The 108,558-nt window shown below is 40.3% G+C and overlaps 1 pseudogene; it reads right to left on the reverse strand.

The window, feature by feature from the left end:
* Positions 1-10,621: 10,621 nt before the first annotated feature.
* Positions 10,622-78,681, reverse strand: LOC120243667 (annotated as a pseudogene).
* Positions 78,682-108,558: the final 29,877 nt, after the last annotated feature.

Below are 108,558 nucleotides of genomic sequence, written 5' to 3' on the forward strand. Positions count from 1 at the left end.
ATCTCACAGTCATGAGACTGAGCCCTGCATCCAGATCTGTGTTGAAAATATGGACCCCCTTGGGATTCTCCCTCTCCCTCTCCCTCTCTCTGCCTCTCTCCCCTTAAAACAAATAAATAACCATTTAAAATATAAACATCTCTATATGTCAAATGATGATGAACACATTTCTCGAAAGGCAAATGAGAAACCAGGCAATATATTAGACAGATATATTTGACAGACAAAAGTCAGTTTTACGGAATATAGTACGAACTTTATATACAGTTCAAGAGTAATTTCTTTAGGGGCACCTGGGTGGTTCAGTTGGTTGAGTGTCCAACTTAGACTCAGGTCATGATCTCACAGTTCGTGAGTTCAAGCTGTCAGGTTCTGTGCTGACAGCTCAGAGCCTGAAGCCTGCTTCGGATTCTGTGTCTCCCCTCTCTCTCTCTCTGCCCGTCCCCTGCTCTCTCTCTCTCTCTCTCTCTCTCTCTCCCTCTCTCAAAAATAAATAAACATTTAAAAAATGTTTTTAAAAAGAGTAATTTCTTTATACAAATAGAGAAATTAAGGACAAAAATGTCAAAGGAAAGGACACGATTATCACTTTAATAAAACTCCAATGTTTTATTGACATGTATCTGTATGTGAGTATTATAAATTAAATAAATTTTTAAACAAAATGAGAAGATAATTCTCAATAATTACATATGGCTACTGTGAAAGTTGACATTCAGTACTTCAGAGTAGTGGTAGTTTCACTGCCTAGAAGGTGCCTCTACACTTTTTCACGCATCTATGTTGTCATTGATTTTCTCATTCAAGCACTCACTGACCTGCTGTTATATGTCCACTGCTTGAACAGAGAGCAAAGCCTGCACCTTCTGTTCACTCAAAGCTCACATTATAACAATGAAGGTAAAGATGTGAAAGATCAAAAGGCACCGATTTAAAATTTCCCAGCTAAGGGAAGTCTCAAATGTTTCATTTCTTCTCCCCAAAGTACAAATGTAGGGGGACTTCTCCTACACCTAGGAGGGTCCAGAGATCTACATCCATTTGTAATGCCCATAGAAGTTCTGAGGCTTTGTAGAGAAAGTTCTGCCTTGGACCATCAGATGGAGATATGGCTATGTCTTTAGGCTCAGGCATCCGTCCCACTAGATAATCAGTGGGTAAGGTGCTAACAAAGTGAGGCCCTCGTCAGAAGTATGGCGGGTGAAATGAAGGGATGGAAATAGTTATGCCAGGCAACTAAAAATCAAAAGAGAAAGGGCCAAAATAAAAACAAAAGCAGAGAAGGTGGATCTGAATAATAGAAACAATAACACACATTATTTTCAAGCAATTACACACATTATTTCAATCAAGGAACAGTCTCAAAAATGGACAACATACAAGTTCACAAAGAAAGCCTTGGGGCCCCTGGGTGGCTCAGTCACTTAAGCCTCCAACTCTTGATTTCACTTCAGGTCTTGATCTCACGGTTCACGAGTTCGAGTCCCGTGTCGGGCTTTGCACTAACAGTGCAGAGCCTGCTTAGTATTCTCTCTCCCCCTCTTTCTCTGCCCCTTCCTAACTCTCACTCTCTCTCCCTCACAATAAATAAACTTTTAAAAAAAGAAAGCCTTAAAAACTTTAATGAGTCATTACTGTACAGATGTCCTCTGACTATAACAAAATTAGAAATAAATTTTTTAAAGGACAGCTTCAAAATCTAACATGCTTAGAAACTAAGATCATACTAAATAATGATTGGATTAAAGAGGAAATCATTCAAAAATTGTGAGATCTTCCTAACATTAGCACTAGAAGATATGTTTTACTTTTATCAGAAATCAAAAAAATACTGAGGACAGATAAGCTCTGTGTTCAGCTCAACAAGCTGGAAGAAAAGGTAACAGAGAAAATGCCAAAGAAACCAGAAGGAAAGAAAAAGACATAAAGACAAAGAAATATAGACCAAAAGAACCATTACAAAATCAAGAAATGATTACTTAAAAAGACTGATAAATCACAAGTGAGACATTAAGAAGAAAACCTAAGACTCAAAATATGGACAAGGAAAAATACTATAGCGATTTAAAAAGTAACAAAACACCAATTTTCTCCTCTTGTTGCGATGAGCACTGGGTTTGTATGTAAACAATGAATCACAGAACTCTACCCCCAGAATCAAAAGCACACTGTATGTTAGCCAACTTGACAATAAATTATATTAAAAATTAATTAAATTTTTAAAAGGTAATGAAACAGTATTATGAATAAGTGCTTGCCAATAAACTAGAAGCTCAAGAAGAAATGAACATATTGTTGGGCAAAATAGTATAAATGGGTACAGTTTGCAGAGAAAACCTGTAAGACCAAAAGTCTCAGAGACTCTTATTCACTCTAGTGTATTTGTTAACACATTTAACTATGTCTCCACCATGTCACTCACTTCTCCCCAGAAAGAGGCAGGGATTGGGGCGCCTGAGTGGCTCAGTCGGTCAAGCTTCTGACTTCGGCTCAGGTCATGATCTCAGGGTTCGTGGGTTGGAGCCCCACATCGGGCTCTGTGCTGACAGGTAGCTCAGAGCCTGGAGTCTGCTTCAGAATCTGTGTCTCCCTCCCTCTCTGACCTTCCCCTGCTCATGCTCTCTCTCTCAGAAATAAATAAAACATTAAAAATTAAAAAAAAAAAAAGAACGAGATAGGGTTGGCAAATTTGTGAGATGTAGTGGGGCATCCTTCGCTCAGCCCCTTTCTATCCACTCTTTTCACAGGATCACCAGCTAAAAGATGAAGTCTGATCTGCCATGTGGTAAGAGGTCTGGTGAATTCAAGGGTGAGCTCTTAGCAAGTCCATTTGGCTAGAGATCTAAAGTCACAACTTGCAGTCACCTTTATCCAGATCTCTCTCTGACGTGTGTGTGAGGGGGGGTGTGTGTGTCAAGGTTCTAAATTCTGAAAGGGAAGAAATGGGTATTATTAGTTATCCCCTCTTACAAACTCAAATGAATATCACTATGAAAGAAATAAAAATAATAATCGGACTCCCCTCACCTAATGCCACATGTACAGTAAAACCCTAGATTTAGATGGCTTTATCAATTTTACAAAATATCCAAGGAACAGGTAATTCTCTCTCATACAAGTTGTGTCAGAAAACTGAAAAGGAGAGAAACCTTACCAAACTATACCATTTTATAGGATTAGAACTTTGAATTCAAAACTAAGAGCAGACCGTGAAATGAAATGTAAAGGGTGATTTCCTTTTAAACATAGATATAAAATTATAAAATAAGATGATAATAAGAATTTATCATAGTCAAATAGGGTGTGCCTTGGGAATGTAAGACTAATTTAAGATAGGAAAATATATCTATGTTATTCTCCACCCTAATAAAATAAGGACAACATTTCATTTAGACAATCAATATGTACTGCAAAAACACTTGATAAAGACAGTTTTTATATTTTAAGTGTTTTATTAGTTTCAAGTGTACAATATAGTGATTCAACACTTCCATGGGGTGGCTGGGTGGCTCATTTAAGCACCCAACTCGATTTTGGCTCGGGTCATGATCTCAGAGTCATGAAATGGAGCCCTGAATTGGGCTCCGCACTAAGCGTTGGGCCTGCTTGGGATTCTCCCTCTTGCTCTCTCTCCCCTCCCCAACTCCTGCTCACACTTTCTCTCTCTCAAAATAAAGAAACATTTAAAAAAAAACACTTCTATACAACACCCGGTGCTCATCACAAGTGCCCTCCTCAATCCCCATCACCTATTTTACCCATCCCTTACCTACCTCCCCTCCGGTAACCATCAGTTTGTTCTCTTTAGTTAAGACTCTATTTCTTGGGGGCACCTGGGTGGCTCAGTCGGTTAAGCTTCCAGCTTCAGCTCAGGTCATGATCTCACAGATCGTGAGTCAAGCTCAGCATCTGGCTTTCTGCTGTGAATGCAGAGCCCTCTTTGGATCCTCTGTCTCTTTCTCGCCCCCACCCCCCCTTGCTCCTTCCTTCTCTTTCTTTCTCAAAAATAAATATTTACAAAGTCTATTTCTTGGTTTCTCTCTTTCTCTCTCCCCTTTGCTCATTTGTTTTGTTTCTTAAATTCCATGTGAGTGAAATCAGATGGTATTTGTCTTTCTCTGACTTATTTCACTTAGCATTCTACTCTGTAGCTCCATCCATGTCATTGCAAAAGGCAAGGTTTCATTTTTTATGGCTGAATAATATTCTATTGTCGGTGTGTGTGCATACACACACACACATATACATGTATATACACACACATTTTCTTTATCCATTCGTCAATTGACGGACACTTGAGCTGCTTCCCTAATTTGGCTATTGTAACTAATGCTGCTATAAACAAAACGTGCATACATTCCTTTGAAGTAGTGTTTTTGTATTCTTTGGGTAAATACCCAGTAGTGTGACTGCTGGATCTTAGGGTAATTACAGTTCTGACTTCTTGAGGAACCTCCATACAGTTTTCCACAATGGCTGTACAAGTTTGCATTCCTACTAAGAGTGCATGAGTGTTCCTTTTTCTCCACATCCTCACCAAAACCTGTTGTCTCTTGTGTTGTTGAGTGTATTCATTCTGACAGGTATGAGGTGATATCTCATTGTAGTCTTGATTTGCATTTCCCTGATGGTAAGTGATGATGAACATCTCAGACACATTTTTTAAAAAGCTTTTTCCAAAAACTGAGAACAGTTAGAAACTTCTTTAACATGAGTAAGTCTCCATAGCAGAAACAAAAATAAGAGAAACAACCTCCAAAGTAATGTAACACATTAGGCACATGACCTTCAGGATATAAATATCTAATATTGCTCCTACATTCAACCTAGTACTAGAGGTCAGGATTGATTAAACAATACCCCTAAAAATAAAAGGTATATGATAAAGATATCACCACATATCAGAGGGTACAGGAAAACCATGTGGAGAAATAACAAAATTGGATAAGTGTCAAGGATTTATGTTCAAAGCATATCAAAAACAAGGTTCACTAACAAGGAATTAAAATCCAAAATTACAAAGTAATGATGAAACCAACATAAAAAAGATAAGAAATCCAATAATGAGAAATATTAATAACCAAAATCCAATTTTTTAATAGAAAATGTGAATAGCTGCATCACTAGTAATCACAGAAGTCAAAGAAGGTTGTTTTTTTTATTACATTGCTTTAGAAGTTAAAAATAATTGGCTGATACGAAGTATAACTTATCATTTGCTATGTAAAAAAGTTGCCCTGAAATGTAATGGCTTAAAACAACAAAATCTATTATCTCAGACTTTCCATGGGTCAACAACCTGGGTGTAGCTGAACTAGGTCCTTTGGTCCTGGGTCTCCTATGAGGCTATGTCAAGTCAAGTCTCAATTGGAAAGGACCCGCTTCCCAGTTCACTAATGTGGTTGTTGGTAGAATTCAGGTCCTTGTGATATTTGCACTGAGGGCTCAGTTCCTCAGGAGATGTTCCTTGAGATGTGAGCCTTTTCAATGATTATCTCATGATATGCTTTCATCAGAATGAGAAAAGAAGAAGGCAAAGGAGACTGGCATAAAAAAGAAAGAGTTCTACTAAGGGGAAACCCCATCGTGTTGATAATATCCCATTTATTTTGCTGGATTCAATGGATTCTAGTCTTTAGAAGTATGTCACTATATAGCTTACACTCAAGGGGAACGGATTACACAAGAATGTGAACATCAGAAGGCTGGGATCACTGGGAGCCATATCAGAAGTTCCCTTCCACACCAATTATTAGTGAGTGTGTAGAGAAACAGGTGATATAATTCTATGGGGAACATAGATTGGTGCATTTGGGAAAGCAATCTAGCAATATTTAGCAAAATTATTGCTTATACATTGAATGTTTTTGTCCCTCTAAAATTCATACGTTGAAGCTCTAATCCCAAATGTGATAGGATTTGGAGGTGGGGCTCTTGGAAGTTATCAGGGTTAGAAAAGGTCATGAGAATGGGACCTCATAACGTATTTAATGCCCTTATTTCAACAAGGGACAGAAGATAGCTCTCTCTTTCTCACCAAGGAAGGCCATGTAAGAATATAAGAAGAGGGTCTTCATCAAGAACCTGACTATAATGGCATCTTCATCTTGAACTTCCAGCCTCCAGGACTGGAAGAAATAAATGTGTGTTGTTTAAGCCACCCAAATGGACTAAGAACTATATGTATCTGGGGCCTGGAAATTCTATCCTGGAGTATATATTCCAGAGAATCATAAGCAGAAGTCCATAAGGGGACATTACTGAGGATGTTCATCACAGCATTGTTTGTGGCAGTGGAGAGCCAAAATAGGTGCTCCTCAAAGGAGGATATAATGGACAAGAAAAACTTGGTGCATGCATGCTACTGGAATATGACACAACATTAGAAGCAATGAACTAAAGATATGTATGGCCATTTAAATTGCACTTAAGAGCATAGTGTTGAATATAAGGTAGGAAACAACAAGGTCTACAGCACAATACTATGCATTCAAACACACATATTTAACAAGGCCATGCATTTCACAAGAGTATAAACATATGCCAGGACATAATGCAAACACATTAGAGTAGACACCTAATGGTGGAAAAGGAATGAGTGCTGAACTCTAGGAAGAACAAAAGAAAACAAGCGCTAAAGTATAAAGATATAAATAAAACAAAATTGAAGATAAAGAACCTTGGAAAACTCAATGACCATAACATAGCCAGAGTCCAAACATAGAGTAAAAGATAAAAGCGACCATCATGAGTGAACAGTTAATTCTAATCCCTGCCTGCAAGTTGCTGAGCTGGCAGACGATAATTTAATCAGAATCAGCAACCTGTACTGCCAAATGCTATAGATTTGGAGCTTAAGCATGGGAGCTGTGTTTCTGTTAGTTTGTAAGATGATTTATTTAAATTCAGAGCCATAGTGCTTTTGGAGGGATTTCAGGTAACCAAACAGTAGCTAATAGCTAAGGGTGGGACACAACAAATTAAACCACTGAGTGGGGTGACCTTGGAGAATAACTTGAAGGAAAGGTTCTTTGCCCACTATGTGCACCATCAAAATGGACCATGGGGATATGAGGAGCAGTGGCGGGTCGGCTGAGGAAAACTCTTTGGAAGACGTTAAAGAAAAGCCTCCTTTCTCTAACCAAACCATTTCTCCTCCTCATCCTTCCCCCACCCTTCCATAGGTGTCAGGCATGGTACTTTGAAATGTAGAAACCACATTTTGGCCTCCCTAGCAACTTCTCCAACACAGAGTAGTTTCATAAGTAGTACTTTGTGACATCTGAGCTGCACCTCAGCCACCATTGGCTGACGGAGAGCCTTGCTGACCAATCAAAACTCAAGGGTGTGGCCCCTCATTGTCCTGGGAAGAGATATCCACAGTCAGATGGTTAGGAGGCCTGGGGTAGACAACTAGAAAGCTTCAATATGGGTCAGGCAACCAGAAAACTACCACAGCCTGATACATGTTCAGATATGGACCAACCAACCTCAAGTTCCAAAGAGAAGAAGACGAAGACTCTCCAGCAACCCAAGTCCAGAAATGGTGGCAAGGTAAGATGACCCTGCCCAAGCTCCTTTCTTCATTGATTCCCCTCCCCCAAGAATCTTACCCTTTCTCACCTGGCACAAACTCCTTCCCCATCCCTGATAGCTTCTCATGAAACCCCCTTTTCCACCAATACCCCATCTTCTTCCCCTAAGTTAATGCCCTTTTCACCTCACTCCACTGTTGTTCCAGGTCCCGAAGAAAACCCTAAATGTCAAAAGACCCCTTAAAAGAAGATCGAGTAAAAAAGACTTGAACAAAAACAACAACTCTGTGAAAAGACCTAAGAAAGCTGGAGAAACAGTATTATTCAGTCACTATAACAAACTTAATGAGACACTGAATCAACGTGAACCAGACCAAGATGAAGAGAAAGTGGAGAAGCCCACCACATCAAGCAGTGACCTGAGCAGCGAGTAACACCAGAGCAAGGCCAGAGACTTCAGTGATATCTGCTAAGTCTCCAGAGGTCTGGTGACCGAGAAATGAACAACTGTGTAGACAGTGAATTTCACACAAATGGGTACACTGATGGTTCCTGAAATAAAATCAAACCACTGTGGAAATTTGTGTGTGTTTCTGTGTGTTTTTTCATGGTAGGATCAGGGAGGGAAGGGAAGAGGCGGATGTGAGAAAAGGAGGAAACATGGAGGAATGCAGGGTTGGGGGTGAGACTGGCAGCATCACAATTAACCACATCATGGGGGAAAAAGACCAGGTCGGGACTGAGCACTGAAGACGTTTCCCCCTTAACACATGACCTAATGGGCAAGATGAAAAAGAGCATTGATGGTTAGGGGGCAGGAGTGGGGGAGTGATGGCAAAGCATAGGTTGCTAGGGTCTATACAGGGTGAGGTGTGTGGGTGGCAGTACCATTCCTGCAAAAAACAAAAACAAAAACAAAAAACAAAAAAAACCAAAAAAACAAAAAACAAGAAATAATGCCCAGGCCATCTACCTCATGGAGGTATTTGTGACATTTTACCCAATAATGTCAACAAGTAGAAGTGCTCAGAAGGGCCAAAACTCTAACCCTAACAAATGTTACTGAAAACATACAAAGGGCAAAAAGAATGGTGATTGGAAGCCACAAACTCAACACTGATTAGCCCACTTTAACAATCTTACGGTGCATGAGTGGACTCCCAAGGGCAGAGCAGTGGGTGTAGTCTGCCTTCAGTGCAGGCAATACAGGGGAGCACCGTCTACAGAGAATTCTGAAACAACGCATTTAGAGGGGAGATCGTCATTTATCTTTATTCTTTCCAAAGTGTTTTTTTCCTCCTGAAGAGACTATCACTATAAATGATTTTATTGAAGTGTAATTGACACATAATAATTGCACATGCTTAAAGTAACAGCTTGAAGAGTTTGGTCATACACACACACTGTTAAACCATCCTCACAAATTAAGAGTGAACATATCCATCACGCCCCCTCCCCGAGTTTCCTCTTCCCCTCTTCCCTCTTTCCTCTTACCCAGGAGGTCATTTCTCCCTCCTTCCCTCGCTGTACCCCCATCCTCAGACAACTACTGATCTGCTTCCTATCTTTGTGAATTGTAGAGATTCCATTCATATAAAAATGCTACAAAACGTAAACCATACTCATTTTTATCCAGTTTCTTTCACTCAGCATTACTATGACAGCCATCAATGTTCTTGTGTATATCAAGATTACATTTTTAGGTTATGATTGTTTGGTTGAAAATTTAGTAGCACATAAAGGATAATCCAAAGTTGCTTTAAGTTCAGTTTTTAAATTTTGAGATCAGTGTAAATTTACATGCAGTTGTAAGAAACAGAAAGATGCCCCTATACCCTTAACTTTGTTCCCCCCAGTAGTAACATCTTGCATGTCTGTACTATGACATCAAAATCAGGGAAGGAAGGTTGCTATGATCTATTTACTTTATTCAGATTTCACCAGTTATACATGCAGAGTTTGTGTGTGTGTTTCATTTTGTGCAGTTTTATCACCTGTGTCTATCACTACTGTCAAGATACAGAACAATTCCATCCAAAGGATCCCTCTTGCTCTTCATTTATAGCTACAGCCACCTCCCTCCCTCCCCCCTGGTAGTCAGTAATTTGCTCCTCATCTCCAAAATTTTGTCATTACAAGTATGTTACATAAATGAAATCATTCAATATATAACTTTTTGTGATCGGCTTTTACATTCAGCACAAATCCCTTGAAATCCTTTCAAGTCATTGTATATATCTTTTTTTTTTTTTGACGAGTAATATCCATAGTGTAAATGCACCAGAGCTTGTCAAACCACTCATTTACAGAAGGACAATTTGGTTCTGATGTCTAGAGTATTATAAATAAAGCTGACAATAATTCCTGCATAGATTTTTCTGTGAACTTAAAGTTTTCGTTTTTCAGGGATAAGTATCCAAGAGCAAATGGCGGGTCATGTGGGAACGGCAAGCCTAGTTTTGTAACCAACTACAATACTTCCCGCCCCCCCCCCCCGCCCCCAGAGTGGCTGTACCCTTTTATATTCTCACCAGCAATCTCTGAATGACACAGTTTCTCTACATTCTCACCAGCATTTGGTGTCATCATTAAACAAACAAAATTTTAAGTCATTCCGGTGCCTGTGTGGTAAGACTTCATTGAAGTTTTCATTTGCGTTTCACTAATGGTTAATGTTGAACATCTTTTTATGTGTTCATTTGGCATCTGCATATCTTCTTCATTGAAATTTCTATTCATGTCTGGAGCCCATCCCCCCCCCTTTTTGATACTTGCATGATCAAGCTTTAATGAATTCGAACACAAGTCACACATTTCCAGGTTTACGTAAACGTATCTCCATTTTACAATTGCTCTTTGCTTCTTCTACTTAAATCCTTTTGGACAACAATAAGAAAGTGCTTGAACTCTTTCTCATTTAAGCAACAAGAACATCCTTATTAGGACTTTACATCCTTTTTTCTTCCATAGAGCTGATCATCTGAGTTTCTAGGACTTCTTACAGTAAATATTTTGTTTATATTTCCTTTCTATCCACCTACCACTAGCTGGTTGTTGCCTCCTAGATCCTGAAAAGTTCTCTATGGTTAAAGGCTGCTTTTAATTTCTGTATCCACACAGAGCCTCTTTGTTGGCTTGTCCAAGATAGTATTTTCTTCCCCTAGTGTATTATTACAATTCCTTTTGGCTCTTGTTTTTTTCCCCATGAAATAAATGTGGGTGCACAATGCATCATAAATTCTAAGATGCTGGATTGGGATTCCCATCCTTGACATGTATGACGATCTATTCAGGACTTATTATGTGTGCATTTTCACTCTGATTACAAAGGCCCTGGTCTGCTTTATGACGGAGGGCCTAATATTTCTCCATTCTATCACTCCATCCAGCTTTGGTTCTGCAGATATCCTTTTGGGTACTGCAACAGAGTCCAGTCCTTGCAGAATACAGTACCACATGTGAGTTTTAGCAGTACTAGCCTATATTGCTATTTGTGAGTGACACTGAACCCCTGACCTTCCCACTTGATATTTTCAAACTTCGAATCATATAAGACTAGAGAAAGCTCTACATCCATTCTGTGTTGAGGCTTCTGGGGATTTTTTCAGCCATGTTCAGCAGCTCATCAATAATCATGGAATTCTACATTCTTTGGCCAGTCAGAAAGAAGATAACCATCATACAACAGACTTAACGATAAAGGAATCTCTGGCCAATCACTGCAAACTGAAATAACCAGAAAGGTTCTTGCCATTTCCCCTCATCCAAGCTCTGGCCAACTAGCTCTCCTTGAGCAGACAGAAAAGCCCACTGAAAATTAATCATTCTATCAGCTTCATCCATTTTACACAAGTTTCTGAAATCATATGTGCAAACATACTCTGAGCCACAGAATTCATGACTGTAATATCTCAATCAACATAAGGGGAAAAATAGCAGTAAGTCTTCTCAGAACAGCTGAACCTCACACTGAAGCTGGGTTCTACAGAAGCCCAGGCCAGTATATAAAGGTCTGAAGGGAATACCTGATGGAAACTGTGGGCATAATGGAGTTTTTAGCAGTACTGTTTACTCCTTTTAAGTTAAAATCTTCTGAATCCTTGGAAAGTGAAAACAAAAGTTAAGAGAAACTCATTGTCTAAAAGCACTTAAGTCCCTTGTCTGTTACCCACATCAGCAAGAGTTGAATGTCTGCTTTCTCATGGTCAAGTCTTAGCGCCTCAGTTTCTCTTCAACAATATCGTTTGTGTTTTCTTGACAGGCATCCCTTGGCTAGATAGGCTAGCCTTAGGGCTACGTGGCTTTGGCCATTAGCACTGAAATCAAATGCACAGTTGGCTTTTCCAGCTCCTGGAGAATATTCTCTAATGTTTGAGTTCTTGTTGTTGTTGGCCTGTTCCCATTTAAGGCATTGATCTCCCTTTCCAGTTCTTGTATTCTTTTCTTTTCTTCTTTTTTTTTTAGGAGCTCCTCAGTTTAGTTTCTCACTATGTCATTTTCAGCAACAATCTGGCAGCCCTAGGAATAAAGGAGTCATACAGGTCCATCGCAGCTGCTTATCGTAAGCCATACCTGTAGCTCCTTTTTTGATTTTTTTATTCTGTTGAATTCCAAGAGCTCTTTACATAGTTTAGACACAAGTCTTTCATCAGTTATGTGATCTGCATTTTCTCCCAGTCTGTAGCCTGCCTTTCATTATTCAGTGAGCACAAGTTAATTTTGATGAGGTCCAATGTATCACTTTTTTCTTTTCATGGTTCATGCTTTTGGTGTGAGGTCTAAGAGCTTTCCACCTGGCCTTCCATGCTGAACATCTCCTCTAAAATGTTATAGTTCTACATTTGGATCTGTAATTCATTTTAAATTTATTTTGTAGGGGTAGAGGCAATTCCATGCATTTCCATTGCACGCATCTCTCAAACAGAGAAGGCCTGAAGTCATAGGACACTGAGCCACAGGAGTTTGGGAAGAGAAAGAGACAGGGTACACTGGGAAGGCAACCTCATAAGCGTGTGAGTGCGAACTGGGGGAGATAAAATCGGGCTGGACCAGAGACACGGAGGGAGGGGAGGGAGCCCGGCTTGCGGGCAGCTGCAGTGAGTTGAGGGGAAAAGAAAGAGAAGCTGAAACTGCTCATAGAACTGTCCCTGCAGAAGAGAAAAACCTCGGCTTAGAAAGAGAGTGTTTTTAGATATAGCTGGGGTGCTGACTTTAAACTAGGTGCCCCTGGTGCCAGAGGGCACCAGGAAAACCTGCTCTGCTGTGCTCCCTGCACCATCCCTGGCCTCGCTGACAGTATGGGCCTGAGGCTGCCTTCCCCGGGCCTGACGCCCCCATGGCAGCACGGAGGCATTGGATCCCAGGTTGTGCAGCCACTTGAGCCTGGGGGATCTGAGGCTGCACCACTTCACCGCCCCCCCTCCCCGCAGCAGGAAAGCAGTGACCTGTGGGACTGTGTTTCAGACGGTATCAATAAAGCACATGGACTGGGACCTGGAAAGGAGGCTGGGCGTGACGCAGAGAAATCAGCCCACCTTGGCTACGCTGGCAGCACAGGGAGATCGGACCCAAAGGGGTGATTTGCAACGCTTGGTTCCCGAAGGGACTGGGGAGATGCCATTTTTCTCCCCACAACCACCAAGGCGGGGCCTCGGGGAGCAGCCAGCAGACACAGTGGAGGGGAGACCTGCCTACACCAAACCATGCCCATCCCCACCAGAGAGCTGCCTTTATTTATTTTATTGTTTTTTTTTTTTTTTTACCTGAGCCCAGGACAAGACCAGCATGGATGCACTGCCATGATTAATTCTAGATAATTCTTTCTATTCACATATATTCTCTCTTTTCTCATGTGTAACCATCCCCTCTGCTGGTCAGGGCACTGTGGTCACTGGTTTGTTTAAACAGTCACATGTAATCCATTCTCTAGATGTACACTCTACATCTCCACCACTACCTTTTTATCTTTCTCTGGAGTAATCACACTATATAGTTTCTCTGAGTAACATCTTCGTTTCTTTCTCCTCGCCTCTAAACATTCTATGATTTCTCCCTCTGAAGCAAGTCTCAGTCTCTCTGCCTGGTCATTTCATTTCCTATTTCACTTCCTCCCCACCCTGTCATTTCTCTCTTTGTATCTGCTCTTCCATCAGCACTGCATACACCTGGCTGTTTATTTGTAGCTGGGAGTTCTGGTTTTATGCCTTTAGACTGTCCTTTGTCTTTTGGGTTTTTTCTTTCTTCTTTAATTCTTTTTTTAATTTCTTATTAAGTTTTGTTTTTATTATTTGTCTTCTTCCTCTTTTTCTTTTCTGTTTTGCTTTATTTTTTGTCCCTTCCTTTTTTTCTTTTTCCCTTTTGGTTTGCGTGTTTCTTGGTTTTGTCAGTGCATTTGTGTACATTTATTCTCTGTGTGGTTGTCTGTCTGTTTTCTTTTCCAGGGCTACCTCAAGAAACAAGCCAAAGTACACAGGGTGGAGAGAGTCCCAAATACCACTAGGAGTAGGGAAATAAAATAAGCAGTCTCAACAACAAGAGAAACCAAGAGACACCATTCAAAGAACACTTCCTGAACGGACAGGCCCTAGACAGTCAAAGAGCCCTCGTTAATGTGGCAGTATCCACTGGGGCAGAGAGCATAACAACCTTTTAAAATTAACAAGAGATAGAAAGCTAACCAAAATGATGAAACAGAAGAACTCTCTTCCAAGGAAAATCCAGGAAGAAATGATAGCTAAAGAACTGCTCAAGACAGAACAATAGTCAAAAAATTAATTGCTGGGCTTGAAAAAAGTATGGAAGACATCAGAGAAACTGTTGCTACAGAGACTACAGAGTTTAAAAATAGTTGTGATGAATTAAAAATTGTTATAAATGAGATACATAATAAAATGGAGGCGTCCAATGCACAGATTGAAGAGGCAGAAAGGAGAGTAAGTGATTTAGAAGACACAATTATAGAAAAAGAGGAAGCTGACAAAAAAAGAGACAAACTGATCCGGGAACATGAAAGAAGAGTTCGAGAGCTCAGTGGTACTGTCAAACGCAACAATATCCGTATCATAGGAATCCCAGAAGAGAAAGAGAGAGGGAAAGGGGCTAAAGTAGTCCTGGAACAAATTATAGCAAAAAAACTTCCCCAATCTGGGGAGAGAAGTAAACATTGAAATTTAAGAGGCACAGAGAACTCCCCTGAGAAGTAACTTGAATCGATCTTCTGCACGACATACCATAGTGAAACTGGCAAAATATAAGGACAAAGAGAGAATTTTGAAAGCAGCTAGGGAGAAAAGGGCCCTAACATACAAAGGGAAACCTATCAGAGTGGTGACAGACCCCTCTACTGAAACCTGGCAGGCCAGAAAGGAATGGCAGGAAATCTTCAATATGACAAACAGAAAAAATATGTAGCCCAGAATTCTCTATCCAGCAGGCCTGTCATTCAGAATAGAAGGAGAGAGAAAAGTCTTTCCAAATTAAAAAAAAAAAATTGAATTTGTCACCACTAACCCAGCACAACAAGAAATCCTGAGGGGACCCTCTGAGGGAAATGTTGCATGGAAGGCAAGATACCAGAGACACCACCACAAGCATAGATCCCACAAAGGACAGGATGACTCTAAACCCGTATTTTTCAATAATAACACTGAATGTAAATGGGCTGAATGCTCGAATCAAAAGACATAGGGTAGCAGAATGGATTAAAAAACAAAATCTATCTATTTGCTGTCTACAAGACACTCATTTTAGACCTGAAGACACCTTCAGATGGAAAGTAAGGGGATAGAGAAATGTATATCATGCTACTGGAATTCAAAAGAAAACCTGAGTTGCTATACTTATATCGGGCAAACTGGACTTTACAGTAAAGACAGTAACAAGGGATGAAGAAGGGCATTATTTTTAATTACAGGGTCTATACATTACGTAGAGCTAACAATGATAAATGTTTACACACTGAATATGGCAGCAACTAAATATATAAAACAATCACAAACAGAAACAACCTTATGGATAAAAATGTGGTATTAGCAGGGGAGTTTAATACTCCACTTACAGCAATGGATAGATCAACTAGATAGAAACTCACTAAAGACACAATGGACTTGAATGACACATTGGGCCAGATGGATTTGACAGATATATTTAGAACTCTACATCCTGAGGCCATGGTATTTACTTCCGTCTCAAGTGCACATGGCACATTCTTCAAGATAGATCTCATTCTGGGCCATAACGCAGCCCTCAACAAATATAGAAGAATTGAGATCATACCATGCACGCTTTCAGATCACAAACCATGAGAGACTCTTGAATACTGAGAACAAACTGAGGGCTGATGGAGGTGTGGGAGAGGGGAAACGGGGTGATGTGCATGAGGGAGGACACTTGTTAGGATGAGCACTGGGTTATATGTAAACCAACTTGACAATAAACTATTTTAAAAATATATATAAAAAATAAAATAATTTGCCCTATAAAAATAAATAAATTTATTTTGTATAAGGTATGAAATTTAGGCCAAGGATTCGTTGCTTTACTATGGATCTCTAATTGCTCCAGAACCATTTGTTAAAAAGGCTATTCCTCCTCCATTGAAATACCTTTACACCTTTTTCAAAAATAGATGGGAATATTGGTTTGGGTCTATTTCTGGGCTCTTTATTCTGTTGCATTTTTCTATGCGTCCATCCCTCAGCAAATACTATACTAAGTTCATTATAGTAGCTATACAGTAAGTCTCAATACCAAGTAGGGTGATTCTTTCCGCTTTATTCTACTCTGTGGTTTTGTTATCAGGTTAATACTGGATTCATAAAATGAGATAAAAATGCCCCATCCTCTTAGATTTTGTCATAGAGACTGTAAATTGGCTTATTTTTTTATTTAAATTTTAGTTTACACACAGTGCAGTATTAAATTCAGGAGTAGAATTTAGTGATTTGTCAGTTACATACAACATCCAGTGCTCATCACAAGTACCCTCCTTAGTACCCATCACCCATCTAGCCCATCCATCGCCTACCTCCCTCTATCAACTCATAGTTAACTCTCTATCATTAACAGTCTCGCATGGTTTGTTTCCCTCTCTTCTCTTCCTCCCTTTCCCCACATGTTCATCTGTTTTGGTTCTTAAATTCCATATATGAGTAAAATCATATGGTACTTGATTTTCTGATCGACTTGTTTTATTTAGCATAATATATTCTAGCTTCATCCACATCATTGCAAATAGCAATTTTTTTTGGTGTCTGAGGACAGTTCCATTTATATATACACCACATTTTCTTTATCCATTCATTAGCTGATGGACATTTGGACTCTGGGCATAGTTTGGCTATTGTTGATAATGCTATAAACATTGGGGTGCATGTATACTTTTGAATCTGTAGTTTTGTATCCTTTAGGTAAATACCTAATAATGCAATTGCTGGATCATAGGGTAATTTTATTTTTGTTTTTTTGAGGAACTTCCATACTGTTCTCCAGAGTGGCTGCACCAGTTTGCATTCTCAACAACCGTGCAAAAGTGTTCCCCTTTCTCTACCTCCTCGCCAACACTGGTTGTTTCTTGTGTTAATTTTAGCCATTCTGACAGGTGTGAGATGGCATCTCAATGTGGTTTCGATTTGTATTTCCCTGATGATGAGTGATGTCGAGCATCTTTTCATGTGCCTGTTAGCCATCTGGATGTCTTCTTTGGAAAAGTGTCTATTCGTGTCTTCTGCCCATTTCTTAACTGGGTTATGTTTTTTGGGTGTTGAGTTTGGTAAGTTCTGTATAGATTTTTGATACTAACCCTTTATCAGGTATATCATTTGCAAATATCTTCTATTCCATAGACTTTTAGTTTTGTTGATTATTTCCTTCACTGTGCTTAAGTTTTGTTTTTGTTTTTTGTTTTTTATCTTGACAAAGTCCCAATAATAGTTCATGTTTGCTTTTGTTTCCCTTCCCTTCAATGACATGTGTAATAAAAAGTTGCTCTGGTCAAGGTCAAAGAGGTTGCTGCCTGTGTTCTCCTCTAGGATTTTGATCGTTTCCTGTCTCACATTTAGGTCTTTCAGCCATTTTGAATTTATTTTTGTGTACAGTGTAAGAAAGTGATCCTGTTTCATTCGTCTGCATGTCACCATCCAGTTTCCTAACATTTATTGAAGAGACTGTCTTTTTTCCATTGGATATTCTTTCCTGCTTTATTGAAGATCAGTTGACCATATGGTTGTGGGTCCACTTCTGGGTTTTCTATTCTGCTCCATTGATCTATGTGTCTCTTTTTGTGCTGGTACCATACTGTCTTGAAGACTACAACTTAGTAATATAGCTTGAAATCTGGAATCGTGATTCCTCTAGTTTTTCTTTTTCAGAATTGCTTTGGTTACTCAGGGTCTTGTGTGGTTCCATAAAATTTTCAGGACAGAATGTTTTAGCTCTGTGAAAAATACTTGAGGTATTTTGATAGGAGTTGCATTAAATATATAGATTGCTTTGGGTAGTATAGCCATTTTAACAATGTTGTTCTTCCAATCCTTGAACATGGAATATTTTTCCATTACTTTGTATCATCTTCAATTCATTTTTTAGGTGTTCTATGGTTTTTAGAGTATAGATCTTTTACCTCTCTAGTTAGGTTCATTCCTTGGTATCTTTTTGTTTTTGGTGCAGTTGCAAATGGGGTTGATTCCTTGATTTCTTTTTCTGCTGCTTTGTTATTGGTGTATAGAAATGCAACAGATTTCTGCACATCAATTTTATGTCCTGTGACTTTACTGAATTCATGTATCACTTCTAGCAATTTTTGGTGGAGTCTTTTGGGTTTTCTACATACAGTATCATGTCATCTGCAAATTATACAAGTTTGACTTCTTCATTGCCAATGGTGACACACCACATTTTAATAAAAGAAAGGATAAGAACCTTATGATCCTCTCAATGGATGCAGAAAAAGCATTTGACAAAATACAGTATCCATTCTTGATAAAAACTCTCAACAAAGTAGGATAGATGAAACATACCTCAACATTATAAAGGTCATTTATGAAAGACCCACAGCTAATATCATCCTCAATGGGGTAAAACTGAGAGCCTTTCCCCTAAGGCCGGAAAAAGACAAGGATGTCCACTCTCAACATTACTATTTAACATAGAACAGAAAGTCCTGGCCTCAGCAATCAAGACAACAAGAAATAAAAGGCATTGAAATCAGTAAATTGGCTGTTTCAACGTTGATAGGATTTTCCAGTGAAATCACATGGGCCTGGATATTTTTTCCTTCAGGACTTCCTTAAGCTACATATTCAATTTCCTTATCAATTATAAGATTAAGTATATTGCCTATATAACTTTGGGGGTGGTGGTAATTTGTGGTTTCTCAAGGAATTGATCCATTTCTTCTAAGTTTTCAAATTTACAAGCAGTCATTAACACTATTTCCTTATTATTCATTTAGAAATTACAGGATTTGCAGTGGTATTGCTATTTAATCCCTGATATCGGTCCTTGTCGTCTCTAATTTTATCTTTGCCAGTATTGCTAGAGGCTTATCAATTTTATTAATTTAAGAAATGGCTCTTTCCCCACTGATTTTCTTTATTGTATTATTTTAATTTCATTGATTTCTGCTCTTATCATTACTTACCTCCTTCTGCTCACTTTGGGTTTTTCTCTTTTCCTGTATCTTTTAGGTAAAAACTTAGGTTCTCTAACTTGAGATCTTTCCTTATTTCTAATGTTACCATTTAATGCTAGAATTTTCTATTTCAGGGGTTCCTAGGTGGTTCAGTTGGTTAAGTGTCTGATTCAGGATCTAGGCTCAGGTCATGATCTCACAGTTCCTAAGTTTGAGTGCCCTGTCGGCTCTGCACTGACAGCACAGAGCCTGCTTGCGATTCTGTCTCCCCTTCTGTCTGCCCCTTCCCCACTTGTGTGCTCTCTCTTAAAATAAATAAATAAGCAAGCTTTAAAGAAAAGACTTACAGATTTTGTAGTTTTTAAAAAATTCCCTTTCACTGCTGCTGTAGCTACATTCCATAGGTTTTGATTTGTCTTGTTTTCATTTTCATTTGGTTCATTTTTTTAAAACTTCCTTTGAGTCTTCTTTGACCCATGTATTATTTGCAAGTGTGCTGTTTAATTTCTAATTGTTTAGAAATTTTCCTGTTGTCTTTCAAGTTTACGGATTTCTGAATGTTTTTTAATGTTTACTCTTGAGAGAGAGAGTAAGCAAGTGAGAGCGAGTGCATGAGTGGGAGAGGGGCAGAGAGAGAGAGAGGAAGAACAGAATCTGAAATAAGTTCCAGGCTCTGAGCTGTCAGCACAGAGCCCAATGTGGGGCTCGAACCCACAAACTGTGAGATCATGACCTAAGCCAAAGCTGGATGCTTAACCAACTGAGCCACCCAGGCATCCCCAGATTTACAGATTTCTAGTTTGATTCCACTATGCTCAGAGAATACATTCTGTAGGCTATCTTTTAAATTTGTTGAGGTTTGTTTTATGGCCCAGCACATAGTCTATCTTGGTACATGTCCTGTAGGCACATGAAACAAGTGTGTACTGTACTATTGTTAAGTGCAATGTTCTATATTTACATAAACAAGATCCTGTTGGTTATTGTTTTGTTTAGTCATTCTATTCTTACTTTGGTAGTTTTATCAGTTGCTGAGTGTTGGGCGTGTGAAGTCCAATGGTAACGGTGGCTTGGTCTATGTTTCCTTTCAACTATCGGTTTTTGTTTTGTGTCTTTGGAAGCTCTGTTTGGTTGATATCCATTCAGAGTAGATATATCTTTGTGATAGATTAATAATTTTATAATCGTGTAATATCCCTCTTTGCCTTTCATAATTTTCTTTGCTCTGATGTCTACTCTATCTGATATTAATATAGTCATTCCTGCTTTTTATTTTTGTGGTAAAATACACTTGACATAAATTTTGCCATCTTAACCATTTTAAGTGCACATTTCAGTAATATTAAGCACATTTATGTAAGCAACCTCAAAACTTTCCATGTTGCAGGAATGAAACTCTATACCCATTGAACAATAACTCCTCAACTCCCTTCCCACAGTGTCTGATAAACACCATTCCCCATTCTGTCTCTATGAGTTTAACAACTCTAGGTACGCGTATAAACGGATTCATACAGCATTTGTCTTTTCCTGACTGGCTTATTTTACTTAGCATAATGCCCTCAAGTTTCATAATGCTATAGAATGTGTCAGAATTTCCTACCATTTTAAAGGCTGAATGACAACCACTGCATGTATGTACCACAGCTTATTTATCGATTTATCTATCAATGGAGACTTGGGTTACTCCCACAATTTGCCTACTGTGAATAATGCTGGTATAAACATGGGTATACAGACAGATACCATATGTTTTCACTTATAGGTAGATTAGGAGAAACTAAATGGAGAACCATGGGGGAGAAGAAGGGGGGAAATAGTGGGGGAGAGGGAGGGAGGCAAACCATGAGAGACTCTTGAATGCTGAGAACAAACTGAGGGCTGATGGGGGTGGGGGAGAGGGGAAGGGGGTGATGGGCATAGAGGAAGGCACTTACTGGGATGAGCACTGGGTGTTATATGGAAACCAACTTGATAATAAACTATGAAAGAAAAAACAAAAAAACACATGGGAATACAAATATGTCTTCAACACTGTTTATAATTCTTTTGTGCATTTATTCAAAAGAATTGCTGGACCATACAGTAATTCTATTTTTAATTTTTAAAAGGTTTAATTCCAGTATAGTTAACATACGGTGTTATGTTAGTCTCAGGTGTACAATATAGTGATTCAACAACTCTATACATTAGTCAGGGGCCTTCATCTTAATCCCCTTCATCTATTTCACCTACCCCACCCCAACTCCCCTCTGGCAACCACCAGTGTGTTCTCTATAGTTAAGAATCTGTCTTTTTTTTTATTCTGTTTTTTAAATTCCTCACGAGTGAAATAATATGGCATTTGTCTTTTTTCTGACTTATTTCATTTAGCATTATACCTTCTGGATCCATTTATGTTGTTGCAAATGGCAGGATCTCTTCCTTTTTATGCCTGAATAATATTCCATTGCATACATATACCACACCTTCTTCATCCATTCATCTATCAACAGACACTTTGGTTGCTTCCATGTTTGTTATTTTAAATAATGCTTCATGGACATAGGGGTGCATATATCTTTTCAAATTAGTGTTTTAATTTTTAAAATAAATACCCAGATGTGGAACTGCTGGATCATATTGCAGTTCTATTTTTAATTTTTGAGTCACCTCCACACTCTTCCCCTCAGTGGCTGTACCAATTTACATTTCCACCAACAGTGCTCAAGAGTTCCTTTTTCTCCACATTACTCTGTACTAAGATTGAGCACTTGGGGTTGCTGAAGAATTTTACTCAATGATTATGCTCTGTTCTCAGCTTTTCATTGTCCCTGTATATCTGCTCCATACAGGGAGTCTGTCTCTCCATGATTTTGCCAGTTGTGAATGTTGTTGCTTGTTATTCATTGATAAGTTAGCAGTATGGCCAGAGGGTTCTTGACTCTAGTCCAACCTCAATCTTAGGTAGGCCCCATGAGGTTGGTCTTCAGGGGCACATTCTTCAGTGCTTCTAGCCATATTCCCCATGATAGGTAGATTATCTTTTTATGTGTCTTCTGTGGGAGAGAGATTCCACCTCATCTCTCAGAGAGAGATGCTTCCCACATATTTGTATCACCTGAAATTATGCGTCTTAATTTTTGGCAGGAAATAATGCCTAGTAATCCTGAGAGTAGGCTAGGTTACAGGCCTGAATGCACATATAATTGTGTGCTATCAGTGGAAATATCAGTGCATCCTGCAAAGTCATTATATGTCACATTTGGTTTGAAATTGCTGCTTTGAATACTGGTGGATACACTAATAACCCAGCTATTGGTGCTATAATTAATGCTGCCTGGATCATGCCAGGAGGATGGTGCTGGTCACTAGTTGCTACAGCCAGAGCCTTCTCTGGCAGAATATATGCTGTAAATAAAGTTCTATGCAATTACTGATGATTCTGTTCACACAGGTGCACCTGGGAAATATCACCAAAGACAGAAGACCAGTGCGTGCTGAGAGCAGGGATATTGAATGGACTGAGTAGGGAAACCTTGCTAGAAAGAAACCTTGCTAAAAGACATGGGAACGTCTTTCTCCCATTTCTGCCATAAGCTTCTCTCCACTGCAGAACCATTAACAGGTTAAGATGGAAGAATCACCTGGTCTGCCTGTATAAAAGTGGCTTCAATCATTCAGCAAACATGTACTCAGCACTTAACTTGTGGCAAGGACTCTTCTGGGTGATGGAAACAACAAAAATGACTGCCAAACAATTGTCTAATTGAAAGGAACCAGAATCCTTCACAGCCCTTTGAATTCCACCAAAACTCTTAGAATTCTTTAAGGGGCACCTGGGTGGCTCAGTCGGTTAAGCATCCGAATGATTCATGGGCTCGAGCCCCGCGTCGGGCTCTGTGCTGACAGCTCAGAGCCTGGAGCCTGCTTCAGATTCTGTGTCTCCCTCTCTCTCTGACCCTCCCCTTCTCACACTGCCTGTCTCTCTCTCAAAAAGAAATTAATTAATTAAAAAAATAAAACTGCCATCATTTCTAGGGGTGTCTGGACAGCTCAGTCAGTGGAGTGTGTGACTCTTGACCGTGGGGTTGCAGGTCTGAGCCCCACGCAGGGAGGGTGTAGAGATTACTTAAAAATAAAATCTGAAAAAAAAACCCCAAAAAACTATCCTTTCAGTTTCAGAAGCATGACACTGCCCCCTCCATGTCTCTGTCCGAACCCTATTCCTTTGACTCCTTTCATCTAGCCAAGTCAGGCTGGCATTCTGAAAAGTAATACTTTTTCAGAATTAAGGGAGGACACAGAAGAAGTACATAAGAATAAGTGAGAAAGCAAAAACTCGCCAAGCTGTCCAAGTCCAAGTTTCTATTCCAAATGCAGTCACATTCCTAAGGACAGCAACAACTTCACAGCCCCTGCCCTTTGCTCCCTACTTTCTCACCTGTTTGCCATCTTATTCACTATTCCCAGGGCATCAGCCGGCTGATCACTTGGTCATTCCCTCAGAGAAATACAAGGAGACAGTGTTCAACATGACTTGGTTTTAGTCTCCAGAAGAAGGAGGCAAATGACAAGACTGTGATGATTGATAAAATTATTTTTAATAATGGTGAATTTTTTGTTTACTTCCTTTCAAATTTCTGACAGTATATCTTGTGTTTTCACTGATTCATAGTTAGATTTTACCAAGTTGTCTATTTTTATTCTTTTTGATGTGCCAGTGTTTGGATGAATTTTAATCTCCATTTTCAACGTAATAATTCATGTTGCTGAATTTAATAATTCATTTCTCATGGTTCCTTTTGTTTGTATTTTTAACTTTTTGAATCGCATTTTCAGTTCATTCATTTTCATTCATTCTTCTTTAGTGATGAAATGTTTTTGGACTATGGATTTTCTCATATGCACAGTGTGTCTGCATTTAATAATACTACTAATATTTGTTAAGTGCTTATTATGTGACTTTTTACAAATATTTTACATACATTTGTTTAATCCTCCCCAAACCTTATTGAGTAGGATACTTTGCGGAGGTATTCCATTTTCTCCCATTTACCTAAAACTACACAAGACAACAGATCCAGGATTAGAATTCAGGCAATCTGTTTGCAGATCCTGTCCTCAAACCATCATAATTTTTAAAGTATTCTATAGCATTTCTTGTGTTTGCCTCGGTCCCATGGAAGACTGACTGGGACTTGATGCCTAATTATGTCATTCTGGTACAAATCAAGATAAATAGCAATATGCAATACCCTTGAGTCTCATAAACTATCAATATCGGTTATTTGGAAACTAAAAGACTTTCTTTTAAAGTATGATCGTAAGTAATTGTTTTGTGGTAATCTTAAATGGAATACAAAACACTGAATTGTTAAACTACTTTTAAAAATTTCATTTCTCTTCACTTCTCACTTCATACTATAAACCCTGAAACCTTTCCTGAATGCCCCTAATACATACACTATTGTCTTTAGGTGGCTTTACCCAGCTTCTAGAAAAATTTCTGTTCCATAGACTCTCCTAAATATTTTAAGTGAATACATAATTGAATTTTCAAAAGCAACATGTCTATGATTGGAAGTGAGAAGATATTTTCAGTCTTAAAATGATTTGGACATTTTACCTTTTGAAATTAACTTCCTATCAAATCTCCATCTTGGATAATGAGGAAACTCATGATCCCAATTTACATAGGCACTATACCTTTCAAAATGTAGCCACTTTCTAAAGAAGCCAAATGAAGATTTTTGTGACCAATGGCATCTAAAACCTTTTTCTTTTGCAAATGGAAAAGAATCTACAGTGGAATACACAAATTTGAAATCAGTTCACATGCAATTCAGTTAAATATTCATAACTCAGCAAACATTAACACTTATCTTTACCTGTGTGTGCCAAGATATGGGGAGGTTCAACACTGGTATAATTCACTCTTTTCACTTAATCCTTATTCTCTTAGGGAGCTTGTATTTGTACACCACACAGAGAATGTGACTATTCAGCACTTTCTTAGGATACTACAGCTGAGAACACTTTGCTCTACCATTATTTTATCCAAAAATTCTACCTTCTGCACGTTATAAAAATAAATGTTCTTAAAACTGCACATGATGTTGCCTAAAAAACAGTATTTACAATATATGCTAACTTAGATGTAATTTAAAAAAACAGTATTTACAAGGCTATTTGTGATGTTTAATCTAATTATCTTAATGGGGAAAACTGGAGATTAACCCTCCAGCCACTAAAATATGTTTTGAAATTTCTTTTCTGCTGCTCCCTTTGTTCTGAATCAGGAAATCCCTCTGGTACCATCTAGAAAAATATCTGCCACCCTTGTCTTTACTGTTATAATTTCACTATTTGTTTTATTCTAAGCCAATATTGAACTGAAATTGAAAGTGAGTGTACTCAAAATTAGTCTTTCAGCTCATCTTCTTTTTTTAATATCAGAGAGTGGACAGAACTAAAACATCAATCAATGCTAAGTCAATAACACTTGGAAGAAAATGTTCTCATTCTTGTTTCCTTGATCATCCTTCTTCCAATTACTTCCTGAACAAAATCTGACTTTGAGGACCATGATGTGACCTTCCTTTTGACTTTATCTTGGGTCAAATCATTTAGTATGTCAGCTCCTACTACTTCAAAAATTAGTTTTGAAAGGTGGCAGTCTAAGTGATTGCCCGTAACCAAGGGCATGGAGACTGTCTCAACTCAGCCCAATGGACTCGCCTCTCACAGCTCCACATGGTAAATCATATATTTGGCCACAGACAGCTGCTGCAAATCAGTGTTACCCAAACCTGTATGTGTGGTCTAATTCTTTCTGGCATGTAGACGGGCATGCCTCATATTGAAACATTTTGAACTGATGGAAGTCTCCTATTCATCTTATAGTATTGCATTTGAATTTTTATACTGCATTTTCCGAGGGAATATTATTCAGAACTTATTCTGAGCACTTCTGTGGTACTTTACTCCATAAATATTCTGTCAGCCAAACAAGGTTCCCTGTTTTCAATACAACATCCATTATTCACACTCAAAAAGGCACTGAAGATAAGGCTCAGCATTCTATATGAATCCTGGCTTCTACTGAGTGCTGGCCTTAAAAAATTCTTCTGTACTTTAGGCACATATGCCTAGCCATCAACATCCTACGAAGATAAAATATGCACACAATACTTTAGAAAAAGCATGATTTTTTAACCATTATAGGGATAATTTATTTAGAACGGGTATTTATATAGTCTTACATATCAACCGCCAAATTATATGTTGAAATCAAAGGCAAAATAGTAACTTCACATTGGAAGAACTTAGCAAACACCAACTAAGTGATTACAATGATTATCACCAACAGAGGGAGAAACAGACATCATATGTCTACTGAAAGGATACACTGAGAAGAACACTGCATTGTTTTGGTGTTATTTCTATAAAAAATATGTTTTTTAGGATCACATTTACAGTTTAAAAATTTTTTGATAGTTTATTGTCAAGTTGGTTTCCATATAACACCCAGTGCTCGTCCCCACAATTGCCCTCCTCCATGCCCCTCAGATGTTTAACTTGAATCTAACAGAAGTAAATACAGATCAACCCATATCAAGAGACATCCTATGAGCACGGGGTGTCACATGTAAGAGATGAATCACTGGGTTCTACTCCTAAAGCCAAGATACACTATGCGTTAACTAACTTGAATTAAAATAAATAAACAAATAAACAAACTGAATATACAATGAAAAAAAAAAAGAGACATTCTGTAAGATAAGTGGTCTTTAACTCTTCACAACTTTCAATGTCATTAAATAGAAAGAAAGTATACAGAAGTGTTGCAGATCAAAGGAGATTACAGAAACATGACAACTAACGAAATGAGTTATTTCAGGTGGATTCTGAGGAAATATAATTATGAAGTTTCCTATTTGGACGTGGTCAAATTTGAACTTACACTTTGAAATGAAGGATCAGTAAATTTATTTTTAAAAAATTTTAAATGTTTTTTTATTCTTGAGAGGGAGACAGACAGAGAATGAGCAGGGAAGGGGCAGAGAGAGAGACAGAATCTGAAGTGGGCTCCAGGCTCCAAGCTGACAGCACAGAGTCTGACGCAGGGCACGGACTCACAAACTGCGAGATCATGACCTGGACTGAAGTTGGAATCTTAGCCAACTGAGCCAGCCAGGCACTCCAGTAAACTTTTTTGGTAAAGGATCAAATAGTACAAATTTTTAGACTTGTGGGTCAAATGGTCTCTACTGCAGCTACTTGGCTGTGTTGTCATAGCTCAAAAACAGATAAAACGTAGTTGTGTTCTAGTAAAACTTTATTCACAACAACAAGCAGTAATGGTCCATATTTGACCTGAGGGTTATAGTTTTCAGATTCAGAAATTAGAGAATAGTATTGTATAAGCATTAAATCTCCTGGTTTTTTAAATTTTACTGTGGTTTATTGTTCTAGGATATACCTTCTAAGGTCTTTAGGGTAAAGACTCATAATATGTGGGACATAACTCTTAAATGGGCAGGGGAGTAGGGGAAGTATATTTTATATAAATACATGCACACACGCATATATATACACATACATGCATATATATGTATATACCTCTATATGTATATAGATTATATAGAAAGAGAATAAAGAGGGATGGAGAAAATGTAATAAAATATTGATGAATCTGGTAAAGAAATTCCTAGTACTATACCTGTAATTTTGGAGAATTTTGAAATTGTATCAAAAAATAAAAAGATATAAATTTAAAAAATAAACATGTACACCAGATAGATGTTTATTTTGTCACTGGTTTTCTAAACCTACACAGTCAATGCATCATTTTAAGTTGCTCTTCTCTCTCATTCACAATAGCTATACTTAAATATTTTAAAACTCTCATTTTTAAAATGTCTTCACTCAACAAGCACTCTATCTTTAGCTCTTTTTTTTTTTTTTGACTTTGAGAAATGTTCTGAAACATAGCATTGAGATGGTATAGTAGAATGAAATTTGAGGAATCAGAGGATCTGAATTTGAGCTCCGACTAGGTTTCTTACTATAGTTGTTTCTCCAACTATGTTTGCTTCATTTATAGGTAAGTCCCTTAGCTTCTCAATGTACTCATTTATAACTATGTCATAGTGGTCTGAGCACTGAGATAATGAGTAGGAGACTGTAAAATCTATAAAGTCCTATGCGTAAGAGCGATTTGCCCTCATTTATAGTGACTAGATTTTCTAAGTTAAAGAGCAAGTGCAAAATATACCATTGCATTTAGAAATGCTTTCAAAGACCAGATTGACTTACTGTTGTGAAACAGGATTTTGATACAAGATGTCAAACTAGCCTGGGCTCCCTCTCCAAACCCACCCAAAGAAGAAACAAAAGAAAAGTCAAGATATTGACAGAATGCATTCCTATATTCCATACCTGAAATAAATGTGTGAGAAATTCTTCCAGAGACATAAAATGTGTTTGGTTCCAGCAGCGGGGGAGGGGTGGGAGAATGACTAATTGAAACTGGAGCAGGTGAAGGACCCAAGGCAGGGGTCCCATTAATTTCTTTCTACATTGTGCTGGAGAGCCCCAAGGCAGACATGTGACCAAGATAGGCCAAGTCAAGCCTAGAAATGGAAAGTATCTACCTCCCAATCGCACTTACAAACCTAGATTTCTACCCATCGTTCCTGCACAAGTCTCAGAGCACTCGGGACCTTTAGAAGACAGAACCCACACACAAAAAAGAAAACAAGAATACATGTGGAAAAAGCAATGAAGTAAATAACATCACAACTAAAAGTGTTCGAGCCTAGACACACGGATCTGTGTCTACCGTAATAATGAGGGACAATCAAAATATAGCGTCTCCAATATTAAATAAATAATAATTCCAACAATATCCTGCTTTTAAAAGATATATTTAAACCTCCAATGGACAGGAGTGTGTGTGCCTGGGTAGAGTCAGAAGGGTGCAGGACCAGAGATATTCTTAAAACAAAATACAAATCAAAATTACAAGATTTAATATTACAAAGAAACATATTCTTTGCACATGGTGCAGTTGATGGAGTTTTTAAATATAGCCACAGATTATTAGAGATTCCTTCATTTCAAGAACTGAAATCCATTTCCTCTCCTCTTGCATCTAGGCTAGCTTGGAATGACTTAAACCATTAGGGTACCATTAGAATATCCCTCTATGTGCCTTCTAAGACTAGATCATAAAAAAGTCAAGCAGATTCCATCTAGGTCTCTTAGAATACTTGCTGCATGGATGCGCCTCTTGGAACCCAGATGTCATGTTGTAGAAAATGTAAGCCAAAAGGGGAGTCCATGTGTAGTTACTATAATCTGTCCCAGAGAAGCCCAGCTTCTGCAGCCTGGGTGCCAGACATATGGGTAAAGACACCGTCAGCTGATTGCTGTATCAGTCATTAAATTCTTCCAGTCTGAGGCCCCTGATGTGGAGCAAAGACGAGCCATTCCTACTCTGTATATTTTTATATGGCAATACCTAACTAAAACAAAAGTTTTAGAATAAAGGAATGATAAAAATCTGTATATGTCTTGAGGAAAACACACTAAATAAGCCAAATGTTAAATAAATTCTACTGGAAACAATGAGTTCCTTTGAGCTTAAGAACAATGGAAGTGTTATCGGCCAAAATTGTGGAATACATCTAAAGCACAACTTACAGAGGAACTTATAAATTTGAGTATGCTTATTAAAATGTGGGAAAATAGGGGTGCCTGGGTGGCTTAGTTGGTTAAGCATCCAACTCTTGATTTCAGCTCAGGTCATGATCTCATGCGTGAGATTGTGCTCCACACTGGGTGTGGAGCCTGCTTAGGATTCTCTTTCTTTGTCTGCCCCTCTCCCACTTGTGCTTTCTCTCTTTTTCTTCTTAATAGTTTATTGTCAAGTTGGTTTCCATATAACAGCCAGTGCTCATCCCCACATCCCACTTGTGCTTTCACACTTTCTATCAAAAATAAAGAATACATTGAAAAATGAATTGTTTAAGTAATTAAGCTTGAAAAAAATCAGTAAATCTGAAAAGAATAAGTAGTAAAATACAATTAAAGACAAATACATGTGATAGAAAATAGAGAATTAGCAAAAGATGATTATATAGCAAATGCAATCAAAGAAAAAAGATACAATAAACAAAATGGAGACCAAAAATCAGGCTCATAATTATACTGGACCCAGCTAGATGACCCAGGATGATCACCTGTTTCAAAGTCACTCATAAGAACCTTAATTGTATCTACAAAATCCGTTTGGGCATGTAACATTATATATATATATATATGGGAGAGAAAAGAAGGGGAAGGTCATGGGGGCCAGAATTTTGTCTGCCACGCATCCCATGTCCATATGGGCTATTGAACTCCTCAGATTCTTCTATTGTCACCCTTGCTACCTGTCATCAAAAGCTTCTGATCCTCCTTCAGGAGAGTTAAGTATTTGTGCTGTCATCTTTTGTGATTTTTATGTATCTTTGAATCTTTAGCATCTCTCATACGTTTTGCTGTGATTGGTGCCCTGTGTATATTCTTTAAATGTTTGCTTGATAAGGAGATAGTGCTGCCCAATGGGCTTTGACATAAAGCAGAGCTGTGTTCAAATGACAGCACTGCCACTTATTAAGCAGATAAATGAGCTGTAGAATGTACACGTTATTTAAAAGTTTCAGGCTTACGTCCTTATCCAGAACATAGGGATAATGCCACCTTTCCATTACTATAAGTAGCCATTACTAAATGAGAAAACATAGGTTTTATAATTCTGTCCTGCAACAAACATTTTTTGAGTATCTCCTAATTGCCAAGCCATACGTCTTTTATGGATATTTAGTAGTGAACCCTACAGTTTTGTTTCTCATGGAGCTCAAAGTCTAGAAGGGGATATATACATTCCAACTATTAAGCTGTTATGAGTTACCTTAACACCTGGTATATGAACCAACTTAATTTCCTTTATGAGTTGGTAGCCCATATATGGAAAATACCAGTGAGCTTCATATAAACTTTGCAAGCCTCCCTACCAGTATTCTCCAGAGAATGCCTAACACTCCATTCTCCAACCGCTAGCTCTCCTCTCACCTCCTCTGTTTATCGAGTCACCTTATCCTGCTAATGACCCTTTCCACAGCCCTTTTGGATTAATGCTTCTGGTCAACTGTTTAGTTCTTAATCTCCGCTTCAATCCTTAATGTCGCTTTTCACATCACTCTTCTCCCCAGTCTCTGCAGGATAGAGACTATCCTGTCCACAAACTACACTCAAACCAGTCTCTAGGACCCTTCAAGGTACAGGGCCTGTAATTTTCTAGAAAATATTAACGGAAGACAAAAATGTAAGTTTCCATTGCTCTTAATCTGATATTGCTCAATGGATTTTTGTCCCCTCCCCAATCCTTCATTCCATAGTAATCACAATAAACCTGCACTATGTGCCAAGGTCTCAAATTTGAGACAAAGTACAGAAGATCTCGTGGACTTCCTCCTACAGATACTCTGGGCACTGGTCCCATGTTTTTCTGTCATTTAAGTATTTGTACTTGAACTAGCTTGCCTGGTTTCCCACAGTAATGCCTCCACTGAAATCTGATGTGATAGGATACTCAGCATTTCTAGTGCATCTATTTAAGAAGCATCCATTTGAAAATTATTATTTAAGGGGCACCTGAGTAGTTCAGTTGGTTGAGAATCAGACTTCAGCTCAGGTCATGATCTGGCAGGTTCCTGAGTTCAAGCCCCACATCGCATTCTCTGCTCTCAGCAAGGAGCATGATTCAGATCCTCTCTCCTACTCACTCTCTGCCCTTCCCTCACACTCTCCCTCTCAAAAATAAACATTAACAAAATTGTTACAAAAAAAAAAAAACAATTAACGTTGAGGATAAGGATTCCCCTATGTGTTCTTCTTAGAATTTATGTCAAGGAAAAAATTTTGGAAGCTCAAATTCTTTCATCAGAAAATGACACAATATTATCCAGTGGATCATGCTTCTTGTTTAGGCTGCAAAATTCATTGTTCAGTTTCCATACTTCATTCATTCCAGGCTCTAACCTAATTATTTCTCCCTTCTTTTTAACTAGGTTCTCCTATGTATATCTGTTTGTGTGTGTGCTTACTTATTTTTTGCATTTCAACAGCATTTAAAATTATTTTCATATTGTGTCTTATCTTAAATCCTTTCAGAATTAGGCACTATGTAATTTAAATTTAAAGTAATTTAAATCTCTTAATTATCATATAGAAGAGGATGATCTACTGAGCCCTCAGGCCAATATGCCCAACCACTCATAAATCCAGCAAGTCATGAGCAACAGACCCGGTTTACTTCATAGTTTAAATTGACATTTATTCCCACAAAGAAGTGAGTGGTAATAAGTACTAAGCTCTTTATAAATCTCAGCAAGCAAAAAATATATACAGTTTCATCAGCTCATTCTTAAATACTGAGTTTTAAAAGACTTTGGCCAACTTAGCTCTATATGACGTCAATATGAGAATCGAAATGGTGAAAATAAAATGATAGAGGAAGCAGTTTATTTCAAATGAACCTGCAGTGACTACCTAGGTCTTTGTTCTTTAGAGCCTTTTTTCTTCACACCTGAAATGACCTAGCCTGCCCATTGATAAGGCCTGGCCTAAAACCATACCCTTGAACTCTAGTCAGGAATGAATGCAAATGCTCCTAAGCTCAGCCTCCAGCCCCCCTTGCTAGGTTTCTGGAGATGAGAGGTATTATGAATTGTAACCAATTACTAATAGCTCAATTTTGTTTTTCAAAATGTAATACATAGAGCCCCAATATCTAAAACAGGTAAAAGCAACACTGCCCAAGTTGAAGTACAGAGACAAGACCCTGAGGCCTGGATCTTACAGGTCCTTTTGGCCATCGCTGTTCTGATGGCTCACTGTTCTTGGTGTATTTGGTACTTCTGAGGAAAAAGATAATCAATAACTTAACCCATATCTCAGTTAATGTAAACAATGCTGCAATAAATATACAAGTGCATTGTTTTCAAATTAGTGTTTTCATTTTATTTCATTAAATGCACAGTAATGGAATTATTGGACCATACAGTAGTTCTATTTTTGATTTTTTGAGGAATCTCCATACTACTCTCCATAGTGGTTGTACCTATTTACATTCCCACCAACAGTGCACAATGGTTCCTTTTCCTCCACATCCTCGCCAACACTTATTTGTCTTTTTTATTTTAGCCATTTTGATAGGTGTAAGGGGATATCTCATTGTGGTTTTAATTTGTATTTCCCTGATGATCAGTGATGTTGAACATCTTGTCATGTGTCTGCTGGCCATCTGGATGTCTTCTTTGGAAAAATGTCTATTTGGGTCCTCTATCCACTTAATTGTTTTTTTTTTTAGGGGGGGGGCATTGAGGTCTAGAAATTCTTTATATACTTTGGATAGTAATCTTTTATCACATATATATCATTTGCAAATATCTTTTACCATTCAGTAGGTTGCCGTTTTGTTTTGTTGATCATTTCCTTTGCTATGTAAAAGCCTTTTATTTTGATGTAGTCCCAATAGTTTATTTTTGCTTTTGTTTTCCTTGCCTTAGGAGAAAAATACTGCTATGGCCAATGTCAGAGAAATTACTGCCTGTGATCTCTTCCAGATTATTTTTTTATGGTTTCTGTTCTCACATTTAGGTCTTTAATCCATTCTGAATTTATTTTTGTATGTAGCATTACAAAGAGGTCCAGTTTCATTCTTTTGCATGTAGCTGTCCAGTTTTTCTAGCACCATTTATTAAAAAGACTGTTCCCAGGGCACCTGGGTGGCATAGTCTGTTAAGCATCTGACTTTAGCTAAGATCTTGATCTCATGGTTCTTGAGTTCGAGCCCCACATTGGCCTCACTGCTGTCGGTACAGAACCACTTTGGATCCTCTGTCCCCCTCTCTGTCTGCCTCTCCCCCAGTCATGCTCTCTTTCAAAAATAAATAAATAAATGGGGCGCCTGGGTGGCTTAGTCGGTTAAGCGTCCGACTTTCGCTTAGGTCATGATCTCGCGGTTCGTGGGTTCGAGCCCCGCGTCGGGCTCTGTGCTGACAGCCAGCTCAGAGCCTGGAGCCTGTTTCAGTCTGTGACTCCCTCTCTCTCTGACCCTCCCCTGCTCATGCTCTCTCTCTCTCCTAGAAATAAATAAAAAATATAAAAATAAATAAATAAATAAAACATTCAAAATATATATAGAGACTGTTTCCTATGTTTATTGTATCATTATGTACAATAGCCAAGATATGGAAGCAACCCAAGTGCTCACTGATAGATGAATGGAAAAGGAAGATGTGGTGTGTGTGTGTACGTGTGTGTATATATATATATATGTATATATATAATATGCCATATATATATACATATACACATATGTATATGTATGTATATGTATATATTATATATGCCATATACACATATGTATGTGTATATAATATATGGCATATACTTTATATATATATATATACACATATATACTGTATATTATACAGCCATAAAAATGATGAGATCATACCATTTGAGACTACCTGAATGGACCTAGAGGGTATTAAGCTAAGTGAAGTTAGACTAGAAAAGAAAAATAGCGGGGCGCCTGGGTGGCTTAGTCGGTTAAGCGTCTGACTTTCGCTTAGGTCACGATCTCGCGGTTCGTGGGTTCGAGCCCCGCGTCGGGCTCTGTGCTGACTGCCAGCTCAGAGCCTGGAGCCTGTTTCAGTCTGTGACTCCCTCTCTCTCTGACCCTCCCCTGCTCACGCTGTCTCTCTCTCTCCTAGAAATAAGTAAAACATTAAAAAAAAAAAAAAAGAAAAATAGCATGTAATTTCACTCTTATGTGGAATCTAAAAACAAATGAATAAGCAAAAACCACAATCAGACCTATAAATACAGAGAACAGACTGGTGGTTTCCAGAAGGGAGGGGGTGAGCGAATGGGTAAAATGGGTGAACAGGAGAGGGAGATATGGGCTGCTAGTTGTGGTATGAGTAAGTCATAGGCATGGAAGGTATAGGATAAGGAATAGAGTCAATGATATTGTACTAGCATTGTGGGCTGACAGATGGTAGCTACACTTGTGGTGAGTACAGCATGTGTATGGAGGAGCTGAGTCACTGTTACACACCTGAAACTGACATAACACTGTAACAAATATGCCCAATATTTTTTTTGAATCTTTAAAAATTAAAAACTCTATGCCATTTCTCTTGCCTTTACATATTTTAAAATGTAAATGGATTTCTTATATTAGGAAACATCCTTTTCTGAAATGCAAATAAATGTAATACATTATAAGAGGGGGAAGAAGCTTAACACAGCACACAGGCATTCATATGTTCATGTAGAAATTAATAAGAAATATAAAAATGAAAAATATTTAGTTTATTTGACCTCTCTAAATCTCTATAATAAGTTAGACTGCTTTCTAGAATTAAATGAAGTAGTGCTTATATTGAAGCAAAGAGATGCTTAGCTTTAAGGGGGAAATAAAACCAAAAATTTTGTTAACTTGATCGTTAAATTATATGTGTAATACAGTTAACATCACAATTCATAGACATTTTTTGCTCTAAGGTTTAAATCACGAAATAGGAGCAGAAAATTATTTGATACCTTTATTGAGGTATAATCAACAAATAAAAAATCTATTTAAGGTATACATGGTGACCAGATATAGCTGTGCATTGTAAAATGATTACCACTGTTAATTAATACATCCACCACCATTTTGGGGGAAAGAGAGGAAGAGCTCCCCTAGGAGTTTTATACTTTCTGACCATTTGCCACTATATCCCTGTGATAATTCCTATGACATTGATGACATAAATGGTGAAAGCTTCCATTTGCTAATCAAATTTGTTCCCAGATTCATTACAAGTAGTTTTCAACAATGGAAATAGATTTTTCACCAGGCCTTCCAGTAACATCATCTATCCTTCTATGACAGCTTTTTGAGATCAGTCAGATTTAATCCTCAATAAAGACAGTTCTTTCTTACTTTGTGTGAATCTAAGTAGTTGATAAAATGTGGGAGTTGAGCCCATAGCCCTATGGCTTAATATTAACACGCAACGTAATAAAGATTTGAATCTTTCTCCTGCTGTGCTGAGAAAACATGATGGCCATTTCTCTGCCAGAGCTGTTTATACTACGGCTTTGTTTGGGTCATTCAATGGGTTTATAATAACCCTCAAGAATAGGATTGTGGTGGGTGCCTGGGAGGGTCAGTTGAATGAATACCTGAAGTAGTTTTAGCTCAGGTAGTTATCTCGTGGTTCATGGGATCAAGGCCCGTGTTGGGCGCCATGCTGTCAGCAAAGAATCCTGCTTGAGATCCTCTCTCTCTCTGTCCCTCCCCCTCTCTAGCTCTCTGTCTCTCTCAAAATTAATACATAAAAGAATAGAATTGTGGTTACCCTATACTTTAGTCCAAGTTTTCCAGGATTATAGGAAATATACCCAATGTAGTCCCTTAGTACAGAAGTATCTAGTAAAATTTGAAGCATTGGAAACACATACCAAATATGTGGAGAACATTCCATGTGGAGAATTTTCACATGGAATCCAGAACACAACACTTTGAATCATCAACAATGTAACCACTGAGGTCCACCTCACCCATGCCCTGGGGTTTCAGTTTTTCTAGCCAGTTCTAATCCCCCCAGTGTACATGGACAATTATATCATCTAGAACATGACTCGGACATATTCTTGGCTCTTTATGCTAATAGAGACTATCATCCATGTCTATTGGACAGCTCACTTGTGTGAGGTGGGTGGTAACCACCGAGTTGCACTATTTGAAGAACAGTGACAGTGAATTCTAATCACATAAACAAAGACGAGGATCCAAACAGAATTCCAGGTAGTGCAAAGGAAATATATAGCATTGGAAAGTGTTCCGATAATTATGTTCAACTGGTTGGGAAGATGGGTATTGTTACTTGGGCATTCCTGCTACTTGGTACTAATACAACAGAGCAGTAAGCACTCCCTGGCAGCCCACATTGGAGCTTTATGTCAGTCCTAGATGCCTTTTGTGTTCATTAAACTTCAGGAAACAAATACAAACACATAAAATACTTTCAGATCGCCTCCCACTTTGCCATTTGGGATCTATGTTTCGATCACCTCCCTCTGTCTGCATTAACTGACATCTAGTGCAAAAAGGAGACCAGATGCAATAGCAAATCGAGAAAAAGAACCCAGTAAAACTCTTGGCATTTGCTTTGGGATGCCTGTACTGCGGGCAATAGCAGATGACAGCCTCTGTGTTGACATTTTTCTTAACTCCTTAAGCAGCTCCAAGAGAAGCTTCAGTGAGATGAAACACCAGGAATTGATCAAGGCTTGTGTGCATTCTGCTTTATTTGGCATACAATGCACACTGGACAACATGCAAAAGATCCTTTCTGCTTTAATCCTAATATGCTGTCAATGACTGAAATTACGTACCTTCTGGTTGTGACCATAAAAATCAACAACCCAGAGAGGGAAAGGTTTTATTTGACAACTGCCTTACTAGAAGATCTATGATAAATATTAAGAGCAAGTACTTTTTTATACTCATAAAAAGGCAGTGAAGAAAACTGCAAAAGCACTTTTTATTTCTTGCCAAGGGCAAGGAAGTAGCAGCATAAAGAGCAAACTAACCACACACAGCATGGATATCACTATACATCCTTCATGTTTATGCATCATGTAATGAAAAAGGCTTTCCAGAAATACAAACTGTAAATACATCTCTGAGAAAAGTGGAAATGAGAAAGAAGCTGTTTGTTTGGTATAGCGGTCTTACTTTTCCCCCCTTGCCTTTATCTCTCTTCCTTCCCATCAAAGGAGAAAAACCAGAGTGACAGCAAATCTTTGGAAGGTTCTGGTTAATCTAAAAAGATGGTATTTCTTAAGGACAGGGTTGAAACAAAGCTAATGAGCTGGGCAGCATGACATAGGGAAACTCAGGTACAGGTTAAATGTTTCCAATGCAAAAGAAATGCAGTGACACAGAGCTGGAAATGTCCCAGCTACAAGGCCACTGTGACTGGTACAGAAAAAAAAAAAAAAGGCAATCTCAAAAATACACATTTCCATAGGTAGTTTATAAAACATAAAGGGTTCTGTCTGCTTTGATATGTAAGTACTACAAGCCTTTGAAAAAATTCAAGTTGTGGCTTAATGAGTTAAGTTGTATATTAAGCCAAGAATAATCTAATTCTGCTTCTGTAGAGGTTAATGATAACTAGTTTCAAAACATCTCTGGGGGAGGGAGAAACATGCCTTTAAAAAATCCAAATAAATCGGGGCGCCTGGGTGGCTTAGTCAGTTGAGCGTCCGACTTTCGCTTAGGTCATGATCTCGCGGTTCATGGGTTCGAGCCCCGTGTCGAGGCCCCTGGAGCCTGTTTTGGAGTCTGTCACTCCCCCTCTCTCTGACCCTTCCCTGCTCACGCTGTCTCTCTCTCTCTCCTAGAAATAAATAAAAATATTTTTAAAAATCCAAATAAATCATGTTTTCTTGGCCAAAACTGCCACTGAACAGGATAGATGATCAAAATGTGTTCTTGTAATTGACATGCCCTTCTGCAAATTTACAGTGGATACTTAAACATCGGATGATACATTTTTATCCTAGTTTTGAAAAAAAGTAATTTCTGCATTTATAAAATATGGCTTGATTTCCAAATGTTAGAAATAAGTGGTCCCTTATCATCCTGTTTCCTCAACTCTTATTTAAATTTTAAATAAATGTAAATAATAGTCTCCAAGATAATTAGCTCTGCTGTCATCCAATTTCTTAACTTTTTAAAAAATCAATCTCCAAGGTAGAAGGGTGATAAGGTAGGAAAACATTCAAGTGAAAATGAGAAGACTCTAGAGTTGTCTATATTGGATACTGGTGATGCTCCTCTCTGTGCTTCATTTTACTCCACATAGAAATAGTTCTGTGTTCCTGTTCAGCAATAAAATGTCAGTTCTTTTTCTAAGGTGACTATCAAAAATCCAAATATATTCATTGGAAAAAATACATATAGTTTTCTTTTTAAAAATCTTAATGTTTATTTATTTCTAAGAGAGAAAGAGATAGAGCGTGGGTGTGGAAGAGGCAGAGAGACAGGGAGACACAGAATCCAAAGCAGGCTCTAGGCTCTGAGCTGTCAACACCTAGATGAACCACAAGATGACCTGAGCCAAAGTCGGACGCCTAACCAACTGATCCACCCAGGTGCCCATAATTCTCATGACTATGAGGTCTTTGCCTTTTTCTCATTTTATAAATAAAATTGAGGTAAAGAACAATTAAGAAATTTGTACTGTATGCAAATAAAATGGGAGGGGGGAATGAACCCTGGGGTGTGTCCTGTGAAGGACTGAAAAATGTCAATCTTCTTTTTTTTAATGTTTATTTTTGATAGATACAGACAGAGTATGAGTGGAGAAGGGGCAGAGAGAGAGAGAGAGAGAGAGAGAGAGAATATATCTGAAACAGGCTTCAGGCTCTGAGCTGTCAGCACAGAGCCTGATGTGAGGCTTGAACTTGGGAATGGCGAGATTACGACCTAGGCTGAAGTCGGATGCTTAACTGAGCCACCCAGGTGCTCAATCTTCTAGACAGACTAGATTATGGCATTAATAACAAATACAGACCTAAAGATCAACACTGTTAAAAAGTAAAGTGATTATAGAGATATAAACCAAATAATTTCTGTCCAGTCCAGATAATTGCTTAGCCTATCAGGAACCCTCAGACACATACCAACACACTTGGATCCTTTATGTAACAAGGTTAGATATCAATAACTAATTGTGAATGAAAGTGAAAAGAGAAGAAGAATATTAGGACAAGGAGGCAGATTGGCATAAAAATTGTCAAATGACAAAAATGTGATTTAGTGAAGAGTTTGATATACCTTATTCAAGGAAAAACAATCCATGGATGGGGGGGTGGGGGGAGAAGCACAATGCCCCAAGCAGTGAAATATTGTTCTAGGAAGATTTGGGGCAAGAATGGGTTTTATAGAATGCTAGAAGAGGCACTGTGGAAATAGTGCCTGATTGGCTAAGAGACTGGGGATTTCCCTATAAGGCTAATAGGTCCTGTTTTCTAGGTTAAGGTGAGCTATCTAAAGTGGAGTTGGAGGATAGTAATTGGTGTATGTTACTCTTCGTTGATGGGTGTTTCTTGGAACTGCAGGCTGACTTAGGTCTAAGACTTGTAATATGGGCCAGGCTACTGAGGCAGCCCCTATTTTGTGCATCCCAATATATGAATTAACTTTTATCAGTATGTATGGATCAAATGGCCCAGTGCAAGGGTTAGAGCTGGGCTAAAACATATCCCTAACAATACTGTAAGCAAACAGTGCAGGAATTAGTCTAAAAAGCACTACTGACATTTTTGGCAAGACGATTCTGTTTTTCAAGTTTATTCTGAGCATCTGCAGGACACTTAGCCTGTAAATCACAAGTAATTAGGGGCTCCTGGGTGGCTTAGTCGGTTAAGCGTCCGACTTTTGCTTAGGTCATGATCTCGCAGTTCGTGGGTTCGAGCCCCGCGTCGGGCTCTGTGCTGACTGCCAGCTCAGAGCCTGGAGCTTGTTTCAGAGTCTGTCACTCCCCCTCTCTCTGACCCTCCCCTGGTCACTCTGTCTCTCTCTCTCTCTCTCCTAGAAATAAATAAAACATTAAAAAAATTAAAAAAAAGATAAATCACAAGTAATTAAATGCAGCAGTCCCCAGTCTTTGTGACCACCACAGTGCCTCCACATAGTTCCAAATTGTCTCCTTGAGGACCTCTGAACTATGGGATTTACATCTTTCACCATCTTCTATTTATAAAACCATAATTAGCTATATTACAGTAGATCAGATCCTCACTGCAGACTTAAAATGTATTATAATGCTACTTAAATGTATAGAAACAAAACTAGGTACAAACTCATTCTGATAGCTCTTAGGGTACTATCAAACAAGATAAAATTTGTAGTTAAATGACTATAAAATCATATGATCTGTGGAAACAAGGCCACTGCACAAAACATGTACAACACTGCTGACTGCCATGGACCCCACATCTCTGGGCTTTAGAATACCTGTAATACCAAGGACTGTATGAGGCCTCAGTTTCTCATCATTTCTCTACTGTCAAGCCATTTTCAACTCCTACTTTGTACAACGTACCATGGCATAGTTAGCCTTTATCTGGTGCCAAAGAATCATTTAGGTATAAAGCCCATACCTACTCTTTCCTCACTAGGTCAAGGCTAAGTGGTACCAACACAACTATAAAACTAAATGCAGGCAATGATAGCATGTGGCAATATTCAATTAAAAGATGGTTAATCAGGAAATCCAGAAGGGTGTAAAGTACAAAATATTTACGGATTTGCTCTCTTCATTAGTGGAGTTTTTCTAAGTGATTGTCAACTCTGTCATTTGTTCCATGGATACGCAGCAGGAAATAGAAATTAGTTCTTTGCAGAGATAGATATATTCCAATTTCAAGAAAAATGAATATTAAAAACGCAAATGAATTCTTCTGATAGGGCACATTCTACCTTAAGTTTTGCATTGTCATGGTCACCAAACACATATATGTGTAGCACCCTTTGTCTCTGCATATACACTTGACCCTTGAGCAACATGGGTTTGAACAGTGTAAGTCCACTTATGTGTTTTTTCTATATAGCACAGTACTATAAATGTATTTTCTCTTCCTTATGATTTTATTAACATTTCTTTCTCTAGCTTACATTATCGTAGGAATACAGTATATAATACAGATAATGGACAAAATATGTATTAGTTGACTCTTCTTGGTAAGGCTTCCCGTCAATAGTAGGCTATTAGTAGTTAAGTTTGGGGGGAGTCTAAAGTTTTACCTGGATCTTTGATTACGTAGGGGGTCAGCACTCCTAATCCCTGTATTGTTCAAGGGTCAATATATACTTAAATTCTTGCTGACAGCAATGCACACAAAATTGGGCTTATGTAAAGTGGCATAGTCTCCTTGCATACAGACAGATCTTATCCCTGCCTTGTTCCTATCTAAAGGATTTCAGTCAGCAGCAAGATTCTTGACTCTGGAAGAGTTTAGGAACTAAACGGGCTCAGCACATTTTATATATCATCGTTTGAGACTACATTTTGTGTTTTATTTCCATGGATGAGTGAGCACTTCCCAAGGTATATTCCTCAGAATCCTAGTTTTGAATACGAATTGGTATTTGCAATATTGTGACTTATGAGAAATATATTTTGGTCATCTGAATGACCAAATATCTATTATATGTTTTTGGCCTTTCTCCATGGCTCTCAGCTCCCAGCTCCTCAAACTCTTGGAATTTCCTGAACATTAAGGACAATGGGAGCACCCTGTTATAATATTTGGCATCTTATTCTCAGTTCCTGAAATTGCATCAGACCATGAAGGTCTTGTTATTCATAACAAGCTCCTTTCTACCATGGCTGGGTTTATGTTAACGAGGGGACTTTTGGAAAGCTTCTAAGATGAGGGCTGGGTGCCAGGAGAACCAATCATGAATACAGAGGGCTGGAATTGTCCCACCTCCTGATTTCTAGGGAGGGGAAAGGGGCTGGTGATTAAATCAATCATCAATGTCCAGTGATTTAATCAGCCATGCCTATGTAATGAAGCCTCCATAAAAACCCGAAGGGACAGGGTTCTTGAGAGCTTATGGGTTGGGTTGGTAAACATGTAGAGGTGCTAGGAGACTGACACCCCTTCCTCCATGCCTTGTCCTATGCATTTCTTCCATCTGGCTGCTCCTGAGTTATATGCTTTTATAATCGACCAGTGTTCTAATAACTAAAAGCTCTCTGAGTTTTGTGACATGATCTAGCAAATTAATCACACCCAAGGAAGGAGGAGGTTACAGGAACCTCTGATTTGTAGCTGGTTGGTCAAAAGCACAAATGATAACCTGGCCTTTTGACTAGTGTATGAAGGGATGGGCCAGTCTTGCAGAACTAATTCCTTTACCTATGGCATAAGATGCTATCTCTGGGCCGATAGTGTCAGAATTGAGCTAAATTGTAGGATACCCAGTTGTGTCAGATTCCTTGTTGAATGTGTGGGGAAACCTCTGCACAGTAAAATTAGTGACTAGAACCCCCTTTTTAGTGTTCTCATGAAAAAGAAGAAGTTCTTTCACTTAAACTGTGTTAAGAAATGCAATTAAGCCTTTCATTGCAGGACTTTAGAGATTTTGATGTGCTAAAATATATTGTGCATTGTCAAGAGGAAGATGGAGTATTCCAAATTTGACCATACTTTAAGAATACTTCTATCCTGGGGCACCTGGGTGGCTCAGTTGGTTAAGCGTCCAGCTTCATCTCAGGTCATGATCTCACGTTTGGTGGGTTTGAGCCCCGCATCGGGCTCTGTGTTGACAGCTAGCTCGGAGCCTGGAGCCTGCTTCAGATTCTGTGTCTCCCTCTCCCTCTGACCCTCCCCTGCTCACGCTGTCTCTCTCTCTTTCTCAGAAATAAATAGAACATTAAAAAACTGAAAAAAGAATACTTCTATCCTATTTATCATAAAAACTTCAAATGTGATTCTAAAGCAATGTTACTGTAGCTTGCAAAAGCTCAAGTAGTCTAGCAAAGCAAGAAATGGTCTTGGAGATACTTTTGCCTCCACCCTTGGTTAGCTTATGATCTGGAGCAAGCAGCTTAACTTCAAGCCTCATTTTCTACTTCTGAAAACATGGATCATAACTGGAATTATCTAATGGAACTGTTAAGCATATCAAATATGTTTCACACAAAGAGCTAGCAATCAATGCTAACTACTCCTTTTTTGAGCAACTATTATTTCTCATAGGTAATTTGATTGCCTGCCTTTCTCATTACCGCAGTATTAATTCATCGACTTATATCTGTAATTGCTGAAGGTTAACCAACAATGATTATGAAAGAATTCACTCACTCAATATTTATTGAAAATCTGTGCATTAGTTACTGTTAAATTTGAAAACAGATAAGTGTGACACAACGTTCCTTTCCTTGAGATATTCACAACTTTATGGGGAACAGCAATGGAAACAAAGCAGAATACAGTGTCAGAGCACAAAATGCCATTATTTATAATGTGTCTATTACTACTTCCCTAGGAGATCTACAATCTGGGAGGAAGAAGAGGCAGATACGGCTTCTTGGAGGACACTGATAGCAGACCTTGAATTTCAGAGATGATTCACAATGTTGGGGGATAAGAAAAGTGGGATAGGCTTAGGAAACAGCGGATGGGCTTGAGACAGCATTGTGTGTCCTGGATATTTTTGTTTATATATAAACTATAGCACAAAGTATGAAGAGGACAGTGGTTGATGGCACTGCAGAAAGCACCATCCTTGTATAAATGCATGCAATGTCTTTAAAATGTTGCCTTGCTTTGCATTTCATTCTATAATTTCATTCTCAGTTGGGGACTCTAATTCATACAACTCCTCTAAGTTATCATCAGGAGAGCTAACTTATTGAGTACTTACTGTGTGCCACGGAGCATCCTAAGAACTCCACATTTGAGAACTTGTTCATTTTCACACCTCTGTGTGTGAAACCCCCTAACACCACTTTACAAATAAGACACTGGTAACGCCACTTTACAAATAAGAAAATGAAGCCAGGAAGCTGTTAAATGGCTTGTGCAGGGTCATGAAGCTAGTCCATGACTGAGTTAAGTTGGGCTCCAGAGCCTGTGTTTTTATCTTCATGGATTCTCTCTCCTGCTCCTTTGTGTCGTTCTTCACTCTGCCTATTCTCTCTAGCAGAAGGGGACATGTTGACTTTTTCATAATGTCTCTCCATCTTTTGCCTGTTTTTATATAGAAACTATTCCAACTTGTAATTACTTTTCTGCTTTCTTATCGGCTTTTATAGCCCCTCCCCCCAAGTAAGGTTCTTGCCCAGAGTACACTATTGAACTCCAAGTCTTAGTATAGTACCTAATATAAAGTATTTAATAAACACAGTAAAGGAATTTACAAATCAAAACCACACTGAGATACCACCTCAAGCCAGTCAGAGTGGCTAAAAAGAGCAAATCAGAGAACTCTAGATGCTGGAGAAGATGTGGAGAAACGGGCACCCTCCTACACTGTTGGTGGGAATGTCAACTGGTGCAGCCCCTCTGGAAAACAGTGCGGAGGTTCCTCAGGAAACTAACAATAGAACTCCTCTATGACCCAGCAATAGCACTGCTAGGAATTTACCCAAGGGATCCAGGAGTGCTGATGCGTAGGGGCACACGTACTCCAGTGTTCATCGCAGCATTCTCAACGATAGCCAAAACATGGAAAGAGCCTAAGTGTCCATCAACGGACGAATGGATCAAGAAGATGTGGTTTATCTATACCATGGAATACTACACGGCAATGAGAAAGAATGAAACCTGGCCATGTGTAGCAACATGGATGGACCTTGAGGGTGGTATGCTGAGCGAATTAAGTCAGGCAGAGAAGGAAAGATACCATATATTTGCATGTATAGGAGGATTAGGAGGAACTTAACGGAGGACCATGGGGGAGAAGGAGGGGGGAAATGGTGGGGGAGAGGGAGAGAGGTAAACCATGAGAGACTCTTGAATGCTGAGAACCAACTGAGCACTGATGGGTGTGGGCGGGGCGTGGAGATGGGCCTGGAGGAGGGCACTTGTGGGGATGAGCACTGGGTGTTATATGGAAACCAACTTGACAAACTGTTTGTAAACTGAAAAAAAAAAAAAAAGGAATTTCCATTTTAAAAAGAAAATTGTGCAGAAGTTGTGCTTCTTGCCTAGAAGTTTATGATTCAGGAGTGCTACAGGTATAATTTGAATGCATTTTATTTCAAGTGCCTGTTCTATTCTAACAGATATCTGTTCCATGGATTTTTAGGAAAATATTTTTATTAAATAAACTGCTACGGGTTCATATGATCAATACTCTGCAAACTCTAATTCTGTCCCAAATTAAAACTGGTATCACAGGTGACTGCATGAATTATTCTTGCTCTCCCTTTGTTATTAAACAAGTCAAGTCTCCATTCCCTTAGCTACAGTTTTCTGTTCCATAATATATATATATCCCCTTAAAACCAGAGGGTTTAACCTAGCAGCTCTTCCGCCAAATCCTGCAGATAGACTCTAACCAACATAGTCTTTTAAAGGACTGAATTTCAAGGTCTTCAAGTTGAGGATGCATATATGATCCAACAGAGGTTAGGCTCTTCCCTACTACCTTATACATGATTCCTTGACACATTTATTTTACAGAAGATCAACAGAAATGCTGGCAACAAAGCAAAATGAACTAGTTCTGGGTCTCTCATATTGTGGATGGAAATGCAAGTTGCACTACTGTTTGAGAAACCAATCTAGCATCATCTTTTAAATAAAAATACACCTAGACTCTTTGAGCCTGTGATCCTCAATAATCTGGTGAAGTGGTCATTTTAAAAGTTAGCTTCCAGCAAATTGATTTGATTAATTGGCCTCCTTCCAGCATTCAGTAAATGTTAGGTATAGTTTTCATTTGAATTTTTAATTACTGGTTGTGGTGAATGCTGAGGTACACTGCCTAGATACCCCTTCAGGACCAAGGCACTTATTTTCCCAGCTGCCAGCAGTGTTGGCTGCTGATGGCTCACAGCTGCAATCGACTATGAGAATTGCCCTTGGCCTAAAAGTTGCCTCCCTCAAGGTTATGTATCTTGCCCAAGGGCAGCCAGCATCTAATGACTGGCTGGTTCAGGATTATGGAGGCCCAGGCATCTAGCCTCAATCCTGGAAAACTCTAAAGGGCCATCCCAGGTCCAGAGCTTCTTGTGGGATCAGATGAAGAATTTGTTGCAACTACATCGCCATTCACCTTCTCCCTATGTTCAATCCAGCCCCCACCATTCCCTTCCTCCCTCGCAGGTGTTGTTTCCCACTGCACTCCCCATTCAGCCTCCTAAATGCAGATTTCCCTCTTAAGCGTCTGTTTCTCAGAAACCCAATCTAACACACTATTGATGTTGAATAACATTTTTAAAGAAAAACAAATCTTTAAATGTTTTGTAAATTGCTAAAGTAATACATCCTTTTATCTGGTGAAAAATATAAACTGCCATTCACACTATCCAACAGAAATAAGTGTTTTAGTTCCTAAATAAATACACAAAACAGTTTACTATAGCTTTGCTCATGAGATGACAAAGCTGGGAATGACCTTCCACTCTCCAAATAAGGGAAATAACTAAATGAGTTAACATGCACTAATACCATAGACCATTACGCAGTAGTTTTAAAAATTGTGAATTGGAGCAACGCTAGTTTACTTGGTAGGATGTTTTGTGGTTTTGAAGAGTAAGAAGAGCAAAGATGCCAAGAAACATGTAATATATGATCCCATGTTTAAAACGCAGATTAAAAATAAACTATATACTTGAGTGTTAAGTGTATGTACGAGTATATGTGTGTGAATACTTATATGAATGCAGAGAAAAGTGGAGCATTAATGTGGGTTTTGGAGTGTGAATATATAGATGTATTATGTTGTTTCACATGTTGCAAAGAGCACATTCCATTTGCAACTTGAGAAAAAAACTGATGGAGACAAATTTTAATTAAAATGAAGTTTAGGTTGAAGAGAGGAAGATGGTACCAGAGTAGAAATATCCTAGGGTCATCTCATCACAAGAACACAACTAGGTAACTATCAAATCATCCTAAATATCCCAGTAATTGACCTGAAGACTGACAGAACAAACTGCAGAACTAAAGAGAGAGAAGAGGCCGCATCAAAGAAGGTAGGAAGAATGGAGATGTGGTTTAATGGAGGAATTGATCGTGTGTGCTGTGGAAGGGAAGGGTTTGAGGAGAGGGCCTGAAGGTGACACACACAGGGGAACTCACAAGGAGAACATTTCCCAAAAGCCATTGGCCTGAAAAATGAGTGGGGTTGAATTTCAGGAGTTCTCGCAACAAGCTGGGCTTAAAAACTTGCAGTTTTAAAGGTCGGCAGCCTTGGCTGAGAGACAGCCCATAGGACACTGTGCTGCTCCTGCAGAGAAGGCAGGGAAACAACCCGTGGCAGACATTGTGCAAAGAGTCATCAGAAGAGCACGTGGATTGGGGGAGAAATTGATCATGGGTGCTGTGGCTGGGAGGGTATTATGCCCAACGCAGGGGCACAGAGTTGGGAGATTGTTTGGTCTTCTCAGAGCACATCCCTGAGAGGCAGCGTTCACAGGGATGCTTCCCTGGGGACAAAGGAGTTGGCTGGTGCCATTTCTCCCCTCCCCTCCCCCCCACTAGTCACACCACACACACAACCATCTACAGGAAGCAGTGAAGCACAGAGATTGGCTGCCTATCTTGCTTACATGAAACCCCCTTCCTCCCTGTGCTCTGATGGGACTGCCCTTCTCAGTCACAGGGACCTCAGTCCCAGCATGGTAGGCCTCTCCCACAGAAGAACAGCACAAACTCCCGCACACACCACATCTCCAGACAGAGTTCTGGAGGGCCTCAGTCCTGGTGGAGGTGGTGACAGGTCCTATTTCACAACCAGACCAGAGAATACCTACTCAAACTTTCCAATTCAGGCCAAGAACCAAATGGTGACCACAGCAGAAAAGGAGAGCTTATGCAGATGACTAGCCTGAAAGAGCAGCCAGGTCGCAATAGCAGAGCACACGAAGCACACACTTGAGACACTCTCTGAAGTCCCAGTCCCTGGGCACTACATGATCTCTTCTTCATAAGGCCATTACTTTCAGGAGCAGGAGACATAATTGGATTTTCTAACACAGAAAAGGCAGCAGAGACTTAGACTAAATGGGAAGATGGAAGAATTTATCCCAAATGAAAGAACACTATAAGGCCATGGCCAGAGAGATGATCAAAATAGACATAAGTAACATGCCTGTTGGAAAAATTTAAAGCAACAATCATAAGGATACTCACTGGGCTTAAGAAAAGTATAGAAGACATAAATGGGACTCTTACCACGGAGATAAAAGTTTAGAAAGAAGCAATCAGAGATGAATGCAATAAATGAGAATGGAAACAGGCTTGGTGCAATCAGCAGCAGGCTGGAAGAAGCACGGAAATGAGTTAGTGGCCTAGAAGAGAAAATACTGGAAAATAGGGGCGACTGGGTGGCTCAGTCAGTTGGGTGTCCAACTTTGTCTCAGGTCATGATCTCACGGTTCGTGGGTTTGAGCCCTGCATCGGGTTCTGTGCTGACGGCTCAGAGCCTGGAGCCTGCTACAGATTCTGTGTCTCCCTCTTTATTTGACCCTCCCCTGCTCATGCTGTCTCTCTCTCTCTCTCTCAAAAATAAATAAAACATTTAAAAACTTTAAAAAAATAATGGAAAATAATGAAGCTGAACAAAAGAGGGAAAGAGTAACTATGGAATATGAGAATACACTTCGGGAACTCAGTGACTCCATCAAACATAATAACTTTCATATTATAGGAGTCCCAGAAGAGAGAGAGAAAAGGAAAAAGAAAATTTATTTCAATAAATAATAGCAGAAAAAATATCACTAATCTACGGAAGGAAACAGACACCCAGAATCAGGAGGCACAGAAAACTCCGATCAAAATCAACAAAAGCAGGCCAATACCAAGACATATTATAATTAAAATTGCAAAATATAGTGATAGAGAAAAAAATGCTAAAAGCAGCAAGACAAAAGAAGTCCTTAATTTACAAGGGGAGTCCCACAAGGCTAACGGAGATTTCTCAAAGGAAACTTGGCAGGCCAGAAGGGAGTGGCATGATATATTCAAAGTGCTGAATGGAAAAAATCTGCAGCCAAGAATACTCTATTATCTAGCAAGCCTATCATTCAGGATAGAAGAGATAAAGAGTTACACAGACAAACTGAAGGAATTTGTGACCACTAAACGAGCCCTGCAAGCAATAGTAAAGGAGGCTCTGAGTGCAAAGGAGAGAGCAAAAGCGACAAAGATAAAGGATCAGAGGAAATCTGCAGAAACAACAAAAAACGAGCAATAAAATGGCAATAAATACATATCTACCAATAATTACTTTGAATGTAAAAGGACTAAAAGCTCCAATCAAAAGATATAGGGTGTCAGATGGGAAAAAAAAATATAAGACCCATCTCTATGCTGCCCATAAGAGATACATTTCACACCTAAAGAAACCTGCAGATTAAAAGTGAGGGGATGAAGAAATATTTATCATAGAAATGGATGTGAAAAGAAAGCTGGAATAGCAATACCTATATCAGACAAAATGGACTTTAAAACAAAGACGGTAGGGGTGCCTGGATGGCTTAGTCAGTTAAGTGTCCAACTTCAGCTCAGATCATGATCTCACAGTTCCTGGATTTGAGCCTCGCATCGGGCTCTGTGCTGACAGCTCAGAGCCTGGAGCCTGCTTTGGATTCCGTGTCTCATCTCTCTGACCCTCCTCAGCTCGTGCTCTGTCTTACTCTGTCTCTCAAAAATAAATATTTTTTAAAAAATTTAAACAAAGACTGTAATCAGAGACAAAGAAGGGAACTATATAATAATACAGGGGACAATCCAACAAGATAGAAAATTATAAATATTTATGTACCAAACATGTAAGCACCCAAATATGTAAAACAACAACAAACATAAAGGAACTAATAGATAATACCATAATAGTTGAGGACATGAACACCCCACTTACATCAATATACAGATCATCTAAACAGAAAGAATATCAAAAAGGAAACAACGGCTTTGTATGAGAAACTGGACCACATGGACTTAAATATATTCATAACATTCCGTCCTAAAACAGCAAGATATACATTCTTTTCAAATGGACACAGAACATTCTCCACAATAGAGCACATATTAGTTCACAAATCAGGCCTCAAGAAATAAATAAAGATTGGAAGCATACCATGGGCCTTTTCTGACCACAATGCTATGAAACTAGAAGTAACCCACAAGAAAAAAAAATTGGCAATACCAAAAATATATGGAGGTTAAATAACATGTTCCTAAAGAATGAATGGGTCAGCCAGGAAATCAAAGAATAAAAAACTACATGGGAACAAATGAAAATGAAAACACAATTGTCCAAAACCTTTGGGATGCAGTCAATGCAGTCCTAGATAGAAGTCTATATCAGTACAGGCTTACCTCCAGAAGCTAGAAAAATCTCAGGTAAACAACCTAATTTCACCTAAAGGAACTAGACAAATAACAAGGAATGAAGTCTAAAGCTGGCAGAAGGGGGGCGCCCGGGTGGCTTAGTCGGTTAAGGGTCCGACTTTCGCTCAGGTCATGATCTCGCGGTTCGTGGGTTCGAGCCCCGCGTCGGGCTCTGCGCTGACTGCCAGCTCGGAGCCTGGAGCCTGTTTCAGTCTGTGACTCCCTCTCTCTCTGACCCTCCCCTGCTCACGCTGTGTGTGTGTGTCTCTCTCTCTCTCTCCTAGAAATAAATAAAAAACATTAAAAAAAAATTAAAAAAAAAAAAGCTGGCAGAAGGAAGGAAATAATAATGATTAGAGTAGAAATAAAGGGTACAGAAACCTAAAAAGCAATAGAACAGATCAATGAAACCAGCAGCTGGTTCTTTGAGAAAAATAATAAAGTTGATAACCCCCTAGCTAGACTTATCAAAAATAAAAGAGTACTGAAGTAAATAAAAATCACAAAGGAGAGAGGAGAAATAACAAACACCACAGAAATACAATTTTAAGAGAATGTTATGAAAAACTATATGCCAACAAACTGCACAACCTGGACGAAATGGATGGATTCTTAGAACTACTAACACTGAAACAGGAAGAAATAGAAAACTTGAACAAACCGATAACCAGCAGAGATATTGCATCTTTCTTTACAGAAAGAAAAATTAAGGAATCAATCCCAGTTACAATTGCACCAAAACACATAGGATACCTAGCAATAAACCTCAACAAAGGGGTGAAAGACCTCTGCTCTGAAATTCTACAACACTGATGAAAGAAATTGAAGAGGACACGAAGAAATGGAAAAACATCTCATGTTCAAGAATTGGAAGAACAATTGTTAAGATGTCTGGGGCACCTGAGTGGCTCAGTCGGTGGAGCATCTGACTTTCAGTTTAGGCTCATGCCATGATCCCAGGGTCATGAGCTGGAGCTCCACATCGGGTTCCACGCATACCACCCTAAGATTCTCTGTCTCTGGCTGCCCCTCTCCTGCTTGCTGTCTAAAAATAAAATTTTTTTAAAAAAATTAAAAAGCCTATACCACCCAAAGCAATCCATACATCTAATGCAATCCCTATCAAAATAACCCCAGCATTTTCACAGAGAGAGTACAATCCTAAAATCTGAATAGAACCATAAAAGACCTCAAATAGCCAAAGCAACCTTGAAAGAGGAAAGCAAAGCTGGAGGCATCACAATTCTGGTCTTTGAGTTATACTACAAAGCTGTAGTGATCAAGACAGTATGGTTCTAGGGTAAAAAAAAAATAGATACAGAGATCAATAGAATAGAAAATGCATAAATGAACTCACAGCTATACGATCAATTAATCTGACAAAGCAGGAAAGAATATCCAATCAGAAAAAGTTTCTTCAACAAATGGTGTTGGGAAATCTGGACAGCGACATGCAGAAGAATGAAACTGGACCACTTTTTGGCACCATACACAAAAATGAATTCAAAATGGATGAAAGACCTAAATATCAGACAAGAAATCATTAAAATCCTAAAGAACACAGGCAGCAATCTCTTTGTCATTGGCCATAGCAACTTCTTACTAGATAGGTCTCCTGAGGCAAAGGAAACAAAAGCAAAAGTAAACTACTGGGACTTCATCAAAATAAAAAGCTTCTGCCAAGCAAAGTAAACAATCAACAAAACTTAAAGGAAACCTATGGCATGTGAGAAGATATTTGCAAATGACATATCTGATAAAGGTTTGTATCCAAAACATATGAGTGACTTCTACAACTCAATGACTCCCAGAAAACAAACAATCCAATTTAAAAATGGGCAGAAGACATGAGCAGACATTTTCCAAAGACATCCAAATGGCCAACAGATACATGGAAAGATGTTCAACATTATTCATCATTAGGGAAACACAAATCACAACTACAATATCACCTCCTACCTCTCATAATGGCTAAAATCAAGGACACAAGAAACAACAGGTGTTGGCAAGGAAGTGGAGGAAAGGGAACCCTCATGCACTGTTGGTGGGAATGCAAACTGGTTCAGCCACTGCAGAAGACAGGTTGGAGGATCCTCAAGAAGTTAAAAATATAACTACCCTATGATCTAGCAATTACCACTAGGTATTTACCCCATGAATACAAAAATACTAATTTGAAGGCATACATTCACCCCGATGTTTTTAGCATTATCTACAATAGCCGAATTATGGAAATAGCTCAAGTGTCCCATCGATGATGAATGGATAAAAGAGATGTGGGGTGTGTGTGTGTACAGTCCATTATATATATTGTGTCCAGTTTCATTCTTAGTTATATATATGTATATATAATATATAATGGAATATTACTAAATCATAAAAAGAATGGAATCTTGCCATTTGCAACAATCTGGATGGAGCTAGAGAGTATAATGCTAAGTAAAATAAGAGAAGGAGAAGTACCCTACGATTTCACTCATGTGTAGAATTTAAGAAGTAAATGAGCAAGGGAAGGAGAGAGAAAGAGAGAGAGAGAGAGAGAGAGAGAAGCCATGAAACAGACTCTTAACTATAGAGAACACACCATTGGTTACCAGAGGGGAGGCAGGTGGGGAATGGATGAAACAGGTGATGGGGATTAAAGAGTACACTGGTTGTGGGGCAACTGGGTGGCTCAGGTCATGATCTCATGGTTCATGGGTTCGAGCCCCGCGTCACACTCTGTGCTGACAGCCCAGAGCCTGGAGCCTGCTTCAGATTCTGTATATCTCTCTCTCTCTCTCTGCCCCTCCCCTGCTCACACAGACTCTCTCTCAAAAAATAAACATTTTAAAAAATGCATTTGTTGTGATGAGCAGTTATTATCATGTGGAAGTGTTGAATCGCTATGTTGTACACCTGAAACTAACAGTATACTGTATGTTAACTAACTGGAACTTAAATAAAAACGTAAAATGAAGTTTAAGTGTCCATATCACTAAATGCATATTTAAGCTAAAATAGTTTACAGTCATGGAGTCCTGGGAGCAGGCCTGTTTGCTAGAAAGCAATCCATTGAAATCCAACCTATTAGATGAATTTGCCTAATTATTAAGTTCTATTTTCTTCTGCCTCTGCCTCTAGCCATTGTATCTCTCAAGTTATCAGGGCAAATGCAGTGCCCTCTTCACTGTGCTACCATATCTTCCCCCACAGGGCTCCACTTCTGCCTCTGTTCTCACTTTCCTAAAAAACAAAGTCTTTTGTAGACTTCAACCTTCTTCCTGCTGGCAATGTATGCTTGGAGTGAACCATCCTAACCCACCTTTCAGTTTCTGGTCTTTGAGTTGGCAGAGAATTGCACACTTAGTAAGTTGACTTTTAAGGAATTTACATGAACCTACCCAGTTGCATTAGGTACCCCAAGCACTGTATTTGGCTCTTTACTTGTGTGGTCTCATCTAATCCTGTTAAGCAGCCTTAGAAGTTGGGTCTACTATTTGCCCTGATTTATCAATGAGGAAACTGGAACGTGGAGTGTTTAACTTACACAAGGACACGTAGTTAATAAGCAGCAGAGCTAGGATGCAAATTCAGATCCCAGTGACATTAAGATTGGAGTTCCTTGCCAGAACGCTAAAACACTGACCCCCTTCAAGTTAGCAAATATAAGAATAAATAACATTATCGTTGGTATTCTCCTATGTGCTAGAGAAAAATGGTTCAAATTTTCTGGAGGATAAGTTTCTAACAAGTATTTTTAAAATCTTCAAGGTATGCATTATGAGTAAGCAGGAGATTCTTCTCCTAGGTAGAATTCTACTTTCAGAACAACATTAGTGGTTAATTAAAATGAAGATTTTTCATCAAGTATTGATTCAAAAAAAAAATAATAGGGGCACCTGGGTGTCTCAGTCAATTAAGCATCCGACTCTTGGTTTCAGCTCAAGTCATGATTTCACGATTAGTGGGATCAAGTCCAGCATCAGACTATGCATGGACAGTATGGAGCTTGTTTGGGATTCTCTCTCCCCCTCTCTGTCTCTCTCTCCCTCTAAAAATAAATAAACTTTAAAAAAAGAAAGAAATATAAACCACCTAAATGTCCAATAGGGAAATCCAAGAATCTTTTTGGTAGCACAAAGACAAGGAAAATTGTATACGAAAGAACTTTAAAGTTTTTTGATCTTAGGTTTAGCAGCTTGTCATTTACATCTACTCAAATTACCAACACCCATGACCAGATAAAGAACATTTCAATTCCATCTCAGATTCTGTCGTACCCCTTCCAGTTTGACTCCCATGTCTACAGGCAACATACTATGCATACTGGTGTATTTGAATTCTCTTGCTCGAAGTGACATTTCTGGAGTTTATCAGTATTATTGCAGGTATCACTAGTTCACTCCTTGTTATTGCCAAGTATCATTCCTTTGTATGAATTTATCATAATTTGTTTATCCATTTTGCTGATGACAATTTTTTTTACTACTATGAATAACGCTGTTATGAACATTGGTGCACAAGTCTTTAGGTGGACATAGACTTTCATTTCCTTTTGGTAAATACTTAGGAGAGGAATTCCTGGGTCAAAGGTAGATGTACGTTAACATTATAAAATCTTGCCAAACCATTTTCCAAAACAGTTATACCATTTTCTACTAGCATCACTCACTTGTGAAAGTTCCAGTTACTTAGCATTCTCTGAGACTGGTATTTTCAGTCTTTCCAGTTTTAGATATTCAAGTAGAGGTGAAATTGCATTTCAGAGTAGTTTAAAGTTCTAGTTCACTGGTGACTAATGTTCATATCAGTTCATGTGCTCGTTGGTTAACCATATACCTTTCGTCAAGCATCTGTTCAAGTTTTGCCTTGTTTTTAAATTGGGTTTGTCTTAATACTGAATTTTAAGAGTTATATGTTCTTTATATAATTCCTAAACAATAGAAGATCACCATCCATAATTCCAGGCTGACTAGGGTTTTATTATATAAAGGATATGCTTATAATAAAAATAGTAGTTACCTGCCATCCTGACCCACCACCGACAGCTTTTATCAATGCTTTACTTTTTCTTATATTATTTCCTCCATTTATCTGAACAATATGCACATACCTGCAATTCCATCCACCCCCTCATTGTAAGTACTTTCTATGTTTTGTTCTATTAGGAAAATTAAATATTTTGTGTTCTTTCATCATGATCACACATGAAAATTTTCCCTGATATTAATGTATCTTGTTTTCATTAAATCAATTCAGCATTTATATTGATTAGAAATACCTAAGTGTCATTCATGGCACACTCACTTTAGGTACAATGATTGTGTTATTATTATTATTTTTTTTAGGGTTTACAACTGCCTTATTTTTATACTAGATAATTTTCTGAAGAACTATCCCTATCCCCCCCTCCCATTTCTAAGTATAATATAAAAGTCCTTCTCAATAAGGGTAAACACATCAAGTAATCCATTAATTCAACGTTTTCTGGAGGGGAGCCATCCCTCCTAGAGGGCACCAGCCACCTGCTCTACTCTGAGCTAAGTTCTCTCTAAGCCTGATGTACAGCCTGATCATAGAAATCTCCTTCAGTAGCATCTATTCTCTCCCATGTTGGCTCAGATACAGTCTTCATTCTGTTTAAGCTCTACTTTCAGAGGAGCCCACTTTCCATAACTTTCCTGACAGAGTCCATAAAAGGGAATTTTTTTGAGAGGTGTACATTTGAAAATGGATTAATTCTACCCTCACCTTTGTGTCACAGTTTGGCTAAGTACACAATTCTAGGTTAGAAATACTTTCCCTTGGAATATCGGGGCAGTTTTCAGTTGTCTTCTGTATTGTAGTCTTATCATAGAAAAAATCCTAATGCCACTGTGATTACATACAGCTGGTACAAGTGCCTTAGAAAGCTTTTTTTAAAAATTATTATCCACTAAAGATAACCTCTAAAGCCAAACAAATGTATACTCTGACTCAGCAGTATCAGTCCTAGACATATGCCCTATGAAATATGTCCAAATGCTACTGAATGATATTTGTACATGAATGTTCCTAGTCCTATTTATCCTAATAGCCCAAAATTACAAATTACCCAAATGCCTTTTAACAATCAAATGGATAAATGGTGCTATATTCATGCAATGAAATACTATACAGCAATAAGAATGAAAAATGTACAGCTCTATGCAATAACATGGGTAAATCTCGATGTTCAGCGAAAGATGCTGGACATAAAAGCATACATGCTATGTGACTCTATTTTATAAATTGCAAGAGCTGGAAAAATTAATATTTGTTAGAAATCAGGATAGCATTGGCCTTAGCAGAAGATAGTGACTAGAGGGAGGTGTTCTATTTGCGATAGGATTAATGTTCTGTTTATTGATCTAGGTTGTGGTTCTGAGAATGTGTTCAATTTTTGAAGCCAAGCTATATACATTTATGACATGTACACTTTCCTATATGTAAATTATACTTCATTAAAGATTCCCCAAAAAAGTTTACAAGCTCTGACTTAGTTTATTTTAAATTTTATATTTTGGAATAAATTTCAATTCACAGGTGATTTTCATAGATAGTACAGAGTTCCTGTACCCTCTTTACCCAGGTTCTCTTATAATTAACATCTTATGTCACTCTATTTTTCAAAACTAAAAGATTAACATTGGTACAACACTATTAACTAAACTACAGACTTTATTCACATTTCACCAGTTTTTCCACTATGTCCTTTTACCATTCCAGGATCCAGTTTAAGACATCACATTGCATTTGACTAAATTTTAATACATCTGATAATTCTTAAACAGTGGATTTATAGAAACAAGCATGTAGAAATCACACCAATGCCCAACATTACCAGGATTGCTAAATTCTATATGTTGGAATAACATTCAGCAATTATAAATGAGGAATATCTAATAATATAAAAAATGTGATAAATACTATGATCCCAATGATAATATTACATTGCAATGTTATTATTTTATAGATATAGCATATATATAATATATACATTAATATATAATTATATACACACACACACACACAAAGCTTTTCTTCTAGAAATGTATTAAAATGACATTACTGGTTATATTTGGGTTGGATGATTTTGTGATACTTTCATATTCTCTTTAAACTTTCCTGGGCGGCAAGCCCTCACAACCAGATCACCAAAGAACATTAAGCTTTAATATTCTAAAGTGGGAGTTATCCATCTTTTTCTATAAAGGAGTGCCAGAGAGTAATTATTTTAGATATTGCAGGCCATATGGTCTCTTTCACAACAACTGCTCAACTATGCCATCGTAGTGTGAAGGCAGTCATAGACAATGGCATAAACACCCATGGAATTAATGGGTGTGGCTTTTTCCAATAAAACTATTTACAAATCAGGCAGCAGGTCCTGTTTGGCCCACAGGCTGCAGTTTTCTCAGCCTGTTCTAAAGCATTTGTCTTATTCATCCAGATTGGTAATAACTCCACTGCCCTTGGAGAATTAAGAGAATGGTTATTCCAATCATCTTCTGTTGGGCTCAATTCTTTCATTGAAGTTGTTGAAAAAGATTGCCATATTTTCTAAATTCTCCGAAACAATCAGCTACTTCATATATAATCAGCATTTTAAATAGCATGCATTGTTTAATAAAATCAATATAATACGGAGGAGGGACAAGGTAGGTATTGATGCAAGGTTGTGCAAAAAAGGATATTCAGAAGTAAGGAAGAACACTGGTTATGGAAAAGCATGAATGAATTCCAGAGTTATTAAAGTTTGACAAATAGAAATTGGTGACTCATTGGTTGTGAGGGGAGTGGAATGACTTCATTGGTTCTGCCTTGTGTGCTGGGTGGATGGTGCTAGCATTTAAACGAGAAATACAGACACACGAAAATAGTTGATGAGCACTAGTTGGGGAATTTCTCTATGCGCTTGCTTTACAGACTCTGTACTGCTGTTTTCTAGGTTCTCTCTGATAACAGTCCATTAGTTGGGTCTTGAGTTGATTGACGGCTGTGAGACAGTACCCCATATACTACATCTCTATTAGATGAGGGCCTCAAAGACTTTTGAGCAAGCATGGGATCAGGTTAATTCACTGTAACATATCTATCTTTGGGAAATATAAAGCAGAGAGTCATTTTGCTATTTAGCAAGATGAGAACAAAGCCTCCCACCTGTTTTCATCTCTTTATAATAATCCCCCTTATAAAATCTTCAAGGATTCCAGCTGTCAGGTGAAAAGTTAGACAAGAGATGAATTACTTATTAGCTGGGAAGTCCTATATCTGTATTAATGACATTTCATATTTATAGATCTTAAAGATCTTATGATTAAGCTAGGAGATATATACAAAAAGCATACATAAATTCATTATATAATCTCCAAATATATGGGAAATTTTTAAAAATGGAAAAAGATACATTGACAAGAAAACCACTAGAGACAAGTAAAACAGTAACGGCCACGACAAAATTGACCAAAATAAATCAGCTTTGTCTTTGACATTCTCTTTCAAAGGCATCCTGGATCCAATCAATTGTCACAGATCCATCACCACACCTTTACCATCTGCCCCTTCAGCTTCATTCCCAGAGCCCTTGCAACTGCTCAGCCTCGCATTTCTTTTCTCAATTATTTCACCTGCTCCCCTTGCCTCTAGGCTCTCCCCACGCTTAATCCACCTGCTATACTGCTGCCAGAATTCATGTTTAAGCTTCACTGATGATGTAACTCCTTAACTAGAAAAGCTCATCTCCCGCTGCTGCAGCCAAATTACATCACTTGCACTTCCCAGAACCCCTTCTCATTCAATTTCTGGCCACCCTCCATTTCTTAATGCTATTCGGGCTTACCAATTGATCTCCTTCTCCCTTGGCATCATCTGGGCCTGTCTAAACCCTTCGCATTCCTCAAGACTGGTCTCAGAATTCTCTAACTTTATCTTTTTATTTTTTGGAGCCTTTGTAACTGTGTTTACCACTGAAACTCGAAAGTGGGCCCAGACAGCGTAGGAACCGCATGCATTCCCTTAACTGGAAGCAGACTTCTTGTACCTTAGGAAAGGTTTCGGAGGCACACAGAGACACATCAGTCAGATTGGCATAAGACAATGATGTGATCCTTATCAAAGCAAATTTCTCCACACCCTTTCCGTGGATTATAGTTGTCTTATGTGTTAGATTGCAAACTCCATGAGAACCCAGACTACTTTAAACCTCTTGGTATCCCTTGAGGAACTTAAGGGAGTGTCTTCTTTGTTGTCTATACTGCAGTAAATCAATGTAGTTGTAAATTTGTACCCGGCCAGTTACCACAGGTGATTCCCAAGGTGTGAGCACGAACATAACTGCCTCTCCTGTGTAATCGAGCATCATACACACTGTTTTCTAACTGTCCTTGTCCAATTTCTAACCAGCCTTCCTGAGCTCCAATAGCATGGCCACAGAAGGACTGAGGTCAAGACTGCACATGGCAAAGATGAAGTAATGGGAACATTTCCACCTAAGTCTTTAAATCAGCAAAGTGAGAACTCGGCAAAATGAGACACCTGTACCCAAAATGAACCTAGGAGGGACCACCAACTAAGGACCAGACAATGTAATGAGAAAAGACACAGGAGGAACGTGTTCATTAATATTTTTGTCCTTTTGACTTCAGCTAATGAAGCAGTGCCCCAGAGAGGCCAGAAAGACACAGATACTAGTATGTGTGCTTATTAACTTAGGATGCTTTCTGTGTGAACAACAACATCAACAACAAAACCCAGAAATAACAAATGGAGAAATGCTTTAATTAAAGAGAAATGCATTATAGAGAAAGACTATGCTACTATCGCACAGTCACTATATTTTTCTATGCCTTTGGCTGAAAATACAATAGGATATACTGTAAATCAAGTCACCTTTAATATCACAGGATTGTTGCTTTCCTTCCCAAATGGATTCTTTAAGCAACTACAATGTCTGGCTAGCTACCTGAAGACAAATAACAGAGTATTTTGGCCTGATACTAGCCAAAAGAGATAGAAAACAATAATGGCCAAATATGTAGTTATTGAAAATCCCTGCCCATAGCAGGTAATGAGCTTTCTTAAATGTTCTATGTCCACTGTTTTCATGCAACACAGAATTCTTAGTGTTATAGAGAGCTGGTCCTCACATCATCATAGAGAATGGTCCACTTTGTTGTACCACCACCCAGAAAAAAATATTCAAACTGGAAAGGACTTCAGGAATTCTGAGAGGACAGAAGACTCAGAATTTTAGAGCTAGAAGGAATTCTGGGTCTAAACTTACAAAATTATTCTTAGTTCACCAGAGTAAGCAGAAGCTCAGAGCAGTAAAGAGATTTGCCTATTTGCACAAGAGTGTTCGAGTCCAGGACAGTAGACCAAGACTGTGGTACTGAGGCCAGCACAGTCCCCAACTGAGCTTTCTGCAGAGCGTGAATGTTCTATCTAGGCTTTAGGACCATTATTTGCTGAAAAATGAAGGGCTTCTAATTTAAAAGGGCTTCCAAGGGACTTTTCTGTAAAAATGTATCATCTTTTTTTTTTTTAATCTTGGCCTCGGATGTTCCTCTTGCACATGACCACCTTATAGTCTACAGGAATAGAAACCAACACACACCAAACCAAGTAGTCTCTGAACACATCTTCCAGATGTTCTTCTAATCCCACTGCAGGTCAAAATGGAAGCTACCCCAAATAGATTTTTGAAACATTTTAAGCATAGTTCGTAATTATGCCAGTCAAGCCTATTATCTTATGAAAGACAGAAATACAGACAGAAAGACAGACAGACAGACTTGCAACTACTCAGGTTCCTGCCAGTGTAAGTTTGGACCATAAAAATTTATCGTTGCAACCTTAGAACCATGAACAGCCTGTTGCCAGAGTGTAAGAACACCATGTTTTTTTTTTTTGCCAGAGTTTTGAATACATTTGAGTATTTCCATAATGATCAAGGAATACATAAAGGGGAGATCCCTTAACATTTCTGTAATAGGAATATACATGTCCTTTCTCGAGTCTGAATAGGAAATTAGTCTATTACAAGTGTTTATGGTTATCACTTTTTAGGGTTTCCAAATATTTTCCTCTATCAGAATATATGATCCATACACAGAATTAAAGTACGATGATCCTGTCTTATTATCCTCATGTTTAGAGAGAGAACTTAGGTTCAGAGTGACTTGCTAAAAGCCATGGCATAAATTGAACTAAGTAGTTTTCTAAGACTGCGCTCTTGTTAAAAATAGAAAGGATGTACTCTGAGAAGGCAAATATATTTGATCGTATACGGGATCAGAAGATAAACCAAGCATCTCTGTAAGTGACAAAGTCTGTTAATTCCACATCTATTAGACATCTCCCACTGGTGTCTCATATACCTCTAAGACTCAGTATCAATACTAACATTAATGTTGTTATTACTTGCATAGCCAAACATTTGCAGGACTCTCCAGGTCACTGTCTTTAAGCACATTGACTGATAGGACTACTCAGGGGCCCACCAATCGATAACACTCAGCTCCTCTTTCTCCCTTACCCACCACAGTCAATCATTCTCCGAGCCTTGCCAATCCAGTCTCTTCAATAGCACCCCTCTGTTCTCTGGTCTTCATCCTGACACTCCATGACCTAGTCCAACTCATGGAATAGTGAAACAGACTCTTAATTGTTCTTCTTAGGCTATAGTTTTACCATCTCATAACTGCCCTTCCATCTGCTGCCAGAGTGATCTTTCTGAACAGCTCACTCCAAAAAGAAGAACTACAGCATTTAGTCACCTTTGAGCACTTCCAGGACAAAGTACAAATTCCTTAGTGCGATCAAAACAAGACCCTTCCATCTTGATCCAATCTAATGTTTCATCTTTCCCTCTGTAGATTTCTACATCTTTTCTGCACAGTGTAAGGATAGGAATAGAGGATTTCTAAGATTTCCTTCCAGCTCTGACATTCTGTGATTTGCTCAAAAAAAAAAAAAAAATGGCTCAAGAGATATGACAAAACCCCCCATTTCTGAACTTTCAGAAATATCTCTATGTTAAGGTAGAGCAGTGAGCTTTAAATACATATCAGGGAAGTAGTAGCAGTCAGGAGAGAAGGCATGCTATCCACCCAAGTAGAGCAAACCAATCCAAAGAGAATTTCATTTATCCTCTATGCTGCAAGCCCCAAATCTACATTAATATGATTTCTTACCGAAGAGCACTGCATATTCAGGGCCGTTAGGCTGGGTTCTCTAAGGGGCTGAATTGAGAGGTGAATCTATTACTTGCATTAAAAATTAATTAGTTGTGGTAGGAGAAAAAGAATGTGAGATGGTACATATGCAGAAAGTAGTTTGAGAAGGCTGTTAACTGATGGGTGCAACCATGGAAGAGACAGAAGTCCCCCAATCTCCCCTACCATCCATCCTTCACACGGCAGCTTGAAGAACCTCTTTTCAAATGCCATTTCCCTCCTGATCACCTGCAGTGGGTCTGAATTGGACGCATTTTAATAGTGACTTAATAAGATCGATTTCACAGCTAATGTGATTGGCCAGGCAAAAACCAATTATTATTTTAGATTAATCAGCTTTTCACTAGATTCTGTGACCACATGTAGACACAGTACGCTAGTGTAACCGATCAAAGTGGAACCCTATTTAAATTATAGACTGATTCTCTTCTTCCTTGGCTTCTATAGGTCTTTCCTTTCAAAGGCAGTCTTGGGCCCTTAGCCCCTCAGGCACGCTGCCAGGCTAAAGTAGGCATTGTTACCAAGCTCTGAGAACTCTGGGAATTTCTGCATTTTATGCTCCAAGAAATCCAGCAACATTTTCCCAAGCTTATGTATCATTCAGAGACAAAACAAAGAGGAATGGACTATGAATCAAGTTTGTGGGGAAAAAAAGGTCATTCAAAATAGCCGAACCATTTTTTTGGATAGAAAATCACAGGCTGTGTTTGCATGAAGCAAGAGAAGGAAATGTAGATATTTTGGAATAAGTAGGTTACTGAGGAAATCATTAAACACTAAAAAAACTTTAACTTACTGGATTTGAAGAGTGGACATTAACTGCATTTACTCCTCTGCTCTACAGAAAGGCAAAGCTGAAAGTTCCCTATTACGAAAAGCAGCCATTTAGACAACTTTGACAAGTGGTAAACATTACATGCCATTAGTTTTACCTAAAATGCTTTTCATGGGGCATTTGGGTGGCTCAGTCAGTTGTGGCGGATTTCAGTGCAGGTCATCATCTCACAGTTCATGGGTTTGGGCCCCATGTTGGGCTCTGTGCTGACAGCTCAGAGCCTGTAGCCTGCTTCAGATTCTGACACACACTCTCTCTCTCTCTCTCTCAAAAATAAACAAACTTTTAAAAAATAAATAAAATGCTTTTCACTATAGAGAACAAACTGAGGGTTGCTAGAGGGGAGGTGGTCTGGGGGTGGGCTAAATGGGTGATGGGTACTAAGGAGGGCACATGTGGTAAGCACCAGATGTTGTATGTAAGTGATGAATCACTAAACTCTTTTCCTGAAACTGATCTTATACTATGTGTTAACTAGCTAGAATTTAAATGAAAACTTAAACATAAATAAACTGCTTTTTCAAAGATTATTTGGAACAAAAAAAACTTAAAGACAAGTTGATATTAAAATGCAATACTTATGTCAGAATGTGTTTTACTTGGGCAGGACAAAGCAACTGAAGTCATGAGAGATCTGTAAAACTGACTAGAAACTTACTGTTCTCTGAATTTTAGTGTTTAATCTCACCCTGAGTTAAGAAGTATTATTTTTGTTCTAGGGGAAGCCTGATCAAGATCCACATACCGAATTGTAAGCATGCACAACAAACAACAGCAAATTATTTAAAATCCCTAGATTAGGGATAGTGGTAGAAACTATACTTGCCATCACATGAAAGTCACTTTTTTTTCATAGCACATTTTCTGACATGGAGGTGGCAGATAGAAAAGGAGGCTTTTGGAGGTCACGCTCAAACTTCAAGGAGTTGAGCCTCATCTTTCAGGCAGAAACAAAAACAAAAAACAAACAAAAACACAGAAAGTTTTCATAGTCTCAATAGGTTGAAGAGGCCTTCATAGGTCATCCTTTCTTTTCCTCTAGATTTTCAATTACTTATGGCTAATGCTCCAAATTTCAATGTGATTAGTGTACAACCGATGTGCATTTTAATTTTGTCTATTAAAGTAAATGGAAAAAATTTCAAACATTATTAGATTCTTTCACAAAGCGGTGAGGATTAGCTAGAGAATAAATGAGAAACTTAAGATCTAAAATAATGGAAAAATACTTCCACAAGAGATCATTCTAATCTGAACTCAGTAGACTAGGTAGATGTCCCCATCTGACAATTTCTAACACATGGATGAACAACAGTTGAGGAATTACCTTTTAAAATATATTCATTGAGATATAGTTCACACTATAAAACTCACCCTTTCAAAGTACACAATTCGGTGTTTACTTTATTAACGAAGTTGTGCGGCCATTACCAAAATCTAAGTTTAGAACATTTCATCAACCTAAAAGGAAACCTTGTACACATTAGAAGTCCCTTGAATATTACCTTTTAAAGTATCTCATAAAGACTCCTAGTCTATGTACTTTCTTAATGTAGGTCATTCAAATAAATAGCTGAGCCAATTGATTTAGTAATTTTTAAAACAATAATCTGACCAGCTTAGGGAAAATCCTAATACTAGCTAAAACTACCTGCGAACTTTTGTCAAATGTTTAATGAATAAGCAAAATGGAGATGGGGGACTTAATTATATTTCAAGATGCCTGAAAAAAATTCTTGGGAATGCGGTAGTGGAAGTCTCTTCTTGCATTAAGCAACAACAAGAAGAAAGACTCAATCACAAGATACTAAATAAAGTCTAGATGTTCCTTTATCTCCACCAGAGTTAGAGTTTTTGTGTTTATCTGACAAAAAAATGGAAATAAAATCAATATTATTTTCTATGTAGGCATGGTGTAAAAAACAGAAATGAACAAAAAGACAGCCACTGTTATGGACTGAATTGTGTCCCCCCAAATTCAAATGCCAAAGCCCTAACCCCCCAATATGACTACATTTGGAGGTAAGGCCTTTAGAGAGATAATTAAGGTTGAATGAGGTCCTAAGGGGAGGATGGCAATCCAATCTAACTGGTGTCCTTAGAAGAAGGGAGCCCTTGGATGTGCGTGCACGTGCCACACACACACACACACACACACACACACACACACAGAAGTTCATGTGACGATGGAACAGGAAGGCTGATATCCTGAGTTCAAGGAGTGAAGCCTCAGGAGAAACAAAAACTGCAAATTCAGTCTTGAGTTTCCAGTCTCCAGAATTGTGAGAAGTTTCTGTTGTTTAAACCACCAGTGTGTGCTATTTTCATATGGCAGCCCTGGGAAACTGATACAGCTATAAGAACCACTGTACTCGAGGTCTGGAATGTTGTCTTGAACATGGACACAATGTGGTTCTTAGTCTAACAGAGGTTCCAAACCTAGAATAGCGCAACTGTTGAAGGACATGTAAAATATGTCAAATGACAGTTAATGTAAATTTTTACTAGGTAATGCAGCACAGAGGAGACACCACGGATAAATGGGAACATACTAAAAAAATTAACTTGCTAGTTATAGGAATGATTATTTTCTTAAATTGTAATTATTATTTAACAGACATTTGTTGAAAGCCTACTGTGTGTTTCTGTACTGTGTTAGTTGCTAGGGAGATGGAAATGAACACAGCCAATGCAGTAACTAGCACTAGGGAACATCTAGTAAAGGAGACAAATGGAAAATACGCAAATAAACACATAAACAACAATCAAAATTTGTGTTGAGGCCGTATAAGGTGAGGGTGCCAATAGGAAGGCGATGTCAAGGACTATTTTTACTGTTTATTTTTGAGAGAGAAAGAATGTGAGTGGGGGAGGGGCATAGAGAGAGGGGGGACAGAGGATGTGAAGTGGACTCTGTGACAACAGCAGCAAGCCTAACGCAGGGCTCGAACTCACAAACTGGGTTCATGACCTGAGCTGAAATCGGGTGCTCAGATGACTGAGCCACCCAGGTGCCTAAGGACTATTTTAAATGTATGGTTTGAATGTTACTTTGGAGGAGTTTCAGGTGAAAGGTAAATATAATTTAGCCTTGTAACAAATGGAAGGAAGAGTTTTCCAGGTGCAATAAAGGTGCCGGAATGATACAGGGTTTGAGCGTGCTCTAGAGGTGCAATGGAACACAGTTATAGTCCCAAGGAGAATGAAAATTGACTACATACATGGTCTCAAGTGGTAGGATACCTGTTAGGAGGGGCATCTCTCAGCTAATACGGAGTAGCAGGAATTGGTACCACTGGGAGGTTATCACTAATTAGACGTAAAATCCAGGGGACATCTCTCGAGTAGTCTCAGACAGCTTGCCATTGGAGGTATGAACATTTCAAAAAGACATGTCAAGAGCTAGTTTAAAGAGATACTGGCTAAATATAGGATCTATAAATAGATAATGCTAATAATAGATTTTAATCTATGGAATCTAGAAGTCTACACAAATATAAAAATGTATATATTAAAATTATATAGAAGAGAGAAATAGAGACCAAAAGAAGCTCTTCCTTACAATACAAGGTCAACAACCAGAAAATGTACAAGGAATAATGGGATTACAAAATCATCATCTGGTAATAATAATAGTAAGAATTCAGACATAAAACAGCAATAGATGTCAAAATTATTGGGTAAAAGTTTAAGAATAGGATTTTATATAGCCTGAAAGTATCTACCCATAAAACACTTAAAAGTAACTCTATATTAGAAAAACCGGCAGCCACCATCTTAATCAGGTGACTAAACAAGTGATAAAAGTTACCGTCACCAGTATTAAGACAAATGATATTATTTTCCACCTTATTTGAAATAAGAAGAAACAGTTTAGGACAGACCCTGGCCAAAATGCCTAACATAGATCTGAGGTTCATGAAACATTGAGTAAATAAATTCAACTTGAGGGACATATTATAAAATGAGTAGCCTGTACTCTTTATAAATATCAAGGTGATTGGATTCAAGGAATTTTGAACTATAAACTGTTCCAGGGGTGCAACTCATGACCTTGGAAGCCTTTTGCTAGAAAGGGTATCATTGGGGCAGATGGTAAAAGGTGAATGAGCTCTCTGGGTAACTAACCTACAAGAATTCTTTGCACTATCCTTAAAACCTTTCTGCAAATTTCATATTTTACAAGAAAAAAAAAAGAAGCAATAATAGTGTGCTTCTGGCTGAGTACCAGAAGATAGTTCTGAACTGTGCTGAAATAATTTTTAAAGAGCCAATGTAGGGGCACCTGGGTGGCTCAGTTAACTGTCCAACTCTTGGTTGCAGCTCAGACCATGATCTCGCGGTTCATGAGATTGAGTCCCACCTCGGGTTCTGCACTAATAACGTGCAGCCTGCTTGGGATATTCTCTGTCTCTCGGTCTCTCTCACTCTCTCTGTCTCTCACTCTCTCTGTCTCTCACTCTGTCTCTCTCTGTCACTGTCTCTTTGTGGCTCTGTCTGTGGCTCTCTCTCTCTCCGTCTCTGTCTCTCTGTCTCTCTGTGTCTCCCCATCTCTGTGTCTCCACGTCTCTCTGTCTCTCCCCATCTCTCTGTCTCTCTCCATCTCTGTCTCTGTGGCTGTCTCTCTGTCTCTGTGGCTGTCACTCTGTCTCTGTCTCTCTCTGTGTCTCTGTCTCTCTCTCTGTCTCTGTCTCTGTCCATTTCCATCTACACGTCTCCCCGTTTCTCTGTGTCTCTGTCTCTCTCTGTGTCTCTGTGTCACTGTCTGTCTCTCTGTCTCTGTCCATCTCCATCTCTCTGTGTCTCCCCATCTCTCTGTTCATCTCCATCTCTGTCTCCCCATCTCTCTGTGTCTCTCTGTTTCTCTGTCTCCCCGTCTCTCCATCTCTCCCTGTGTCTCGATCTCTGTGTCATTGTCTCTCTCCATCTCTGTCTCTGTCTGTCTCTCTGTCTCTGTCTGTCTCTCTGTCTCTGTCTCCCTCAGTCTCTGTCTTTCTATCTCTGTCTCTCTGTCTCCATCTCCCCATCTCTCTATCTCTCCCCGTCTCTCCATCTCTGTGTCTCCCTGTATCTTTCTGTCTCTACATCTCTGAGTCTCTCTGTGTCTCACCATCTCTGTCTCTGTCTCTCTCCGTCTCTCTGTCCATCTCTGTCTCCCCATCTCTGTCTCTCCCTGTCTCTGTCTCTGCTCGTCTCTGACTCTGTCTCTCTCCCCATCTCTCTCCGTCTCTCTCTCCCTGTCTTTCTCTCCGTCTGTTTCTGTGTCTCTGTGTCTCCATCTCTCTGTCTCTCTCCTTCTTTCTCTCTGTCCATCTCTGTCTCTCTGTCTCTCTCCATCTCTGGGTCTCTCTGTCTCTGTATCTCTCCATCTGTCTCTGTCTCTCTCCCGATCTCCCTCTGTCTGTCTGTCTCTGTCTCTGGGTCTCTCTGCCCCTGGGTCTCTAGGTCTCTGTCCCTGTCTCTCGGTCTCTGGGTCTCTGTCCCTGTCTCTCTCTCTGGGTCTCTGTCTCTTCCTGGGTCTCTGTCTCTGTCTGTCTCCATCTCTCCGTCTTTCTGTGTCTCCCCGTCTCTCCCCATGTCTCCCCATCTGTCTCTGCCTCTCTCCATCTCTATCTCTCCCCATCTCTCTCTGTGTCCCAATCTCTCTGTGTCTCCCTGTCTCAGTCTCTCTGTCTCCGTCTCTCTCCATCCCTGTCTCCCCATCTCTCTGTGTCTACCTGTCTGTCTCTGTCTCCGTCTCTCTTGGTCTCCCTGTCTCTCTCGGTCTCTGTCCCTGTCTCTCCCCATCTATGTCTCCCTATCTCTCTGTCTTTCTGTCTCTCCCTGTCTCTGTCCCTCTCTGTCTCTGGGTCTCTCCCCGTCTCTGTCCCTCTCTGTCTCTGGGTCTCTCCCTGTCTCTGTCTCTGAGCCTCTTCCCATCTCTGTCTCTCTCCATCTCCGTCTGTCTCTGTCCCTCTCCATTTCTGTGTCTCTCCGTCTCTCTGTCTCTCCCCATCTCTCTGTGTATCCCCGTCTCTCTGTCTCTGTCTCTCCCCATCTCTCCATCTCTCCCCGTCTCTCTGTCTCTGTCCCTGTTTCCATCTCTGTGTCTCTCCGTCTCCCCATCTCTCCTTCTCTCTGTCTCCCTGTCTCTCTGTCCCCATCTCTCTGTGTCTCTGTCTCTGTCTGTCTCTCCCCTTCTGTCTCTTTGTCTCTGTCTCCCCCATCCCTCCATCTCTCCCTGTCTCTCCATTTATCCCCATCTCTTTATCTCTGCGTTTCCCCATCTCTCGGTGTCTCCCTATCTCTGTCTCCATCTCTCTGTCTCTGTCTCTCTGTCTCTTTGTGTCTCTGCATCTCTCTGTCTCCAGGTCTCTGTCTCTGGGTCTCTGTCCCCATCTGTCCCCATCTCTCCCCGTGTCTCCCCGTCTCTGTCTCCCCGTCTCTATCTGTGTCTCCCCATCTCTCTGTCTTCCTGTCTCTGTCTCCATCTCTCTCTCTTTCTCTCTTTGTGTCTCTGCATCTCTCTGTCTCTGCATCTCTCTGTCTCTGGGTCTCTGTCCCCATCTCTCCCTGTCTCTCCGTCTCTCCCTGTCTCTGTTCCTCTCTGTCTCTGGGTCTCTCCCCATCTCTGTCTCAGGGGTCTCTGGGTCTCCGTCTCTCCCAGTCTCTTCCCGTCTCTGTCTCTGTCCCTGTCTCCGTCTCTGTGTCTCTCCGTCTCCGTCTCTGTGTCTCTCCATCTCTCCCCGTCTCTCCATCTCTCCCCATCTCTCCATCTCTCCCCATCTCTCCATCTCTCCCCATCTCTCCATCTCTGTGTCTCTCCATCTCTCTGTCTCCATCTCCATGTCTCCCTGTCTCTCTGTCTCCATCTCTATGTCTCTCCCTCCCATCTGTCTCCCCATCTCTATCTCCCCATTTCTCCCCATTTCTGTCTTGGTCTCTGTCTCTCTGGGTCTCTCTGTGTCTCCCCATCTGTCTCCCCCTCTCTCTGTCTCCCTGCTTCAGTCTCTGTCTTTCTCCGTTTCGGTCTCGGTCTCTCCCCATCTCTCTGTGTCTCCCCATCTCTGTGTCTCTCTGTCTCTCTGTGTCTCCCTGTCTCTGTCTCCCCCATTTCCCCCCATCTCTCTGTGTCTGTCTCTGTCTGTCACTCTGTCTCTCTCCGTCTGTGTCCGTCTCTCCGTGTCTCCCCATCTCTCTGTCTCTGTCTCTCTGTCTCCATCTCTGTGTCTCTCCATCTCTCTGTCTCCCTGTCTCCCCATCTCTCTGTGTCACCCTGTGTCTCCCCATCTCTCTCTCCCTCCCCATCTCTCTCCCTATCTCTGTGTGTCCCTGTCTCCCCGTCTCTGTGTGTCCCTGTCTCCCCGTCTCTGTTGTCTCCATGTCTGTCTCTCTCTGTTTCTCTGTCTCTGTCTGTCACTCTCTGTGTCTGTCTCTCCGTCTCCCCATCTCTCTGTCTCTCCATCTCCCTGTCTCTTCCTCTCTCCATCTCTCCATCTCTCTTCCTGTCTCCATCTCTCCCCATCTCTCCGTGTCTCCCCATCTCTGTCTCGTCATCTGTCTGTCTCCCCATCTCTCTCTCTCCCCATCTCTGTGCGTCCCCATGTCTCTGTCTCTGTCTCCCCCATCTCTGTCTCTCTCTCCCCGTCTGTGTGTCCCCGTCTCTCTGTGTCTCCCTGTCTCCGTCTTTGTGTCTCTCTCTGTATCTCTCTGTCTCCCCATCTCTCCCCGTCAGAGACACACAGAGAGACGGGGAGAGAGACAGAGATGGGGAGACACAGAGACACAGGGAGACAAGGAGTGACGGGGAGGGATGCGGGGAGATGAAGACAGACGGAGAGACGGAGACAGAGACGGAGAGACACAGAGACATGGGGAGAGAGACAGAGATGGGAAGAAACGGAGACAGGGAGACACAGAGACGGGGACACATAGAGAAATGGGGAGAGAGACAGAGATGGAGAGAGATGTGGAAAGATGGGGAGACAGAGAGTGTCTCCCTGTCTCTGTGTCTCTGTCTCCACGTCTCTGTCTCTCTGCCTCTGTCTCCGTCTCTATCTCTGTCTCTCTGTCTCTGTCTCTCCGTCTCCCCATCTCTTTGTCTCTGTGTCTCCGTCTCTCTGTCTCTGTGTCTCTCCATCTTTGTCTCTTCCCGTCTCTCTGTGTCTCCGTGTCTCCGTCTATCCATCTCTATGTCTCTGTCTCCCTGCCTCTCTGTCTCTGTCTCCCCATCTCCCTGTCTCTCCGTCTCCCTGTCTCTCCATCTCCCCATCTCTCCGTCTCTGTGTGTCCCTGTCTCCGTCTCCATATCTGTTTCTCTGTCTCTCCTCGTCTCTGTCTCTGGGTCTCTCCCCATCTCTGTCTCTGGGTCTCTGTGTCTCTCCATCTCTCCATCTCTGTGTCTCTCCATCTCCATCTCCCCATCTCTCTGTCTCCCCATCTATATCTCTGTCTCTCCATCTCCCTGCCTCTCCATCTCTGTCTCTCTGTCTCTGTCTGCCCGTCTCCCCATCTCTGGGTCTCTCTGTCTCTCTGTCTCCCCGTCTCTGTCTCCCCGTCTCCCTCTGTCTGTCTCTGTCTCCCCAACTGTCTCTCTGTCTCTCCCCATCTCTGTCTATGCATCTCTGTTTCTCTCCATCTCTCCATCTCTGTATTTCTCCATCTCTCCGTCTCTGTGTCTCTCTGTCTCTGTGTCTCTCCATCTCCCTGTCTCTGTCTCTGGGTCTCTGTCTCTCTCCATCTCTCCGTCTCTGTGTCTCTTTGTCTCTGTATCTCTCCTCTCCATCTCCCTGTCTCCCCGTCTCTGTCTCCTCATCTCTGTGTCTCCTCATCTCTCCATCTTCCTGTCTCTGTGTCTCTCCATCTCTCTGTCTCCCCAATCTGTCACTGTCTCCCCGCCTCTCCATCTTTCCGTCTCCCTGTCTCTGTATGTCTCTATCTCTCCGTCTCTGTCTCTCTCCTCCCCGTCTCTGTTTCTCTCTCTGCATCTTTCCATCTCTCTGTCTCTCTCCTCTCTGTCTCCCCATCTACCATCTCTGTCTCTGTGTCTCTCCTTCTCTCCGTCTCCCTGTCTCTGTGTCTCTCCGGCTCTGTCTCTTTGTCTCTGTCTCTTTGTCTCTTTGTCTCTGTCTCTGTGTCTCTCCAGCTCTGTCTCTGTGTCTCTCTGTCTCTGTCTCTCCCGTCTCCCCGTCTCTGTCTCTGTGTCTCCCCGTCTCTCCGGTTCTGTCTCTCCATCTGTCTCCCCGTCTCTGTCTCTGTGTCTCTCTGTGTCTCCCCGTCTCTGTCTCTGTGTCTTTCTGTGTCTCCCTGTCTCTCCGGCTCTGTCTCTGTCTCTCCCTCTGTGTCTCCCCGTCTCTCCGGCTCTGTCTCTCCATCTGTCTCCCTGTCTCTGTCTCTGTGTCTCTCTGTGTCTCCCCGTCTCTGTCTCCCCGTCTCTCTGGCTTTGTCTCTGTGTCTCTCCGTCTCCGTCTCTCTCCGCCTCGGTGTCTCCCTGTCTCCGTCTCTGTCTCCCCGCCTCCATGTCTCCATCTCTGGGTCTCTCCATCTCTGGGTCTCTCCGTCTCTGTCTCTGGGTCTCTCCGTCTCTGGGTCTCTCCGTCTCTGGGTCTCTCCGTCTCTGGGTCTCTCCGTCTCTGTCTCTGGGTCTCTCTGTGTTTCCCCGTCTCTCCGGCTCTGTCTCCCCGTCTCTCCGGCTCTGTCTCTGTGCCTCTCTGTGTTTCCCCGTCTCTCCGGCTCTGTCTCTCCATCTGTCTCCCCATCTCTGTCTCTGTGTCTCTCTCCGCCTCCGTGTCTCCCCGCCTCTGTCTCTCCATCTCTGGGTCTCTCTGTCTGTCCGTCCCTGGGTCTCTGGGTCTCTCCATCTCTGGATCTCTCCGTCTCTGTCTCTGTCTCTCCCTTTGTGTCTCCCCGTCCCTCTGGCTGTCTCTGTGTCTCTCCATCTCCCCGCCTCCATGTCTCCATCTGGGTCTCTCCGTCTCTGGTCTCTCCATCTCTGGGTCTGTCTCCGTCTCTGAGTCTCTCCGTCTCTCCGTCTTTGTGTCTCTCCGTCTCTGTCTCTCTCTGTGTCTCCCCGTCTCTGTCTCTGTGTTGCCCCGTCTCTGTCTCTGTGTCTCTCTGTGTCTCTCTGTGTCTCCCCATCTCTGTGTCTCCCCGTCTCCCCGTCTGTGTCTCCCCATCTGTCTCTGTGTCTGTGTCTCCCCATCTCTTTGTCTCTGTGTCTCTGTGTCTCCCCATCTCCCCGTCTCTGTCTCTGTGTCTCCCCGTCTCTCTGGCTCTGTCTCTCCATTTGTCTCCTCGTCTCTGTCTCCCCTAGTCTCTCCCCATCTCCTTGCCTCTCCGCCTCCGTGTCTCCCGCCTCCGTGTCTCCACGTCTCTCCGTCTCCATCTCTCCATCTCTGGGTCTCTCTGTCAACGGGTCTCTCCGTTTCTGAGTCTCTGGGTCTCTCCGTCTCTCCGTCTCTGGGTCTCTGTCTCTGGGTCTCTCCGTCCCTGTCTCTGTCTCTCCCTCTGTGTCTCCCCATCTCTCCGGCTCTATCTCTCCATCTGTCTCCTTGTTTCTGTCTCCCCTAGTCTCTCCCCATCTCCCTGCCTCTCCGCCTCCATGTTTCTCCGTCTCTGTCTCTTCGCCTCCGTGTCTCTCTGCCTCCGTGTCTGTCCGCCTCCATCTCTCTGTCTCCGTCTCTGGGTCTCTCCGTCTCTGGGTCTTTCTGTCTCTCTGTCTCTGTGTTTCTCCGTCTCTGTCTCTGTCTCTCCCTCTGTGTCTCCCCGTCTCTCCAGCTCTGTCTCTCCATGTGTCTCCGTGTCTCTGTGTCTCCCCGTCTGTCTGGCTCTCTCTCCCCGGCTCTCTGGCTCTATCTCTGTCTCTCCGGCTCTATCTCTGTCTCTCCGGCTCTGTCTCTGTGTCTCTCCGTCTCTGTCTCTCTCCGCCTCCGTGTCTCCCCGCCTCCATGTCTCCATCTCAGTCTCTATGTCTCTGGGTCTCTCCATCTCTCCATCTCTCCCTCTGTGTCTCCCTGTCTCTCCGGCTCTGTCTCTGTGTCTCCCCGTCTCTCCGGCTCTGTCTCTCCATCTGTCTCCTTGTCTCTGTCTCCCCTAGTCTCTCCCCATCTCCCTGCCTCTCCGCCTCTGTGTCTATCCGTCTCGTCTCCCCGCCTCTGTCTCTCCCCACCTACGTCTCTCGGTCTCTCTGTCTCTGGGTCTCTCCATCTCTGGGTCTCTGGGTCTCTCCGTCTCTGGGTCTCTCCGTCTCTGTCTCTGTCTCTCCCTCTGTGTCTCCCCGTCTCTCCGGCTCTATCTCTCCATCTGTCTCCTCGTCTCGGTCTCCCCGACTCTCTCCCCATCTCTCTGCCTCTCCGCCTCTGTGTCTCTCCGCCTCCGTCTCTCCCCGCCTCTGTCTCTGGGTCTCTCCATCTCTGGGTCTCCAGGTCTCCGGGTCTCTCCGGCTCTGTCTCTGTCTCTCCCTCTGTGTCTCCCTGTGTCTCCGGTTCTATCTCCCCATCTGTCTCCTCGTCTCGGTCTCCCCTAGTCTCTCCCCGCCTCCGCGGCTCTCCCTGCCTCCGCGCCTCTGGGTCTCTGGGTGTCTCCCCGCCTCTGGGTGTCTCCCCGCCTCTGGGTGTCTCCCCGCCTCCGTCTCCGTGTCTCCCCGTCTGTCCCTGTGTGTCTCCCCATTTGTGTGTCTCCCCGTCTCCGTGCCTCCCCGTCCCTCCCCATCTCCCTGTCCGTCTCTCTGTCCGTCCGTCCGTCTCTCTCCCCATCTCCCTGTCCATCTCTCTCTCCCCGTCTCTCCCCGTCTCTCCCCGTGTCTCTCTCTCCCTGTCCGTCTCTCCCTGTCTCCCCGTCTCTCTCTCCCTGTCCATCTCTCCCCGTCTCTCCCCGTGTCTCTCTCCCTGTCCGTCTCCCTGTCCATCCGTGCGTCTCTCTCCTCCTTTCTCCCCGTCCGTCTCTCCGTCCGTCTATTTTTTTCATTTTTTTTTTTTTTACATTTATTCATCTTTGAGAGACAGAGAAAGAGCACAAGCAGGGGACAGAGAGAGAGGAAGACACAGTACCCAACGCAGGTCCCGGGCTCCAAGCTGTCAGCACAGAGCCTGACGCGGGGCTGGAACTCCCGAACAGGGAGGTCAGACCCGGAGCCGAGGTCGGCCGCTGTGGCTGGAACACGCGAGCAGCAGAGAGTCTCGCACGGCGTAGGCCAAGGGCTGCAGGGCTTTGTAAGGCAAGAAAAGGCCCGTTAAATGTACGCCTGGGTCACTACGACACCACGGCAAGGGGTTGGCCCGGGTACAACAAGGCCTGCCCGGGGGCTTATAGCAAGAGTACGGTCCGGGCCAGCCGAGAGGATGACGTCGCGGAGACCGTCTGCGCAGACCGAGAACCTGGCTTGAGGCTCCGGGAGGGGGGAATGCCGTTTTATAAGGGGGGGGGAGGTGGTGGAGCGGTATCTGGGAGATTAAAAATTGTCGAGATTTATTCACTGTATTATGCAAGCAGCTTGCAGAGGACACGGTTTGGATTTAGTGTTAAGCATTGGTCTGTTAGGAGGGAATAACGAGCCCCTCCTATAGCGCGTCAGAGTACGTCATCACAGCGTCCTTAGCAACCACGGGGGCCTGCTACCCGCCCACGGCGAACCCCCGATTGGACTTCTCCGGGTCGTAACATGGTGACGGGTGCGACGTTGGACTTGCTGCAGGACTGCAGAACGGGACAGAACACAGAGCCACTGCTTGCAGGCACTGGGCCGGAGGCAGCAAGGATTAGGATATTGAAGAGAAGACAACAGGAAGTGAGGTCTGCGCTCGCGCAGGCTCCACAGCTGATGAACACCCCCCGACCACAGCACAGGGAGGCTGAGCCCGGGCAGAGCCTGCAAACCCTGCTGGAGACCAGTGGCCGCACAGAGGGAAGGGCCTGGGAGTCTGTGTGTGTTTGTGGGCGACGGAGGCTTCCTCCCGGGTCACTGGCTCAGGACTGGGGAGCACGCGTGCGGGGCAGGCCTTGCTGAGGCTGAGCAGAATGTAGTTGCTCTTGGGTGGAGGCTGGAACAGAGACGTAAAAGGTCACCCAGTGCTGGATATTTCCATTCTGAACGGTCAGAATTGTGTATCTCTACCACCACTCACAGTCGGCGAAAGGTCACAAAGTACACGATTTAGGATACGGGAACACACTCTAGAGCAAGACTACTCAACAGCCATCCTAAATGCTTAAGAATAAACTCTAACAGGATCAGGTCATGATCTCACAGTTTGTGGGTTCCAGCCCCTGCTTGGGCTTTATGTTGACAGCTCAGAGCCTGCCTCGGAGTCTCTCTCTCTCTCTCTCTCTCTGCCCCTCCCCCACTCATACTCCGTCTCAAAAACCAACACCAAACAAATTAAAAATAAATAAAACTGATATTGGAAAGAAATGCATCTAAAATAACCAAAGTGTCTTGAAAAAGAATGGAGTTGGAAGACTTCTACCACTTGAAAACTTACGAGCAAGTTGCAGTAATGCAGACGACGCGGTAATGGTACACGGGGCAGGGTGGGGGGTGTGGGGAGGAAGTCACTGAAACAGAATAGATATTACAGAACTGGAACTAACTATGTATATTCAAGTGTCTATATAAAGCGGCCAAGGTAATTCAGTGGGGAAAGGGTAGACTTTTCCAAAAATAGCGCTGGATCCACTGGCTGTATAGAAAAAACAAAGAAACAAAAATGAACGGCAAACCCTCCCTTGCACCATATACACAAACTAATACAAAATGCACTGCAGACCGCAATGAAGGTGTTTGTTAACAATGGAGAGGGAGCACACAGCCTATAAACTGGTTGTTTCCTCTCAAGATGTCCGCCAATCTGAGGGTCATGTTCAATGATCTGGCCTGTAACTTTTTTCAGTACCTAAGAAAATGTAACAGAAGCTGTTAAGGAAAAGCCCTCATCAAGATAAAACGGGACATTCTGTAGATAATCTATACCGACCTAATAACAATGGTTTCTCCAGTAAGATTTTAACCCATCGTCCAGCCACTAAAGATGGTCTTGGAGATTCCTGGATTCTCAAAGGAACAGGAGACATAAAAGCATCTGTGAATCTTCATGGATATTTTTTCTACTCCTTGGGGAAAGTCTAAATACCTTAATCCTAAGAAAAAGGAATTGCTATAGCTTCACAGCCTAGTAATAAATGATCATAATATCTTTAAAATTAGAAACGAAGTGGTTACTTTCGCAGTGCCATGGCAGGGGCCAGACACGGAGAGCCGAGACCAAATGCTGCAGAAAGGGTCATGTTCCCATTTCACCTGGACGGAGGTGGCCTTGAACAGGATGCCTCTGGGCACTTCTGTAATAGAGGCTCTAATGGACGGAACCTGGTCCCATTGTTTCCATTTATTTATGTAAATAATGTGCTTTCAGTGCCTTAACTACAGGTCCCTTTCTTTTTCTTATCCCAAGAATTCGGCAATGTGTTTCTTAGGTAAAAGTCTTTTGTTATTCACTGGGAGGAAAATCCTCTATGAACCCAGATCACTGTGGTAAACGCTTTTGTGGTGACCTGTGGAGGGGGGCTTGATGCTGCAGTTGCATTGGTCTCTGAGCTAGTGTTTATGCTGTAGGAAGCCAAACGTGATGAGCTTCAGACTGGAGATGGCCCTAAAGTTGTCTTGTGCTGAACTTAAATTTGTATTTCTGAAGAAAATCTTGGTTTTGGTCATTTCTATTTTAAAAGATTATGTGCAAAACACCACGTTTAAATTTTATTTTTATTTGTTTTTTTTAAATGTTTTATTTATTTCTAACAGACAGACAGACAGACAGACAGCACGAGCAGGGGAAGGTCAGAGAGAGAGGGAGACACAGAATCTGAAAGAGGCTCCAGGGTCTGAGCTGGCTGTCAGCCCAGAGCCTGATGCGGGGCTCAAACCCATGAACTGCGAGATGGTGACCTGAGCCAAAGTCAGATGCTGAACTGACTGAGCCACCCAGGCGCCCCGCCCCAAACACCACGTTTTAAAAATAATGCACAGAACGGCCTCAGTGTTCAACGTCTGCTGGTGTGTTTGTGAGTTGGGTTATCTGTCATTTGTATCCCAGAATAAAGAGGAGGGAATTAGAAACATGAAATTCCATTCATCTCCCCTGGGGAAATGGGAAGGTCATCAAATTCTACAATAAGTGCTACCCATGTGGGCGAGTTTGAGATGGCTCCTGACTCTCAGATCAATTTCTCCAATGATTTGATTTGTAGATTTCATAGCGGCCTAAACTCCGAGCCAGGCTTTAGACATCATTTTAAGGAAACAGTCTTCGGGTCGTTACAGAACCGAACTAGTGATCCAAGGAGTCTCTGCACCAAAACTGAGAATTTTTGTCTCATTTGTAAAAGTGGGACAGGGTCATCTTTAAATGCTATATTAATTGCCGATTCTGTGCTTTTGCATCTATGTGAAAGATCTTTAAGAATCAGCATTTTCATTTTGCCTTCAAAGTCACCAAAGCTGCCAGGATTTTTATTTTGAATTGGATTCTAGTGTGAAGGAACTCACAGTGAAAGACTCTTTGTGAGCTAAAACAAAAATAATACTTTGAGGGCCATTTTCTCCCTAGGAGATTATAGTATATTATAGATCTGATGCCCAGCACAAAGAGAACTGAGAATTGAATAGAAAGATTATATTCTCGTTTTATTCCGCATTCAGAGTGGAGATTTGCAGTCCATTTCTAGCAGCGTTTCCAGGAGTTGAGACCAGCAAGAATTTTGCATAGAAAGATGGTGACGTTTCATGTGCTTAGTGAGGAGACAGATCAGCACTGGCTGCACCACATTTCCAATTAAGGAGGGGCTCCAGCAGCAGCACTGGACATTTTATGTGCCTTTGGTTTCTCTTTTAATCACACCCATTTCGGTGCAAATCAAGTAAATAAAGTCAACCAGCTATTTAGTAGATCATCACCAACACACTAAAGCTTGGCTGAATCTGCCACATTTCAACTGGTTTCATGGGCATTATGCACACAGAGGATAATGTCAGGTGACTACTGAATCCGTAGCAGTAGAAAGACGCAGATTAGCTAGAACTTCAGTCACAAAACGCTGAAGTAACTGGTGAGTTTGCATTTGGAAGGAGGAGACTTAACACTGATTAGACTCTAATTAAAGTCACAGTTCAAGGAAACTGTTATGATTATGAAGAGCCTTCAAGTGTACACCTCTCATACTTGATACCAGTAATCCATTCTTAGAAACACATTTTGCCTGAAAACACTAATCAGGAGCTCATTTTCCATTACTTTAAATGGAAAACAATATAATGTAAACCCTGAACTTCTAACCAGCTTCCTTTAAAGTAATTAAAAAATGGTAAAACATAGAAATCACTGTTATCATGTGGTATGTCAAATGCTTAAAACAGGACCTCCCGATCAAGCAAGTAAAGGCTTTTAAATAGCTGCTGTGTATGCTGTGACATGGCCTCTCTTTGAGCAAATAATTTTTGTGACATATCCCCTTTGCTGACAGTGTAATTTTAAAGACTTCTGCACATGACCCGGACATTCTAGAAACTGTACCTGGAACGGAAGCCAAAAACTTGTTAAAAATATGGTTTTGAGAGTTTGTGACCTAAAGGTACAGTTCCTATAAAAATTGTGGCCAGAAAACAAAACATTCAACTGAGAAATAAATCCATTCTATGAAGTTTGGGGATTAAAAGCCAAGCAAGGGGTGCCTGAGTGGCTCAGATGGTCAAGTGTCTGACTTGGGCTCAGGTCATGATCGCCATGCTCATGAATTTGAGCCACACGTTGGGCTCTGTGCTGACAGCTCAGAGCCTGGAGCCTGCTTCGGGTTCTGTGTCTCCCTCTCTCTCTGCCCCTCTCCCACTCGTGCACATGCTCGCTCACGCTCTCTCTTTCTCTCAAACATTAAAAAAGTTATTTTAAGCCAAGAAATATTCTATGGAAAACCTTAAGAGGAAAACGTTCCGTAACGGATGCCTATAGAATAAAAACTGGTCCTGTATGTCCTACACCCAAGAGGAAGCTAGAGAAGAAACTTGTCAGCTCAGATCAGCATAGAAATGGAGAAGCAAAGAAGCAGGTTGATTAAAAATTTTGAACAACACGTTGTAAGTCAACTTTCCTGATTCAAAAGCATACACATATACACAAATACCTTCTTGAGTTCCCTTGTCCTATTACACTTCCTCCGTGCCTCCTTCACATTCGCTCAACTTCGGATTGGGCCAACTGTTTACTCTCTGTTTATAATGCAGGATATGAAGTTTCAGGAGAAATGTATGATGCCGTAAGTTCATAGCTCCCAATTTACTCTGCTTTAGGTTCAGCTGCAAGTGATCCAAACAAACCAAAATGGCTTAAGCAACTTTTTCTCTTTTATATCAATGAAGTGTGGAGGTAATTAGCCATTCTGCCAATCTAAACCTATAAATTCAACCCCATGATTCAAGATGGCTGCTTCAGTTCTAGCCGTTATGTCCACATCGCAGCCAGCAGGGAAAAGGTGGGGCAAATGAGAATATGTTTTCTCCATTTAAGGATATGCCCAGCAAGTTGCTCGTAATAATTCCACTTACATTTTGGTGGCAAGAACTTAGTAATGTGCTCACTCCTAAGTCCAAAGTCATCTAAGAAATGTAAGGTTCTTTCTGGATAATTACATGCCCAAATAAAAATCAGAGGGTTTCTTTCACTAAAGAAGGTAGTGAGAAAAGACATTGAGGGACAACTAGCATTTTCTCTGTAATATCAGTACAAATTCATGCTCTATCTTAGAGGTCAGCAAACTATAGGGCAGGGACCAAATACAACCTTCCATCTGTCTTCGTATGCAAAGTTTTATTCCCACAGCCATGCATACTCTTTTTTGTGCTGTCTATGAGTGTGTTTGTGCTACAATGGCAGAGTTGAGTATCTGTGGCAGAACCATTATGTCCTGCAGAGGATAAAGTATTGACCCTCTGGCCCTTTACACACACACACACACACACACACACACACACACACACACACACGTTGCTGATCTCTGGTGGCCAAAAAAAATTTCAACAAGTTTCTCGGTCCCAGCTCTCCTAGATCTCTACCTTTTGTTTGTGGGCTCTTCCTTCATCCATTTCTTAAACAAGGATATTCCCAAAGGCATGGACCTTTGTTTTATTTCCACCAGGACAATCTCATTTGCCAAGTAAGGAAGATATCTTTGCTTGGAGCTGATGGTACTGTTCTGATGGAAGACGAAGAAGAAGTAGACTTTGTTCTTGTTTTAATTTTGTATTCTCTACCAAGGAAAGTATTGCTTGCACTGAAACATTTAAAAGATTGGAAGATGGTACAGAGCTATTCTTCATGTATTTCTTGGCTTAATCAAATCCTATCTCCATAGACTAAAAATATATATATACACATATATGAGTTTTCCTAACTACTATTAGGTGTTTTGAATAATCAGGGGAAAACAAGAGATTTCGAAAGGTTAGAAACAGACACATGGTATTTTAAATTTACAAAGGACAAATGTGATTTCTACCAAATTCAGCCTAGCAACCTTAACACTATTTATTATCAACATTCTGGAATGAGCACCAGGGTAGCTCAGGCAGTTGAGCATCTGACTCTTAAATTCAGCTCAAGTCATCATCTTGTGGTTGTGAGACCAAGCCCCACCTGACTCTGCACTGGACATGGAGCCTACCTGAGATTCTCTCTCCCCCTCTCCTCCCTCCCTGTATGCAAGCACAATGCCCCTGTCTCTCAAAAAATGAAACAAAACAAAAAAACAAAATAAACTCTTCTTGGGGCACTTGGGTGACTCAGTCAGCTAAGTGTCTGACTCTTGAATTTGTCTTATGTCATGATCTCATGGTTTGGGAGTTCAAGCCCTGCATTGGGCTCCACACTGACAGCACAGAGCCTGCTTGGGATTTTCTCCTTCCCCCTCTCCCTCTGCCCCTCCTCCACTTACATGTGCGCACTCTCTCTCGCACTCTTAAATAAACTTGAAAAAAAAAAAGGATTCTGGAATGATTAAAGAGACAGTATACAAGCACCAAAGTGAATAGAGCATCTCGTTTTGGGCATGAGATTTAATAAATATGCTATTCTAACATTAAGCACTGTCTGTAAATTAACATTATATATCAATATCATAAATAATCATTAATACAATCTGAAACCATGAAACTCCTAGAAGAAAATGTATGCATGAAGCTACTTGACATGATTCTTGGTGATAACTTTTTTACTACCTAAAGCACAAGTAACAAGAAACAAATAAGCAGAACCAAATCACATCAAAGGAGTTCTGCACAGCAAGAGAAACCATCAACAAAGTGGAAAGAAAACCTACAAAATGGGAAAAAATATTTGCAAACCATGTGTCTGATAAGGGATTAAAATCCAAAATACGACTCAATAGCAAAAACAAAAACAAAAAATACCCCATTAACAAATGGGCAAAAAACCTGAATAGGCATTTCTCCAGAGAGGACTTGTAGGTGGCCAACAAGTACTTGAAAAAGTGTCCAATATCACTAATCGGGGAAATGCAAATTAAAATCAAAATGAGGTATCATCTCACACGGTTAGAATGGCTATCTTCACAAAGACAAGAGATAATAAATACTGGCAAGGATGTGGAGATGAGTGAACCCTTGTGCACCGTGGGTGGGTTGTAAACTGGCACCGCCACTACGGGGAACAGTCTAGAGGATCCTCAAAAAATTAAAAACAGAACTACCACATGATCCAACAATTCCACTCCTGGGAATATATCCAGAGGAAATAACAACACTAACTCAAAAAGAAATCTTCACCCCTGTGTTCAGAGCAGCATTATTTACAATAGCCATGACATGGAAACAACCTCAGTGTCCATCAATGGATGAATAGATAAAAAAAAAAAAAAGTTGCGGTACATGTATATACGATGGAATACTATTCAGCCATTAAAAAACCAGGAAATGCTACCATTTGTGACAACATGCATGGACTTTGAAGGCATTATGCTAAGTTAGAGAAAGACAAATAGTATATAGGAGGAATACACATGTGGAATCGAAACAAAACAAACTCCTAGAAAGGGCTCTGTGGAATGAAATACAAAACAAAACAAACTCATAGAAACAGAGATCAGACGTGTAGTTACCAGAGCCAGAAGGTCTTAATTTATTCAGAAGTTATATTAATATTTTCATTCAGTAGGCTTTTGAACTATGCATATAATACTTATATAATATCAAGACAACATTGATTTAAAAGGAGTTCTGTATATTGACAACTTTAAATTCTTTGATAAAAGTTATTTAACCATACTGCAGTATAAAGCAGAACTTGTTTTCCCTCAATGAAAACTGAAAAAATATAGAAGAAAATCATGATCATGTAGATTCATATGAGTAAAATATGGTCAAAGGGAAAATATATAAAATTAAAGCTCTAATTTTATGAATTTCTAGTTGACTATTTACTATTAGTAAATTGGAATATCAAGACAAGTATATACTAGGTTAACAGGTTAATCATAGCTGTACTTATTTTTTTTGTAGTTTCAACTTTTTAAATTCCAGTTAACATAGAGTATAATATTAGTTTCAGGAGAATTTAGGGATTCATCACTTACATACAGCACCCAACACTCATCACAACAAGTGTACTTGATTTTGATGAATTACCAAAATACAAATCCTAGCAACCATATTTAGTTTTGTAATATCTGCCCTTCTCAGCAGCATCGTGTGCCCCACTGGTATCTGTGACTCTATCAAACATGCCTCAAATAGTACAACCAGAAAGTTACTGTAATGACTACCTTAGCAATGAAAGTTTTAGACAAAGCTTTTTCTCTTGACCCAGATTTCTTGAAACTTCAGTTTTACTGATCTGGTTACAACTCTAGTTAAAACAGACTGCACTCTGAGCACATGACTCATGAACAGACAGAATTAAATGAATAGCTTGAGATATTATGTCCCATTTATTTTGGGTCACTGCAGAACTGCACGTTAGCTTTACTAGTCTTTGGGTGTTAATATCTCCTTTTTTTTTTTAATCAACAAAATGGTGATTCCCAGTGAAATGAATGCACTTAAGGATTCTACATTGAAGATAAGTATGCAACCCCAATGTTCATAGCAGCACTCTCGACAATAGCCACAACATGGAAAGAGCCTAAGTGTCCATCAGCAGACGAATGGATCAAGAAGATGTGGTTTATCTACACAATGGAATACCACATGGCAATGAGAAAGAATGAAATCTGGCCATGTGTAGCAACATGGATGGACCTTGAGGGTGTTATGCTGAGCGAAATAAGTCAGGCAGAGAAGGACAAATATCATATGTTTGCAGCTATAGGAGGATTAGGAGGGACTTAACAGAGGACCATGGGGGAGAAGAAGGGGGGAAATGGTGGGGGAGAGGGAGGGAGGCAAACCATGAGAGACTCTTGGGGCACCTGGGTGGCTCAGTTGGTTGGGCGTCTGACTTCAGCTCAGGTCGTGATCTCATGGTTCGTGGGTTTGAGCCCCGCATCGGGTTCTGTGCTGACAGCTAGCTCAGAGCCTGAAGCCTGCTTCAGATTCTGTGTCTCCCTCTCTCTCTCTCTCTCTCTGACCTATCCCTGCTCATGCGGTCTCTCTTTCTCTCTCAGAAATAGAAGACATTAAAAAAAAAAACAAAACAACCATGAGAGACTCTTGAATGCTGAGAACAAACTGAGGACTGATGGGTGTGGGGGCGTAAGGGGGAGATGGGCCTGGAGGAGGGCACTTGTGGGGATGAGCACTGGGTGTTATATGGAAACCAACTTGACAATAAACTATTTGTAAAAAAAAAAAAAAAAAAAAAAAAGAAGGTAAGTATGTAGTTGATCTTTCTAGTCTATAATGTAGGTCCTACTGGAATTGTAACTGCATTTTACAGATGAGGAAATGGAGGCTCATAGTTCTATGTAGTAAGTGATAGAACTTGACCTGAAACCTATATTTACCTGATCTCAAGGCTCATACTCTTAATTATCATGCTACCAAAAAGAAAAAAATCACACACTGATACAGGAAAAAATATGCTGAGTCCAAAGATAACATTGCAAATAGAAGCCTATTTCAATAATGAATTTTGCTGAAAGAGAAGGTCATACTTTTTAAACTTCCTACAATGTCTATTTCCCTATTTAGTTGGATCTGTTGCCAGCTTGCATTTCCTCCAAAACAGGAGGCTCATTCATGTCTCCAAGTCTTGCTACATGGTGTCCTTTTTACCTAGAATGCTCTTTTCTAAAGTTTTTTTCCACATGGTAAGTTCCTACTCATCTTTCAAGATGCAGTCAACAATGCCCCAATCTCCAGCCACCCGCAGAATTGAAAAAAATATTGAATGGAGGTGACCTTTCTCAGTCCGCTCTTAGAGCTATTTGGTACCTTCAAAAATCTTTACTTAATACCTCCTCACCTTGTACACTGCACTCCATCTTTGTTTGCTTACTGAGGAGCCTTACTTGCCACACTGTTCCCCTCTCCATCCACATCAATGTTTTCTTTTCACTGGAACATTCTCCTCAGCATGCAAAAATTATTTATGCTAAAGTAACTCAGGGGCACCAGGGTGGCTCAGTTGGTTGGGCGACCAACTTTTGATTGGGGCTCAGGTCATGATCTCACAGTTCCTGAGATGGAGCCCCCTGTTGGGATCCGTACTGACTGTGTGGAGCCTGCTTGGAAGCCTCTCTTCCTTGCCCTCTGCCTCCCTCCCCCCGCACCCAGCTCATGTGTACTCTCTCTTGTGGTCTCAAAACAAACACTTAAAAAGAACTCTTTTGACTCAATCACCAGCTGCCCCGTCATGTAACAATACTTGTGAAAAGACTGGCCTATATTAGCTATTTCTTTATCTCACTCGCTAAGATTCCTGCATCCCCTGTTCAGACCACTCCCGGCCCACCAGTTACTTACTTGTTTTCTAGCATTCCAAGCACGTTCTTAGCACAGAGCCTTTTCACTTACTGTCTCTTCTAACTAGAGTGCTCTCCCCCAGATGTAAGCTTTCTTACTTCCTTTTAGACTCTGCTCAAATTTCACTTCCTGGTGATGCATGGGCTCAGTGCAATTAAAAAGTCAAAAACAGCATCCCTGCTCCCAAGCCCCAAGCTCTCTGTAACCACCTTACTCTGTTTAAGTTTTCTAGTCATTACCACCATTTTATTCCCTATATGTTTACTCATCTATGTGGTTGTGACGTACCACTAGAATTTATTTGAAGGCAGAGACTTGCTTTGGCCACTGCTATATTCCCTGTCTTTTCTTTTTTTCATTTTTTTTAACATTTATTCATCTTTGAGAGACAGAGAAAGAGCACAAGCAGGGGACAGAGAGAGAGAGAGGAAGACACAGTATCCAATGCAGGTCCCAGACTCCAAGCTGTCAGCACAGACCCTGATGCAGGGCTTGAACTCGCAAACTGTGAGGTCATACCCTGAGCCGAAGTCGGTCACTTACCCAACTGAACCATACAGGTGCCCCATATTCCCCATGTCTTAAGCCATCTATGGCACACAGGAAACCCTGAATAAATACCTGTTGAATTAACTCATTTATTGTCTACCTTATTGAATGGCTTCCTAATATTTATTAAACACAAAGAACATTTTATTCCTCAAAGTGATTATCTTGTTTTCCTTCATAGTTCCCTCATATTGGCAATACGATTTTTTATTGAATAAACAGAAAAATATAGAAATAGGAGTCTTGAAACAATAGGGAATCCTTTGCTTGACTATCATTGACTTCAATACAAAACCTTCTTCTCAGTCAATTCAAATGTAAAAGGAAATTAATATTAAGGATTTCCTGTGACCCAGGCATTGAATTGATACCATGGCAGGCAAACCAGGACATAAAATAATCCTTCTATTAGTTATAATCCTGCTCTTATTTACAAACGAAGAAGCTGAGGTTCAAGGTGGGTACAGCAACTTGCACAAGGTTACAAAGATGAGGAATGCAGAGTTGGGACTTGAACCCAGTGCCCTTGGAACCTAGGGAGTGAATACAGAAGCACTGAGACCAGTAGTTCGTTAGCTGCTCAAAATTGACTGCTGCCTTTTAAATATTAAAATATCAATGTGGGGGCAGCTGGGCAGCTCAGTAGGTTAAGCATTCTACTCTTGACTCTGGTGCAGGTCATGACCTCACAGTTTGGGAGTTTGAGCCCCCGATCTGGCTCTGACAAAAGGAGCCTGCTTGAGAGTCTCTCTCCCCCTATCTGCCCCTCCCCTGCATGCTCATGCTCTCTCTCCGTGTCCTTCAAAAATAAACTAAAGGGGCACCTGGGCAGCTCAGTTAGTTGAGCATCTGACTTCAGGTCATGATTTTGTGGTTCATGAGTTCTAGGACTGCACAGGTCTCTGTGCTGACAGCTCAGAGCCTATAGCCTGTTTCAGATTCTGTGTCTCCCTTTCTCTCTGCCCCTCCCCTTCTCCTGCTCACTAGCTTGCTTGCTCTCTTGCATGCTCATGCTTTTTCTCTCTCAAAAATAAATAAAAGTATTTTTAAAAATTAAAAATAAATGAGGGGCACCAGGGTGGCTCAGTCGGTTAAACATCGACTTCGGCTCAGATCATGATCTCACGGTTCATGAGTTCGAGCACCGCATCGGGTTCTGTGCTGACAGCTCAGAGCCTAGAGCCTGTTTCAGATTCTGTGTCTCCCTCTCTCTCTGTCCCTCCCTTGCTCACACTCTGTCTCTCTCGGTCTCAAAAATAAACATTTAAAAAAATAAATTTAAAAAGTGTTAATAAAAATAAACTTAAAATCGGTGTGATTTATAGAATCAGGGATAAATGGACCCTCCTTATAATTTTATGATAAAAACTTATGTAAGACTAATTTTAAAAGCAAAATACTTATTTTAATGAGTTAAAGTTGTCTAATTACCATTTCGTTTTAAAATAACTGCATATTACACTTTGGTAGCAGTGTAGAGGTTATGTTATTCTTGGCACTTATTTCTCCTAAAAATCTTGTGATACACATAGGAAAGATCCCCTTTTCAACTGGAAAAACTGGAACTCAATGTGCCAGGATAGGTCTACTACAAATCTAGCGTTTTTTCCATTCATTTTAGATGGGGGCATCAAACCCCCCATAATATAGTTGGAGAAGCATAAATATAGTTGGAGAAGCATTCAGTGTAATCCTTGCCCTGATAGGCTAAGTACAAGGGGGCAGGGTATCAAAAGCACATACAATGAAAATAGAAACCTGATTTGTTGTGGATGTATTTAAGTTTCCTTGATCCAACAACACCAACACCAAGACTTGTTAGAAGTATTTGGTGGAAAAAAAATGGAAAAACAGATACAAAACAGAAGAGAAGGCTTAGTCATCAGTCACACGCAATAGCGGGGATGGAAAGCAAAATTGGCATCAGTCAGACTCCCTGACTGCATTCTAACAGTAACTGAAATGCAGAAATTAAATGCTCTGATTTGTTACTCTAAAAATTAAGAATCCCCTGATTTATATGTAATCATAGAGAAATTTACATCTAAAATCATATGTCTACCTAGCGTTTCCAATTCCTTCTCAGAAAAGCACTTGGAAGTTAGATTCAAATCTACATTACATGGGCCCTTGCCTAAATTGCAGGCAATAAAGGACTTTTTGAAATCCTGGAGTTTTCTATGAGGTACTTTTGTGTTACATTTTAAACTATGCATGTACTTGTTCTTCACAGATGACTATTAATTAACTATAGTCGGAAGCACACTGTGCCAGCATCTATACTTCTATTCTGTTGACATGCTGTAAAGATTCCTGAGAACAGGAGGCATCGTTTCCAAACTAATCTTAGTGACATCATACACTTATAAAAAGATCAAGCCAATCATTCAAGTAGATGATCTACCGATGAGAGTGAAGTTGACATTTAATTGTACTGTAGATCTATAATTTTGCATACTGCAATTTTAAAACGTAGAATTTAGAGAGGACGAACAAAGGTAATTCATAAACTTGGAAACAACTGAGGTAGCTGGCCAAATGCTTAAGAACTAACACTGTAAGAGATGAAAGGCTGATTCGGGCTCCTTCAGTACTTAGCATTAGCAGGAAAGCCTAGATGATAACAACTTGAACTGTCATTCATTCATTCATCTATTCATTCAAGCACTTAATGAACATTACCTACACAAAAGACACTTTGATATGTGGCCAAATAACATGCTGTAAATAAAATGGATTTTAAGATGTACCATTAATACAATAAAAAATTCAAGTAGATCTCCAAGATTTAAGTATTAACGTTGAAAGGAAGCTGGCCTACTTCATTCTATTCCATGAGGGAAGAAGTAAAGGAAAGCTGTGGGAAGAGAGGCTGCCTGTTATTGTGGAAAGGATATGGCGGGTAAAACTGATCCAACCTTTGGTTCCAATTCTAGCTCGGTTGCCTGCATCTGAAAAAAGACATCATATTTGACCAACCAAATTAACTTTGTGATGAAGAACAAAAGTGAGAAAAGTAGAATGAAAGAGCTTAAGACACTATATAAATCTCTATTAGGAATGCTTTTGATAGTGATGCATTAAAATCCCAATAAATGATAAATGCTAATACTGTGATATCAAGCCAGAATTTTTTTTAAAAGGATAATGAGTAGGTCTTTTTTCTTTATCCCTCTTTAATGAATCATTTCTCCATCCAGCATCAAATATCCTGGGTGCCATAGAGCCAATGTGAAGGCTTATGGTTTTGTATTAGGTCCGGACCCTCGATATTCTTACATATAAAATAAGTAATAACTATCTTGCCAATTTTGTGGGGATTAGCAAATGTTATGTACAATATGAAAACCGTACGTTAAGATATAAAACTGATATTTTATAATTAATAATGACAGAGTAACAGAATTCAACAAGTGTATGTCCATGGGTCTCAGTTTTGATTTTAAGAGGCAGCAAAAGGTCACATTCAACTACAAATTCAATCCAGCATGCCTGGGTTCAAATCCCACCTCCACTACTTATTTTCTCTGCCTCAGTTTTCTCATCTGTATGTAACAGGAATAAAAATAGCCCCTACTGATTAAAGGTAAAGATGGAGTTTGTGTGTGCAAAATGCAGAGCATAGTGCCAGACCATAGGGAGTCCTGTGGAACTTTCCACTGTTCCAGTTTTATTAATGTTCAAAATCCTAGATTGGATCTACATCTATTACATACATATTCTTAGTTAATATTATCAAAGAGAAAGTACTGTGCGTGCCAAGAGTAATAATTACTTTGGACTTATGGTGTCCATTGACATATGCAAAGAGCCACTGCTACCAGCTCGCTGTGAAAATCCTCATTTCCATAGTTCCAAGTACAGGCCTAGAGACATTGGTGGCATTGCTAAAGCCTTAATGCTCCGACCGAGTACAATAGGGCTCACTTGTGGAATACATACCCATGATTACACGTTGTATGCTCTTGTCCAAGGTACTCTCTCGTGCCAACATTTGCCATTTAATGAGCGGCCATCTGCTTCTATCCTAAAGTACTTGGTCAGGTTTGAGAAAGCGAATGAGTTGCCCTCTGGAGACTTTAAAAATGTTTGCAGAGTATGTGCCCTCTCTTGTAGACAGGATTTCTAAAACCCTCATATAAAATTGTACTACACTTATAAGCCCAAAATATGTTTCTTTATTGTCATGTCCTGAATGAAATCTAGGATTTGGTTTATAATGCCGTGGAGGGCTCTACAATAGAGTTAATGGGCAGAACAACTAAACTCATTTCCTTAGTCTCCAAAGTTTCAGAATTCATATATACCAAGTTGGAGAATGGTGCTACTTACAACAAAGGAGAATTCCAACATCTAGGACTAAGAAAATATCCCAGCCCTCTACAATAGACAATACATGTTCTTTTTAAGGCAAACAGAAGAATCAAAGGTTGGCTTGAAGAGGCCAAACTTTGCTCCTGTGATGAAAATACAATGACACAGAGGAAGCCACTTCCTTTGTGTGTGCAGGTCCATCTAATCCTCTATTTCATTGAATTTCTGCAGTCATAAGAAATTTACCCTTACAAGCCAAATTTTGCAAGTTCTGCATTTGTTTACATTGAAAACCATTTTCAGACAAACTAGGACTTCACTTTGAGACAGCTTGCAAATTATTTTACCAACATACAGCCTGTGTTGTTTTTTGGTGAGTAGAGTCTTGATCTGGAAAATGAGAATAAAAGTGTAACTTGACTCATGGCTACAAACTATAAAATCCTGATACGTCTTATCAATAAAAAGGAGACTTGACAGTTCAGAATGGGCACCACCTGTGATAGGTCTTAGACGGGACTCAAGAAAACTGGTCTCTCCTCTTCCAGTTCCAAGTTTAGATATCCTAAGGTCATAAGTGAGACTACAGTCCTAAGATTGTTCCTCCACAAACTTCTGTTGCTTCTGGTCCAGAGAACCTTTTATGGAAAACAGTTTACAACACTGGTGACATTTGCAAGGACATCATGCATTGTGTGTTGACAAAAATAATTTGACTTTGATGTAAAGCTGACAGGCAAGCCCCCGATTCTCCTAGGAAACATTTAGAGAGGCACATAAAAGATACCTGAATTTGCATTAGAAATCCAAATCAAGAATATCAAGGCCCTGACATATCCCAGAAAAAAGATGGCACAGGTAAAACGGGCATGGGTGACGAATACATAATTTGAGGACAACAGAAAGCGTAGGAAAAGATTCCCAGTCATGTTCCATCAAGCACAGATTCAACTGACTAGGAAACTTTGCACAGAAGGTAGGCAACTCCTGGTCTCTAGTATCAGAACTGCTTTCTGAGGAGGTAAAAGGCTTTTCTCCTGGCTTCTACCATGGCCACTAACATTTTCCATTTTTTATGCTTTTGGAACGTAGCGAAGTAGAGAGCAAAACCTAGATGATAACAACTTGAACTGTCATTCATTCATTCATTCATTCATTCATCTATTCCTTCAAGCACTTAAAAGACTTGTCCTGCAAATATGTTACAACTGGACAAACCCTGGAAGAGAAGGGTTTCTCCAAGATAAACATTACAGAAGGTTTCGAAGTACCCTGATATTAATATCCCTTTGTAGAATCAGATAGTTGGGCTCTAGCAGTTCATATCCCGTGGTAGAATCAGATAATCAGGCGCTAGAGGGAAATGAGATCCCTCCTCCTCAGTCCAGCAGTACCACACTACTAAAGTACACCAGACCTCAGAAATAATGGTAAGTGGCTGAGTACACCAAGCAAAACCCCAGCATAATCTCAAAGGGAAAGAACACTAAGAGCACCCACGTAGAACCTGAGGGTAATCAAAGCGAAATCATCTACATTGTTTAATGGAAAACCACAGATGTGAGTGAAACTCATTATTTCAAAGTAAATAAAACTCATTACCTCAAAGTTAATGAAACAGAAACAACAATATGGAGTCTTTATCCCTTGACCATGAAATCTTTTCAAAGAAAACACAGGTATGCTGGAGAAATACTTAGAGTAATTAATAAGGAAATTTTAGAAGTCACCTGCTTTGTACAATCACTTAAAATGAAAAGAATCTTAGGTAAGCAAATGATAAAATGAAATAAAACCATAAGAGACTAAGGTAGAAAGGTCACTTATTTCAATGTCCAGAGCATTGAAGGGAAAGAGATCAGAATTTTAGAAGTAAACCAAATAGAAATGCTGGAATAAGAATTTGCATCTGAAGCCAAAAAGAGCAAAAATTATACTAGGGAGTGTCAAATCACTGATGTAACATTCAAGTCTGAGAAACTAACACTGTTAACAAAGTATCCAATTCCAAAATACTGGGTTTAAACTCTCCACCCAATGTGGGGCTAGAACTCATGACCCACAAGTACATGCTCTTCAGGCCAAGTCAGCCAGGTGCCCCCAAAATACTGTTGATAAGTGTATGAAGTAGTAGAGCATTTTGGAAGGCAATATGGCAATCCTGTAAGGGAAATAAAGGCCTTGAAAGGTGCATGACCATCAATAGTGCCCACGTTTACCTCAATAAACAATGTGATCAAAGATTTGTTTATAAGAACATCTTATTACTTATTTATACATTATGGTATTTAGAATATTTATAACCTTATTTAGTCTCCATGTCTACAGTTACATCAGTGCATTAAGTATACTGTGCTAGAGCCCTGTGATGGGGTGCCGTGAAAGTCAGCAAAGTGGAGAGTGTTGTGCATTTTCAATCAGTTCTTCCCCAAATCCTCAGCTCCAATGAACTGAAATCAATGAAACAAAAAATGAGAAAACATCTATACTAAAACTGGAAAGTTACCTCAGAGAACATCTGTCAAATAAAATGCATAATTGACCATACTTGGCTGGGGGGGGAACAAAGTATCCCTGCTTAAGAGTCTGCTCTATTACCTCAGACCGAATGAGGAAGAACTCTTGAAAAATTGATAGCCAGAGACACAGTTGGGTGGGGACCACCATACTTTGGAGCCTGTTCACCCATAAGAGATTGGCAGTGACAGTAAGGCCTCAAAGGGGACTCATGGTCTCACTCAGCCATTTTGATTCTTAATATCAACTCCCAACTCCATTTTTAAGGGATAAGGTAGATGGAAAGAAAGTAGAAAACGACATTTGGAGTTTTACATCTGTGACCTTAAAGCAGAATTTTTAGACCTAAGTACAACGTACATGCTTTTTATGGTGCAAGGCCACAGCTAAGGGGCAATGTTTTTTTTTTTTTTTTTTTAACGTTTTATTTATTTCTGAGAGAGAGAGAGAAAGGGAGAGCGCGAGAGTGCGCGCGAAAGCGCAAGCATGAGCAGGGGAAGGCCAGAGAGAGAGAGGGAGACACAGAATCTGAAACAGGCTCCAGGCTCTGAGCTGTCAGCACAGAGCCCGATGCGGGGCTTGAACCCACGAACCGTAAGATCATGACCTGAGCCGAAGTTGATGCTTAACCGACTGAGCCACCCAGGCATAAGGGGCAATGTTTTATCCCAACTTCTCAACTCTCACAGGGGCACCTGGGTGGTTCCGTTGGTTAAACGTCCAACTCTTGGTTTTTGTTCAGGTCATGATCTCACGCTTTGGGAGTTCAAGCTCTGCATTGGCCTCTGCACTGACAGTGTGGAGCCTGCTTGGGATTCTCCTCCCTCCTCTCTCTCTCTCAGCCCCTCCCCTGCTAGTGCTCTCTGTCTCTCAAAATAAATGCAGGTAAAAAATTTTTTAGAAAAAGAAGATTAGCTCTCACAAAAAAGGAAGAAACATTGAATAACAAAAGGACAGGACAGGTCTTAAACACTGTAGGCAGAGCTGATCCCTGGTGCACACTTTCATCATACATACTTTTTAATTTTTACAATAGTTTTAGGTTAAGAAGTTGTGAAGATAGTACCCCAAGTTCCTGTGTAACTCTGTTGCTCCCATCATTGACAACTGACATTATCATAGGATATTTGTCACAATTGATGAAACAATATTAACGTATTACCACTAAGTCCACATTTTAAGAAGATTTCCTTAGTTTTTCCTTAAGGTCTTTTTCCTGTTCCGGGATACCATATCACATTTAATCATCAGATGGTCGTGGACTCCTCTTGGTTAGGACAGCTTTCCAGGCTTTGATTTTGATTACCTGGAGAGTTTTGAGTAATAGTGTTCAGGCATTTTGTAGGATGTCCCTCAATTGGAGTTTATCTCATGTATTTCTCATGATTAGACTGAAGTTACAGATTTGAGGAGGAAGATCACAGAGACAAGATGCACATCAGATCAAAGATACATCCAGACTATATAACCTATCCCTGTTGATGTTGGCCTTGATTGCTTGGCTGAGGTCGTATCTGTCAGGTTTCCCCACTGCAAAGTTACTTTTCACCCTCCCTTTTCAGACTTTATCCTTTGGAAGGAAGTCACTATGCACAGCCAACAATTAAGGGTGGGAAGTTATGCAGGGAGTATCTCTGTAAATGGATATTCTTCGGCATGGACTTGTTTGTTCCCCCCATTTATTCAGTCATCGATTTATAGTAATATGGATCCATGGGCATTTATAATTTGGGTTATAGTCTATTACTACTTTATTTTTTACAGAAATTGTTGTGGCTTCGGATACTGGGAAACATTTTCATTTATTCCTGTACCCTTTGGATGTACCCCCATGAATGTACTTGTTTGGATCTCTTTACTTTCTGACACCACAAGATGCTCCAGGCTAATGTCGCATATCCTCTGCCCCAGGACTAGAAGCAACCATCTCCCAAAGAACTATGGGAAACTTTTTAGTCACACTTACTTTCCAATAGTCCTGGCTTTGTATGTACATCATCATATCATTGGCAAATGACATCAATTTCTCCCTATCTACGTATTTGTACTTATTTTAGAATTTCTATCTAATCACTCAGCAGGTTCTTCCAGAAATATACATATATATGCACATACATATATGTTTAGAAAAAAACAAAACCTGAGACTAGAACATCTAGAAACAAACCAAGTCTGTGATAAAAATGAGTGGAAAAAAGACAATTTGCTAACAGCATTAGGATGATTAGGTAACTATGGGCCAGATATCTAGGTCATAATTTTAATCAGAATGAATCTCCTACGCAAAATAGAAAAAAAAATCAGGATGATATTAGAACAAAAGTACAAGACACCTTAAATGTAAAGCAAGTTGCTGTTACGAATAATGCTTCTGTCGACCATCACATGCAAGGTTTTGGGTAGATTTACATTTTCAATTCTGTTGTATATGCACCCAGGAGTAGAATGGCTTGATCCTATCTTAACTCAACGTCTAGCTTTTTACAGAACCATTAAACTGTATCCGTAGTGCTTGCACTATCTTACATTTCCACCAGCAAGGTATGACGGTTCTAATTCTCCATATCCTCACCAACACTTGCTATTGTCTGCTTTACATCATAGCCATTATAGTATGTATGGAATGGTACCTCACTGTGGTTTTGATTTGCATTTCCCCAAAAGCTAATGAGGTTGATGGTCTTTTTTTCCATAGCCTAATTAGCCAGTGCATCCCAAATATACTCTGGATATTTGATGAAATAGAGTCTAGTCATTTTCAAAATTTATTTTGAAGCAGGGAATAGGGGCAAAGAGAGGAGAGAGAGAATCCCAAGTACGCTCTGCACTGTCAGCAAAGAGCCTGAGGCAGGGCTTGAACTCATAAAGCAGGAGATAATGACCTGAGCTGAAATTAAGAGTCAGATGCTTCACTGACTGAATCACCCAGACACCCTGATTCTCATCATTTTAATGTGGTTTGATAGCAGGAAAAAAAAAAGCTATTTCATAAAGATAAAGACACGAAAGTAGTACACCAAAATATTGACAGTGATTACCTTTTGAGGGAAAAATCACAGATAATTTGGATTTGTGTGTGTGCGCGCCTTGGTCTGTTACCAGGAAGTAACTAATTCTATTTGTTTTGGTCAAATTAAAAGATGAATAGAATTTGCAAGATCAAATATTACCATAAGGATTATATGAGGCACCAAACTCCTTTACTCTCTCCAGAGGTAACCACTTTGGAATTTTAAAGGTTTTCAGGATTATATCTAAACATGTTTTGGGGCACCTGTGTGACTCAGTCAGTTAAGTATCCGACTTTGACTCAGGTCATGATCTCATGGTTTGAGTTCGAGCCCCGTGTCAGGTTATGGGCTGAGAGCTCAGAGTCTGGAGCCTGTTTCAGATTCTGTGACTCACTCTCTCTCTCTCTCTCTCTCTCTCTCTCTCCCCCCCTCTCCTGCTCAAGCTCTGTCTCTCTCTCAAAAATAAATATTAATAAATAAATAAATTTATTTTAGTATTTCCTGAATTTTCAATTACATTTACTATAAAATTCTAACTAGGAAGAGGAGGACATTTAACTCTTCCTAACAGCACTATTCCTTCACACTTAAATGCTTTTTTCAGCCATCTCCCAAAGATAGTTGTCCCCACAATTTTTAGATCTATAACTTGTCAGTTTTTAATATCTATATAGATGTCATAATATAATCAGAGATGCGCTATGGGCTAGACTGTAATTACATTTACATTCCCTGCAACATTTTATTTTAAAGGAATTAATTATCATGTGCATATCTATTTATAACTGATCTGATCCCAAAATCTGTCAGTTTAATTCCTTCTTTACAGTCAAACACAGAAGATAACCAGTCAGTTCCAGTTTTTTTCCCCTTTCAGTGACCCCTTGTGCCCTCAGCGATCTCATTCCAATTGGACTGGATTTAATTGAAGCAGGCTGGTCATCACAGCGTTTCTCGACAACTTAATCCAGAGGAATCCTTTGCTTAGCCCTCCTTTGTTGGATCTCCAGTTCTCTGGATACCAGCTCTTCCCCATTAGTAGTCTAATCCCTTGTTTTAGTGTAGCACAGCCTTCAGGAACTTCCTGAGAAAGGATGTTTGAGAGATTAGAGATCTTGAATGCCTGAAAGTATCTATACTCTGCCATTAGATTTGATGAAGTATCCTTCTTTTCTTCATTGACTTTAGATTCCAGTTTTAAGAATTCTGAGGTCATAGAGCTCTTGGTGTGCCTGGGTGGCTCAGTTAAGCATCTGACTCTATTTTGGCTCTCAGTTTGTGAGATTGAGCCCTGCATTGGCACGGAGCCTGCTTGAGATATTCTCTCTGCTCCCCACCCCCACCCCTCTCCCTCTCCCTCTGACCCTTACCCACACACTTGTACAGTCCCTCTTAAAAACAAAACAAAACAAAAAAAATTCTGAGGTCATTCTAATTCCTATTCTTTTGGCCTATTTTAAGTATTTTTAGCTCTAAAAGCTTATGGAATCCTCTATCTCTAGCATTTTCTCCCGTTAACTGATAGACTTCTTGAACTGATTCTCTAAGTTTCTTAATTTATCTTTGAATTTGTGGAATTTTCCATTTTTGCTGGTCTTTAGGGGAGCATTCTCACCTTTATACCTTATCCTGGCAGTTATCAACCTAATTCAGCTTTCAAAAAATTTTTGAATAGCTCTTACTCTTTGAATTTAAAAAAAAAAAATTTTTAATGTTTATTTTTGAGAGAAAGAGAGGCAAAGACTGAGTATCAGCAGGTTAGGGACAGATAGGAAGGGAGACACAGTATCTGAAGCAGGCTTCAGGCTCTAAGCTGTCAGCACAGAGCCTGATGTGGAGCTCGACCTCATGAGCCATGAGATCATAAGTGGAGCCAAAGCTCGACACTTAATGGACTGAGCCACCCAGATTCCTCTGATATTTTTTTCCCCCAAATAGCACATGGTCTCTGTTTCATCACTAGTTTCTTCCCTCTGGTTCATGGTTATTATCTCCTCTGAGTTCATTTTAATTTTAATCCTGTCTTTTAGGTTAACTGCTTTCCTCAATGTCTACTGACACTTGACTGGCAGTTTATATTTAAGGGTGAAGTACTTAAGTGTGGATTAGAAGTTCTATGTGTGGGTGGGTTGGGGGTAAGGGAAGCCAACAGATGGGCTTCACAGTGTAATAGGGTGGAAATCTTGCTTTTTGTTAAGGTATTTTCTTTCTTACATCTGCCAGTTTTCCCTGAGACTGCTCCAACCTCTCATGTGGAGTATGGAAGCCTGGCTGCCAGTGCTCTCATCTCCAAGTGGGAAAGGGGACGAGGATCTTACAGCTAAAGAGGCTACTTTGCGTTACCTTATGTTCCATCTGACACTTCACCCTGAACTGTACCTTGTTTCTGCCAAGTCCAGAATTTCTTTGGGCTCAACCTCCTGAGTCTCTCTAGAGATTCAAACTATGGTCTTCTGATGATAGATCTGGGAGGTCATCTGGGTAGTCTGATGGGTCCTTAATATATACCTTTCACCAGTACTATTTACAACCCACCTCGCATGCACTTCTGCTCCCATAAGTACCCGGTGCCTCCGTTTTCTGTGCCTTTCCAAGATGTGCCGCATGTGCCGTGCGAGTCAGCTTTGCACAGATTGAAGATGATCAAAGTAAGTGAAAATTGGCATAGTTACAAGGAGACCCTGGCAGCCAGATTTCCAGCACCCACACACGAGGCTGGGACACCTTTGTGTGTCTGGGGCAACTGACTAACCTAAGATGATCCCTTGTTTATAGTCCGTGCTGGAGACGGGGCCTTCATCTGTCTGCACCGTGCTATTAAGTTACCACTTCTCCATGTCGCAAGATTTTTAAACTGTTTTTGGAATCATTTTCTTACCTATATTTTGTATATTTGTGTATTTGTAGATTTTTGTTCCTGAACCCTAACTTTATTGGATATTGATAGGAGTTAAAAGTGGATGTTCAACCTGCCACATTAAACTAGGTTTCTATTAAATCAGAAACATCAGTGTCTAGATAAAATTGTAAAACACCCCAGTTTTAACCCTTAGTGCGGTAGTGTCTGGTTAATTCCATTCTTTACAGTGGCTCAGGTACAACTTAGCTTGCCTGTACAGATTATGGCTTATTTTTGCTCTGCTTCTGAGAAGAGCCATGCTAATCCTGCCCCGGCGTTGCAATTACCTTTGAAGATCAAACTAAACCCATTCGTTATAGAAACCGTATGCACATTATTGTACAACAGATATTGAGAACTTCAGCTTACATGACTAAATCTGTCCATTGAACAATCCCCTATTTCCCCTCCTCCACTGTAAGCACCATTCTTCTTTGTTTATAGAAGTTCAACTGCTTTATATACCTCATCTAAGTAGATTCATACAGGCTTTGTACTTTTGTAATTGGCTTATTCCACTTACGGTAACATTCTGAAGATTCATCTGTGTTATGGCATGTATTAAGACTTTTTAATGTTTATTTTTGAGAGAGTCAGAGAGTAAGTGGGGGACGTAAAGAGACAGAGGAGACACAGAATCTGAAGCAGGCTCCAGGCTCCGAGCTATCAGCACAGAGCCCGATGCAAGGCCTGAACCAAGAACTGTGCGATCATGACCTGATCCGAAGCAGGTTCCATGCTGACAGCAGAGAGCCTGATGTGGGGTTCAAACTCACAAACTGAGATCATGACTGGAGCCGAAGTCAGATGCTTAACTGACTGAGCCACCCAGGCGGCCCTGTAATAAGACTTTTCCTATGGCTGGGTGATATCCTTACATTTGTGTAGACCTCATTTGCTTGATACATTCCTCCCTCAATGGACCTTTAATTTGTTTTCACATCTTGGCTATTGTGAATAGCACCGCAATGAACATAGGAAGGCTTATGTCAAAGATTCTGATTTTGATTTTTCCGGTTAAAAAGTGGGACTGCTGGATCATATGATAGTTCTGTTTTTAATTTGAAGAACTCCCATACTCTTTGCCACAGTGACTATATCATTTTGCAATGCCACCAATGGGGCTCCAATTTTCCCACGTCCTCACCAACATTTTTTTTTTTTTAATAGTGGCCATCCTAATGTGTGTGAGGTGATATGGTAATTTTGATTTCTATTTCCCTGAAATAGAACAGTCATGTTGAAGATGTTGAACGTAATTAGATTTTGTCACCTAAATAATTTCATATTTTAATGTGCTTGTGAGCCATGTGTGTATCTTTTGAGAAATATCTATTCAAGTCCTTTGCCCATTGTTTAAATTGGGTTATTTAATTTGCTCTTGAATTGTGGGAGTTCTTTATATATTCTGGATGTTAACCCCTTGCCAGATATATGGATTTCAAGTATTTTCTCTCATTCTGTAAGTGGCCTTTTCACTCTAGGTTTTTTCCTAGGCTGAGCAGTTTTTCAGTTTGACGTCATCTCACTGGTCTATTTTTGCTTCTGTCACATGTACATTCGGTGTCCTATCCAAGTTTTACTGCACATTTTTGACCTAATATTTCACTAAAGTTTTGTTTTTACCAAATTGAAAATAAGGATACCTAAGTGATAAATTGATATGTTCAGTGTACTTTTCATCTCTGTAGAGCAATTACAAGAAGATTCATTTTAGAGTTTGGATGCAGTATAGAGTTTCAGAAATCCCAGACCATGACCTCAGGCCTGCCTGGCCTACTGCAGCACACCGTACGGCCTGCTTAGTTAATGGCCACTTTGTGGTGACATCAAGAACAGGTGTTCTACAATTCAGTGATTTTAGTGATCAATAGGATTTTATGGAGATCAAGGGATCAAGGACTAATTAAAATTGAAGTCTGAAAAAGGAATATTAGGGGCCCCTGGGTGGCTCAGTCGATTAAGTGTCCGACTTCGGCTCACGTCATGACCTTATAGTTCATGGGTTCGAGCCCCACGTCGGGCTCTGTGCTGACTGCCAGCTCAGGGCCTGGAGCCTGTTTCAGATTCTGTATCTCTCTTTCTCTCTCTCTGACCCTCCCCTGCTCACACGCTGTCGCTCTCTCATGCTCGCTCTCTCACTCTGAGATAAATAAAACTTGAAAAAAAAAAAAAAAGGAAGTGAATTGTAAAAAAATACATACATACATTGGAATATTTAAAACAAAAAACTGAAAAATGAATATTAGAAATAAGTCAAAAAATCACATGCAGAGGGTTGGTCTTTCAGCAAATCTAAGAAACCGAAGAACTGCTAAAACTAACAAATGTTTGAGGTGACTGGCTCCTTCACCAATAAACAGAAATTAATAGCTTTCCCAGAGACCAGATAATCAGCTTTAAAATTAAGGAAATTTCTAACAGCCACAAAATGTGAAACAGAAATAAACTCATTACAGGGCATCTGGGTGGCTCAGTCAGTTAAGCATCTGACTTCAGCTCAGGTCATGATCTCGCAATTCACAAAGTCGAGCCCCTTGTCTGGAGCCTGAAGCCTGAAGCCTGCTTTGGATTCTTGGTCTCCCTCTCTCTCCACCCCTACCCCACTTGCTCATGCAAGCTTTCTCTCCCTCTCTCTCAAAAATAAATAAAAACACTTAAGAAATTAGAAAATCGGGGCACCTGGGTGGTTCAGTCAGTTAAGCATCGGACTTCAGCTCAGGTCATGATCTCACAGCTTGTGAATTCAAGCCCAGCGTTGGGCTCACTGCTGTCAGCACAGAGCCCACCTCAGAGCCTCTGTTCTCCTCTTTGCCCGGTCTCTCTCTCAAAAATAAACATTAAAAAAAATAGCAAATTAAAAACAAAAAACTCATTAAGAAATGCATTGTTACTATATGAGAAAAAGCTGTAACACACAGGTAAGGAACTTGAAAAGAAGACATGAGTAAATAAAGAAGCATTTTGCTTTTGGATAGGAAGGTACAACATAGTTATAGTGCCAAGTCTTCCAAATTAAGCTAGAAGTTTTATGGACTAGCACTCGAAATTTAAACAGTTGAGAACCCGACAAAGTGAGAGTAAAATTTATGTGGAAAATAAAAGTTAGAGATCATCCAGGAAAATACTGAGCAAGGGGAGGGATTAGGCCTACGAGCCCTATAGATAATATGACTTATTACAAAGCAGCCGTAAATAAGGCCCAGGAATAGACTGACGGATGGTTGTGACTGAAGACAGTACAGAAAAAAAGGCTTTCCTCTAAGTTTAGAACTACTTAAAAATAGAACCAAGTTTTAGCTTAAATGAAACCTCTTAGAGGATCAAGAAAGACTGCATTAAAATATCTAACTTCTTGGTTGGCTAATAGCCCAAATCTTAATTAAGGCAATCCTGAATATTAAATAGACTGGCAATCCCTCCACAAAGGGCTCCACAAAGTCTCTCACGTAGACTTTTTCTTTGGGCTTACATCTAGTTTCACCTCTATGCTATATATATTATAGATGTCAGATATACTATAAGGCTTTCACGTAGTTACAAGACAGTGTAAAAAGAAAGATATTTATAACATTTCATGAACATTTTCCTATTTTCTATATAAAACCTTGAAGCGACTAATTTGACAGTTCTCTATCATTCTGCAGTGAATGGGTCATGATTTTAAAACTGAATATTGTGGGGCACCTGGGTGGCTCAGTCAGTTAAGCATCTGATTTCAGCTCAAGTCATGATCACGGTTTGTGAGATCGAGCCCTGTGTGGGGCTCTGTGCTGACAGCTCAGAGTCTGCAGCCTGCTTCGGATTCTGTCTCCTTCTCTCTCTGCTCTACCCCCACTCATGTGCGTTCTCACTCTCTCAAAAATAAATAAATATTAAAAAAATTTTTAATCAAAAATAAAGCTGAATATTGTTATTTGTTAATTTCTATTCACTTTGTTGTTTAAATGTCAGAGTTGTTTAGCCCAGATTCCCAATTATTCTTTTGTAATAAATTGCAGGAGGTACATTACTGGAACAAATGTTTGAATAAATATAAACTGATTTTTGAAAGCATTATATGAATGTACATTGCAGTAAATAATTCTGATTGTTTAACTATGTTTACGTAATATATTTTTCCCAGTTTCAGAGTAAAAAGATAACGAGTTGAATCTGTACTGTACAAATTGATAGCGCTACTGTAGTGATACTGAAATTTTCGGCTATACATCATATACATGTACCTCAGTCTGTTTTAAGTAAGTATTATTTCCTAACGCACACATTTCTCTAAATATCAGAGGTTAACTTAAATACAAATATATCATTTACCATTAAACCAAAAACTCTAGTCATATTAGGTCTGATAGGAAACCTTTCTATCAACCAGTGATGAATCCAACAAAAAAATTTTAACTCCTCAGATAAGTTCCTCTAAAATATTAGAAAATATAGATTTGCAATAAACAGACTTTTATTTAGATCATATGTAAAAAAACTAAAAAGATCTCTCAGTGAGGAGAACATAGGAGGAAAATGCAAAGAAAGGAAGTAGCTTGGATAAAGAGTTCTCAGGAGTAACTCTGATAGTCTGTCCTAACAGGGAGACATTTTGGAAAGAGTGGCAAGAGAAGGAGTGGTTTTCTGAATAGATGAATTACTAACAATCACCTAGAGATAAATAGAAAACATACGAAAGCTATCATTTTAAATTTTAATTAGTATTAAAAAATCCACAAGCACCATCTTTAATGAACATTCTAAGGACAGGCCAATCATTTGTATAAGCTAGAGTTTAAGAGCAGAGATTGTAAGGGCACCCGGGTGGCTCAGTCGATTAAGCTTCCAACTCTTCAGGATTCAGGTCATGATCTCATGGTTGGGGAGTTGGAGCCCCATGTCGGTCTCATTGGTCTTATATGTGCTGCTAGCTTGCGATTCAGTCTCCCTCTCTCTGTGTCCTTCCCCAGCTCCTGGTTTCTCTCAAAAATAAATTTTTTTTAATTCATCACATGAAGTTTGGATCAGTGGAAAACCACACTGATCTCACTCTGTGGTTACTGAAAGCTTAGAAAAAATTCCTTGTAAGAGGACTGAGAGAATTTTTTTTTTTTTAAGGTCTCACTATAGAATAGGATCATCAAGTCTCACCTGTCTTCCTATTTGGGGGTCGGGGGTGGTGGTGAAACTAAACTTTGTCCACGCTCAGGGAAAGTAAGCTCAAAGCCTAGAGGAGAAAGGTACAGTTGTAGGCATAGGATACAGAAATCAAGCCATCTGCAAATTGGCATATAAATATGCCAAGATAGAAAGGAAACCCTAAACATAATTACAGTAACATAATAATTTACCTTTTGTGACTCAATTACAAATTTAAAACATTGGAGATTTCTATTTGCTTTTAGTCCTAGCCAAGACGAAGTTTCCTCATTCCTTCTAATCCAGCAACAGGCACAGATTTAAAAAAAAAAAAAAAAAAAAAAAAAAAAGCCTGTTCCTCCAAGCCAAGGGACTGGAGAAAGAAGGACCTAAGGACAGAATATTTGCAAATACCCATCTGGCCCCAGCCAAACATCAATGGCAAAAATGTAGGCCTTCTCTAGGTTCAGCTGGCTTGAGCAGGAAGCTAATAGGTAGTGGACATTCCCCTAAGCCCCATGGGAACAGCAAGCAGCGTTCTGGCTCCCTCAGTGGAATAGTGTTGGGGAACCACGTGGAGATCGGATCTTCCAGCCCACGCTGAGCAAAAGCAGTGGTGGTCTGACTGCCCAGCCATGCTGGTCCCGGTGGGCCCCTGCAGGGCGCTGATCTTTCAATCCCCACCCAGTAGACACGGGTAGTATTCCAACAGTCGGCAGGATTCAGGGAGCGGAGCCTCGGCTCCCACCTGGCAGCAGGGGACCCAGGGAGGCTACGGGAGTCAGAGCAAACCCGCACTCTTCACAGGTGCCCGCAGGGAGCTCAACCTCCATCTTCAGTTCGGACAAACAAGGCTGAGCAAGGTGGGAGGAGTGGAATGGACACGATCATTTCCGTCACTGCTGGAGGCAGTGGGGCCCAAAGGGGGACCTCACATCCATACCCCACTGGCAGCAACAGAGACTGAACGATATGGTGGAACTGGGAAGAAGGCCGCACAAGACCGCAGTACCGCCCTCCTCCTCCTTGCCCTTGTGCCAGGGGCAGGGAACGGAGTGCCCACACCCAAACAGCAGCAGTGAGGCACAAGCGTGTTGTTCAGTGGAGTTAACAACTCTCCCCCCCGCTCCTGTCAGTGAGCCCAGGGGCGGAGCATATACCCACAAGGCAGGAACGAGGCACTGTGAGTAGGTATCCATTTTCTCCGTGAAGGGATCAGCAAAGCCAAGAGATGAGCTGAACTTCTACTCTACCGATAAGTGAGGAGGCTGGAGGAGTCAGGACTCCATTTTTGCTGGAGAGACGTTAGTGAGGCCCAGAGGGAAGTTGAACCCATGTATCCACCAGGAACTTGCACTACACCCTGACAGGGGAATTCTCTACTAAGGGCAAATATTAAATGGGACCCACAATCTCCTAGTACAACAGCTTAGTCTTTTCAGACTGCTGTAGTACAGTACCATAGATCAGGTGGCATATAGGTAGGTATTTTGCACAATTCTGGAGGTCGGGAAGTCCAAGGGCATAGTGCCAGCAAAGCTGCTGTCTGTTGAGGGCCTGCTTACCCGTTCATAGATGGCAGTCTTTTTGTGGTGTTCTCACCTAGAGGAAGGATCAAGTGATCCCTCTGGGGCCTCTTTTATAAGGGCAGAGCCCTCATTTCTAAGGGGGAAGCTCATCACCTCCTAAAAGGTCTCACCTCCAAATACCATCACACTGGCACTTAGGTTGCCAAATAGTCATCCAGAAGAACCAGGATACAGTTAAGAAAAAAAAAAAAAAAAAAAAAAAAAAAAAATCATACCAAGAACCAGGAAAAAAAAAACAAAAACAAAAACCAACTCAAANCTGGGGCCTCTTTTATAAGGGCAGAGCCCTCATTTCTAAGGGGGAAGCTCATCACCTCCTAAAAGGTCTCACCTCCAAATACCATCACACTGGCAAAAAAAAAAAAAAAAAAAAAAAAAAAAAAAAAAAAAAAAAAAAAAAAAAAAAAAAAAAAAAAAAAAAAATCACTCATCATACCAAGAACCAGGAAAAAAAAAACAAAAACAAAAACCAACTCAAACTAGGAAAGCCAATCAATAAATGCCAAAGTCCTACAGAGTGTGTCCTCTAACCACAGTGGAATCAAACTGAAGTCAACAAAGTGTAATAGCTCTAAGGATTTGAAAAGTAAATAACATACTTCCAAAGAAACCCCGGGTCACAGAGGAATTCTCAAAGAAAAGAGAAGTAATATATGGAACTCAACAATAATGAAAATACAATAGATCAATTTACACGAGAGGCAGTTAAAGCAGTGCACGCGGGCAGATTTAGGCTATACATTCCCTATAATTGTAACAGTTCATTTTACTAAATCCTTACTTTAGAAACATAGATTAGTAATAGAATTTCCTGCCTCAAGAAGTTAGAAAAGTACAGGTTAGTAGAACACCAAAAGCCAATAAGGTTAGTGTTTTTTTAAATATCAATAACATGGACAATCCCCTAAAAAGACCCACAAATCTTCTAATATCAAGAATGGAAAAAGCAGGGGAGCCTGGGTGGCTTAGTCGGTTGAGCATCCGATTTTCGCTTAGGTCCTGATCTCGCGGTTCGTGGGTTCGGGCCCCGCATCGGGCTCTGTGCTAACTGCCAGCTCAGAGCCTGGAGCCTGTTTCAGTTTGTGACTCCCTCTCTCACTGACCCTCCCCTGCTCACGCTGTCTCTCTCTCTCTGTCCTAGAAATAAATAAAACATTAAAAAAAAAAAAAAGAATGGAAAAAGCAGTTCGCTACAGCTCC

This window comes from Hyaena hyaena, unplaced genomic scaffold (genome assembly GCF_003009895.1).
Source record: "Hyaena hyaena isolate Hyena2069 unplaced genomic scaffold, ASM300989v1 scaffold_351, whole genome shotgun sequence".
NCBI lineage: Eukaryota > Metazoa > Chordata > Mammalia > Carnivora > Hyaenidae > Hyaena > Hyaena hyaena.